The sequence below is a fragment of the Prionailurus bengalensis genome, chromosome B4, assembly GCF_016509475.1.
Source record: "Prionailurus bengalensis isolate Pbe53 chromosome B4, Fcat_Pben_1.1_paternal_pri, whole genome shotgun sequence".
NCBI classification, from domain to species: Eukaryota; Metazoa; Chordata; class Mammalia; order Carnivora; family Felidae; genus Prionailurus; species Prionailurus bengalensis.
Window position 1 is genome coordinate 48,616,340 of NC_057358.1, and position 144,179 is coordinate 48,760,518.

At 38.7% G+C, this 144,179-nt stretch overlaps 1 protein-coding gene across 1 annotated transcript; it reads right to left on the reverse strand.

Annotated features, from left to right (window-relative positions):
- Nucleotides 1-1,511: 1,511 nt before the first annotated feature.
- Nucleotides 1,512-113,932, reverse strand: RERG (RAS like estrogen regulated growth inhibitor). Its single transcript, XM_043564847.1, has 5 exons — nt 113,688-113,932; nt 110,082-110,245; nt 15,960-16,016; nt 4,808-4,881; nt 1,512-3,242 (listed from the first exon to the last, which is right to left on the reverse strand). Exons 2-5 carry the CDS (start codon nt 110,140-110,142, stop codon nt 2,835-2,837), a joined length of 600 nt encoding a protein of 199 aa, XP_043420782.1. The 5' UTR covers nt 110,143-110,245; nt 113,688-113,932; the 3' UTR covers nt 1,512-2,834.
- Nucleotides 113,933-144,179: the final 30,247 nt, after the last annotated feature.

Sequence of the window (144,179 nt, forward strand, 5' to 3'; positions counted from 1 at the left end):
AAATGTTGTGTTTGTCTATGTATGTGTAAGTATTACACATGTTATTTAAAAGGAAGATCCTGAATTATTGGTTCCTTCCCTTAGTGCTGTGAGGCATGTGAACACAAACACAGTATTTAGAAATAAAGTTTTTTGAATTTTGAAAGAAAAGAAAAACAACTACAAACAGCAAATGTTGGTAGTGGTAGCGTGGTGATAACAAGCCATTATTATTCAAGAACACACAGGTTTCCATTATTAAAATATCCTGTTAAAAAACCCAACTTATTTATAACCTTCATTTGTGAAGAAGCCTGAGGCAGGAAAGGAATAACTAATTTATATTTGTGCAATCTCATGTTCTTCTATAATTACCAGTTGGGATGTATGCCAGTGGTTCTTTGAATTTTCAACAGGTCCGGATTTGTATGTGTATGTCTAGGGAAGTTGCTGGTGTTGTTGACTATGAATTTCACTTCCTCAGCGTCTGACCCAAAATGGCACCCAGGTATTTCACTACATCTCCTTAGGAGCTTGCTCCTTATAAGAACTGACTGAGGTCCATCTACAAGCATAGGTATGAGAGAGTGAAAGAGTTGTGATCCTAGAAGATGACAACATTTAGAAAATAATTTTACTCTCCTTTCCTTTTCCATATCCTGTCTAGATGGACATTACCACAAACGAATTACAGCTAGTCTACCTACTTGGTCCTTTCACGTGTAGTTACCTAATCTTGCAGTTTTATGAATTTTTGACATTTTTTCTTACTTCCAAATGCCTTATTTTTTTCTTTCTTTTAATTCCTTCCCTCTGCTCTCCCTTCCCTTTTGTTCCTGAAGAATGATATATGTGGATCTCTCAACTGTTTTTAATGACTACACTCATTATCACCTTTCATATCTTCGTATTTTTGGTTCCATTCTATTCCTTCTGGCTAGAATATTTTCACCATCTCTTTCCTGGATTGCTTGTACGTATTCTTCAGTGTTCAGCTAAGACACTATCAAATGGACTAAATTGTGTCAAGTTATATGCCCAGCTTCTATATAAATATTTCCTAATGAATGAATGAAATCATAAATGAAGCAAGTCTTCCCTACATTTTCTCCTTCCTGTGTCTTAATTCCCACAGCATCAGAATAAGAGCTATATGTCATTTTACTAATATTCCATAGTGGATAATAGTATGGGCTCTACAGTGTCACTGCCTCTCTGGGTTCAAATCCTGACTCTACCCACTAAATAGCTGTGCCGTCATTTTTTCTCAGGGCTCAATATCTTCATCCGTGCAATTGTGATCATCGTAATATCTCTTGCATAAGGTATTTGAGGATTTGATAATACATAAAGTGTGTAAAATAACACCTAAGCATTCTAAAACAATAGCTATTATTATGAACAGGAGCTTGTTTTGTGTATTACATTCACTGCTGCATCGACCCTGCAATTTGATGGTCTTTTCAAGCCTTTCCTAAAATTACAAACTTTTCATGTTATCACAAGAAAGACTGCTTGGATGTGACAGAATGTGAAAATTATGCTTTTTATTATATCACATAAAATAGTTACACCAAATTGTCCAAATGCATTGGTGAATTAAAGCCTTCAACTCTTACAAATTTTTATACATATACTTATGCATTTATAAATACACACATATGTAAAAGATATATATTTTCTTCTAAAATAAAGTGCCCAAATTTTGATATATGGGGGCATAATAGGGAAAAAAGAGTCATAAAGTTTTATCAGTTATAGACCTTACTTCACAATATAAGAATCCGTTTTATACACATTTATTCAGATATAGTGAATTTCAATCACTCATTCTTTTCTGAATTCTAAGTGAATCAACTTATCCTAAAAATTAGAAGAAGTCATGTACCCAATTTAATGAATCAGAGGCTAATTTTTCTTACTGGCATTAGAGCGTTGGCTCCCCCAATGGAAGGTTGGTTCAGCTTTATTCTTACTTTTCCTGTTTTTTGGACTGTTGTCTTTCTGCTAAGATGACAAGCAGAGACAAATGAATGGGGCATCTCTAATCTAAATCCTTTAGTAGCATTCAATAAAGTCAGGGTTTGGTGAAAAGACTCCTAAAGTCTTTACATTGCCCTGGGCTTTGTGAGAAATGGCCCAGCAGGCTCTGAAGATCAATTCTGCCTCTCTTATGCTGAAATCTTACTGAAGCCACACAAGAAGAATCAGAGTACGATGATCAATGGCCCATTGAGAGAGCCCGCTCAAACTGAAATGGAACTCTACTACGGTGGAAAACTGTGAGAACACGTTTGGGTTTAAGGACAAAATAAAGGTTAAAGAAAAACTAGACAATTGGAGATCATTCAGAAAATCCTCTTTTCAAAAAGGAACCAGGGCTCTATTCCCTGCTCCACTGCCTCAGCTACTCTTCCTGGGTTTTTACTGGATCTTCCATTACCTTAGACGTTTAAGATGATCATTTGCAGTCTTTGACAAAGAATGGAATTTAAAAATGCCTTTGAAAGCTTCCAACCTATTGAAGCAAGGTGAAGATGCCTAAAAATAGTGTAATATGAGCCCAGCCATTTCAGAATCTCTGGTGATTACAGGTTCAAACTGCAATAGAGTGTATCTTATTCAAGCAGGAAAGGGAGACATTGTCAGCACTAAAATTGCATAAAACACCCTATGACTTCTCAACATCCAGGAAGCCCGGGAACAATGGGAAGCCCAGGCATTTCCCAGAGTCAGCACAAGGAATGCAGTATTTTCTTTTATTTTTTGGGAAAAGGGGTGGGGGGAAGAGGGCAAGAAAGTGTTTCCAATAACCTCACTCACCTCCGTAGGGGCTTTGCAAGAACAGTGCTGCCTTAACTACTGATTTTGGTGAGCATCTTGTTAATGGCTTGCTTGACATGCGTGGTGGAGCTGCGTCGCCTCGTCTTGCCCTGGACCATCCTCCTGCGACGCACCTCTCGACACAGCTCATAGAATATCTCGGTGATGTTCCCTTCTCCAGTGCAGGCAGAACACTCATAAAAAGCACATGCCAGTTCGGTGGCCAGCTTCTCCCCTTCTTCTGTACTAACCTGTCTGGAGTGGTCCAAGTCAGCTTTGTTTCCAACCAAGATGAGTGTCACATTCTTGGGCTTCTTGACCTCATCCAGGATGTTCTTAAGTGGCAGCACTTCCTCAAAACTTCCTCGGTCAGTAATGTCATAAACCAGCACAAAGCCTTCTCCCCAACGCATGTGTCCTTCCCTCTGAATGGTGTCTTCCTGTTGACAAGAAAACAATGGCAGTTGGGAGAATTAGAAGTAATCACCATGTATAGATGTGGCTAATGCCAATGGTGATTCCTTAATTACTACTCCATGTCATTAAAATTTCTTGATAGTCTGCCTGTACAAGCTTACCTTCTACTCCAATCACTTTGGAATAGAAGCATTACTTACTCATAGCAAGATATGTTGGGGAACTAAAAACGTTCTTAACTGCATAGACCTTTAACTTTCTGCTTCTAATTTTCTTCTTGCCATATCATTAAATCCATAATTACAAGAACTATAAAGAAATTATCTTAGTTGAACACACTGCCTCTAAGGCTTTTCATCACAAAGAATTGGCAAATAGGTAACAGACAAGTAGACATTACCCCACCCTATAGAGATCAGATTTAGAGGCACAGCTTAGTGAATGGTTTTGATTTTGTTTTTTGCTTTAATCTCTTTGTCTTCGGCTTATAGACAATTAGGCACCAGGGACAGAAAAACAGTGAACAAATGGATAGAAAGTCAAACTCAAAGCTAGGGGCTTTGGGCTTTTTTTTTTCTATCTTAACACCACAGAAATATTATAAAGTCCCAATAATGATAGAAATTCATTTCAAGTGGTTTTCTAAGGGGATGATCACTCCTTCTTAGGAAAGTAGCACGTATGATTTGAAAATGCATTGCCCTCATGAGCTCAAATAACCTTTGCAGACATGTAATTCCCTGTCGCCTCTTTCTAGAATCAGGGCTGGGTGGAAGGAAAAAGATAAAAAGGAGGTGATGGTGAGAAAGAAAAGTGTATAGCTAGTTACAAGAACGTTTCTTGGATTAAACAGTTTAATTCAAGTCTTCTTTGGGTCATAGGTCACTGATGAAGCACCATGGAATGCGTCAGCTTCCTGATTTTCATTCTTAGTGGTCATTCTTATTCTTGGGAATGAAACCTATCCTATGAACGCATTTGTAATCTCAGAACATATGGACATCAGAGCAAATTTATATTAGCTTCCTTTTTAATGGATTATTATTGTTCAATTATGTGGCTCAAATTTTCAATAGGATATGGTGAGGTCTGGAAAGAATATTACAGGAGAGATTCCCAAATAAAGTATTCTGAAAAAATATTCGGAGGTTATATAAGTTTGGAACAGAACAGCTACAGAAACTCTTAAGGATTCATCATATGCTAAGGCATACTAAAGGCTCTGAGAACTACTCCAGTAAAAATATCTGCTTCACTCTATCAGAGCATTTCAAACACTGAACCATGAATCTATTAATATCTTGCCATCCCCCAAAAATATATGTTGGTAATTCTATTCTGGATGACGTCATGTGAATGTTATTTTCAACCTCCCCCAACCCCTGAAGTACTGGGCAATTTATATAAGGATGCATACACAAGCTGTTGCAAATATGTTAATATACAAATAACTAGATAATTAAAGAAAAAAGTCTTTAGGCATAATTAGTTAATTGTAGGAAAATATCTTAATTTTGTTTATAGAATGCACATACATGTATCATTTTTATTTAATACAGAAAACATTTTAGCTGAACCCTTTATTCACCTGACCAGCAGTATCTAGTATCTCCATGGTAACAACTTCATCATCAATGTTTGCTTGGTGTCGGTAGGTTGATTCTGAGGGAATGAGCAGAAAAAAAAAAGAAGATAAAAAAGTAAATAAGTGCATGATTTAATTCGACCTTTAGTCACAGAAGTATGTCTGTTTATTTGGCATAAGGAAATGTGCATCCTGGAAGGAGAGGATGGATGTCTAAGAATGTGCCACTTCTGTACTCTTTAAGATCCTGGAAGTATAGGGTCTCATCAGGGAGCCACAGACTTTCAGGGTATAGCATGGGAGAATCTCTTTGTCTCTTCACTCACTCTATTCTCCTATCAGCTCAGCTTTCTGATGATCTCTTCCTCCTAAAATAAGGCTTCCACATCCTAGACTGAGAAGGTGATTCCCACAAAACACATTCTGTCTTGATACTCCTAAAATCCAGTTTCTGGAAATCACTTTTAATTACTGTTCCTGACAAGATGACATAAAAGCAGGAGCTGTTCATTTCTTTCAAGACCTCAACCCTGACAATGCGATAGACATTAGAGGATGTGGATAGCCATCCATGTAAAAAATTACCATTTAAAGCTATGAAAAACCCTTGTGGCAGTAGGAGATTGGACCCCACATTTGGGGGTTGTGAGGAAAGCAGAGGAAGGCTGGGCCACAGGGATGGAGACACAAGAAAGCAGAGTTCTCTTGCTCTTATTACCTCTTCAAGGTAGAAAAATAACAGCTCAGTACCAGCTGAAGGCTGGTAGGTTAATATCAGAGTGGTCGGTCCCCAAGCTCTACTGGGGTGAGGAGAAGTTAGGAGAAGTGAGAACTTTGGGTGGTCTGAGTGTGCCTTTCACCACATGAAATTTAAACCAGAGATTAAAATAAATACCACCCGGTGCTGCTCTGTATGAAAACTAGAACAGTTGAAATAATGAAGTCAACAAATGTTTGACCGAGCTGAAGGCCAGGTTGGGGAACTCTTCCAGAAGATATCAGTAAATGATAAGAAGAAGAAAAATGTAAAGCTAAAATATAAGAGTGATGGATAATAGATCTAGACATGTTATTATCTCTTATAAAATGAGCCTCAAAGAGAATAAAACATATGGGGGGTGGGGGATGGGGGTAAACATATATGAGGCTGTAATATCTGAGAATTTCTAAGATAAAAGACATTGAACAATTCAGTTCAAATGGACAAAAAGGGCACACAAGAGGAAAAGCCCCATATATAAAACAATTATAGAAAAATTTAGGGATATCAATGATACAGAAAATTTTTAAAGGATCTAGAGAAAAAAGGCAAATCACTTACAAAAGGACTTGACTCAGATTGATATTAGACTTCTCACCAGTAAAACTGAATTCAAGGTCCCAATGGAGTAAAACAAAGGAATAAAACCACATTGAAAGTAATTGAGAACTACTATTCTAGATGATACCAATATATCAGGATGTGAGGGCTGGGGAGAGACAAGAGGCATATTTGAATGAACTAATGTAGTTGTCTTACTCCCGAAGATGACATCAATAAATAAGAATAGGAAAAAAGTGAGTTAAGTAGTCAACTCAACATATCAGAAGAGGAACATAGAATAAATCCAAGAAAATAGGAGGAAAGAAAGAAAAGAGAAAAAAGTGCAGAAGAAAAAATTAGACAAGGTTAACAAACCAAAGCATGAGGCTTGAAAGGATTAAAAAAAGAGGCGGGGAGTAGAGATAAAAAAAAATGTGGCAATACTGACTAGTAAATTGAAAAAGAAGGAGTAATCAAACAAAATTTGGCATAAAGGAAGAAATAACTACATATTCTGATGAAATGAAAATACAATAATATTATGAACTGTATACCAACACATTTCAAACCCTGATAAATTCTTGGATTAAAAGATGCACTGATGGGTGCACTGAGAACTACAGCACTTAAGTTGATCAATAACCAGTAAATAATTTAGACATTAATTGTAGATCTCTTCTAATCATGAAAAGCAACTGCATCCAATTGGTTTTAAAGGAGATTTCTAGAAACATTAAACAAGTTGTTCTAGAAAATAGAAAAGGATATCTATCCAATTCCTTTTATGGGGCATATGCTGACTCTATTAAGTATTACAAGAGTAATAAGAGAAAAAATAAAATAAAATCATAGGTTCACTTCATTCTTGAACATTGATTCATAAATTTTTTTAAGTTTTTTTTTTAAGTTGATTTTTTGAGAGAAAGACAGAGACAGAGATAAAGACAGAGAGCAAGAGCAGGGTAGGGGCACAGAGAGAGAGAGAGAGAGAGAGAGAGAGAGAGAGAGAGAATCCCAAGCAGGCTCCATGCTGTCAGCACAGAGCCTGATGCAGGGCTCAATCCCACAAACCATGAGATCATGACCCAAGCCGGGATCAAGAGTTTGATGAGCCACCCAGACACCCTAGAGTCATGAATTCTAAATAAAATATTATCCAATGGAATCTAACAGTGTAATAAGAAAAGTATATCACTGATCAGTTAATTTCAAAAATGCAGGGTGTTTAAAATCTATCAGTGCAATTTTTTTCAGTTTTTATTTAACCAGTTAGTTATACACCTGGTGCTCATCATAAGTGGACTTCTTAATCCTCGTCACCTATTTCACCCATCCCTCCACCCACTGCCCTCCCCCCCCCCCCCCCCCCCCCCCCCCCGCTAACCATCAGTTTGTTCTCTATAGTTAAGAGTCTATTTCTTGGTTTGCCTCTCTACCCCTCCCGCCCCCATCATTATTTGTTTTGTTGCTAAAATTCCACATATGAGTGAGATCATATGGTATCTGTCTTTCCCTGGTTGACTTTTTTTGCTTAGCGTGATACTCTCTAGCTCCATCCACATTGTGGCAAATGGTAAGATGCCATTCTTTTTTATGTCTGAGTAGTATTTCATTGTATATACATACAACCTCTTCTTTATCCATTCATCAGTTGATGGAAATTTGGGCTCTTTCCATAATTTGGAGAGGTTTTTAAAAAATTTTTTAATGTTTATTTATTTTTGAGAGAGAGAAAGAGACAGAGCGTGAGCAGAGGAGGGGCAGAGAGAGAGGGAGACACAGAATCTGAAGTAGGATCCAGGTTCTGAGATGTCAGCACAGAGCCTGATGCGGGGCTCGAACTCACAGACTGTGAGATCATGACCTGAGCCAAAGTCGGATGCTTAACCGACTGAGCCACCCAGGTGCCCCAAAATTTGGGTATTGTTTCTATCCATGCAATGTAATACACTGAAGCACTAAAGGGAAAAAAAAAGCACTAGAATAAAGAACCACATGATTACCATTATAGGAAGATCTATAGCACAATGAAGTTTATATGAATTTAAAGTATATGGATACACACAAAAATACCTTTTTCAAAAAATATGTAATACTTAGTACATACTGCTTGCCATTTGAACATGAATTGTTCTAATGCTTTACTCATATTAATTCATTTAATCTTCACAAATATCTCTGTGGTAGGTATTACTGTTACCTCCATTATACACAAGGATACTGAGGCACAACAACATTTAATAACTTGTCAAAGGTCACACAGGGATAAGTGGTAAGTAAGTGGTAGCATTGGCCTTGAAACTCAGGAAGACTGCCTTTGGAATTCGGCTTCTACCACTATGTAAAGTGTCAAACATATTAGATTATACACCTATGGGAAAGAGGAGGGCAATGGTGTCAAATGGGAATGCCAGAAAAAGAAAGTGAAATAATATAAATAAAATAGATAATAATAGAAATATAATAATACCTAAAATATACGATATAATTATGTAAACATAATATAAATAATATAAAGGCTTCACAAGCACATGGATACAGCAGTATGATTAATTTAATTCTTTACACCTCAACTATCCAATTCACCAACCAATCGACCAACCAACCAAATAAACCTGCAGGTTTCTCTCTCAACAGGGTAACCAGTGAGCCAGTCCTTTTATTTATTTGTTCTTATCTCATTTTTCTGACTTTCATTTCTTTATCTCATCAACTATTTTACAGTTCTTTTGGGACCACACAGTTTTTTGCTACTTTGCTACAAATATATCGTCCTACCTAAAAATACAAACTGCAGAAAGGAGGCTTAACTAAGTGGCATAACCTAGCCTTCTACCTGCCATCAGCCTGTGTCATGATCATTGCCATAGGCATGGCACATAACTGAAGTCTTTTCTGAACAGTAAAATGCAAATTTTTAAAAATATTTATTTATTTTTGAAAGAGAGACAGAGTGTGAGCAGGGGAAGGGCAGAGACAGAGGGAGACACAGAATCTGAAGCAGGTTCCAGGCTCTGAGCTGTCAGCACAGAGCCTTTTGCGGGGCTCAAACTCATGAACCGTGAGATCATGAGCTGAGCCGAAGTCGGATGCTTAACAGACTGAGCCACCCAGGCGCCCCTGAATAGTAAAATTTTAAAGTGAGGTTATGTTTGGGGTGCCTGGGTGTCTGTTGAGCATCAGAGTCTTGATTTCAGCTCAGGTCATAATCTCATGGTTGTGAGATCGAGCCCTGCGTGTTGAGTGTGGAGCCTGTTTAAGATTCTCTCTCTCTGCCCCTCCCCTGCTCAAGTGCGTGCGCTCTCTCCCTCTCTCTCAAAAAAATAGTGAGGTTATACTTAATATATTTTAATAAGCATATTTTGCAGCATTATTATTCTCTTAGAATAGGTAATCCATACGTGGTATGGACAATGGTTCTCAATTCTAGAACATTTCATCCCCCTACTCTTTATGTTAAATGGGAGGTTATTCTTTTGTATAATTTACTGCTCTAAAATACCATTTACAGGAGCATGTGGGTGGCTCAGTGGGTTAAGCGGCAGTCTTTGGCTCAGGTCACAATCTCGAGGTTTGCGAGTTCAAGCCTCCGGTGGGCTCTGTGGTGACAGCTCAGTCTGGAGCTTGCTTTGAATTCTGTATCTCCCTCTCTCCCTGCCCCTCTCCCCTGCTTTCTCTCTCCCTCTCTCTCTCTCAAATAAATAAATAGTAAAAAATTTAAAAAAACACCATTTACAGCAACTACTCATGTATGAATCTTCTCTCAATGATTTCCTTTTGCATCTTCAGTGCTCCAGCTTGAGGAAGAGAGGCCCAGACTGCAGCATGCATGCTAGGATCTATGTCCTTTCTGTCTCTCCTGCTACTGTTCAGTGGTGGCCTTTGTGCTACCTTCCTTTTTAAAAGGGCTGGCATCCACCCTGGGGCCTGGAAAACAGAGTTCTGGGCCCTCTTCCATCTCCTTACACCATAAGTTGCCTGACAGACAGCGACATTTTTCTCTGTTGCTTCCATGATAAATAGGATATGTGTTTCAACCACAGAAGGCCACAGTAGGGGGGAAATAAAATATAATGAAAATTGTATGGAGCTGTGCGATTCTTTGGCTGTTTGTTAGCTAAAACGAAAGTGATGAAATGCAGGAAATGAGGGAATGTCTGTCACAGACACAGCAGCGGGGAGTGACAGTGATTTCATCTAAGCTGAATACTGGTTTTATGCCATTTTGAGCCTTCTCTCTTTAAGCCTCTTCTCTCATTAGAAACACATATCTTCACGTAAACAGCGGAAGTATAGCCCACACAGGCAAAATGTACATCTGTGTGCTAACTGCAATGAAGATATAATTCTAAAAAATGTACTGAGCACTTTTTGGAATTAAACTCCACTATGCATTTTAAAACGTAAGAGACAATGTGAATCTGTGTGGAGGTTGGACACACTTTTCATTTTGTTCATATTAACTTAAAATGTAATTTTGAGTCTTTTTTTTCTTTTCTTCCTTTTTCTTTTTTCTTTGAGAGAGAGAGAGCGTGTGTGCATGTGTGCACGCAGAGAGCAGGGGGGCAGAGGGAAAGGGACAGAGAGAATCTTAAGCAGGCTCCACACCTTGTGTGGAGTCTGACTTGGGGCTTGATCCTATGACTCTGGGAGCATGACCTGAACCTAAATCAAGAGTCAGAAGCTCAACCAACTGAGCCACCCAGGCACCCCAAGTCTTTTTTTCCCTTTTAAAGGGAAGCGGGGGGTGATTATTTTTTTTAAATTTTTTTTTAACGTTTATTTATTTTTGAGACAGAGAGAGACAGAGCATGAACGGGGGAGGGTCAGAGAGAGAGGGAGACACAGAATCCGAAACAGGCTCCAGGCTCTGAGTAGTCAACACAGAGCCCGACGCAGGGCTCGAACTCACATACCGCGAGATCGTGACCTGAGCCGAAGTCGGACGCTTAACCGACTGAGCCAACCAGGCGCCCCAAGGGGGGTGATTATTTAAGGCATATATCTAAATGAACCAAAATATCATATACTATAACACCAATTATTAGTTTCAAGATGAAATTAGGCATATTAAAAATTATATCTGAGTTTCATTGTATATGAACTGCATTCAGCAACATTTTTATAAATCGAAGTATATTTTGTATATTCTAAGAGAAATTGATGCTCAGAGGGACGTCGTATATGGTTAATCCTTTTACCAATTTAGCTTTTTGCAAATTTCAACGTATTAAGATGGACATGTAGCCAGCACAGTAACAACAGCAGTTAGTAATGTTTTGATTTATGCTACAATGGAAATTGTACTGACTTGAGTTCCATTATTTGACTTGAGTTCTATTACTGGTCTAACCACAAACTAGCCACATAATCTTGGATAAATTTACTTCACTGGCCTTGTTTCCTTATTTGTCAAACGATGATCTTTACGTTCCTTGCTGAGCCGATATTAAATAGTTCCATGAGTCGGCTAAGCACCTCTGCCTTAGTATCCAGTTGAGTAAATTTGTTCCGGGTGTGCCTCTCTCTTGGATAAGCCTTTCCAAACAGAGGGTAGGGCAGTGCAGGAAGGAAGAACCAATCACAAAATCAAAGTGCCAATGGATCTGTCTGCCAATTCCTACCCTCATTCCCATCTGAGCCTTTACTAATGACACAGAGAGCCCTGTAATCCATTCAAATGGAGTAGGGTGCCTCCAATACAGTAGTAGTAGCAGTAAGTGCTGATGAATAGTTTCTCTTCCTCTCCAAACACACACACACACACACACACACACCTATACACACCATTTCAGCCTTTACCGTATTCTCTGGCACGATCAACACTCTCAGAGGGTAATACGACTCTCAGAAGTAGGGATTCAGTTCTTGCTGGGGATCTAATCAGAACATGGACCGTGTTGTTCTACAACTAGAATATTACACTCACCACCATCAGGGTTTTTCCTGGTCAGATGATGCAAGTCCCAAATCTCACAGGCTGCAGTGCTGGTTTTCAAATGCTATTCCTAGGCCAGCTCTGGTCTCTGACAAAGAGTTCACTGATCCCACAGTGAAATAAAAAAAAATTAAGGAAAACTAAATTTCTTAGGTTATATCCTCCAAAAAAAATTGGATGTTAAAGGTATTCGCTGCTTCTATGAAATGCAAGTGCAAATAGAATCTGGGTTTAGTTCTCTCTCACCCTCTGAGCCTTGCTTACATCCCTAATTGGAGTTCCTATGAAAATCCTTCTCCTTAAAAAAACAAAAAGTGGGGTGCCTGGGTGGCTCAATCGGTTAAGCATCCGCCTTCGGCGCAGGTCATGATCTGGCAGTTCATGGGTTCAAGCCCGTGTCGGGTTCTGTGCTGCCAGCTCAGAGCTTGGAGTCTGCTTCGGATTCTGTCTCTCTCTCTTTCTCTCTTTCTCTGCCCCTCTTCCACTCACACTCTGTCTCTTTCTCCTTCAAAAATAAATATTAAAAACAATTAAAAAAACAAAAAGCAAAACCTACTGAAATCTAAAAGTCTGGGACTCATTTGCTAGTGTACTAGCAAATCTATTCTTCATAGATTTACTTCAGAGCAGTAGATATTATTCCAACTGGGTTAATATGTGGAATGGTGTTCATAGTCTTCAGCTTCTCATGGGGCAATAATTCTGTTACAGGTGGAAAAAATTGCACTATTAAACATTTTTTTCCCTTTCTTTCTCTTATTGAAATATAATTAACATACAGTGTTATACCCCATGGTTTTGAGGAAGGCTCTGAATTCAGAATTCAAGACTGGTTTTTACAGATATGCCACTTTGCTTTTTAATGGTAGCTTTCCCTTTTTGGTGGTGGTTTTGAAACTCTATGACAAAATGTAGTGAAGTCCAGGACGTGCTTGATTCATCTTGAATCAAATAGATGGGGGGCTCCTGTTAGCTAGAACACTGGGGACTTCTAGCACACAAATACACACACATGCACACACACACACACACACACACATCAGTTTCCAGGGTGAGTTCGTAAAACTCTCACCTGGGAGTGAGTCATATGCCTGGTACTCCCGAAGTCTGATCAACGCTTTGTTGCTTAGCAGCTGAAATCCTTTCTGAACAGTACAGTACAAGGTCACTCAATAAAGTTTCATTGTTCTTAGTGAAGGAGGTCTGCATTATAAATAACTGATACAGGCAGATTTCTATTAACAGCAGTTGTTTTTCAGAATGAATAAAAGAAAAGGGAAAATGGTTCACCTAAGACTAATGTAAAATAGTAACATTAGTTACTGGAACATATTCAGAGAGGTAAAAAAATTTATGAGATCATTTTTCATAAGTTTCATCTTTTGTTGAGATACACTGGGATTGGTAAATAAGATTAGTATTTTTCTACTGAACGCCCATAGCCATTAAGAGTCTCTGAACTACAATCTTTATAGAAATTATGTAAGTAATAAAAATGTAAGAGTAAGCATTTACTTATGTGGGACAAACAATACACAATTGTTTGATATTTTAAAACCAAGTGTGTTCTTGATCCAAATACATCCTCTTAAGATTAGATTGTGGCTATATTCAAAACATTTTTAAAATTATTGATGTTTAAAAACTATTTAATAGCAAAAACAGAGAAGTAAAGATTAATAAATGTAGAGGCATACTATTAGATTTAAAACAAAACCCTGAATCCCATAAGGATGTGACTCTTCTCAAAGTAATTTATAGTTTTAATGCAATTCTAATCAAAATCATGTCATGTTATGACAGAGTTTTTAAAATTGGCCTGGGGGCGCCTGGGTGGCGCAGTCGGTTAAGCGTCCGACTTCAGCCAGGTCACGATCTCGCGGTCCGTGAGTTCGAGCCCCGTGTCAGGCTCTGGGCTGATGGCTCAGAGCCTGGAGCCTGTTTCCGATTCTGTGTCTCCCTCTCTCTCTGCCCCTCCCCCGTTCATGCTCTGTCTCTCTCTGTCCCAAAAATAAATAAACGTTGAAAAAAAAATTAAAAAAAAAATTGGCCTGGAAGAATAAACTAGAAATACTGGCCAAGATAATTTTGTAGAAAGTTAAAGAGAGAAGATTTTCCCTCCTGTGTGTCACAATGTGCTAAAAAGCATACAGTTATCAAGAGTGCGGTACTGGGGATAGACATGAGAAGCAAATCTAGAACTGCAGCCTAGTGTAAATAATCCAGTGTATTAAAAACAAAAACAAAAACAGCTTTGAAAGTAGTGGGGAAAGGTGGGGACCATTTACTAAACAATAGTAGGAAAGTTTGTCAACTATTTGGAAAGATTGTTTGATCTTCAGTGTGTACTTCTCACTAAAATAAGTTCCAGATAGATTAAAAAGTTAAAAAATAAGTAAACTATAAGATCACTCTGTATTCCTTCTCAGTCCAGTCTTCCTTCATAGTACTTATCACTATTCATTGTTTATTTGTTTATTGACTCTTCTGTCTTTACTAGACTGTTAGCTCAGAAAAAGCCACAGGCTTAGAAAAAGCCACAGGCTTTCTCTTTCTGCCTATTGGTTTATCTTCACCACCTAGAATAATATATATGGCATTATATATATATATATATATATATATATATATATATATATGTCGTATATAATATATATGACATAGGAGGCATTTAATACTTATTTGTTGAATGAATGAGCAAAATCAATGAAAGGAGGCACAAAGGGAAGCCCAATGTGGGGCTCAAACCCACAACCCTGAGATCAAGAGCTGGATGCCCTACCAACTGAACCACCCAAGTGCCCCAAGAAGGCTGCCTTTTAACTTGAACATATGTATGTAGGGGCGCCTGGGTGGCTCAGTTGGCTACGCGGCCGACTTCCGCTCAGGTCATGATCTTAATGGTTCGTGGGTTCGAGCCCCGCATCGGGCTCTGTGCTGACAACTCAGAGCCTGGAGCCTGCTTCGGATTCTGTTTCCCTCTCTCTGCCCCTCCCCCACTTGTGCTCTTTCTCTGTCTCTCATAAATAAATGAACATTAAAAAATTAAATTGAACATATGTCAGCTTGGAGTGATAACCAAAACAAAACAAAATGAAACTTTCAAAAGAGGAGTATTCTTTGCCCGTTTCACTATTCTGAGTGAGGCCAGCTCAACCTGGACACTATGCCTGGTAATCAAACAATGGATGTACGTCTCTCCTGTCTCTGGATCAAAGTAACAACTTTTACAATACCAGCTGGGCTCCTTGAAGCATCAGAAACAAAACTCAAAGGATTCACGCGGAATAAAATCTGAAGCTTAAATTAGAACCCATGGATTGTCAGCATTATTTTGAAGATGGTAACTGAATAGGTATCTGATATGTTTTGGACAATTTAAAAAACACCATGAATGGTTCATACATCAATATTATGGCTACTTTCAAGATCCACAGATACCAGGTTTGCTACCACTTTTTTCTTTTTTAAATAGGCTTTGATCAGATTCACTGAAGAGAAATATGGTTTACTTTTATGTTTTCCCAAAATCAGCATTCAGAAGGCTTCTTTTATTGTAATACTCTCCTCAGCATGCCATTCTCTTCCACACCAGATTAGCTTGTGCACTGTGGCATCCTTCTCCCATTAAAACGATGCTACATTTCCAACAGATGGACATCATGTTGTACCCACTCCCTTCTTGTCCCCAGTTTGACCTGATTTCTTCATGTAGGCATGAAAATCCTGCATGGTTCTAAGCACGGAGAGCATGAGACATACGGCTAGCTCTTTGAAGACTTCTTTGCATGATTTGATAAGGCACTTCCCAAGCACCTGGTAGGTACTTCAAAAGGTTGCAACAGAAAATGTTATTGTCTCTTTTGGGTCATAAACTTTGAGTGGAAAGGAAGAGGAAACAAAATTTGACTTACCAAGAGTGGGATCATATTCCCAGATGAAGCGCTTGGTCAGGAATCTCACTACAAGAGCTGTGGAAGAAAAGAGCAACATTTCAAACAAATTTGTTAATTTCCTTATAGTTCTTATCCTTGTATGGAAAGAGAAATCGCCCAGACAACTATATGTGCTTTATAGTTCTTGGCATATAAACCCAATCCATTCATTTATGTTTATTCAGATGCTTTTTCTATTTCATATTGTGGCCTAAAAACTGGTATAATGTTTTAATGGCGCATTAACCAACAGGCTAGATTTGTTCTCTTAGTTATAGGATAAAAACAAACAAACAAAGAAAAGACATCACAATTTGAACATGCCCATATATAAAATTTTTAGCAGAACAATGAATTTGGATGTAAAGTGTCACAATACAGGCATCTGAAGTTTTGAATATTGCTAACAATTGACAAAGGTGAGTTGAAAACATGATTTTTAACTGCAATGAAAAGATCATTAGCTGGTAATTGGTATTATTTAAAAAAACAGATTTTCAAAATTAAGGATTTTATTAGTACTCATTAAAGCTCATCAAAGGTAACACTGATGAAATAATACAGTCAGAGTTAGGGTATGGAACTGGGCTAACACTTCACTTACATGATCTTCTCAACCCTTACCTCCTCCCTATAAGTCAGATACTGTGATTATTCCCATTTTTCAAATAAGGAAACTGAGGCTCTGAAAACTTAACAAATTTAACTGAGCTCACTGAGCTAGTTAGTGGCCAAGTCAGGATTTGAGTCTAAGCAGTCAACTTCCAAAGCCTGTGATTTATCTATTGTTCTAAACTAAATATGAGGCCTGGGCCATTTAGATAATACTTGACTGGAAGCCCATGACAGAAGGAGAGGTGGCATAACTAGAGGAGGCTCTATTGTCCTTAAAACCTGATGGGACACATGCTCAACATTTTCCTATAGGTGTAGCGAAAGCAGCGGCTTTTAATCTTCTTAAAAACATTTTTTTTTTTTTTTTGGAAAGGGGTGTCACAGACACTTTGAAAATGGAATGAAAGCTTGGAATCTTTTCCCTGGTAAAATGTACATACACACATTTTGGCAGATAATTTCAGCAGCCTCATGAGCCCTCTGAAGACCTTTAGTGGTCTTCCTGGGAATCTCACTGATCCTAACAAAAGAATCAATGTCTATCATATTTTATAGTCAAAAAAAAATCTATTATGAGAATATTTTTATTTTTACTGAAATGCCCTGTATGTAGTAACCCAAAGCTACTCTTTGAAGAAAGACAACTAGTCAGCTGGTATTGCCATCAGTCTGTCCTTTGTCTGTTGCCACTGTTAGGATCAACAGAAGTCTGTCATCCCTACCATAGTGCCTTATGTGAAAGATCACAGTGCAATTTGCAATGAGAACCTCAAAACAGAACACAAACATATGTGGCTTGGCTGGAGCCTGAAAGTACGATGTTTTTTCTAATTACAGAGTGTGAGTCTGAATTTAAGCCAAAATATTTGCAGTGCCTAAAGTAGCAAGGCCACTGACCCTATAATACTTCCCACAGTAAGTGTACTTGTGGGTTCATCTGCAATTTTCAGAGTCTGTCACTGTTCACTCTCTTGAGGATGCATTTTTTTGCATGTAAGAAGCAGTAAGCAGTAGCCAATTATTTTTCTGTTTTTAAATTAGCACATTAGTAAACATAACTGCCTGTACTATTGAGTTTTACCATTTGTTAGAGTTATGTAGTTTTAACTCGAAAGGTTTGGACCAGAAAAATTCATTCATCTGACATCCTGAAGCAATGAGGTATTAAAATTAATCAAGTTTCACATAGCTGAAGTTTGAACTTCCCTGATTCTGAGGCCATTTAAACTTTAATTACTTCTCAACAAAATCTTTCTACAATGCATTAGGCTTTCCATTGCCTTTCAAAACCGGGTATATTGAACATAACTGAATCATTTGAAAATGTCTGGATCTTAGTTAACAACCTGGATTAGTGCCCTGTGCGGTTATACAGCAATACTTTGAGAAGCCGAAGAATGGTCAAGGCAGCACAGCTCAAGAGTGCTAGGGCTTAAATGGTTTTAGCTTTTGAATATATGTATTCATACACACATACACACACCTTTTTTCCTCCTTCGAAAACAATGGCTTTCTCTTTTTGCCATGGTCACTGAGACCACCTCCCATAACCAACCCATCTGTATGTCTCCTTTGTGACTTTTATCATTCCAAAGACTGATGAGCCACGTGAATGAGCCTGTTAGAATTTTTTCTCATATTAGAATAAATTAGCTCTGGGGTTGGATTCTAAGGAAGCTGTTCTATGAATACAAAGAGGATTCTGGTGACCTTTGAGATGTCATGTTTGTTTTTGAGAAGCTGCTCCTGCTGGCTGCTGGGTTATTGGCTCCGTTTCAGGAAGGTACTTTCCAATGGGGCAGTGTTGCTAGGCTTAATCACTGATATCAATCTAAATATTTCTAATATTCTTTTTAAGAGATGAACATTATTATTTGATGGCTATTTTGACAATAGGATCATATGTTTTTTTAAACAAAATTTACTCTATTTCAAATACAGCAAAAAACCCCAGCAAAACCATACTGAAAAACTGACATGCCTTATGTTTATTCTTGGAAGACGTGTTTTTATCTCTCTTACACAGATTATTCATGGAAAAGACAAATGCACTGTCTGTATTTTTAAGTTTTAAAAAATATTTTACTTTCAAATTGTCAGTCTAAAGAATGAAAATAATGTTGTATACGTGGAAGTGATAGCTGTTAAAGTCTTGATTACTTACTTTGTTGTTTGAGGTGCTTAAATAACATTCACCACCTACTGATGTAACCATCAATCTTCAGTATTATTTACCCACAAATTTGATTAGAATTTTATTAGGGAATATAACTTTTACGTGGGACATACCTTGCAGGTCTCACCTCCTCCATCACTACCACTCTCTCATCACATGCTTTCACCTGTTAACGATAATGCAATTGTTTCCTTGGGGTGTCCCTCCTTCAGCCGTATCCCTAGAATTCCTTTAAACTACTCTCTATGCAGCAGCCAATGTTTCTGCTAAAACTTAAGCCATCTCATGCCACATTTTTTCCTCAAATTCTTCTTGACCTCATCTCACTGAATAAATACTTACTGACTGCCTGCTCTGTATCAGGTTCTGTTTCAGGTGTTTGGAATAATCCAATAAGCAATTCAAAGATCTCTGACTTTACAGAGCTTATACTCTACCAGGAGGAGACAGATAAAAAATAAAAATAATAAATACGTTACATAATACATTAGAGGTAGTAAGTGCTATGGGAAAGGAAGTAGAACAAGGTAAGGGTATTGGCATTGGGGTAGGAAGATGTAAGAGTTATTATTTAAGATAGGGTGACCAAGATAATCCTCATTGAGGAGGCGGTGTAAGAAACAGATGAGAGAAGATTTCTGGGGGTAGAGTGTTTGAAGGAGAGGGAGAAGCCAGTGCAAAGGCCCTAAAGCAGGAAGGCATGCTTGATATGGTCAGGGAACAACAAGCTGACCCACTGGTGTGGCTAAATCAGAATGGCAACAGTGAGTGGAATAGGAGATGAGGTCATTTCTTGCCACTGTCCCAGTCAGACATTCCATAAATCTACAATTACTATTGTTAATATCCCCACCACTAATAATAATAATAGTGATGATAAAAACAACTGAAATGCTATTTTACTATTATCATTATTTTATTATTATTATCATTATTATTATTATTTTACTTGATTCCTTCTTTAGAATGTATATTCATAAGGGCATTACATTTGTTTGATTTATCACTGTTCTCTAGTATCTGGAACAGTGTCTGGCACACAGTAGACTATAAAATACTTCTTAAATAGATGAGAAAGATTGATCACTTCAGGTCACAGCTCACTCTTCTTAACAGTTAAACAATAACCAGGCATTGAGAGAATAAGCAGAAAATACAATCCAAGAGAATTCACAACAGAACCATGCCATCTTTCTACGACTTTTTCTTGAAAGGTGATATTAACATATAATCTGAATGCCTTCTAATGGCTATTCCATGATCCTTCTACAAATTATACTTCTGGAGTTTACTCAAATGGTTAATACAAAATTGATTTACTTTTCTTTTGAATACCTGGTCCTCTCTATCCCAAGTATCCTGAGCAAAGGTTTTCTTTTGATGCAAAAGGGTGGTTTTGCTAAACTTCATTTCCACTGGCAATCTGATATAAGATCTTGTTTTCCCTGAAGTTTTAAGATTTGACATATTAGATTGGTTGCAGTTAAGTTTCTGTATCCTGAAATATCTTATTTTCTTCCCATTGCCTTGAAAACCTACCTTTCCACTGAATAGGTGAACATGTCTCAAAGTCAATCTGGAGAAGAACATTTTGCCTAATTTATAACCAACATGAATAATTCTTCATTTTATGTGGTTTATTTTTTATATTACTGGAATTGCATTTCATGATTACCTATGAAAGCTGGTTTTAACAAAATGGAAAATTCACGAAGTAGAATTTAATCCAACGATAATATTTCATTTATAAGCAAATGCTAAAAGGCATTATTTCTACAAATAGTTATGTCATTTTGAAATAGATTAACAAGTCTGGGCTAGTTATTCAAAATAATTTCTGATGTCATCATCAAGATGAGGAGGACATTGAAAGTACCAACTTTCGTGATCAGAATAATATTTTAAAATGAAAATTCAATGGATATGATCCATACAGTAGATCAACTTTTGGAAATGAACTTTTTTTTTAACATTTATTTATTTTTGACAGACAGAGCGTGAGCAGGGGAAGGGCAGAGAGAGAGGGAGACACAGAATCAGAAGCAGGCTCCAGGCTCTGACCTGTTAGCACAGAGCCCTATGTGGGGCTCCAACCCACGAACTGTAATGGTTAACAGTGTGATCATGAGATCATGACCTGAGCCAAAGTCAGATACTTATCGGACTAAGCCATGCAGGCGTCCCAGAAATGAACTTTTGAGGTAAATGAAAACTAACACACACGATATTCTTTTGCTCTTAAAGACATTTAACAATATACTCTAGAGATTCCAATAGAACTTTCAAGTGTTACTTTTTACTTACATTTACTTTTTTTAATGTTTATTTTCATTTTTGAGAGAGATAGAAAGAGCATGAGCCAGGGAGGGGAAGAGAGAGATGGGGACAGAGGATCTAAAGTGGGCTCTGTGCTGACAGCAGAGAACCTCAGGCGGGGCTTGAACTCACAAACTGAGAGATCATGACCTGAGCTGAAGTTGGACATTCAACCCACTGAGCCACCTAGGTGCCCCTAGGCCCAAATTCTTAAACAAAATTCTTGTTACATCATTATTTTTCACTTATATCGTTTATGAAATAACCTGAAATAACCTGATTAACAATGCATACAATACAATTGTTCCGTGGCTACGTAAGCATATATGACCGCCTAAATATTTGTGATTATTGTTCTTCTCTATAGGTCCTTTAAAGAAGCATCCTTACTGTAAAGATCTAGTCCTTTTGTCTGAAGGGAACATCCATGTCTTTTCACTGATGTGTACTGAATGCTCTATCAGTTAAAGTAGTTTCCAGTTACCTGTCCTCTCCAAACTTCGGCTTTCTCATCTGTAACAGATGGCTAGCCACCTTGTGGGTCAGAGTTGATTCCTTTCCTTCCTCTGATCCCCACAGACTTGTGCAACCTGAATTTCAATTACTTTCAGTAGCACTCCTTATGCTTACGTCAGCCCAGAAGACTGACTGTACTACTTAATATGCACATTCACCTCTTAACGCATCTAATCATGTTGTTACCTCTGCCTCGAAGGTCCCTATCCAACTAATAAAATCCTAATCATCCTTCAAAATCTAATTCAAATATAACCTCCTTTGTGAAACCTTTCCTTTCTTTCTATTAGTTATTGCTGCTGAACAAATCTATCTCAAAACTCAGCAGCATGCAACAATAAGCATTTATCATGGGAAAATTATAATAAGCTTATGGAATTGTGGTCGACTGATTGTTCTGGAAAAAGCCTGCTACACATGTTTCAAATGGCCAGTTCAGATATTTTTTAAGACAGGCAAAGAATCTGTGGTTCAATTAAGTACTTCAAAGAACTTCATCACCTGAATTCCTTTTGGATTTTATCTATAATCCTGATAACACACCCAGTGAAAACCATTGATTTAATGCAGACTCAAAGATTGTGCTTGTTATCTACTACATTCATATCATAATGAAAAGTTATTATGAATATATATTAAGTGATGTGTATGGTTTTCATTCTGTAACCTGCAGAACCTTCATAAAAAATACACAGTTACTTTTTTTTTAAGTTTATTTATTTTCAGAAAGACAGAGAGAGAGAGAATAAGTGGGGAAGGGGCAGAGAGAGGCAGAGGGAGAGAGAAAATCCCAAGCAGGCTGCAGCTCTCAGCACAGAGCCTGATGTGGGGCTTGATCCCATGACCCTGGGATCATGACCTGAGCCAAAATCAAGAGTCTGATGGATGCTTAACTGACTGAGCCACCCAGGTACCCCATATATAGTTACTTTTAAGTTGTAAGGCAATGAAGTAGTCTTTAATGACCTTCCATAAGAGTATGCTAAATTCAGAACAATTATGTCGCAGAGTGTCAATTATTCTGTGAAAAATAAACAGCTATTTTTGTTACAGGAAAAGAAGGCAAATGTGGACAATACACACAGTCATAGTCCACTATCGGTTGTAAGTATGTTCACAACTTGTTATTCAAATTTTTTCTCTTTTTTTACAACAAAATTTTTCAATGTTTCATAGAATTCTTAAAGCTTGAAAACCACATGGAAACATTATAATAAATTTACGCAGCATCCTAAACGTGAAACTTCTCAAAATTATGCTGCAGCTGGGAGATAGAGTAGCTCTCTCCCCGTCTTCTCCTCCTTTCTACTTCAGTACAGAATTTACAGAATCTTTACTTGGCCAGCAGAAAACAAGAGGCAATGGTGTGTATTCCTAAGCCAACACGGGTGGCCAAATCAACAGTAAATTGCTTTCAGTTTGAATTTTATGAATGTCACAATCAATGATGTATTTGAAAAATAATGAACAATACAAAGGTGAGAGAGTTTAATACAACTTGGGAATTGTTTTTCTCACTTCATTAAACACTGATGTGCTTAAGCAATATCATAAACATTATGATGGGAAAGCATTTAAAAATAATGCAGTATTGTTAGTATCACTATCCACGTTCATCTATTGAGAATGCACTATTAGGTCGGGTGTTATGCCATATCTTTACATACATAGTTGACCCTTGAACAACACAGGTTTGAACTGTGTGTCTACTTACATGCACAGTTTTTCAATAAATACAGTACAGTACCATACATTTATTTTCTTTGCCTCATGATTTTTCCAATAACATTTTTTCTTTAGTTACTTTATTGTAAGAATACAATACATGATATATAACATACAAAATATGTGTTAATTGACTATTAATGGTATTGGTAAGGCTTCTGCTCAACAGTAGACTATTAGTAGTTAAGTTTTGGGGGAGTCAAAAGTCATATACGGACTCTCAACTGCACGGGGGGGGGGTGGTTAATGTCACTAACTCCTGCGTTATTCAAGGGACAAATGTGTGTCTTTACCCTTCATTGTCCTATAGCACCGAATATATGTATATGTATATACTTAGGCCTATGTATATGTATCTGTGTGCAATAACAAAGAAAATGAAGCTCAGATTATTTACATTTCTTCCTCAAATATGTGTGCACCCTGGTCTGATCCCAGGAACCACATTCTTTCTTTTTTTGTTTTTTAAATGTCTATTTATTTCTGAGACAGAGAGAGACAGAGCGTGAGTCGGGGAGGGGCAGAAAGAGAGGGAGACACAGAATCCGAAGCAGGTTCCAGGGTCCGAGCTGTCAACACAGAGCCAGACGCGGGGCTCGAACTCACAAACCGTGAGATCATGACCTGAGCTGAAGTCGGTCGCTCAACCTACTGAGCCACCCAGGCGCCCCACCCACATTCTTTCAGTGACTCACCCTGACTCATTTAATAGAATCTTCTTTTTTACAGGCGAGAAATTTGTCATCAAACGGCCTACAATTCCTGGTAATATACTCCTCTCCTGTTACTAAGCTCTTAATTTGAAAAATTTGGGAGTGAAAATTGCATATACTTTACATATAGGGTACTTCTTAAAAATGTTTATTTAGAGAGAGAGAGAGGGCATGTTTATTTAGAGAGAGAGAGAGGGTATGTTTATTTAGAGAGAGAGGAAGGGGCAGTGACAGAGAGGGAGAGGGAGAGAGAGAAAATCCCAAGCAGGCTCCACACTGCCAGCTCAGAGCCGGAGGCAGGGCTCAATCCCACCAACTGTGAGATCATGGCTAGAGCTGAAATCAAGAGTCCAGATGCTTAGCCAACTGAGGCACCCAGGAGCCTCGATATAGGGTCCTTTGATTACGCTACTTCATTACAAAAGATTAAAATCAAATCTCTGGCAAAAATAAAGCCTGAAGTGTCTCTAGGAAAAAAAATGACTTTCTAGACATAAGCTTCTAAACATTCATGAGCTTCTTTTATTGCCTCCATGTGGAGCACTAAACACTATTCATTCTGTAATCCATGGTGGATAAAACCGTACATAAGACATTGTAATCATCCTCATGATGCAGTTTTTCTTCATCATTTCAATGTAGTTGACTTTATGTTTCTTTAAGGTGTCTTTTAGGATCTACTGCTACTATTTTAAATACAAGGCAAGACCATAGCTTCTTTTGGGTGCTCCATAAATACTGTCAGGCTCATTTCCTTTTTAACTTGGCACCCCTGAAAGTCCAAATATGCTAAAAACGAGTCAGCATATTAAGTAGGAGATAGAACTACTTTGGTAGATCAAAGAAAGGGGCAAAGACAGATGAATTTAGAAAGCTGCAGACTCACAGATAGTGTTACTATTCACCGCATTTCGGTCTGTGGTAACTAGTGAAGGAGCACCTCCTTTAAAGTCTTCCCTGGCCTTCCCCAACCATTAATCACTCCTTGTATGACATGAAATTGTCATTTGTTTCTTCTCTATTATAGGACAACTATAGAACAACTTAGGCAGCTTGCAACTGCCTTATAAATATGAAGTTATATTCCTGTATGTCTTACAGATTCTGAGATTGTAGCCTTATTCATCTTCATCTCTGGTGGCTGGCACACTGCCTTATACGTGACATGTGCTCAATAAATATTTGAGATATAAACGAGGAAACAATTAAAACCTGGATAAATTATTTGACTCCCCTATTACCATTGCACTTAGGTCTGTACTCTAGGGTGTCTTTATTGTTTAAAAAACAAGTCCCTTGAAGGAACTTCCATTGACTATCTACCACCATTTCACTGGTCCAATATCTAGTTCAGGTGCCCATTGCAAACTTGATGGACTGAAAAGGGCAAGATCCACCAAATTTGTGGAGCCAAGAATTCATATACAGTAAAACCTTGGTTTGCAAGCACAATTTGCTCCAGAAACATGCTTGTAATCCAAAGCACTTGCATATCAAAGCGAATTTCCCCATAAGAAGTAACGGAAACTCAGGTGATTTGTTCCACAACCCAAAAGTATTCATATAAAAATGATTACAATACTATGCTATAATACAAAATAATAAAGAAAATACAAAATATAAAGTAAGCAAATTAACCTACACTTACCTTTGAAAACCTTCGTGGCTGGTATGAGGGAGACCAGAGAGAGGAGGGTTATTGTGTAGGATGACCTTCACTATCACTAACAGATGTTGACTACAGTACAGTATGAATGAACTCTTGTCATATACTGTATTTAATGTAACTGGCAATAAGGCCACAGAGGAAAAGGTCTATATCTGTAGGCAGCCCAGCCTACAATGAAGCGAAGCATTCCTAAGGTTACTCTTGTATGGAAAAGTAACGGACTGTCCACAGGTGCTTTGAAGTGACAAAAAATACACTAGTGCCAGTTGTGGGTACCTTCCAATGTTCTGAAAAATTACTGATTTCTGCCAAACACCGCGGCCTGAGACAGAGCGTCCAAACATGGGAGATGATCACCCACCATCCCATAGTGAAAGACAGAGAAAAGAACCATGGCTCAGTTGTGATCATGTGATGTTTGGTGTCACATACGACTCAAGGCATCGCTCCTTTATCAAGTTAAAACTTAATAGAAATGCTTGCTCATCTTTCATAACACTCGCAAAACAAGTTACTCGCAATCCAAGGTTCTACTGTATTAGTGATATTAGCTCTTGGATTAAAAATCTATATACTCTTCAAAAATATCTTTAGGCTTGGGGTTCCTGGGTGGCTCAGTTGGTTAAGCATCCAACTTCAGCTCAGGTCATGATCTCACAGTTTGTGGGTTCGAGCCCCACGTCGGGCTCTGTGCTGACAGCCCAGAGCCTCAGAGCCTACTTCAGATTCTGTGTCTCCCTCACTCTGCCCCTCCCCCACTCACATGTTCTGTCTCTCCTGTCTCTCCCTCTCTCTCTCAAAAATAAATAAACATGAAAACAGTTTAAAAAATATCTTTAGGCTTTAGTTATGTTCTAAATTCAAACATGAATGGGAATTCTGGAATGCTAAATATCAGAAGGGGAGTTTGTACTGAAGTTTGTATTGAATACTGACTACGAGCTTATTTATTTCTCAAAACACTCTTAAAAGTAGGAATTAATGGTCCTATTTTACATATAAGAAATCTGAACTGAAAAGTAAATAAACTTGTCTATTTTACAAAGCAGTGAAGTGACAGATCTGAGATTGAGCCCAGGTTTGTATACTTTAAAACTCATTTTCCCCCAATATTCAATACACACCACTATATTTTAATATTTCAATGGATATGATATAATTCTGAATGGCTGATAGTATTTTCCAGATGAGTATACTTTTTATGAAGAGGCATGCTTTGAAAAGCACATTTTTTGCTCATGACTAGATTTCTTCATCCTTAGTGGAGGGAACATCCATGACCAGAAACCATGGCAACACAGAGAGAGAATATGAATTTCAAGAAGGAAACTCTTATATAAATAAGATTTTTGTTTTTCTCTTGAGAAGGTCTTTAAGGATGCAGCAAAGGAGGAAAACAAGTAGATAATGATATAGACATAAAGTGGAATGTGATAAGCAACTGTTTCCTCACTAGTTTCCTCAGTCATTAGCAAGTTCATTCTTTCAGCAACAAAAAACAGAATGTCAGGAACCATTTTAGGCCAAATGGCAAAAAAATAAGATAGTTTCTATTCTTTAGGAGATGAGAGTTTGGGTCTTTGCATCTTTCAGGAAAAATAAAAAAGATCTGGGGGGGGGGCGGGAAACACTTGTGTTTTGTGGAAGAGAAAATGTAATAGACAACATCAGGGTGGTATGTATAAAGCATCAATCCTATAACTACATCTGTTCCATCTTAGAGACAGCCAACCAGAAGGTTTACCTAAAATAAAAGAGGAAGTTCAGTTTCACTTTCTTTGCTCTGTCACCTAGACCTCTATTAGCCTCCTGTCAATCAAAACTCTGAATCAAATTTCCCTATTCCCCCACCTCCTGGATCCAACACTTCTGTTCCTTCATACTTTATTCCTGGGTCTTTCCTAAACCACCAACCCCCAAGTTTATGTTCTCATTTTTAACAGTCCTCTCTTTTCTGTGATTATTCTAACCTCGTCTAAGAAACATGGGCCATTTTGCCTGAAATCAAAGTGAACTATGGAGATCTTGGCACTGAGGCCTGGTCTAGTAGGTCATGGCAGGTGAGGGACTAACAACTGTCAGTGGCAGCTGAGACCAAGAATGCACCAGTTTTGAATCTCAGGGCCTGTAGTGGGAAGGCATGCTTTGAAACTGAGGAGCTTGAGGTGCCTGGGTGGCTTGGTTGGTTAAGCATCCAACTTTGGCTCAGGTCATTGTCTCACAGTTCGTGGGTCCGAGCCCCACGTTGGGCTCTGTGCTTATAACTCAGAGCTTGGAGCCTGCTTCAGATTCTGTGTCTCCTTCTCTCTCTACCCCTCCCTTGCTCATGCTCTGTCTCTCTAAATAAATAAATAAATAAATATTTTTAAAAAATTTTTAAATGAAACTGAGGAGCTGAACTAGAAAGGAGTTATCAATAAACTCCAGCAAACTGTGACTTAAAATGCCAGATCTTAAGGAGAGGGGCTCAGAGCAAAGTTGTACACACAGCATTCAGAACAGAAATATTGATACCTAAATTTAATAATTTTCAAGTGCTCTCTCATTGGCTCTCTCATTAAATGTTTCTGTTCTCCCTACTCCCCTATGGGTTCTACACACATCCATTTGATCAATATTCATTGAGCGCTGTGCTAGCCACCAAAGAAAGCAAGACAAAGAAGACTCCCTAAGCAAGATATTAGAAATGACTCTATATTAGAGCTAAATTTTGAGCTGGGTCTTGGATGAGTTGAAGCTCACTAATTTAGGCAGAGCATTCCAAGCAAAGAGCATCTTCAAAGGCTTCTTTCATGGGAGAGCCTGGTTTAGTTAGGAATCCCATGTGGTTCAGGGTAGGTTGAGTGGTGTTGAGGGTGGAGCTGTGTGGAAGGTACTTATGAGCTTTTTCAGAAACCAGACTAGGAAGATGCTTATATGTCACCTTGAGGAGTTTAGATTTCACTCTGAAGTCTATGAACACATAGCAATTTGAGTAGGGGTATGGCTCAGTATGAACTGGTTACCTATAGAAATTGTTCATTGATTAGCTATAGAGGTAGAGAAGTCAGTCCATATGAAATAAAAGTCTGGGGTAGCATTATTCTTTGAGACAGAAGATAATGAGGAAATGATGTAAGAGCAAGTGAGGTTAGGCTTAAACATGTTGAACATGAGACACAATGAGAACTTCCAGATAGAAATGTTCCATCCATCATCCATCCATCCATCCATCCATCCATCCATCCATCCATCCTCTATCCTTCCATTCATCTATCATACATTCAACATGTTTGTCAAATATCTATCACGTCCCAAGTACTGCTTGACACTATCACATAGAAAACCGTCTTCATACTCCTGAAGCTGGAGGGAGTGATCATTGCCATAGTGACACTTTCTAGTGATTAGTAAATGCAATGGGTATGGTTAAGATGTCCCATATAGGTATTTAAAGTAGGAAAAGAGGACTTAGCACAAAACTCTATGTTTAGCTTAATCTCATGATGTCCTTTTTTGCTTCCTATGTTCTCCCCACTTCAACTCCTCAACATTTCTAGCTAAACTATAAAATAGTTAACAGATTAAGCCAAGGGACAAAAATTTGTCCATATAGCTGTAGTTTCTGAAGCAGTCTGTCTCCTACCCCATCCCCTCCCCTCCCTGCCCCCACCTGCCTTGCTCTACTCCCTGTGAAGGTCAAAATCATTGGACATAAAAAACCCTTAAGCCACATAAAAACATAGGAATTGAGTAATTTAATGGAAATTTAAAATTAACACAATATAAAAGTGAATGCTTTATAACACCACAAATTAAAATGAGACATAAATTAGTTCCAGATGGGGGTCTAGAAATTGCTTTTAAATTATTATGGTTAAGCCTGAAATTTTGACCTGTTCTGCATTCTGACAAAATTATCACTCTGAGAAAGAGTTAGAGAATAGACGTCAGTTCTCCTCACGAGGAATTTCTTAAGGATAAATGGTATAGTCTCTAAGAATTATGAGGCAAACACTTGTCTCTGAAAACCTAGCCTGGCAGTCTGGCTTCAGTGCATCCCAAGTCCTAAAAAGTAGGAAGGTAAAGGTTAATTTGATACTGATAACTGGGTTTAGGATGACAAATGAGAATGGGAAAATGGCAGAATCATGACTTATAATTCCTAGCATGTTTGATAGGGAGTAGAGGTTAGGGAATGCTTATAAAGGATGTAAAACAACAACAAAAAAGATGTTCAAAATTAAAAAAATAACTTGTATGATTCAATAACAATAAACTCTTCCTGAATTTAAACTGAAAACAGAAATAAGAGGAATTAAGTTTGAAATATATAATCAGCTGATTTGGCTTTGTCTTTTGGCTTGTATCTTGAGGGTTAATAAACCGAAAGCTATGGATTCTGTGCCCAAGAATTCAAACCAGTTTTGTTTAAGTTGAAAATTATTATTCATTTTAATTATGAGTGATGCTTAAGCATTAAATTACTAAATTTTCCAAACTAGAATTTTTAACTTAATAATTTATAATTTATTATGCTTTTTATTAAAAATAATATTTTATATCTAAGCATTACATTTAAATAGAATTATCTGTACTATATTGAGTATTTTTCTAAGTTTTCAAGGAATTTGGATATAAAGGGATTTGGGTATAAAATTTGTATTTTTTTTATTTTAAAAAGACAAAATGTACATGTATGCAATAATAGAAAGGACAGAGGCAGAGAGAGAGAGAGAGAGAGAGAGAGAGAGAGAGAGAGAGAGAATCTTAAGTAGGCTCCATGCTCAGCATGGAGCCCAATGTGGGGCTCGATCCCATGACCCTGAGATCATGAGTTGAGTTGAAATCAAGAGTTAGATGCTCAACTGACTGAGCCACCTAGGCTCCCTAAAATTTGTATTTTTAGCTTACATTTTTTATGAAAGAGGACATACATATGGTGTTAATGTCTTAATTTTTTCTATGCTTCATTTTTACTAGAGCACATGAGAAACTGGCAACTGAAAACATTTGGACTTTGTTGGGACATAAAAGTGATTCAGAATGACTAAGTATCCCGGAGAAGCAAAGGAATATCTCATATAATCCCCCTCTTTTGTAAAGAAACAGGGAGCTTACAAGTTACTCTGCTCATGTATGCCCTGTGCCCCAGACTCCATTTGCTTCACACAGAGATTTAATAGGCTGTTGCTATGACTCTAGCCCAGAGGGGCTACCTATAGAAGTCTCCATTTACAGCACGAACCACCAATCCTACTCCTATCTTTTTAGCTTCATGAAACAAAAACAAAAACAAAAAAAAAATGGAAACTTAATCCATAGTATGTATGGAGAACTAGAATCTGGCAAAATAAGAGTGGAAGTGAGAGGAATTGGGAGAGATGGGCCAGAAAAGTACTCACATTCTGAAAAGCTGATAACCCAAACTAAGAAATTTCAAATTAGGCTTAACATGATGATAAGCCATTAAAGTACTATAAACACAAAGATGTCACAATCATCTTTTTTGTTTCATAAAGGTCACTGCTGTTTCAGTACCAAGATGAACAAGGGGGAATGTAGGTAAGACTGGAGACAGGAGGACCGACAAGGGAACAATTCCAGTACTACAGAAAGGAAAAAACATGAAGCCAGATGGCTTCTCGTTCACGCCTATCCACTAGTCAATATGCCAAGTCATAATTAGAATTATACAGTTCAGTCTGACTTCTTCTACTTAGCACTATGCATTTAAGGTTTTTCTGTGTCATGTCCTGGCTCAAGAGTTTATTTCTGTTTATGGTTGAGTAGTCCGTTGTATGGATATACCACAGTTAGTTTATCCAGTCACCAGCAGAACATCTTGGATGCTTCCAATTTGGAGCAATAATGTTTTGGCTATAAACATTCACATGAGGGTATTTATGTAGCCAGAAGTTATCAGATAGTTGGGTAAATATGTAGAAGCACGATTCCTGGATTATGGTAAGATTATGTTTAGCTTTGTAAGAAACTGCAAAACTGTTTTCCAAAGTGGCTGTACCATTCTGCATTCCCACGAGTAATGAATGACAGTTTCTGTTGCTATTTTTGTCAGCATTTGGTATTGTCACTTGTCAAGCACGTAGCCTGCTTAAGATTCTGTCTCTCCCCCTCCTCATACCCCTCCCCTGCTTGCAAGCACACTCTCTCTAAGTAAAATAAAGTACTAACATAAAATAGAATAAAATAAAACTATACTGTTTTGCAAGTAATGCAAGTTACTTTATAACAGGATATTCCCAATACCTCTCTTTCATCTCTTATGGCATCACTGTGACTCATTTCACTTGCCCATATGCTATAATTATTCAGTACATTATTACCACTATTACTTTGAACAATAGTTATCTATGAAGTCAATTAAGAATAAGAAACATACAAGATTTTATTTTTTTTGCGTTTATTCTTTCTACAATGCTTTTCTTTTTTTCTGTAAACCTGAGCTTCTGACCTGTATAATTTTCTTCTTCACGAAGAACTTCTGTGTACATTTCTTGCACAGTAGCTCTGCTAGTGATGAATTCTGTCAGTTTCTGTTTGAGAAAATCTTTACATCTTCACTTGTAAAGGATAATTTCTATGTTTACATCCTTTCTAATATAAAATTCTAGGTTGTTGGGGTTTCTTTTTTCTTTCAACACTTTAAAATATGTTATTACACTCTCTTCTTACTTGGTTCCTGATGAAAAGTTGACTGTAGAATTCTTACACTTACTCCTCTATAGGTAAGATGACCCCACTCCATTCCAGTTTCTTTCAAGGTATTTTCTTTGTCTTTGGTTTTTTGCAGTTTGAGTATGATGTGCTTTCATGTAGATTTTTTGGTATTCACCCTTCTTGGTGTTCTCTGAGACTTTTGGAACTATAGTTTTGGTGTCTATTACTCGTTTTGGAACATTTTTAGTCATCATTATCTCAAATATATCTTCTGCCCCATTCTCTTTATTTTCCTTATGGGTTTCCAACTGTTTGCATTTTATACTTTTTGGGGGGATTATCCTATGGTTCTTAGATAGTCTGTATTTGTCTTTTTACGTTTTAGCTTGGGAAATTTCTATTGACATATGTTAAAGCTTACTGAATCTCTCCTCAGCTGCGTCCAGCCTACTGGTGAATCCATCAAAGGCATTCTTCATTTCTTTTACAAAGTTCTTCCTTTTCAACATAACCTCCTGATTCTTTCATAAAGTTTCTATCTTTCTGCTTACATTACCCATCCATTCTTGCATGTTGTCTACAATCCACAGAGAACGGTTCACAGTTCCATTAGTTTCTGCCCAGATAAGCTAATCTTGGCTATGATTTTCAATACTTGCTCCTCTCCAGATTTCAGGATATATGGTAGACTGCTCAGCAACTTCATTTTTTTGACTGTTCCAAGAAAAGTAATTGATTTTGTTTGTTCAGCTCTTCTCTTGCTGTAAGGATAGAAGTGATGATTTAGAAGCTCTTTACATTTCAAGGCTGAAATTGAAAGGTTGTCCAGCTTTTTTACATGGTAAGTAGGCTTCAGAGCTTCTTCACCCTGTTGTTCTTTTCTGCCTCTTTAATATTCTCACTCTTCTTCTAGCTCAGCCATGAGTTACCTTTATTCTAGAATTTTTAAATAATGCATTATTCACATATTTTTACGTATGCAATGTAAAGATGAATTTCGCTGATCTACATCAACACCGTATGGTTGGAAACAGAATTCAGTTGATAATATTTACTATTCTACCATAAGTCTTATTTAGTTTATTTCTAACTTTTCCAAATTACTCATATTACTTCAATTTACATATTTTACAAGAATATCTAGTTGATGTATTATATATATATATGTTATATATGTATATACATAATCACAAACTGATGATTATCCTCTATTAATAAAGTGTGTTCACATTTTTTCATAGAGTCATAACCTTACATGTGTTATATTTTACCCATCGATTTATTTAAATTGAGAAGTTATACTCCAGATTCACTTTCCTAATCTTATTTTTTCAACACAAATGACACAAACATATTCTCTTGCTGGCAATTTCTCTAAGAGTAAGTTGTCAAGAAAAACCAAATTGTAACAGCTAGAAATTTATGGACATGAAACAAAGTTTCTATGTCACTCACTAGAGAATTTTATGAAAAGATTCCACTTTATTTTTTATCTGTTTTGTTCCTTTTGTTCTGAAATAAATTCATCTTAAAAGTTCACCAACTCATTGTCATGTTCATTTGTTTATTATATACATGATCCTAAGATGAATATACGGTTGATAAGACTCACATGGTGTGATTTAAGTGTCAATTATGGACTATTTGGTGGTGATTTATCAATTAGTCTTTTTTCATTTTCATTTTTCAAGCAGTTTTTCTGGATAACAATAATATTTTGGATCCCAGGAGAATACTTTGGATGGGATAAAAGAAATAAAAAATGTAACACTAGCTCTTCTAATTAGATAAGTTAAACCATCTAAAAAATTCACTGGCATGTCTTTATACACACTTTCTAAAACTATATTGTCATCTGTTATGTTTTCATTTTGAAATAATTGGCCCAAATTTGATGCATATATTGGCAGAAGCGCACAACTTAACCAACTCTTTTCTAGCTGTTCCAAACCCATTTTTCATAGTGTGGGATAGAAAAGCAATCTGTACCATAGCAGGGAATAAATTTGGATGCAGAATAGAGTGACAGAACCCTAATTTCAAATCCAAAGGATTTGGCTCAATGATCTTCTTTAGTACATGTTTTCTAAAACTCTGCTGGGCACTAATGGTCGGAATAGTATATTAAAGTGGTAGCTCATGTTAGTAGCTATTAACAAAGGCCTTTATCCAGTATATGTTACCAGGCTTGTACTTAAGCTCACTAAAGGATAATTCAACAATAATTAATGGTTCCTTCCACAGAAAATCTCAGAACAAAGACACAAGCTATAGAAAAAATAAAGTGTATATTTTTTCTGTGTTTCAGAGTTCAAGACAAATTCTCATAGGTTTAACCCATTTCATTACATCAATGCAACATATTTTTAGTAATAACTATTATGTGTTGTCACTGAGCTGGTTGCTGAGTAACAGTACTGGCCCAAGGTTGTTTGTTCATTAATCCACTCAATATTTATTGAGCAACTACAATGTGCCAGGCTCCTTTAAGATCTAGAGGTGTAGGGGCGCCTGGGTGGCGCAGTCGGTTGAGCGTCCGACTTCAGCCAGGTCACGATCTCGCGGTCCGGGAGTTCGAGCCCCGCGTCGGGCTCTGGGCTGATGGCTCAGAGCCTGGAGCCTGTTTCCGATTCTGTGTCTCCCTCTCTCTCTGCCCGTCCCCCATTCATGCTCTGTCTCTCTCTGTCCCAAAAATAAATAAACGTTGAAAAAAAAAAAAGATCTAGAGATGTAAACAGACAGAGCATAGTCTCATCCCACAAGACTTATGGTCCTTAGATTCCAGTACAGGAGGGCAGATAAATAAAATAAAAATATAAATAATAAAATAAAACAAAATAAAATAAAATAAAACAAGTAAATAAATAGTGTGTTATATGGTGATATGCTATGCAGAAAAGTAAAGCAGAGAAGAGGGGAGTGGAGGAGCTGGAACGGGGTACTATTTTCAAAAGTGTGATCAAGGAAGGCTTTACTGGAAAGATGTTATCCTGGAAGAGATGCAAAGTGGGTAATGGAGTCACCCGTCTAAATATCTGGGGGGAAATGTTTCAGACAGAAGAAAGAACAAATGTAAAGGCCCTGGGGAATAAAGGCACTCGGTATGTTTAAATAATAGGAGGCAGCCATTGTGACTGGAGTAGAGAGAACAAAGGGAGGAATGGAAGGGAAGAAGAAAGTGAACAGTGGTGGGGTCCTGCAGAGTCATGTAGGTGAGTGTACAGATGTTGACTGGAGACAGAGAAACATCAGACCATGGTGAGGAAAGAGGGGATGTGATTTGATCCCTATAAAGGCTAAGAAAGGAAAGGAGAAGGAGAGTAATTAAGAGGTTATTGTGATAACCGAGATCATGGCAGTAGGACCAGGGCAGAGCAGCGGAGTTGGTGAGGAAAATCAAATTTGCTTTTGAACTCGCTAAAGAGTGTGAGAGGAAAAGAGTGGAGAATGGTTCCAAGGTTTATGGACTAAGAAACGGGAAAGATAAAGTGCCATTTGCGCAGATGAGGAAAGACTACACAGGTAGAGAAGATTGTAGAGGGAAGATCAGGAGCCAATTTCAAACATGGCAAGTGTGTGATATCCTTTAGACGTGCAATGCGGACGTTAGGAGCCAGTGGGATAGAAGAGTTTGGAGCTGAGGGCAGAGATCCAATCTAGGGAGGCAAATCTGCAAATATGTCAGCATAAAGATGGTATTTAAAGACACAAGACTGGATGAAGTCACCTGAAGGCTGTAGAGATATAGGAGCTCCCTGAATTGGGGGGTACCTCTTTTAGCAGTGAAGTTGATGAGGTAAAAACCCGTGAAGGTGACTAGGAAGGTATGTAGGAGGAAGACTTGGAGGTTCCAAGTCCTGGGAGCTATACAAAGAAAGGTTTTTTTGTGTTTGGTTTGTGTGTGTGTGTGTGTGTGTGTGTGTGTGTGTGAAGAAGGGATTGATGAACCATTTCAAATGCTGCAAGTAAGAGAGGGATGGAGAATTGGATTTAGCTGTGTGAAATCATTGGCGATGGAGTGGTGTGAATGACAGCTCAATGCAAGTGGGCTCAAGAGAATACAGACGGGAGGAAATGGAGAAGTAAATCTAGGCTTTGAGGCTGTTATCAAATGGTTCTGAATCACATAACAATTCACAGTGATGTGCCCATTTTAAACATTTGTCAGTCATCGTTGTGTTTGAAGATGACATTGTGAATCACACAAACTTAATGATACATTCAGCTACTATTTAGCAGTATGCTAAATATAGTTTGAATGTGTAATGCTATAGTGACAAGACCAGAATGAAATGACAGAAAGTTGTAAGATAAGAGTGAGAGATAATGTGGTGAAGCATTTACTTAAGTGCATGTGTGGCTTTTTTTAGTAGAAAATGTCTTGATTTTTTTCCCCCACTCTCTTTCCCCCTTTAAATTAGACCTTGACTTCCACTCACCCAAGGAAAGGTAAACCAGAGCAAGAATACAAAGAGAAATCAGATATTAATTCCCGGATTGGAGCATCCAGAAGCCAGGATTTTGGCATTAATAATTAGATTCTACCCAGAACCCTGTCTACCCCCAACTCCCAAACACCCCTATTCTCAGATGACTGAGAAAAATGCTGTTTTTATAACAGGAAGAGAAAAACACAGAGAGAAAAGCAGGTGAAATTTTGATATGAGCCTATACTTCCCTCCCTCTTAGGCTGAGCCAGAAATGTGGGGCTGGAGAAAAGGTCAGAGGAATCTCTAGTTAGCCTTAGTGGATTTAGAACAAGGGGGAAGAACCTCTCCTCCACAGCCTGTCCTGGCCCTCAGAGCCCTTGCCAAATCCCCTGCGGCTAAGGAGGAACAGCAGGGGCACCTCATGGGATGACCAAGCTTATGGATTTCCAACAGGTTCTCGGGACCACTGTCCAAATAGGACCCACGGCATCTCTAAAAGCTTGCTCCATGGCTCAGAAAGCGCCCAGGGTGTGCCTTCAAGAGCCAGTGGGCCTGAGCATATTCTAGAGTCTGACAAGGGGATTTCAACAGAAAATGTGCTCAAGTTCATCACTGGTGTGGCTACACAGAGGGAGGGCTGTGCCTGAATGCCAATGCCAGCAGACACCTGCCAGGAAGTGGTAACGAGCTTCCAATGCTTGATATAAGCTTGTGTATTTTATATCTCACACCAGGGAGTGGAGAGGGGGCACAGCAAAAGCCGACCGTGGACCATAAATCCACTAAAAGTTTCAGACGAAACGCACATAAAATTGACTATTTTAAATTCATGTCAGAATGCAGAATACGACATAAGATTGACATTAGGTTGTTTTAGAGAAATTTATACCGGCTACAGGAGCCTACAATCACACAGAAAATGTGTTTACAAACTCTTTGGGTGAAGCCCTGGTATAGGGAAGGACAATACCCGGTCCTTGGAACGGTAAGACTTGGGTATGAACCTCAGCTCTGTTCTTTCTCGAGAATTTCAAGCAAGGTCATTATGCTTTCTGAGCTCCGGGGCCCTTATTGGTAAAACGAGGACAAGTAAATACACCTTGCAAGGCTGTTGTGATTATAAAATGCCATACCATATGTAAACATGTTTTATAAACTTTAAATGTTGCAAAACAAAGGATAAAGAAACCGCCACCACGTGTTGCAATGTACCAAGCTCCTTGTATTATAGTAAATATTATGTGTATTTTATACTATATTTTTATATTTAATGTACAGTATACTATAATATATATCCTAGCTATGTTGCTTTATCGGAAATCAAATCTAGGTCCACCACCTTGAAACGTCAGGCTGTTTTTATCTATTGTACCCTCGTGTAAGGTAAGATATTACTCTCTTTTTCCCTTTTTTTATTGAAGCACAATCAACATACAGTGTTATTTTAGTGTCAGACCTCCAACATAACGATTCAACAATTCTACGTATCACTCAGTGCCCGTCATGAGAGGTATATTTTAATCCCTTCACCTATTTTATCCATTCCCCCCCCCCACCCAGTTTGTTCTCTGTATTTAAGTCCGTTTTTTCGTTTGCTCACTTGTTTTGTGTCTTAAATTCCACACGTGAGTGAAATCATATGGTATCTGTCTCTCTCTGACTGACAGCATTACTCTTGATTTGCATTAGAACTATGTGATGTGTAAATTGAAGCAATTTCTCTGAGGCCCAGGGGAGGGGACCCATTTGGACTGACAGCAGCTCACGTCAAGGGCAGGATAAAGGCTAATCCTTGAATCCCAGAGCAGGCAGCCTCCCAAATCCTGTTTACCTTTAGCGATTTGGCCTTTGCATTGTATTGGCAAACAGTACAAAAGCATGCAGATCTGCTTTCAGCAAACCAGCTTAGAAATATTACACTAACAACCCCTCTTCGGTTTTCTTTTATTTTTATTTGGGTTTTAGTCTAATAGTCTTAAAAGGGAAATCTACATCTCTCTCAAATCTGCCTTTTCCTTGCTATTCTAAAGCTTTTAATTGCGTCCAGCTTGTAAATGTAATTTAGTGAAACCTGAAAAAAAAAAAAAAAGCTATGTTTGCTTCAGCTCAGCCTGGATAAGGTTCATGCCAGATCTCATTTTAACAAAGTGAATTCACTATTCCCTGGTAAACATTGGATGAAAGTTATAATTATACTGGTAACCAGAAAGCCTCTCTGGCTTTAGTTTACAGAATTATGTGGGCTTAAATTAATATTATAAATCAAAAAGATTAAAATCTGGATCTGAAAGTGAACACTATTTCTATTGTAAAATTTGCTTTAAGCAAAAAAACGTTTTATAACATTCTCTAAGTAAAAATGCATCTTTACAAGCCAAATACAATGGATATTTGGGGGAATGATCATTAATTAATTCAGGCTGAAAGGATCTAAATGAAAATGGAGGCAAAGTGGAATCATTTTTATTTTTATTTTGGGGGGGGGTTATTTATTTTTGAGAGAGAGAGAGACAGAGTGTGAGTCGGGGAGAGACAGAGAGAGAGAGGGAGACATAGAATCTGAAGCAGGCTCCAGGCTCTGAGCTGTCGGCACAGAGCCTGACTAGGGGCTCAAACTCAGGAATGGCAAGATCATGACCGAGGCTGAAGTCGGATGCTTTACCGACTGAGCCACCCAGGCACCCCAAAAGTGGAATCATTTTATAACTGTAATTATGCAGGTATATTTATTTTTCAGAATTGTGAGGGCATAAATTAGCATATTCTTATACTGATAAAAGATGAGGGAAACTAAAACTTTTTAAAATATATATGTACACATAGAACCTGTATCTGAAATGAGGCCCCCTGACCCAGATACCTCTATCAAAATGTGCTTAACTATTTAAAAATATTAAACATCAAACCAATTGATATCCCAGAATGATTCACTGAAGATTAGATCTGAATGCAGTAGAAAGTAGATTGTGAGAAATTCATGTATTAAGGTGCTGAACAAGAAAAGAGAGACCAATGAACTTTTTTCTACCTGGGAAAACATATGTTTATAAATTGGCGCTAATCCTACCATTTCTATAGAATCAAAAATGTGATCTCAGGAATCAGACAGCACATCTGTGAATCTTGATGGATAATACTAATCTGTGCACATGAAGCATCAAACACATATGTGAAGTGTATCACATTTCCTCAGAATAACATGCGGGAGTGTCCAGATCTGGGATCTCCACTCACAGATAGTGTGGTCAGTAGATCCTAGAAAACACTTCAAAAGTTGAAAGCAGTCTCACAGCCTAGGGACTGATTGCAATACATTCTAAGATAATGTGAACTGAGAGGGGGAACAAAAGCCATATGGAGACGTTCTCCAGAAGACAAGGCTATAGAGGCATGCAAAATAAATTACAAGTGAGTTGTAGGTAACAAAGTCAAAGGACACCCAGAAAGCTAGGCAGACATCATGGGGACTTTTGGGATGTTGAAAAGATCAGTAGAAATGCTAACTGGAATAAACTAGAAGCGGTAAATAAAGAATGTAGAAAGAAAGAAAGAAAGAAAGAAAGAAAGAAAGAAAGAAAGAAAGAAAGAAAGAAAGAAAGAAAGAAAGAGCAAGAAAGAGAAAGAAAGGGAGAAAGAAAGAAAAATCGAAACAAAAACAAAGACAGCAAAGGAAGAAGAATGCCAGTAATAGTATGCTTTAGTGAGCCTACTGTTTCTGGAAGAACGGGGACTGAGTACTCTAAGAATTAAACTTAAAGACACTAGAAAAAGATTTCTATCCATGTCATCCCAAGAAACTTTGTAATAATCCAAGCACATGAGTTATTAATGAATAAGCTGTATGTAAGATGAGTTGATAAATCAGCCATAGATGCCAAGTGCAAAGGCACTGAGGGGACATGAAGTGTATTAGAGAAGGTCACTTTTTAATTAAAACTACCTGTTCCATAGGCATTTAGAGATTTTTTAATACTCCTATATTCCAGTTCCAATATTAATGTGCCCATTTATCATCGATATTTTGGTCTGTACACTAACACCACAATCACTGGGACAATGGTTCCATTAAATTCATTAGCGACCTTTAACTGTTAATGTTGTCCTTACAGCAACTGAGAAAAACAGGGCTGAAAAATAGTAAAAAGTATCCTTATATTTAAAGCAAAACATGTGTATCCACATCTACTATGGAAAAAGGCAATGCTGTCAGTGTCATCGGGGTGGGAATGAAACACAGAAGCCAAAGACAGAACTTCTACTTCAGGGCTCGGCTCTTCTGATGGGAGGACAGTTGTTCACTAATAATAGTACGTGGCAGAATGTGACCTGTGTCATCTATTGGAAGGGCAGAGTGCATTCTATAAAAGACTGGAGATTTAACTCCATAGTGACAAGTCCACTTGCAGGAATTTATCTCAAAAGATGTGCTGGACAAATGCAAAAAGATGTCTGTACCAAGATGACTCCTATGTCAGTATTTTGCCTACGTATACTGAACAACTAGCCATCTGCTTGATTGTGCCAACATGCCAGTCCCTGTTACACTGGATTTGGAGTCAACAGGAAATTAAATACTTAAAAGAAAGAGTGTACATATGTAAATGCTATCTGGGGCCAGCCTACAGACGTTCACTATCCCTTTCTGTGCCTGTGACAGACATGACTAATTGATCATGGCGTGCTTTCATCCGTGTTCTCACCACGTCCTTAGAATCCTTCCTTCTTGACATATTATTCTTGAGAGTTGCTACCAAGTGAATAAGGTGGCAGGAATGCATTTTATTATCCAGGATCTAGGCACTCGTTCTCATGCCACACTCTCCGGGTCAGGGAAAGTTCTTGGGAGCTGCTAGAAGCAGTGAGTAGAAGGGAGAGAGTGTGTGGAGATCCGAGGTTTCTCACTGTTGCTTCTGTCATAGCAGCTCCTCTGGCCAACAGTTTGCACTTCAGAATAAGAGTTCTTTGGGGCAAATGGATTTGCTACTAATAATGTGAAAACTACTGGGGTACCTGGGTGGCTCAGTCGGTTGAGCAGCCGACTTCTGCTCAGGTCATGATTTCATGGTTTGTGAGTTTGAGCCCCGCGTCGGGCTCACTGCTGTCAGTGCAGAGCCCACTTCAGATCTTCTGTCTCCCTCTCTCTGTGCCCTTTTCCTGATTGCGTTTTCTCTCAAAAATAAATAAATCTTTAGAATCTGAAAACTTAAGACTTATAATTTCCCTAATTGATAAGGACAAGATCCTTGATCTTGAACAACTTGTTCTATGACCCAGTTTATGGATGACTATATGATAATGACCATAGAAAAAAACTTGCAAGAACACAAGCAATCAGACTATTCTGTTCTTTGCCATAAATACCACACCATAAATGCCATGCCATACTTTGCCATAAATACCACATCCTTGCTCACTCTTAATTTTATCCTTTTAAATTTAGATTTCTTGATATCTCATTCATATCATAGAATTTAACTGTTACAAATGAGTCATTTCTATTGTGTAAGTAAATTTAAACTCAAGTGCTTTTCAGAAGCTAATAATTATTAATGGATTTCATTTTTTAATGAAAATATCACTTAAACTATGTCTTTTGTTCTACTGTTTTAAAAATAAAAAATGGCCTCTAATTCTCTTATGTTGGTTAAAAGTTAAATCTCCACAGAGTGTAAACTGATATAACTATTTTGGAAAATTAAATGGCAATACAATTCTAAAGCCAAAAATATGCTTATCTCATGACCCAGCAATTGGGCTCCTAGGTGTTTATCCAATGGAAAGGCATACATATGTTCACCCAAAGTCATGTGCAAGCATTATCACTGTATCAATATTCGTAATTGTCCCAAGTTGGAAATCTCCCAAATGTCCCAGAGTGGAATGTATACATTGTGATGGGCCACTTAATAGAATGTCATGTATAGAGTAATGAAAATGAATGAACAACTGGGATAAGTCTCACAAATATAAAACTAAATGATAGAAGTCAGACACAAAAAAGGGTTATAATGTCTACTTCGGTGTATATAAGGTTCAAAAATAGGCACACCATCTAGGTGTTGGACATGAGCTCAGTGGTAACCATTGAGCTCATGTCCAACACCTAGATGGTGTGCCTATTTTTGAACCTTATATACATGTGACTGGGACAAGTCACTGAGCCCTCCGTTTCATTTTCCTTATTTGAAACAGGGATAAGAATATCTAACTCATAGATTGTTATGAGGGTTAAATGACATAATAAATGGTACGAACTTGGTATAATGTCTAATATGTCATCTAAAATATTAATAACAACAGCTAACATTTATAGACTACTCCCCATGTACCCAGCTAACATTTATAGACTACTCCCCATGTGCCCAGCACTTAATTTTCTCCTAAAAATCCTGTGGGGCAGGACCTTTATTTGACAAAGGGAGACACTGTAGCACTGATTTTAAATTACTCGTCCAAGATCACACAGCTATTAGGGGGAAAAGCCAAAATTACAATCCAATCAGGCTACCTACTTAACCAGTAAATTATCTTGTGTAATAAGGTCCTAATAGATGGCAGTTATTAGTACTGCGAAAACAAATACTGGGAGAGATGTGGGAGAGGTTATAGGAAAGAATTGAGTGTGAGCGAAATTGCTGTTTTCCGGGAGGTGAATGGCAACTCCAGTGTTAGGCTCTGAAAATCTGTGCTAAATAAATGGCTGCTATTATTATTATGCAATTGCCGTACCTAATTTGAGAGAGAAAATGAAAGTACATAAATGCAATATTATCATTGCCCTTTATAAATTGAAAAAACAGCTGTGTGGAAAGTTAATGACATGCTCACCCTCAGTCCATCAGAGCCCGCTCCCTTAGGATATATCTCAAGGAAGCAGTCTACCTTGGTAAGCTGTATCTAAAACCAGTCTTGGCTTTGGCGGAACTGTGGGCGATATTTTTGCTCTCTGGATTTTCACTATTGTCTACCATGCACACACTTTATTTCACAGTGGAAAACTCACTTTAAAAATAAAATGAAGTGAAAACAAAAACCAATTTCTGTAAGGCAATAAGAACCACATGTCTTTTAAATGGAAAACATGCTCATTTCTCCTTTGTTTCTTGGAAGCAGCTTGCCAGACACACAGTCCACAGCTTTGAACCGTTTACATAAACAGACTCGAGCCAAGGGCTTGCACGCAACAGTTAAATTGCACCCACATTGGCAACTGAATAACTTTGAAGGGCAGTGGTAAAAATTGATACTCACTTCAGTTGAATTCACCTTAAAAATTTCTCACAAAGCACACACCAGTGACATCTGTGGTAGACTAGAGCATCCCAAGTCACTCTGAGAGAAAACCCTATTGATGTTGAGATGGGGGAGAAAGGACAAAGTGGTTGCAAAAGGTATAGATCCTTCCAGTGAAATGGAATGTCCAGGAATTGAGTGGTGCAAGAGCATTTTTATCATCCACTAGAGGGCGCTACCAGTATGTATGTACACAACTTCCTCAGGAAAAGTTGAACATCGCACTCCCCTCCCCAGTTCTAAGCAGACAAAGCCAATGTGATTAAGTCAACAGAATTCCACTTTTATTCTGCTTGCTTTCCCTTCATAAATCAGGTAAGGTATTTCCTCCTTATGAGGGGATTGATGGACTATGGGTTACCCTTCGTATTTGGACTCCCTTAAATTGCTGTAACCATTTGTAAAAACGCAATTTTACAATAAATGTTGTGTATTCCAACGTGCTAAATACCAAGCTTGTCACTATGATGGTACAAATTAACTACAAGACCACCTTCTTGCCTTCAAGTTGGAGATAAATAAAAAAGCATCTGAGATAGCCATGGGGCACATGAAACAAACTGGGAACTATAAACCATAGAAGATTTACGCTATTTTGCTTTACACTGCTAAATACTATTGCTCAGTGATGAGAATATTGGCCATAGTCATTTTGGAAAGCCATTAGAGGAAGACACAGAAGGTGGTGCAACTAGAACAAGCAGAGAGGAAAGGAGAAACCAGCATTAGCAATGTCACAGAAGTAGAAATTTCACTAAGAAAAACAAATGCCTTCCTTAAAAGTTTATTTATTTATTTATTTGGGGAGTAGGGACAGAGAGAGAGAAGGAGAGAGAGAGAATCCCAAGCAAGCTCTGCACCGTCAGCAGTGTGGAGCACGATTCCGGGCTCGAACTCGCAAAACCACGAGATCATGACCTCAGCAGAAATCAAGAGTCAGACGCTTAACCGACTGAGCCACCCAGGCACCCCTAATGCCTTTTACTTAATATTGCTGGCTGTGTGAACACTGATTTGGAAAACTTTAAAAAATTCACCTGCTTTAGAGACGAAGTGATGGTTCTGTCTCTCCTACTGTAATAGGTGGGCTTTTCGTATTTTCTGAAGCTGTTATCTATAGTGGGTTGTGTTTTGTCTATTGGTTCCTTTGTTTTTTCCCTAACAGAGCAGACTCTGAAGCAAGCCACCTCTTAGGAACTCAGATCCTCACCTTGTCCTGCCTGATCCTGGACGTAGTAGGGGTTTGCTCTAAGAACAGGAAACACATGGCACTGTCCCACTTGTGTGGGTCATGTATCAGTGCCCAAGGAGTGAAGTTTGACACTGACCACTTGAACTGAGGGAACCAATCTGGCTGTAACATCTCCTAGTGTTTTCCCATGGACTATGAGTGGAAATTTGCTACGAACAATTATATTTTATTAAAAGTCAGGGGTGCCTGGGTGGCTCAGTCAGTTAAGTTTCGACTCTTGGTTTTGGCTCAGGTCATGATCTCACAGTTTGTGAGTTTGAGCCCCATATCAGGATCCATGCTGCTAATAGTGTAGAGCCTGCTTGTGATTCTCTCTCCCCCTCTCTCTCTGCTGCTCCCCCTGCTCATGATCTCTCTCTCAAAATAAATAAATAAAAATAAATAAAAGTTAATTTTCAAGTAGTATTTGAAATTTAACAGAATTTTTTTTTTTTGGAACAAGATCTAGTATACATGTTTTCAAGCATTAAAGCGTAACATAATTTCATTATTATTATTTGGAAAAAAAGGATTATTTTATCATAATAACTTTTCTTTAAAAATATCACTGGGGCATCTGGGTGGCTCGGTCAGTTAAGCATCCGACTTTGGCTCAGGTCATGATCTCATGGTTCGTAGGTTCAAGCCCCGCATCGGGCTCTGGGCTGACAAGCTAGCTCAGAGCCTGCAGCCGGCTTCTGATTGTGTGTCTCCCTCTTTTTCTGACCCTCAACTGCTTGCACGCTGTCTCTCTCAAAAATAAATAGAAACATTAAAAAAAAATCACCACTTTTTACTTATATTGAACAATTGTTTCTTCTGTTGTACTCCTTAGGAAAATGCTACTTTCTTGTTAAATTAATATGTGCAGACAAGCATTTACTCATTACACATCAACATGACCTCCTTATAAGTCATCACTCCTAATATTTATGGCCTAAGGATGAAGTAGTCGGGGTGAGTCACATATTTACACTTAGCCCAGAGTTTAAGAAAAAAATTAATACCATAATTTCCCTTGAGTAATGGAAAAGATTGTTGCACATCTATTTTCTGGGTCAGTATTTTTCCAGTCATTCCACAGAGCTCAAGTGTCAATCAAGGCTTCTTCAGATTTTCTTGAAAGGAAGAATAGGGGAGGTTATGATGGATCCTTAATTTTAGATTACAATTGTCTGCTACTTTAAGAGAACACAGCCAGGAGTGCCTGGCTGGCTCAGTCTGTTAAGAATCTGACTCTTGATTTCCGTTCAGGTCATGATCTCACGGTTCGTGAGTTCAAGTCCCATGTAAGGCTCCACACTGACAGTGTGAGATTCTCTCTCTCCCACTCTCTCTGCCCCTCCCCTGCTCATGTGCAAGCTCTCCCTCTCTCTCTCAAAATAAAGAAATAAATTTTAAAAAGAGAGAGAGTTCTCTGGGAAGGTTACTCGTCTGGACAGTGGAAAATATAAACCGGTGGTATAGACTTTGAATGTTTGAAATAAATGAAAGTGAACTAAATTTCCCAAGCAACAGGGCTCCAGACATGTTACCTAACAAAAAAAAAAAAAAAAAGAGAGAGAGAGAGTCTGGTGTTTATAAATGAAGAGAAAGCAATGAAGTTCAGGAAAATGCCAACAGGGTCTATGAGGAAATAACAGAGAGTCAGTCTCTGGAAAATGTAGGAATAATTGAATAGTATTTATAATTTATATTAAAAAAACTTTCATGGTACATTACTTTTGGCATCCTATCATCTAAATAAGACATCTGGAATAAATAAATTCACTGAAGGCAAATGATATGATTCACATAAATTTTATTAGTAGTTATAATGATCCTCTCTGGCGATTTTTCGAGATAAATACTGCTATGGAGTGAATTGATTTTGAATTAATATTGATATTGAAGTCCTAGCCCCCAGTGCCTTTGAATATGACTATATTTGGAGATAAGGTCTTTGCAGATGGTCAAGTTAAGATGAAGTCATTAGGATGGGCCCTAATCCAATACGACTGCATCCTTATAAGAAGAGAAATTTGAATGCAGGGACAGACACGTAGAGAGGGAAGATGATGTGAAGACATGGAAGACCACTATCCATAAGCCAAGGAATGCCTGAACCACCAGAAGCAGGAGAGAGGCCCAGAACAGATGCTGCCTCACAGCCTCAGAAAGAATCAACCGTGCTGTTGACACCTTGATCTTAGACCTCCAGCCTCCAGAGTGGACCGATGATATATCTCTGTTGTTTGAGCCACCCCGTTTGTGGTTCCTGGTTATGGTAGCCCCAGAAAACAAATACAGATATGTTTTCCTAATCCCAGTCTGTTGGCTTGCCATTTAGTTGCTGAGCCTTCCTGGCAATCAACAGAGCACAGAAGTTGTGTCCAGATTGCCTTTATAGTCAACCACCTGATCTGGGTCTAAACCATCTCACACTGCCACCCATCTAAGGCAAGTTCCTTTTAAAATGTGCCAGAGCGATACAATTAGAAGGGCAAATCTGTTGTAAAAACTCACATACTGCGTGACGAAGTGAAAAAATGCTACTTTGATTACCGCTCCTCATAAAGGAGGCAGTGGCCTCAATAAGCAGAAAAGAATCAAGGGTGGACTGTATTTCATTTTCTTCCAGGAAAATCTGGCCAATAGCTAGAGTAGCCTGATTTATAAGAATTTAGCAGAATGTAAAAATAAAACAAAAACAAAAACAGAAACAAAAACCACTGGAATTAACCAGAAGCTACTCTGGATATCCATTGACAGTCAAGGAACACAGCAAGTCTTCTGGTGCTTCTATTTACATGGCGGGTCATTCATCTCCTACTCAACAGGAAATCAATGTAGGTTAAAACTTGCCTCAGTCATGCTCAACAGTCATGTTTATAAACATTATTTCTGTGTATTACTTAGGAAAGATGATGACTTAAACACTCTCATGCAAACAGAATTTTTACTATTATAGTTTTTAAAATTATATTAAGCTTCAAGAATGGGTCTGTCCTGATATTTGATGGCAAAGCTTTAGAGAAGCTAATTTAACTGAAATTACAGTATCATACATTTTTGTTTTTTGAAATGTAAGTTACACATGCTTAGGCTCAATCCTTGCTCCACAAAGAGACTTGGAAAAGAAACTGAATAGCATATGTATAAAATGGTAAGTTGTGATGAGAAGCTCAGCTAAGAGATATTCAGGGGGAAAAAAAAAGAAAGAAAGAAAGACCAAACAAGGAAACTTAGGTGAAGGAAAGAAAAAAAAAAAAGCAATCATACTAATAGACTATCTAAAGTAATCTAACACCAACCACTAAGTTTTTTCATCTTTCATTTTCCCGTAAGGGTCTGTGATGCATTGTAACTATCAGAAAGATATGCACACACCTGGTGCCACCTTGTGTAGGTGTGAACAGAATCCGCCTGTTGGAAAATAAAGGATTTAAAAAAATGAAATTAGAGAAAATGACACATAAAAGGACAACTTGAGTTTCCAGCAATGCAAATATACTACTAAGATCATCAACCCTCCAGCATAGTCCTTCCGGGCTGTGTTTTCACAGGAAAATGAGGGTGGAGAGAATCACAAAAGTCTTGGCTCCCATCCATCCCTGTGGCCTGCTAACACAGGCCCAGCTCCCTAGAGCACTGGAGTCTACTGGAGTTGCTGCCAGGAGATCTGTTGTCATGAAAATGGAGCGGGAAGGAGAACCAGCAGTGTGGCTGGGCAGAATAACTGCCCAGCCTTCTGGTCCTGGAAGGGGTTGGGGTTACAGAGGGGAGGGGTTTCTTTCTCACTGGGAGGCACTGGGTTGGACGTGCATGGTAGTACCTACCAATTATTTTGTCTGGCATTTACAGCTTTCCCCATTCCTGGGGTCACTGCAGTGCCCCAGGGACTCCAAAAGCAGCCAGTTGTTATTCTCATTAAGGTTATGATGGGGTTTATGCTATAGAGCAGAATTCTTAACCATTCTTGTGTCACGTACTATTTTGGCATAGACTATAAACCAACTCTCAGAATAATAATAATATATGGGGGCACCTAGGTGGCTTAGTTGGTTAAGCATCAGACTCTTGATTTTGGCTCAGGTCATGATCTCACGGTTCGTGAGATCAAGCCCTGCACTGGGCTCTGTGCTGTCGGCACAGAGCCTGCTTGGGATTCTCTCTCTCCCTCTCTCTCTGCCCCTTCCCCACTTGCATTCTTTTACTCTCTCTCTCAAAATAAATAAATAAACATTTAAAAAACATAAAAGACATATAATTACAAATAACACCAACTAGGTTGAGAAAATACTATTAAAATATTTAAAAATACTAACATCCTATTATAAAAATATTATTAAAAAAATTTGTGATATAGCAATTACATGCTTCTTTGTTAACATTTTAAATAAGAACTAGTCACAAGTTTGATAATTACCTAAAAATTATCATAATCTCAGTTTTTTTTTAAAGATTTTAAGTCATCTCTACACCCAACGTGGGTCTCGAATTTATAACCCCCGAGATCAAGAGTTGGACGCTTTACCGACTGAGCCAGCCAGGCGCCCCATAATCTCAGATTAATTGTGAATATAAATGACATTTGAAACATCAGCAACAACTGACAGGACTGAAAATATCTGTGATTTCTGTTGGTGACAAAGTCTGACAACAATACTGTGATATGTATCTACATTCACAACAGAAGGCGGTGCTAGATTTCACTTAAATAAAATTTAAACGTTAGTGGAAATTAAGACGAAATGTATTCCCATCCAAGTTCACAGACCCTCTGAAATCTATCCGCTGGCTGCTCGGTGGGTCTGGCCCTCAGGTTAAAAACTATACTATAGAGGTATACCTACCCTGATACAGAAGTTTACCACAAATAATGACAATATCACAACAGTTTTTAAGCAATTGTATTATGATTACCCACTTTTAAGAAGTGCTAATTTAATCTCTGTCTCTCTGATGATTCAGAAGTCACTTCAAAATCTCATAGTGTGCCCAGAAGTAACACTGTGAGAACCAAATACTGTTGGCCTGAAAAGGAATGCTTGTTAATGAAATTGCTGGGGTCAGAAAACCTGTAATGGATGTTGGTGTTTTCTTTTTAAACCAGGATAGGCAACAAATTAAGTAAGAGTGGATGATGTTCTCAATGTGCTATGAGCCTTCAGGAAAAAAAGTAGAGTGTGTTGATCAATATAGTTCATAGGACAGCATAGTTAAAGCTTAGTGAGATTCTGAAGTTATTCAGAAGTTCCTTCAAACCTCAACCCTGCCACTCACGTTTGGCAAGTCATTTTACTTCTCTAAATTTTAGTTATCCGAGCTGCCGAAGGGAGATAAAAATAGTGCCCATCTCAGAAATACTAAGGGACCAAATGAGATAAAGTCATAGAGTACCCCTGTTGTGAAATGAGCAAATGAGGGTCGGCCACAGATCTAACATCTCAACCTGTCTTCCCTTTCAGCTTCTTTTCTTGGATCCGCTCTAGATTCTCCCCTTTAGTGGATATGCTCTGCTTTTCATTCTGGACTCCAGGTCTCCTCAGCTTAAAAAAGCAGGAAGAGATGGAAGAGGCCGCTTAGATTACATAAGGCAGATGCTCAGGGCATACCAGAATAGCGTAAAATTATTTGTAGTCAGCAGATAAGAGTGTAGGTCTGCTATCAGCTCTAAAATATTTTGTGATTCGGGGAAATATTTTACAATCCAGCCACCCCCAGTTTTGCTTTGCCAAAATGTCACAAGGGACATGCAAGAAGCTTGAGAACTAGCAAGTAATTTTTCATGCAAATTCCCACCCGTTGGGGCTGACTTGAAGAATGTAATTTATCGCCCTTCTTGCGAAACAACCATATTCCTGTTTTACGAAAATATGGTACTATAACTGATCAACTGCATTCTGTCCCTAAAATAGTAGGCCTGAACATACCAGGAGTGTCTCTTTTTTACCCCTTTTGGTTCTTACCTTACACTTAAAGATACAGAAATTTAAAATAAAGCAGAGCAGAACTCTAACTCCAAAACACATGAGCTAGGGAATGAGAGTTTGGGCTGCTTATTTAAAGAAGTTGGGCTTTCCTTTCTTATCCTGGTGAGATGCAGATGATTGCATCTGCTGATGGGGAAATTTTGCTTTCCCATATTTTTTGTCATTTTTTGAGAACGTGTTGTCAAACCTAGAGAAAAGCTATGAAAATAGAATAGCTCTCATATACTCTTTATTAAAATCCACTCATTGTTTATCCTTTGTCTCATTTATTTTATCATTAACTCTCTTCTCTCTATACCTAGATGGACGATAGAGAAATAGATAGATATAGATATATAGATTGCTCTCTCTCTCTCTCTCTATATATATATATATATAGCTACACACAGAATATATATACATATATTCACATTTTCCAGTACCATTAGAGAGTAAGTTGGAGATATGCATTCTTACCTCTAAATATGTCAGTATTTATACTTAATAATAAAGATATTTTGTAACATGCCAATACAATTATCAAGATCAGAATTTTTTTTTTAAATTTTTTAATGTTTACTTATTTTTGAGAGGGGGTGGGAAGGGCAGAGAGAGAGGGAGACACAGAATCCGAAGCAGGCTCCAGGGTCCGAGCTATCAGCACAGAGCCCGATGTGGGGCTCGAACTCACCAACCGGGAGATCATGACCTGAGCGGAAGTCGGACGCTTAACCGACAGAATCACCCAAAGTGCCCCTCAATATCAAAAAATTTAACATTGATACAATATTATCTAATCCACAGTTCATATTCAGATTTCTTCAGTTGTCCCCATGGTCCAGAGTCTGATCCAAGAGCAAACATTCCATTTAGTTGTTACATATCTTAACTCTCTTTTATTTTTTATTATTTTTTAATTTTTTATTTTTATTTTTTTTAATTTTTATTTTTTTAAAATTTTTTTTCAACGTTTATTTATTTTTGGGACAGAGAGAGACAGAGCATGAACGGGGGAGGGGCAGAGAGAGAGGGAGACACAGAATCGGAAACAGGCTCCAGGCTCCGAGCCATCAGCCCAGAGCCTGATGCGGGGCTCGAACTCACGGACTGTGAGATCATGACCTGGCTGAAGTCGGACGCTTAACCGACTGCGCCACCCAGGCGCCCCTTTTTTAATTTTTTAAAATGTTATTTATTTTTGAGAGAAAGAGAGACAGAGTGTGAGTGGGGGAGGGGCAGAAAGAAAAGGAGACACAGAATCTGAAGCAGGCTCCAGGCTCTGAGATGTTAGCACAGAGCCCATGGTGGGGCTTGAACTCAAAAACTGCAATATCATGACCTGAGCCGAAGTAGGATGCTTAACAGATTGAGCCACCACCCTCTCTGCCCCTCCTCTGCTTGCTCTCTCTTTGTCTCTCTCAAAATAAATAAGTAAACTTAAAAAAAAGAAAAAGAATCAATAATATCAGTAACAATCTAATAATAACGACAAACCATATTGTTGAGCACTTACTAATTACAGGTTTGTTCTGTTTACATGAAAAATTTTCCCCTAAAACATGGATATCTATATCTATATCTATATCTATATCTATATCTATATCTCATCTATATCTATGTATCATCTATATCTATATAGATTTCTATATATCTATACCTATATTTATATCTACTGTTGTTATTATCATTTCACAATTTTTAAAAGTAAGTCTTGAGAAGCTTAAGTAACTACCTGGCAGAGGCAGAATTTAAGCCCCGTCTGTCTTCAGTATCTGTATTCTTGGTAAGGAAAGTAGAGAACGCTGTAAATATACTCTAGCCCACACTAGGGGTAGAAATGAAAGACTTTCCTGAGGAAGTGTTATCTGAACTAAGACATGAAAGATGAGATACTGCCTTCATCCAAATGAGTCTCTTATGAAGCTTTCAAGGTCCTTACATAGGACAATGGTAGGGCGATGGGAAGAGAAACGTTTGGAGGCAGAGGAACTAAAATGTCATCGTGGAAATGACCACCCACTTTGGTTATGCACCAAGTAGACACAGGGGCACACACAGCCCGGACAGGGCACTGTCACCAGGAGAAAGAATGGGGTGTGCCAATCAGAATAAGGGGAAAAACCAGGAGATCTAGTCTTCCAAAACACCGATATAATCCTCCAGCTAAGAAGTCTGAAAACAGAGACTCCAAGGCCCCATTAGTCTTTCCTCCCACTTTTAGAGCCAAATGCCACAGCACTGTTTCCCGGGCAAAGGGATAATGAGGCATGCTTCACACATCAAAGTGTTAGGGACTAATATGGATGGAAGTATCAGAGTGGGGAAAGGAAGCAAGAAAAAAGGTTTTGCTTTCCATGCTCAAGAAGATCTCAATCTCAAGGAGGGAAAATAAAGTATGAAGAATATGAAAAAGCACAACTGAATTTACCATACAGTTATAACTATATTTCTGGGCTCTGAGAGATTATCTAGTCAAAATCGCTTAGTTGGCAAATGTGAAAAGAGACCCATAAAGAAAAGTCTTGCTCCTGGTCACATAGCTACTGACTGGCACAGGTCCCTTTACAATATAGTGCCAGGCCTTGAAATCCTATAATATACATTTGTATTGTGAACAATTTAAATTCTTACCATTATCAGTAGCTCTATAGAGAGATATTCAGGTAAGCCTAAATTTTTGCTAAGAATTTCGACAAATTTTGCTGAAGCAAATAATGAGGATCCCCAGCTTCACAGTGGCATGGCATTTCTGCCTTCTGTTTGAAATATGACAGATGTGGGTGGACATCACAAGCACTTTCCTTTCGCTGTGAGCCAACAATGCCAGAAGCACTACAGGAACCTGAGCAGAAACCGCCCCCGCCAGGTGGCCTGATATTCAAAAACGAGAAAGGAATAGCATAATAGGAAAAGTCGATGACTCAGGCTGAAGGGAAGGAGGGATGAGGATTAACATTTATAATTTCATTTTGTGACTCATAAGACCATCTTTCCTAGATTGTATTGCAAATGGTGCCAGCTAAGTTTTTAAATGGATATATTGATTTGACACAAAAAGGACAGATGACCCAAAAGAACTAAAATTCAACATGGATATGAAGAACCAGCCTAGAAAGAAGAACTATTGTCAGTAGAAAATAGGAAATAAATCTGGACTAGGAAAGGAAGAAATTTAATAGTCAGATGGTCCCTGATGCAATTTCAGATCTTCTCAGTGGGAGTGCATCATAGGGTCTAGACAGAAAAATATAATATCATTCTAGGTCTTCCAAATAGAGGGCATTTAATAGAAGGAAATTGTTATTCAAAGTGATAGAAGACCTGGAAAACCAATTAGGAGATGGAGAGGCAACAGCAGAAAGCTATAACGCCAACTAGAGCTGAAAGGACAATGGGAGGAAACAAGGAAGGCCTAGCATCTGGAACCTTCCAAAAGGAGCCGGAGTCAGTGGAGACTGCCTCTGGGAGATGGGATCATGGAGGGAGGGCTTTTTTTTTTTTGAGGTAATTAGAACTCTAGAGGAAATGTAGCTACCACAGGAGACATAAAAAGAAGCAGAGAGAGAGAAAGAGGGAGAAATATTGTGGTTTTCCTCTTTCCTACCCTTCAATCTTCTGCCATTGCCTCTCACTGGCCAAATATACTGGTAAAGCAAAGGACAAAGGAGCCTAGAAAATGTAATTCCATTTGAAACAGAGAAGAATTTGAATTTGAAACAGAAAAGGATTTGAATTTGAAATTTGAATTTGAAACAGAAAAAGGTAGAAATAAATCTAAAATTACACAGGTAGTTGACCAGAACTCAGCACATTTAACACAGTCTGACCCTAACAGATGCTGTTCCATTGATCTCTGAGCAAGTCCTGACTGAAGCCAGTTTTCCATTAGGACCCTGGTTACTGTGGGGTCTAGATTTGCCCATTCTCCCCTCTGGTGCTTCTGAAGTAAGCTCCAAATTCACCATCTATTCGCCAAACTTTAAAGTGTTTGGACCATCATAAAGTTCAGCTCCAGCTCACCACAAGAGTCTACTCTGAACCTGCTACACTTTTCTAGGACCCTGACAGCCTAAGCAGGTCTTACTAATTCCCTCTTTCAAGATACATGAGCAATCCTGAACTCTCAAATTTGGACCAGAATACTGATCCAAAATGAACTGATCACCTGGCATCTCAGTGCAGCCATCAATAGGATGTCCTTCATGGCCACCAGTGAGTGTCCCTGACTCAGTTTCCCCAACCACCAGATTGGACCTCCTTGATATGGTCAACAGTGCCTGCTTTCTTCATCTGAAGGCTGTCAGCCTTGGGGCAACAGAACTACTGTTTAGTTCCCTGCACTCAGATAGCCCCTGGTTTCCACTAAGCACTAAAATTCAGTTTTCCTTCTTTCCTTCATTAATTTGCCACCCAGGAAAGATGTTAATTAGCACAAAACAGTCAATAGGTGTATGAGAATAAGATAGAAATAAAACTAAATTTGCTTTAGAAGCTCTACCCTTGGTCCCTGGAGAGACTCCAAAATAACGTTTTTGAAGTTTTCCACTGAAGTGCTCTCTCCATTAAGCCAGAGTGCCGCCCCAAAAATTTAAATGTAAGAGCACATTGTAAATAATCCTCTTGGCACTAAGGATTGTGATCTTTCTTCAAGGCTTCACACTGCTCCTCTAGAGCAGACTCTGTGCTAAATGAAAGTGGAGAACAAAGTGTACTGAAACCCCAATGGATTCTGAGGACACGGTCAGCTGCTTGACCATTTTTCCTTTCCCTACGGCACTTCAAAGCTCAAGGTGAAAGGAAGTCTCCTGGCTTCCCTGCTGAGGCTTGGTGGCATTAGTCATAGCAGGACAGCAGCCACTCAAAAACTGCAAATTACTGACTTCTGGCTCTGTATGTAAACCGTTACGGTACAACGGAAGAGACTAGATTGGAACCCCATATACCAACTGCTTCTTCTAGCCAACAATCTTTTAACTTCTGCCAAGGATTTTTTTCACTAAAATAAAGTTGCCCAGTCTCCAAAAATAACATCTGTTGCTCAGAGTAACATTTTCAAACAACACAATAAACTGTACTTCCAGAAAATATACACTCTACGTTTTCCTGAGGGACCTTGTAGAATGGATGATGGAGGGGTTCCTGGCTCCCCCATTTCCTGCTCTGCCTGCTCCTGGGCAAACGATTTTGTTGTCATGAGTGGCGGTAAGAGTTACCATGCACAAGTTACATCCAATTGCAGCAGGCAGTGACTGGGCAGGCTTTAAATGACAGCTGTACCCAGATGTCTGGGGCAGGCTTTCACAAGCAGGATGTTTTTAAACTGGGGTATGGTACCCCGGAGTTGGTTCCAGGGAGATCCAAGAAAGTTAAAAAATAAAAATGACAACGGGAACACTTTCAGCATAGCACATTGCTAGATTCCCTGAAAGTCAGCTCTGCTTTCAGGGATCACCTAACCCCTTCATTTCCAATTCCTCAGGAGTAATGGGCAATTTGCTAATCTTAGCGCTTTATCCTCTCCATCCCTCCCACTCAATCTTTTAGAGATAGGACAAAAGCAAGGAGGTATTTGGATCACAGTCTGCTCCAGGACTACAGTGAGCTCCCCTGATCACTCGTTACAGGAGGATTGGGATAGATAGGCTATGTTGGTGGTGTAGAATCACTACCACTACTGGAGAGAATTCAAGACGTTCATTTCTGTATGCACAGGGTGAAGGACTTAGCTCTATGACCCATCATTTCTCATTTGAGCAAGAGCCCCAAAGACATTTCTATTGTTACTGACCTCTTAAAAGCCTGAGAGATTGCTCTGCTGTCTGCCTGGGAAACGATGTGTGCTACACACGATGAAGGAAAGTGGCTACCAAGAGCAGATGAGCAAAGAGGCATAGCTAGTGACCCCAGGGTTTCTTAGAGCCTAAAAAATATTGAAAAGGCATATCCACTCTCATGGGCTTGCAAGGAGAATTTTTACAAAGAAACCCTCCTATTCATACAATTCTTCCAATTTAATCTAATTGCTTGATCCTATGGAAGTGTAATGCAAAGAGGATGGGAAATGTGAATTTCAGTCGGAATTTTCCCATTTAATTATGGGACACTGGAAAAGTCACTCAGCCTATCGGAGCTTCAGTTTCCTCATGATGATGATGATGATACCCACATTCCCTAATACACAGGTTATTTAAAAATTGCATTAAATTAGCATATACTAACCTATAAAGATGTACCAAATTATAAAAGATATTTCACTTTGCTATTATCATGACTATCACCATCATGATTATTATTGAGAATGTTGTAAATAATGACCATACTGCCTGACAAAGAGCTGGACTACGTGGCTTTCAAGAACCTCCTGACCCTAAGATTCTACTATCTCATGCACTCACACTCTCTCTTACTATCTAAGGTCAAAACACCAATGAAAATACCCTGTCTTGCAAGTAAGGCAAATCGTACCAGGGAGACAATGCAGAAGCAAGACTTGCATATCATCTCTGCCAGATGCAGAAGAGGAATTTTCTTACCTAGTGTAGGGCATGTGTAAAGATTCCTCTGGGTTAGCAGGACTTGGCTTTCCCAATTGGCACTGCCTGGAGGACCAAGCATACCAGGATTTCTCTGAGACTGTATTTCCTAGCCCAGATTGAATGCAACCCCCTGCTGGGTTGCCCTGAGAGGAATTCAGTCTCTAGACTGGCCCTCCCAGTTTGTTCCATAGTAAAATCAGAGGGGATTTAGGTTTTGCCCTGAAAGAACCCTACCCCCGCGTCAATGCCTGACTCTTCTGGAGAAGATATTTTCAAAGTTTAAAATCATCAGAATCACTTGGAGGGCTTCATAGAGATTCCTGGACCCTAACTCTAGTTCTGGGGTGGAGCCTGAGAACTTGCATTCCCAAGGTAATGCTCATGCTCATGGTCTGAGGACCACACACTGAGTGAGAGTCACTATTCTGGAGGAGCCAACATATGTACTGGTATCTAAAATAACTGTTTACTTATTTTTAATGTTTATTTATTTATCTTGAGAGAGACAGAGAGAGTGTGCATTAGCAGGAGAGGGATGGAGAGAGAATCCCAAGCAGGCTCCATGTTGTCAGCGCAGAGACCAGTGTGGGGCTCAATCTCATGAACCACGAGATCATGACCTGAGCTGAAATCAACAGTCAGTGGCACTTAATCAGCTGTGCCACCCATGCACCCCTAAAATAACTGTTTTAATGTGCCTCAGAAACAAGCGGTCTTCTGAGTTGGTTCTGATGGAAGCTAGAATAGAAAAAGTTGTTTTAAAGAAGGGTATGAACTTTAAAAATAGGTTATCCAAATAGATTCATCCAAATAGATACTCCTTTATGGTAGACTTTTCTTTTTAACATTTTTTATGAAGACAAAATCATCAGGTATCTTTTTTGTTTGTTTTATCTCCCCCTGCCCCCAACCCCCGGCTAGGAAAGCGAATAAAGTTTTAATTGGTTCTTTGCCCAAATCAAGGCAAAAGGCTTTCAGATTGGCAACACAGATACACACTTTGTCCTCGGGAAGTTGAATAATAATTAGAAATTATGGCCCGAGAGAAGGTAAGGTCAATTTTAGACCTCAGGTTTTTCCTTCATTATATCTCCAAGTTTGGCTTATGATTGCTTCCTACTTAATTAACCAATTAAGCTCCTAGCCTTTTGTTGTCACCCTCAGGGCTTCAAGGCTCCACTTTAATAGTGTATTCCATCATAACAAAATGTGGACAAGTTCCCTAATTTCCTAAACTGTTACACTTCCTGAGATTTATGTGCTTTTTTCAGGTTCAATACGAGTGATGGGAATGCGTCCTCTGTAGTTTCAATCAGGCATCACAAACAAGAAGTGAAGTCTGAACACGGTCCAGCCTCTACCCACCCTCACTCTGCTCGCCATGTTGGCTCCTGAGATCCTGTTCTAAGCCTGAAGACTCAGCCTCTGTCCAGCTGTAACTCATACTGGTTGCAGAACCTCAAGGAAGCCCGTGACTCCCCACACCTTTCCCATGGTAAAATGGGGCCAATATGCACCTAGACTACTTTGAAGGGTTGTTTTGATGATCAAATAAAAAATGAGATAACATGAGTAACACTTTGGAAACTGTTAAGCCTTAAAATCAGCAAGGTTTCAGAGCGCCTGGGTGGCTCAGTTGGTTAAGTGTCTGACTTTGGCTCAGGTCATGATCTCGCGGTCCATGAGTTCGAGCCTTGCGTCAGGCTCTGTGCTGACAGCTCGGAGTCTGCTTTGGATTCTGTCTCACTTTCTTTCTGCCCCTCTCCCACTCACACTCTCTTTCTCTCAAAAATGAATAAACATGAAAAAAAAATTTTTTTTAAATCAGCAAGGTTTCTTTCTTTTTGGTATCAAGTTATGGGCACAGTGTATTCCCAGTGATTGGATTGTTAGTTCACCCTGGTCTGCATTCGCAGCCGGCCCCCTGTGAGCTGTTTCTCAAATGTGTGCTACTGATTCCTACTTGCAGACTGACAAGATAGGTGATGGTTCCATGCCACTCACCACCACCATAATGCTAAAAATTTCTCTGCTATGGAATAGATAATAAAGTTGCTTCTAAATACATGACCTCTCTTAACCTTTAAAATCCTGTAAAGTTATTGTTATTTTCCCATTTACAGACGAGGAAGCAAAGATGCAGATTATCAGTCTTCCCACGTAGAGAGGCAAAACAGCCCTCTGAAAAAGTCCAAGGTCTCCCCATATCTAAGATGGCTCTCTTCTAGCAAACCAAATTTAAATGAAAATCAGATAGATAGGTAGGTAAGCAGATAGATAATAGATGGATGGTTGATGGATGGACAGACAGATAAATAGCCAACTAAAGGATGTGTTCTGCTGATACACTAAAGCCTTCTTCTTTATACAATAACATTATTTTAATGATTTGGGGCAGTGTGCAGTGGGGGTGGGGAGAGGTTTGATTTAATTTTCAACAGAGATCTCAAGGCAGGAAAATAAAACAAAAGAATAGGGGTTCTGACTTGCCAGTGAAATGAGCCATAAACTCTAACTTAAACCTGTAAGGGTTAAAGTAGTGAGGTGAAGGGGCACCTTGGTGGCTTAGTCAGTTAAGCTTCTGACTCTTGGTTTTGACTGAGGTCATGATCTCATGGTTTGTGGGTTAGAGCCTGACATGGGGCTCTGCACTGACAATGTGGAGCCTGCTTAGGGTTCTCTCTCCCTCTCTCTTTGCCCTTTCCCTGCCTGCTCTCTCTCTCTCTTTCTCCCTCTCTCTCTCTCTCTCTCTCTCTCTCTCTCTCACACAAAATAAATAAACAAAAAAAAATAAATAAAGTAGTGAGGTTTAAATGGTTTCAGCTCATGAAGGGTTCTATAAGAGGTAACCTATAAAGACATCTGTAGTATCCCTTCTAGATAAAAGGGCTCCCTCTCAAATGTGTACAGAATCTTATTTTTCTGTGTTCCTAGCCAGACATTCATGTGACACCAATTCCTGGGCTATACTAAACTTCCCCCTTTTAATAATTAACCAACACTTCTTAGGGAAAGCAGGAGGTGGAAACTTTCACAGAAGCCAGATGTAACATAATGAAACCAGGGGAACACACATCAACACATCATTCACTTTGAAGTGTGTGTGTGTGTGTGTGTGTGTGTGTGTGTGTGTGTGCATATTGTGTGTATCAGGGATCTAAAATGAAGGAATTCTGGGGAAAACAGATGTTATGACCCAGCTTACAAAGTGTTTTGTATTGTTAATTATTGTCAAGCCCACCGCATTCAAAAGTGACATATGCAGACATGGAACCAGCACTCAACTGAATTCAACTACTTTAATAATAAGACCTAGAACCACTTTAACTTAAAGATACAATTTTATTTAAATAAAATCAGCGCTCTAAATCATTTTACAATAAATATTGAGAGTAAGCCCTAATGGACTATGGACATGGATGACAATGATTTGTTACTGTGGGTTCATTCATAGTAACAAATGTGCCACTCGGTGTGGGATAGGGATGAATTTCATCGGAAACTCCATACTTTCAATTTAGCTGTGAACATAAAACCACTCTAAGAACTAAAGTTGAGGGGTGCCTGGGTGGCTCAGTCGGTTGAGCGTCCGACTTCGGCTCAGGTCATGATCTCACGGTTCGTGAGTTCGAGCCCCATGTCGGGCTCTGTGTTGACAGCTCAGAGCCAGCAGCCTGCTTCGGATTCTGTGTCTCCCTCTCTATCTGCCCCTCCTCCGCTTGTGCTCTGTCTCTCTCTCTCTCTCTCAAAAGTAAGTAAACGTTAAAAACAATTAAAAAAACCCTAAAGTCGATTTTAAAAAAGAAACATCCATAATCTTTTTAAAGGCATACTTTCTGGAGTAGTATGGTCTTCAGGATCATTGCTGTCAAGTGCTTCTTACAAACAAGCAGGGGCCAGTGGGCTTCCAATCTCTGAGTACGATATACTGGTCTGGAGGCTAGACTCTAGTTTAACTTTTGGTTATAGACTTTTGCTCTGAATAAACATATTTTGTAGAACATACAATGGGAAGCCACATTGTAAGGAAGGCTGCAGAATTCTGCAGTATTAAGGCACTCTGGATCAAAATGACATTTCCAGCTCTCACTGAAGACGCCAGTTTCCCATATACTTGGCATCCTAACTACCTTAGGTCCCTAAAGAGAAAAGGCCCCAAACAACCACTTTTTAAAAATCTAAACACTTGGGGAGCCTGGGTGGCTCACTTGGTTGAGCATCTGACTATTGATTTCAGTTCAGGTCACAATCTCATGGTTTGTGAGATCGAGCCCTACATCAGGCTCTGTGCTGACAGCACAAAGCCTGCTTCGGATATTCTCTCTCTCTCTCTCTCTTCCTCTCTCTCTGCCCCTCCTCTGCATGCTCTCTCTCTCTCTCTCTCTCTCTCTCTCTCTCTCTCTTTCATCTGTCTCTCAAAATAAAGAAATAAACATTTTTTTTAAAAATCTAAATCACTTCCCTAACAACCAGGGAAGTAGAAATTACCTTTTTCTTTTACCACCTGAATGTGAGCATAAAGCTCTTGTAGACATTTAAGGAAACCTTAGAAAACCTCAGCTACACATACAGGTGATTCTCTTTGATTTCACAACACAGAGATTTTCACTGCAGTGACATGAATGATGATTTTCAGGACTCGCGGCTTAGAAAGATCACTGCAGTGTGATGCTCCTGTCTTGTTTTGGGATGTGTGCATCCACCTAGTTAGGAAGGTGTAGTCAAAGCTGGTAACTGGAGCTGGCATTTGACCTTCTTGCTGTGTTATGTTTGAGTTCAGTAATACCACTCATTTCTTCTCTGCCCTGTGGCCTTCTGATTTTTCCCTACATGCCAAGACCTTTAGTTTACTGTACATATGATACATAGTAGACACTGAACAAATATTTTCATTTAAAGATTACCGAAATAAATGAATGAATGAGTGAATGAATGAATGCCAAGTGAGTTCAGAGACCAAATCATTTGAATGATTTACAGAGTCTGTGTAAGAGCAGCAGATAAGGCTGGCCTGTAGATTGCAATTAAACTGTGGGAGACCCTGAGTGGCTGGCAGAAAAGCCTGGAAGAGAAGAGCACTAAAAGTTTCTGAGTGAGACAGGAACACAATCAAACTCACTTTAGTAAGAATGAAATCAGGAGTGTTGAGCCAAAGTAAATATCTAACAGACATACTTACAAGGCAATTATTCTTTCTTTTTATCTTATATCATTACTGAATTATTTTGGAGTGTATTTTAGGTTAACCCGAAGAGATCTTAGAATTTCAATAAAATTAAATTATTCGGTTTCCTTGAGAGTATTTTGTAAGTGATATATTTCCACAGGGGGGAAAAATTAACAAACTCTAAGAGTGCAATCTACCTAAAATAATATGGGTCATTGTTTAAACACCCCAGTAATAAAAACTATGTTAGCAATTTTTTAAGTTCATTTACTTATTTTAAGAGAGAGAGAGAGAGAGAGTGTGTGTGTGTGAGAGACGGGGGGGGAGGGGGAGAGAGAGAGAGAGAGAGCAAGCGAACAGGGGGCAAAGAGAGAGAGGGAGAGAGAGAGAATCCCAAACAGGTTCCACACTGTCAGTGTAAGAGCCAAATGCAGGGCTCGAACCCACAAACTGTAAGATCATGACCTGAGCCGAAGTCAACAGTCAGACACTTAACCAACTGAGTCACCCAGGCGCCCCCTATGCTAACAATTAATAGAATTATGATATGTAGTCCTCTAATTTTCATGAAATAAAGCATCTAACATGAAATAATTTTTGTTTATTCTTTTTAAGCTATGTAATAGCCTTTTAATAAATGGATTTATTAAATAGAGGTAATTGACATAAAACAAATTCACCAGTTTAACAGGTACAATTCAATGTTTGTAGTGTAGGCAATCTTTCTGTATCTATAGATTCATCTATTGTGCAAATTTCACATTAATGGTATCATACAATATGTGATCTCTTGTAATTGGCTTCTTTCACTTAACATAATATTTTCAAGGATTATCCATGTTATAGCATGTATGACTACTCATTCCTTTTTATTACTGAACATATTCTATTATATGAACACACCATTTTGCTTATCCATTCATTGGTTTATGAACATTTGGGTTGTTTTAATTTGGGGGCTATTGTACATAATGCTGTTATAAACATCCATAAACAAAATTTTGCACCTTTATATACCTTTTCTTTCTATTGGCTATCTATCTAGAAGGAGAACTGCTTGGTCGTAGAGCAACTTGATGTTTAACATTTGAGGAGGTGCCATTTTTTTTTTCCAAAATGACTACACCATTGTACTTTCCTATCAGCTTTGTTTGAGAGTCCCAATTTGTCCACATCCTTGCCAACATTCATCATTATTTGTGTTTTTGATCACAGCCATCCTTATGGGTGAAAAATAGTATCTCATTGTGGTTTTCACTTGCATTTTCTGAATGGCTAATGATGTTGAGCATCTCTTCATGTGCTTATTTGTTCATTATATATCTTCTATGGAGTTATGTCCATTTCAATCTTTTGTCCATTTTAAAATTGATTTATAATTGACATACAATATTACATTATTATCAGGTGTACAATATAGTGATTGGGTATTTTTATATGTTATGAAATGATCACCTCGACAGGCCTAGTTACCATCTGTCACTATATAAAGTTATGATAATATTATTGACTATATTCCCTGTGCTGTACATTACATCCCTGTGACTTAGTTATTTCATAACTGGAAGTTTGTTACTCTTAACCCCTTTCACCTATTTTGCCTAGCCTCTCATGTCCCTCCCCTCTGGCAACCACCAGTTTGTTCTCTGTATCTAGGAATCTGTTTCTGTTCTCTTTTGTTTGTTTGTTTGTTTTGCTTTTTAGATTTCACATATAAATGAAACCATATGGTATCTCTCTTCCTCTTACTGATTTATTTCACTTAACATAAGAAGCTCCGGTCCATCTCCATCCATATTGTTACAAATGGCAAGATTTCATTATTTTGATGGCTGAGTAATATTGTTTTATATAATTTATAATATATATATAGCCACATGTTCTTTATCCATTCACCAGTTGATGGACACTTACGTTGCTTCCACACCTTGGCTATTGTAAATAATGCTTCAGTGAACATAAGGGTGCATATATCATTTTGAATTAGTGTTTTCATTTTCTTTAGATAAATACCCAGAAGCATAATTGCTAATAGTTCTATTTCTGAGTTTTCAAGGAACCTCCATACTGTTTTCCATAGTGGCTGTACCACTTTACATTGCTACCAACAATGCACAAGAGTTTTTCTCTGCTTTTTAAATTGGATTATTCACTTTTTAAACATTTAACATAAAGGTTTTTTTTTATAAATTCTTTTACATTTATTTATTTTTGAAAGACAGAGCATGAGCAGGGGAGGGGCAGAGAGAGAGGGAGACCCAGAATCAGTAGCAGGCTCCAGGCTCTGAGCTGTCAGCACAGAGCCCAGTGCGGGGCTTAAACCCACGAACCATGAGATCATCACCTGAAGTCGGACGTTTAACCAACTAAGCCACCCAGGCGCCCTATAAATTCTGGATACGAGTTCCTTATAAGATATTTGATTTGAATGTACTTTCTCCCGTTCTGTGAGTTGTTCTTTCACTTTCTTGACAATGTCCTTTGAGGCACAAGTTTTTAATTTTGATGAAGTCCAATTTATCTACTTTTTCTTTTGTCACATGTTTTCATGTCATAGCTAAGAAACTATTGCTTAACCTAAATTCAGAAATATCTACTCCTAGTTTTTCTTCTAAGAGTTTATAGTTTTAGCTTTCACACTTAGCTCAATGATCTATTCTGAGTTAGACTTTATATTTGGTGTGAGGTACAAGTCCAACTTCATCCTTTTTACATGTGGATATTCCGTTGTCCCAGAACAATTTGTTGGAAAAATCTATTTGTTTTTCATTGAATTATCTTGGTACCTCTGTAAAAATCAATTAGTCATAAACATAGGTTTATTTTTGAGCTCTCAATTCTATTCTACTAATTTATATCTCTATCCTTATGCCAAGTAGCATACTGTTTTTATTATTGTAGCTTTGTAGTAAGTTTTTAAATCAGGAATTATGGGTTTCCAACTCTGGTCTTCTTTATCAAGATTCTTTAGCTATTCTAGATCCATTGCATTTCCATATAAGTTTTAGGATCAAATATGAATGTCAGTAGAAACTCCAGATGAAATTTTAATGGGTATTGCACTGAATCACTAGAACAATTTGTGGAATACTGCCATCTTGCCATCTTAGCAATGGTAATTCTTCCAATACATGGACATAAGTTGTCTGTTTTTTCACTTACTTAAGTGTTCTTTAATTTCTATCAGCAATGTTTTGCACTTTTCAGTGTACAAGTATGGCACTTCTCCTGTGAAATTTACACCTAAGCATTTTATTCTTTTTATGCTATTGTAAATGGAATTGTTTTCTTCATTGAATTTTAGAATTGATTGTTGGTATACAGAAACATAATAGATTTTTATAAATTTATTTTTTATCTTGAAACCTTGATGACCTTGTTTATTATTTCTAAAGTTGTGTGTGTGTGTGTGTGTGTGTGTGTGTGATTTTCTTATACATGGATTTTCTATATACATGAGCATGCTATCTGCCAATAAAGATTGTTTTATTTCTTCCTTTCTAATCTGGACGCCTTGTATTTTAAAAATACTTTTATACTACCTTTCATATTTACCTATGCAGTTACCTTTACTGATGTTCTTTATGCCCTCATGTAGAGTCAAGTACTCCTTTGTGTTTTTTCAATTCTGCCTGCAGGATTTCCTTTAGTGTGTTTTGTAAGACAGCTATATTAGAGACAAATTCTTTCATGTTTTGTTTTTTGAAGAATTTCTGTTTTCTGTTTTAATTTCTCCTTTTTTGAAGCATAATTTTTCCAGATACTGAATTGTCAGTTGGCAGACTTTTTCTTTCAGTACTTTGGACATGTCTTCTTAGTGCCTTCTGGTCTCTATAGTTTCTGAGGAGAAGTCAGTTGTCACTCTTTTTGAGGATTCATTAGATATGATGGATAATTTTTCTCTTGTTGCTTTCAAGTTTCTCTCTTGGTCTTTTGTAAGTTTGACTATGATAATGTGTAGGTGTGGATCTTCTTGAGTTTATCCAACTAGAGTTTTTGAGCTTTGGGGATATAAAGATTAATAGATTTTTTAACATCAAATTTGGCCATTATTTCTTTAAATAATCTTCCTGATTTTTTTCTCTTCTACTCTGGGATTCCCATTAAACATATGTTGATATTCTTCATGGCTTAAGCAGGTCTATGAGGCTGTTGTTTTCCTTCTTTCTTTTTTCTCTCTGTTACTCATACTGGATAATCTCAATTGACCTATATTCAAGTTCACTGATTTTTTTTTCTTTTTTCTTTTGCCAGATAAAATCTGCTATTTGGCCTTTCTAGTGAATTTTTCATTTTAGTTCTTGTAACTTCAAAACCAGAATTTCTATTTGGTTCTTGACTTATAATCCCTGTCTCTTTATTGATATTCTCTATTTGTTGACTTTCATTGTCATACTTTACTTTAATTCTTTTGACATGTTTTCCTTTAGTTCTTTGAACATATTTTTTAAAGCTAATTTAAAATCTTTGTCTAGTTAAGTCCAAGATTTGGGATCTCTCAATGACAGTTTCTATTAACTGTTTCCTTTTGGGTGTATGAATGTTACTTTATGATTCTTTTGTGTGCCTCATAATTTTTTCTTAAAAATTGGACATTCTTAAGTAATATAATGTGGAAACTGGAAATTAGACCATCTCCTCCCAACCAAGTTCTCATTGTTGCTATTAGTTTCTTATTGTTGTTGCTGCTGCTATCTATTTTGTAAATTTCCTGGACCAATCTTGTAAGGTTTGTATTCTCTGTAGTGTGTAACTACTAAAGTCTCTGTTTGATCATCTTATTAATCAGCTAATGCTTGGTCAGATATTTATTTAAATACCTTGAATAGGTAAGTCTTCCGACCTCTGCTATCAGACTGTGTGTGTGTGATGGGGCAGGGTTCCAATGCCTGGGAAGTCAGTTTACAACTCTGCCTTAGACTATTTTTTGCTTGCACAGAGATTCAAGTTTAGACAGAAGTAAGAGACTGGGAACCTCTCAGGTCTCTCCTGGGCATGTGTACAGCCTTGTGTATGAGTACAGCCTTCTAGTTCCCCAGGAATATGCTAGGGCTTTCAAAACCCTATGGACATCCCATTCCCCTTATCTTCCTTTTAATTTTCTGGCCAGGCTCTTATTTATCTGCAATGTTAAATAATCACCACTGATGTTTTTTGACACGTGCCCTAAAGATAAGGCGTTTTCTTCCAGCAGGTGTTCTGAGTCAGATCAAGTAACAACAGCACCCTGAATGGGTTTTTCCAGAGGCTGTGAGAGAAGTCAAATAGTGACAATGTTCAGCAGATGGAACTTTTTGTGGAGCTGCAAATACAGTTTGCCTGCCCTTCCCCCCAAGTGACTGCAAGTCTGCCATTTTCCACAACTATCATGGTTGTGAGGCTGCTGGTTTTCAAGGTTGCTGCAGAGCTGGGGAAAGAGTGGTAACAGCAGATCAAGTTAAAATGCCATAAATCCTATAGTTCTTAATGAAGTTCAGCAGTTTTCCCTGAATAAACTTTTTTTAGATTGTTACAGAACTGTGGTTAATTGCCAACCACAATTGCTTTCATGGAAAGGGAAATTTACAGAGGTCCTCATTCTGCCATTCCAGAAGTCTGCTGCCATTATTTATTCTTAAAGGGAAATGAAATTTGATTAAAACTTTTCACATATTATAGGGGTACCTGGGTGGCTCAGTCAGTTAGTTAAGTGTTTGACTTCAGCTCAGATCATGACCTCACCGCTCATGAGTTTGAGCCCTGCGTCTGGCTCTGTGCGGACAGCTCAGAGCCTGGAACCTGCTTCCAATTCTGTGCCTTCCTCTCTCTCTACCTCTCTCCTGCTTCTGCTCTGTCTCTTTCTCTCAAAAATAAATAAATGTTAATAAAAAACTTTTCACATATTATAAATGATTCTTCACATCTATTTTCATCAATTTTATTTGGGTGGCTACATATTTAGTTCAAAATTCATGTATTTATGACGTGGCAGAAATCTAAATTTTCTCATTCTTTCCATTTCTTCCTCATATACATAGTTCCTCGTATTATATCAAAGATTCAATTTCCTAAGTGGCCCTCCTTTCTGTTCCCTCTAGTCATGCCTTTCTTTACCATTAGTACCCAGAACAAAGCACAATATTCTTATGCAGTTAGACCTTTGCAGAACATAGAAGGACTTTTCCATTTCCCCTAATATAGTATTATGTTTATATTGCTGTTATCAGTGTGTACACTAGCTTGAGTATGTGAATCTTCACAGATTCATATCAGCTTAAAATAGGACTGGGTAATAACAAGTGATACTGATAGGTTAGTTTTCTGTATTAGAGATCAGGAACTTTGATACATGGGAATTGGAAAATGGCTAGAAGGCTAGTCTGCCAAAACAGATTTTTCCAACTGCCTGCCATGATGCCTATTAATTCCTTAAGAAACAATGAAGAGAAAAAATATTCCATCCATCTTTCATGACTATAAGGATAATCATGAGTTTAAAATACCGGAGCACACAGATTTTTACTTGGCATTTTATTTGTTATTCTTTAAAGATATTTTAATATATATATTTTAAAAAATTGACTAATGTAGGATTTCTTCTACTAGGAAATGCATTGCCTTACAGTACCTTTCTAATGTTTGATCTTTCAATAAAAGAACTTAACTATCACTAGCTAACCACATACACACTTAAAAAAAAAAGAATACAAAAAGGGTAAACAAATTTACTTGGCCACCTTTATGACGTCTTATTAAAATGTTATCATATGTATGAAAACAATTGATTTTATTGAAAATGTCCTTACTGAATTTTTCTGTATCTAAATTATATATATATAAGTATGCATAAATCTTTTTGTTTCTAAGTAAGTTCAAGAATATATTTTGGCATAATAGCTTCTAATTTCTTAAGAACTTTAAAACTCATATGGAAAAGTTGTCCCTCTGATTAGCAGACTTATTTATGAGTTTTCCCTGAAATTCATTCCATTATTTAGTGGAACACCTCAAGGTATATTTCTTTCTAATAAGTTTAATGGCCCTATGTTTGGACATAAAAAGCAGCAAAAATAAGCACAGTATATTTTAAAATTGAAGACACCTAAGCTGTCAGCTTAAAGTAACATTTGCTATCAACCTTCTATCTTATAAACACCTAGCCTACACCTAAAAGTCTAGGACAAAGACAAAAAAAAACTTTCTGAAAGATAGAGCCTATGAAGGACACGAGGAGTAAAGACACAAAAGACAAAATGAGAGACTAAAATTGTGATCTCTCTGTCCCACCCCACTTGAAATGACATCATTGGGCTTTCCGTGATATTTACTATTATATATTTCTTTGGGTCCCTAGTAAAACTGTGGATACTGGGATGTTGGCCCTGATGAATGAACTTCATCTAAACTCTGCAGAATTAAAGTATCAGAAATAATCAATACACTATCATGGAAGGCACACAGACACTATATATCAATTGTTTGGTTGTGTGGTTTTTTTTTCTATTAATTTTATAGAATGTTGTTTTATTTGGGGAGAGACTATGCTTTGGATTCATAGAGGCCTAGATTTGAGTTCCAGGTTCATCTCTTACTAACTAACTGTGTGGCCTTATAGAAGTTATTTATTATATTTGAGCCCCAATCTCCTCATCTGTAAAACATAGAGAATGAACCCTATTGAGAAAACCAAATCATAAACATGAATTCAATGACTGCATTGAAAGGAAAGTTTGACTTCCAAAAACTTCTAAGACACTCATCCAGGACAAGTTTCCCAATTTACATGAAGATTCCATCAAAGGACCATCCACTAGAGATGTGAAAAATATGTTTCTCAGAAGAGATTCCCCCCTATCAGAATATAACTATTTTCTTTTCTGGAGCGGTAACTGTGTTAAAATTCAGCTATAACTCTTTCCTCTCAGTTATGAGAAGTGAGTGCCTATAGCAAATTTTTTCTAATTAATTACTAAGCGTTCATGTTGAAATTGTAACCTATTACTTTCTCTAGATGATATGTTGCCTAAATCGCAATTATGTGCCATACTCCAGTTAAATGAACATTTTTGGACATGAGAAATGTAGAAGTCAAAGAGATAAAGGGAGGGAAGGAAAGGGAAGGAAGTCAAGAGTGGGGAGAGCAAGAGAATGTGTGTTTATGTGGGGTGTGAGAAAGACCGGGTGGTAGGAATGTGTGTGTGTAGAGGGAGTGAGGGCGGCTACTTCTTAGCTCTCCTGGGACCAACTTAAACCCCTCTATTGTCCTTTAATGAATACGACTGCTTCTAAAGACAGCAGTGATTTTCTCCTTACGTGATTGGCCATAACTTTTGCCATCTCAAAGGCAGTTTGGCATAAAAGGGTCTCAAAAACCAATGCAGTTTGGAGAAAGGCTGAAAGCCAGGGCTCTGCACTGCTTTTATCTACCTCAGTGGAACTCTGGAACTGCATTAAGGTCTGTGCCGTCAATCACCGTTCAAGTCCAAGATGAGTTCCACTCCAGCTCAAAAGCAACCTCCCCGTCCTACATTGCTACGATTAAAAAATATAGGTTTTCTGAATTTCCACCAAAAATTTCTGAAGTATCTGGCTAATTCCCCTGAATGCATTATCATCCATATTTAGATTGCATTTTATCCAAAAAAAAAAAAAATTGTTAGGAAACATTTGCTTGCTGCCGTGTAACATCCAAAAATATCAAGGCATTAAGAGACGTGTGAGAAAATGTGTATGGGTTTCTTATTCCAGTTGCCATTCCTGAAAGCCACAACACAGTGATTCACTGCTTTTCATGGAGAAAATTACCAATTAACAGAGAAAGCAAAACGAGACACTGAAGGATAGTGTGGGCAGCTCCCGTTATAGTCACGCATTATGGCAGCTTATCCGCCGCACAGCGGGAGCTTCAAAAGATGGTGTCTGGACTTTGCATGAAGCACATGGAACAGTACTTCCCAAGCTTGGACACAGATCATCAGGGCCGGTGGCCAGGCCAAAGCTGTAATGAAAAGCAGGTGGTTGAGTTTAGTAGTTTTGAGAAGGAGGAGGAAGAGACATGAAATTCATGCATTTGATCCTATTTTAGGAGGCTTCCAGTGGAAGAAAATGAAAGAATGATAGGATAACAGTATTCTTCACCTAGGAATTTTAACTTTTTCTAACTGGAAAGTCAAGGAACATTATAATGTAACACTGTCTTTTCAAACAGAGAGGAATATTATCACACAAGCAATTGAGACCTTGAAATTTTACTGCAAAGGGCTGACATAGGAAGTTAATACAGTTTTGAATTGGAAAATCAAAAATAAAGATGCAGCCCTATATCTAGTGTGAAATGAACCCATAAAATACATATGGGGGTCCTGGGGATCCCTGCCTTCGACCATTCATCCCCCAGAAGCCTTCTTCAAACCCCTCTTTCTTGTCCTGGAGCCTTGGGGGGAAAGGCCTGAGCTACTGGGTATGACTCTGGCATATAGGAGGATCCCTGCCTCTCTCTGCACAGCCCTGACAGCCAAGCTTCCTGTAAGCAGAAGCTCTGAAAACTGTGGCCAAGAACATTCAAATGCAAAACCCCACGCCCTTGAGGCAAATCCAATAAGTCATCCAGAGCACCCTCTAACTAGAGCCACAAGCTTGCAGACTGGAGTTACACTGGCTGAAGTCAATAGAGATGATGTGGAGCCCTCTTATCTGCTGGAAACTAGATGATTCTAAACCCCTATCCGTCCCTGGCACTACTGATAAAGAAATCTCTGAGGTGGATCTCTCAGCTTCACTTACAGGATAGATGCCTCGCTCCTGACTCCATGGGGATATATCTTCCCCTTCTAAAGCGGTAAGGGGTGGAAGGAGGGCCTCCCAACTTTGTGAGTGGAGGGCAGAATTTTCTAGTATTCTTAATTCGAACTGGGGAATAAGACCACACAGTCAGGTTGCTTCTAGTTGTTAGGCAGACCATGAGTTGTAAAGATACTTTACATGTTCCAGTCTCAGTTCTTCTCATATATACAAATGATTAACAATGACAACTCTATGGCATCCAGATAATTTGTTTTTTTCCACTTATTTTTTGTTTCCTTGGAAAACATCCCTTAGCCAGGAAGAAACTGAACATAGACATCAACAGCTTTAAAAATCTGGTTTGGGTTCAGCTTCTGCATCTGAGACTGGCTTCATTCAGAACCAGCACATACACAGCAGTCCAGATAAAGCCCTCTACCCTCCCAGTGGAGGCCCTGAGTGAGTCCCAACAGCCAGCAAGCTAGTCTTCTTCATCCTGAAAAATGTTAATAATCCATACAGTATGTGAAATATTAAGCTAGAGCACTTTTATGAAATTCCACATCCAATTCAAAAGCTAAATGGGGTTTGTTGCCTTGTTTGTGTTCCCAGACACCCCATTTGTCAAGGCTGCTAATAGCTGGGCTTTGCAGACTTAAACGAGTGAGCAATCAGCCGTTGTCAGGGCACAGTATAGGGTGCTGGCAGCCAGGGCTGCTAAGTTTCAAACCCTGGTTGTGCCACTCAAAGTCTTCCCCTCAATTTCCTCATCTGTAAGCAGAGATAATGGGAGCTATTTCATAGGGTTGTTAAGAAATCAACTAAAACAAAAAGAAATTAATTAATATATGTAAAACGTTCAGAACGATTCCTGGAACATCAGAAGAGCTCAGTAAATGTTAGATTCTGTTATTATGTCTGGGTGAACATACTCTCCATCCCCTACGGGAAAAAAGGAAATGACTAGAATCTGCCAGGGTAACCCTCATAAGTTTATATCAATGAGGAGAGGGTGGAGAACAGAGAGAAGAAGGTAAGAAGTGAGGTGACACATACAGCCAGGTGGAAAACGCCCCGAGAGGTCATGGCAAAGGTGTGGCTGAATGGTTTTGTTATCCTGAGTAAATTCTGGAAGAAAGTCATTATGATGATGGGTGGGAGTCATCTGGAAATATAGTCATTTTCTCTTTTATACTCTCAAAATTAAATTACAGTTGATGAGACAATTTTATCTCAGACTACACTTGAAGAGGGTTTCCTGGCTTCTTACTAAATGAACTATCCATCTACACCAAGTAATTCCTCCCCAGTCTTCAACATAATGGGACCATAATGGCTAATAAGAGTTTCAGAGGTAAAAAATAATCAAATATGGACTCAAAGATATAAGATCACATAAAATACATGTCATACTGCTTTTCATCCAAAGACATTAAACATAGGTAAATTCTAGGAAAGATGAGCCAATCACTAAATTGCAAAACACATGCTTTCTTCATACATGTTGATTCCAGAATGACCCCAACATCAAGTGAATATAAACTGTTCATCTCTATATTCTGACTTAACAGTAATGATCTTTCACTTCCTGATGACTCAGAATAGATTCTTATCCAATCATTATGAAAAAGTGATGGAAGACATGGGATGGCAGACCTAAATTTTGATAAATGTAATGATAAAACTTGAAATGTAATAATATAATATTATGTAATAATACATACTATAACTCATTATCATATCATCTTTAATGGTTTCAAAAATGTCTTTTCAGTCAAGACATCATTTAAATTTTAACAAACTGTGAGATAGGAAGGAGTATATCTGTGATCAAGTAAGTGCTAGAGTATTAAAATTGACTCATCAACTCATCAACTCATCAGTGGAGAAGTTTAAAAAAGTAAATGCTGAATGAAAATAATTTTGTTTGCAAATTTAAGTTGTAACAGTCCACTCATTCTACAACATTTTTGCAACTCAAAAATTTGTGTCAGCTTCCTGAAATACGTACTCATAAATAAAAGTCTTTCTTTTTGGCAGACAAAAAATATAGGCATCTATTTCAATTTTTGGTGATAGAAAACCAATGAAGGCACAAAATATGGTATTCTGAACTTCTAGTTCAGATACACAATTTCTAACCCCGGGAGAGTATTTTCCCTGATGCTACGTAAAGTTTTATGCTTACAGCATATTTATTTCACAAACTGTCATTCTGAGATGTCAAAAAATTAGAAAGCTATTAAGATATTTTCTTTTCTTTAAATAACTAGGCTTCCTGTATTATTTGAAAAAAAATTTTAATGTTTATTTTTGAGAGAGAGAGAGAGAGAAAGAAAGTGAAGGGTGGGAAGGGGCAGAGAGGGAGACGTAAATCGGAAGCAGGCTCCAGGCTCTGAACTGTCAACACAGAGCCTGACACAGGGCTCAAACTGAACATGAGATCATGATCTGAGCCGAAGTTGGATGCTTAATTGACTGAGACACCCAGGCGCCCCACGGCCTTCCTATATTATTTTAGAAAAAATCATTTTATTATTTTTTATCCTAAATCCATAAAAAGCATAGCTCTTACACAGGCCCTTGAATAGTGTGGAAAGCAAAGGCTCATCCTGATTAACCCTAAACTCACACATTTCAGGGTGAGCCTGCCACGGACCCAGCTGGGAATAATGCCCAGTTTTATCAGAACTGTGTATTTCTTCAGCTTCTCGAAATAGTGTAACGAGGAGCCTGTAAGCTAACACTTAATATCTCTGTTTTCCTATCAAATTTTTGTAGGAAGCCAAGTAACTTTTCCAAAAGTAAAATGTGTGATGTGAATTTATGGAAACCCACCATACCCTGCTATCATTCTCCAGCTTCTGCAACCAGCAGACACACATGTCAAACCCAATGACACTCGGGAGTCAGAACATGGTGGTGAGTACAAATTGGAGAAGAAAAAATATGGTGAAGCACGTAACACATCTTAGTCCATTTTTCATCCACACCCGTAGTCTCTAAAGGGATGCAAGAAGCAAATATTCAGACTTCTGTTTCTATTCATTTTAACCTCTCTTTTAAAAATTTCTACATTTTCTATTTTTTATAATGTGAATGATACATGAGTTTAGTAGCGACATGTAGTTAATTCAAAGGGGCCTAGTCCAAACAAACGGAAAAGATGTTCCTTTGTTTGTAAGGGCAGTTTTGCAGAAAGAAGGTCTTATTTTTATTCTCAAATTTATGCCATTTGCTTTTCTTAAACCTATGGCTTTCTTCTTAAAAAAAATTTTTTTGATGTTGATTTATTCTTGAGAGAGAGAGACAGAGACAGGAGCATGGGGCGGGGGGGGGCAGACAGAGAGGGGGACACAGAACCTGAAGCAGGCTCCAGGTTCTGAGCTTTCAGCACAGAGCCCAATGCAGAGCTCGAACTCACGAGCTGTGAGATCATGACCTGAGCCAAAGTTGGATGCTTTAACTGACTAAGCCACCCAGGCGCCTCTGTGGCTTTCTTCTTAAAAAAAAAAAAAAAAGGAATATAAACTATATATATATATATATGTATATATATATACTAGTGAAGATTTAATAAACCAGAGGGTCTGAAATCTTTCAATCCAGCAAACCTTCTTCCCCATGCGTATTACATGACCATTCAGGCCTAATTTATCAGGAATTCACAGAGACCCAGATCATTATGACAAGCTGTAAACCTGGGAACACAGTGTGTTTGAACTGATGAATTTAATGGCATCCCATGACAGCAAATCATAATGACAGACTGTGTGTCATAAAAGCAGTCTGAAAAGAATTATTTAAAATGCATATCACCAAGTCAGTTTGGGGGCGACTGTGTGATTTTCCTGTAATTCTTCCTTCTTAAGAGGGCCAGCCTTCAGGAGTTCTTTCAGAATATGAAGTGAGGTGCTTAGCAAGTCTTAGATGGCATGATTTAAAATATCACAAGAAAAAGTGGAGGTAGGTGTAAGGAAGGACATTCTGTTTTATGTGTAATTTTATTTTCCCTTAACCTTATACAACATGCTGATGGAAAGTGACAGAAACGCAGCTACAGTCACTTGTCAAACACAAACTGAGCACAAGTAGCCTCCATCCGATTCCCCTGACATCCATCTCATTCTTAGCAGACAAGGTCTCGGGGAAGTAAGCGTGCGCCCACAATTTTTTTCCGACCCCTATGTTCATGTAATACTCATTCCCCTGAAAACATTTAGGTCTCATGTGGGTTTCCATAATTGCCAGAATACACACAAATTGAACCTAAATTCTGCAGTGTTTCAACAACTAGAATATAGAACACAATGGGGGATGGGTATCAAGGAGGGCACCTGTTGTGATGAGCACTGGATGTCATACGTAAGGGATGAATCACCAAATTCTACACCTGAAACTAATTTTACCATATATGTTAAGTAACTACAACTTAAATACAAACTTGAAAAAAACATACTTAGCTTCTTTGCTCCTGACATAGGGTCTATATTCCTAAAATTGTGTCCTTTAACAATCCAAACCTCAAATACATTCCCTAAAAAGGGAGAGTGTGGGCTGGGATGAAATTCTGTGACCTAAAGCTTGATATTCTAGAACCTTCATTGTCACTCTAGGTTGAGAAAATGTGCCTCTTTCATCTTTTTCATAGGGAGGGGAAAAGCCTAAGGTTATTAAGACATTTCTATTCATCTGATTATTTTTCCCTCTATATAATCTGGTCCTGGAGGATTCAATTAGAGCCTGGCCCTGCTATAGTAGTTCATACCTGCTAGAGAAAATAAGTTCTAAAGTACGGTTTCCACATTCCTTGCTAAAATTCCACAAGTTGAGTTAAATGAAGAGACATTTAATGTCAGTGACTTGATTCTGGGTTTAAAGGACACAGACATCCTAAAATAATCTCTGACCACTGTTCTTAATGGAAACTAAGATTTATTGAACAACTTTCAAGCACATGTGTAACTTTACATTTACAACTCATATAGGAGAAGTTAGATGTTCCCATTTTACTGGAAGTAAAACTCCGTCTCAAAATTTAAGCAACTAGTCTAAGGCCATGGAGACATGCAGTGGCCGAGCACATTGATCCCAGTGTTCTTTCTTTTACTCTGTGTGATGCCATTTTTACCGAGTTCATTCTAGTAAGTTAACCGCTTCAGTAAAGTGCCGGTTTAGAATATTGTGATGAATATACATACCAGGGTCACGGGAAGAAGTCACTACTTTGTGCAAACCCCTGCCCTCACACCTCTTCTTGAGCATGGAAGCTGTGACTTATTTATAACCAATAGAATATAGCAGAAGTGATGGCATGTCACTCCCATAATTGTGTGGCGTTACACAGACTAGAATGAGAGAGATTTACTTGCTAGCTTTGACGAAGTAAGCTGCCATGTTGTGAGGAGGTCATGTGACAAGGAATGGTGGGCACTTCTAGAGCTGAGGGGGGTCGCTGGCTGACAATCAGCAAGCAGACTAATTCTGTCCAAATGTTAAATGAGCTTGGACATAGATATTCCCCTGGTCAAGCCCCTCGATGAGAAGGCACCTAGGTCACACCATAATTGGGACCCTTAGCAGAGAACCCACCTCCAATAAGTCTGGCCTCTTGGCCCATGAAAACTGTGAGATAATAAATGAGTGTTGTGTTAAGTCACTAAATTTGTGGCCATTTGTCATACAGCAATAGAAAACTAATACAAATCCATCTATCTCTGCGATATATGGGTTTTATGCACACAAGGGACAAACTATTACATTAAACAGCTGTGCAGATGAAAGAGCAAAGCTGCCTTTTCTATGGCAATGAATTCTGTACAAGGTGGAGGCAATCTGCTTAATGATATTCATCTGTGCCAATCTATAAGGAACATCCTTTACACACCCTCAAGAAACGCTGATGAAAGATGAGCTTTTAAAAGTTTCTCTCTGTGGCATGCCATAAAGAGTGTTCCAGAAGCAACCAGCAACATACTGGCATTGCGTGTTTCAACATGAATCCATAGACTCTGAAGTTTGCTTAGAAGTCAATACTCCCTGACTTCCAAGATGGGAAGGAAAGTCAGTTTAAAATGGTCTGCCTCCTCCTCTCTTCTTTTTCACCTTCAGATGTGCAATAAACATTTCTGTTTGTTTCTAGGTGTGAAAGAAATCTTGATCATCATGGATCCTCCCCTTTACCATACAATGTTGTGCAATTCTACACTCACGCCAGCAATTAAGTTCAGAGCAACAGTTCTGGAGAATGCCTAGCAGCTGTTATGTGCTGAACAGCCGCTGTCTACAGGGAGAATTTTCTATTTGCTTTGGTAAGGGTTAAAGGACACCTGATTGGTCAACTGACAGAGGTGCAGGCACTCTCTTTCCCTCCCTGAAACCCTGTTTTCTTGCCACAATAGTTTTAGAGCTGTCTTACCACTCTAAGAATGTAATATATTAGTTTGACAGCAAAGATGAGCCTACATACAAAAAAATATGGTAGTATCAGAGATTCACTCCCTGAAGCTACAAATTACTTGTTCTTGTCTGTTTTGAAAACTTGTAGGGCTGATGAATTCAGTATTTGGAAAACACTGAAATTTGCTCTCATTCTCAGCTATGATGAGGGAGCTGGGTAATGAGTGAAAGGTCAGTTATGCAATTAGAGAACAGATTTTGAGCCTCCATGATAAGCAAGGAGCTGACCTAAGTTACGTCCTGGGCAATGGCTCTCAACCTTGGCTTCTCAATGAAATCATTAGGGAAACTTAAAAAAAAATGCTTATGTCTGGGTATAGGATAACTAAGATTTTTTTAAGAGCTCCCAGATAATTCCGATACGCACTCGCAGGTTGAAAGCCAGTGGAACAAGGGAGGCTCCTCGGGAAGTTTGCAATTCAATTCTGTTTAACGAATTAAATTTTGAACCCTCAGTACATAACCAAAACACTTTTCCTCAAGAGGCTAATGGTATTTGAAGGTCCTCTTTTCCTCTTCCATGCTTTTCTCTGCTTACCACATAATCTCCTTCTTTACAGGAGGTTCTCAGTGTCTTCCTCTCCTTCTGACTCCTAACAATGTTCTGGGCAACTCCAACCTTTTTTTGTGTGTGAAAAAGACATTAAAGGAACTCATTTGTTTATTCATTCCAACAATATTTATAAACACTTACTCTATTCCATGTACTGTTCCAGACACTGGGATACAAAAGATAAAAGGTTTTGTTCTTGCCCTTAGAAACTTAAGAATTTCATGGGAAGACAGATGGAGCTTCAAGCCATTAACACACTTTACCCTTGTCAGGGTAGTTATGAAGTGCAGGAGGACAGTCCCTAACGGAGTTCTTAAGTCTGATATGTAAGGTGAAGAATGCTTCGCAGGTAGAAACCGAGCTAATCCTTGAAGGATAAATATTCCTTTGCTGAGTAAACCAAGAGCATAACTTCTTGTAGTTAAAATGAGAAACTTGTATAAAACTATGGAGGTCTGAAAGAGAACTGTGAATCCTGAACCATATGCAGTAAGTTTGTGGGACTAGAAGAAGCATGGAAACAGAAGTGAGGTGTGGAAAAGGGTCATCACACTAAACACCTTGATGATTTATTAGATTCTTAGCAAGTGCCCCAAGTTGTCTGCACGTCTTATAAATATTTTCTTTTTTTTTAATTGTTTAAGTTTATTTATTTATTTTGAGAGAGAAAGGAAGCACAAGCAGGGGAGGGGCAGAGAGAAGAAGAGACAGAATCCCTAGCGGGCTCCACGCCATGAGTACAGAACCCAATGTGGGGCTCAAACTCACAAACTGGGAGATCATGACCTGAGCTGAGACAGAGTCAGATGCTTAACCGACTGCACCACCCAGGCACCCCATAAGTATTTCCTTTTTCTTCTTTTTAATTTTTTAATGTTTATTTATTTTTGAGAGAGACACAGAGTGTGAGCAGGGGAGGGGCAGAGAGAGGGAGACACAGAATCAGAAGCAGGCTCCAGCCTCTGAGCTGTCAGCACAGAGCCTGATGTGGGGCCTGAACTCACGAACTGTGAGATCACGACCTGAGCTGAAGTCAGATGCCGAACCGGTTGAGCCACCCAGGTGCCCCCATAAAGTATTTTAACTTCATGGCACACATATGCACTATGTATAATTATTCTCCTTTATAAATGAGAGAACTGAAGTCAAGAGAGGTCAAGAGTGTTGTTCCAGGTCTGTAACCAGCAGTGCACATTCTTATTTGGTCAGACTCCAAAGTCTAAGCACGATCTGCCCCTTTAAAGAGAAAGTGAGACAGCTAAGCAGGTGTCAAACTTATAACGGTAAGAATGGCCTCCAATGGGAACTCTTAGCCACTTCTCATTGTCTATGTCTTCTTTGGAATTATTAAATTAATTCTCTCTCTCCTGAAAACTATTCCCTCTCGCATTGGTCTTGGGTGTGACCAACACATCAAGATTTCTATAAGCTCCCCCACATAATTCTAATGTGTACCCAAAAGCTGAATATCAATGGACAGAAGGTGCAAGTGTGGGTAAAGGAGGTCCTTACAGAGCTTACAATTCAATTCTGTGACCTCTGCTCTTAGAACTCCTGAGTCTCCTAGACTTCCTTGGATACCACTACCTTCCACTAGGGCAAGACAACTCATTTACTCTCAAGAACCTCTCTATCTGTGCAAAAGCAATGACATCCATTTTAAGCAATAATAGGACACCAAGGGAAAATTCTGACATTGGAATCTCTGGAGAAAAACAATGATTTTAATTTTTTAACTGTATTTATTTATTTTGAGAGAGAGAGGGAGAACGCAAGTCAGGGAGGGGCAGAAAGAGAGGGAGACACAGAATCTGAAGCAGGCTCCAGGCTCTGAGCTGTCAGCATAGACCCTGATACAGGGCTCAAACCCACAAACCACGAGATCATAACCTGAGCCAAAGTCAGACGCTTAACTGACTGAGCCCCCCAGCGACCCCCAAAGATAATGATTTTTAAATACCTTCCTGTACTGTCAAGGTGTGGCCCTTGCAACCACGATGAAGAAATTATTTAGCAGGATGACAAAATCAAGAAGCGTAATTCTTTATTTTTTACCTGTTCAGCTTTTATAGCAATCCATATTGTCTGGACGTGTGCTGGACCATGTGCTCAAGCCAAAGATTAATCTTTGTGGGGAAAAACATTTAAAAGCCATGAACATTTAATTCTAAAATTTGAAATTTTCTTCTAAGAAGAAACTAGAAGGAAAATTAAAAAAATAGTTGATATCAATATGATACATGAGAGAATCTGGTTTTGTCGGAGAGATAAACCAACCAGAGAGGAGAAGGAGAAAGAGGAGAAAGAGGAGGAAGGTGCTTGATTCAGAAAAAGAAGAAATATTAAAAAAAAAAAAAAAAGGAAAGATCTGGAGCCTACTTCTTCACAGCCATATGAGATTAGTGACAAAGAACAGGCCCTGGTATTAATGAAAATAAGCTGCCAAAGTACAGGACCATGCAGAAAATAACAAAGCATTTAATTATACAGTGACAGTTGCAGCACTGGGGATTTCCCGGAGATTAATGGAGCAGCTGGGAAGAGTCAATGGCCCTGGGGACAGCCAAAATGATCCCAGTGAATGAATAATACCCAGGAAAAGCCTCTTGTTAACTTCACTATTAAGCAGAAAATGGAGGAGGACTTGGGTGCTTGCTTTGCTGTCTCCTTTTTCTTCCCATTAAAAAAAAAATTAACACAGGGGATAGTTTGGTTTCAATTAAGATTCCTACAGAGGTAATTAGACCGTCTAGTTTATCTCTCGTGATTCAATTTTCTTAACCATGGATAAAACTTTTCCACAACCCCAGGCTAAACTGGGGGTTAGGATCAAGATAATTTTTGAAAAGGCGGGAAGGGCAAAAGTATAGATGTTATAAAAATAAGGCTTACAGTATGCCAACAGTAAATGTAATATTCAGCACAACCAGATGCTAAATATTAATATATTGATATAAAATTTAAACATGATTTGGCTGGCAGCCAGAAAGTTCCATAGGTCTGGGGTCTTAAGTGCTATCAGTAGTTTGCTCATACTTCAGTGACCAGTCACACTACTGTTAGCTCTTAAGTCTGACAGTGCCCAGTATAAATGTGAATTAAGGCTGTATATATTTACTACCTTTTCTTGGTCATTTGACTATTTTTAATAGCAAAACTAAGTACTCTGAGAGCTTTTCTTTTTAGTTGTCCTCGTTAAAAGAATTACATTGCAGTAAGCCTTTATTAAAATTTTCTAAGGTTACATATTGCTTTCCTTTGCATTATCAGGAACTAAATAGACACTAAAGATACAAGGACCTAGAAAATTTCTTCCCACCAGAGTAAATAAGAATAGAGAATGCCAAGCTGAGTTATAAAGCTCCAGAACTAGACTGGGCTATTATACAGACAGGAGTCTTAAGGATGAGGAATAGATATCCAGAGAGATGGATTACTTGCTTACCCAAGGTCACAAGGCTAATGAGTGGCAAAGTCAAGACCATAACTCCCGTCCCCCACCCCCACCCAATCCAAAGTTCATGTACTTCCACCTGTATTTTCTTTTTCTCACATGGCCAACTTTAATGTCTCCTTGGTGAAGAGATGTTTATCTTTCATTCTTTAATAGAATAAGCTTTTAACAAAGGACACAAAAAGCATACTCTGCTCAAAGATCAAGCTTGGGTAAGCACTGTCACTTGGAGAAGGTCACAATGTTTCTACAGATATAATAAGGAAGTTACACAAACACATGTACAAAGATGTCTAATCTACTGACATTCTTCTTTGATCATCATGCATGAAGAAATGCCCAGAAAGGAGGCAGTATAAAGTATATCAGTGAAAAGCAAATGGTCTTTGGGATCAGTTCTTGCTCCAACACTAATTCCTACACTAATTTATCTTCTCCAAAATTTGGCTTTAACAAGTAATGGAGATACATTTTGCATACTTAGTGTGAAGATAAAATGAGATCGTTGTATTTAGTACATTATGGGTGCACATAATGTGTGCTTATACCAATATCATATTAAAATTGTACTTAGCATGTGATGTGTACTCAATTAGTAACATTTTATTTTCTCTCCCTTAACAGAGCTTTTCCAGCTGAAATGATCATTCTTAGAGAAAAACAAATGTTCTACTAGAGAGAAGGAGGAACCTATTATCCCTTCCACAGGGTTTTGCTCTCCATTGGCAGGAGTTAAGAGGAATACCCGAGCCCGCCATGTCCTCTCAGGGTAAAGGGAGAGAGATCCCTTGGTCATATGACAGCAGTCAGCAAAAGAAGCCAAGTTTTCCCATATTCTCCCTCTTCCCAATAGGTCAAATAGAACTTTCTGCAATGATGGAAATACTCTATTTGCACTGTCCTACGCCGATTATTTAAATAGTCAACTAACTGTAAGTCCCACCCTTGTTTTCAATCTCTCTACCCTAAATACACACTCTATCGTATTCTTAGCATAGAAATTAGAGTAGTATTAATAAAATGTAAACCATATCATATCACTGCTCTGCTTTCCATCTCATTCCAGTAAGAGTCAAAGTCTTTACACCTACCTATATGATTTCACTACCTTCAAGAATCTCTCTGCTCCTTCCCTTCCTCCACTCCACTCCTCTCCAACTAAATTGGCCTCCCTCCTTGGTGTCCTTGCATACACAGAGCCTTTGCACTTGCTGTTTCCTTTGCCTAGAATATTTTTTATTCAGATAACCAACCACAAGACTCACTCCCTTACTTTCTTCAGACCTTTGCTTAACTGACATCTCATTGAAATTTTCTCTGACCAGTCTTTAAAATTGCAACCCTCAACACTGTTTCTATTCCCTGCTTTACTGTTTTCCATTTCAGCTATCATTATTTGACACAATTTGCATTGTAAAATTTATTTGTTTTCTTATAGTATCTTTTCCCCTTTAGAATGCAAATTCAATTTCATTTTTTTACGTTTACTTATTTTGAGAGAGAGAGAGCGAGCATGAGGGAGGGGCAGAGAGACAGGGAGAGACAGAATCCCAAGCAAACTCCATGCTGTCAGCGCACAGCCGAAGTAGGGGCTCGAACTCACAGACCATGTCAGATCATGACCTGAGCCAAAATCAAGAGTCTGATGCTCATCCAACTGAGACACCCAGGTTCCCCTTCAAATTCCATTGTTTTGAACTACTTTTTTCATTATTATATTCCCAGAGCTTGGGCAGTGGCCAGCATAGAGTAGTGGTAAATATTGGTTGAACAAATGGTTCTATAGCTAAAATATTAGGGAGAAGAATTTGCATGACCTTCACCAACAGTGAGGGCTAAGAAGTGGATAGCTTGGTGAATCCCATCCTCAAAAGTTCATGGAAAAGTCAGAAAGCCATAACTTTCTAGTTATCACCAATTTCAGTAAGGATATAAACCAGAGAGCCTGACATTCAGAAATTTATATGATTTCTTAGACTCTGTATATCCCCAAATATATTATTTTCATAAAAATCTATCCATTTCTTAGCATTAACTTAAAATGTTACTTTTCTTAGCAATAGTTAAGATAGGGGAAAATTGAGGGTAGGCTATATAGGGTCCAGGTTCGGGACGAGATTAGGGTGGTTCAAAGAACTTTAAGAGTTAAAGCAGATGATCATAGCTTAAATAAAAGCCAGATGTCCCTTAGGTCCATAGTGCCTGTGGTAAGTGACATAGGAGAACATGGGAAGCCAGTGTGGGCCTACAGTGGGTCTTTAGGGTTTAAACAGAGATTAGACCTTTGAGATGCTCAGACCCCTGAAAGCAAATATCACTGGTAATGTGTCATATACACATCAACGTTCTAGAGAGATCCAAACGTGGTAAGATATTTTTTAGTTTGCAAATTAACCCAGTTATAATACTAGAACCAAAGAGAGTTTTTGATATTTGGAACGTCTGGCTTAAGTACCTGGAAACATAAGGATAGATTAAAAACAAGAAGAAAGACCCTTGGTTTAAGATTCTAATAATGGAAAGAGCTAGAGGTAGAAAATCCAAAAGAGAGGACAAAGGCATCTGGAGCAAGTATATTCAGTTTTTGTGACTGCATCACAAATTGCCACAAATCTAGAGGCTCAAAACACCCTTTATTATCTCATAGCTTCTTGGGTCAGGAGTCTCACCAGATTTCAGTGTCAGTTGGGACTGTGGTATCATCAAAGGCTTGACTTGGGAAAGATCCACTTCCAAACCTTTTCAGGTTGCTGGGAGAATTCAATTCATGGAAGTTGTAGGACTAATGTTTTGTTTTGTTTTTGTTTTTGTTTTCTGGTTTTTTAGTTTTTGTTTTGTTTTGGGTTTTTTTGCGGGCTGCCAGCCAGGGGCACTGTTAGCTCCTAGAGGTTACCCATACTTCTTTGCCATGCAGCCCTCTCACAACATGGTGCTTTACTTTTTCAGAATCAGCACAGGGATCTCTCGCTTTGGTCAGCTGAGATGGGGTTGTACATAATGTAACTTATCACAAAAATGACATTCCATCACTCTTGCCATTTTTTGTTTGTTGTTTTTTTTGGTTTTTTTTTTTTTTTGAAAGAGAGAGAGAGCATGAGTGTTAGAGGGAGAAAAAGACAGAATCCCAAGCAGGCTCCATTCTCAGTGCAGAGCCCAAAATAGGGCTCAATCCCATAAACCATGAGATCATGACCTGAGCCAAAATCAAGAGTTAGATGTTTAACTGACTAAGCTGCCCAGGTGCCCCTATTCTTGTCATTTTCTATTGGTCAGAAAAAAGATATAGTTTTTCTGCCCAAACTCAAGGAAGGGGACATGACTCATTAGAGGTGCTCTTATAGTGTGTGTGTCACACCCACACAAGCATTATCATAGATCTCCAGACGGCTATATTTGAGTCACAGGCCACCACTGTCACACATGATAGTGTGGATCTATGCATAAACTAAGAAACGACTGACAGATTCTAGATGCAGAACTGAACATTCTCAACAGAAAATGCTCCCTCTCCCTCACCACCATCACACAAAGAAGCATTTAACTTCTGTTCATGAGACCTTCCTGAAATCTCTCAAATCTGTCCATTTTCTCTATAAAGCTTGCCATGTGTCAAGGTTATTATCACCCCTTGCTGGGGCTGCTAGAACAGCTTCCTCATTGGTCTCCCTGCATCTCTGCCTCTGCCCCATCCCTCTTTATAATCTATTCTTCACAGGGAAGACAGAGTGATTTTTCTCAAATGTAAATATGATGAAATCACTCCTCAATTTAAAGCTGTTTATTAGCTGCCCCTCATATTTTAGTTACAGACTTCTTAACATAATCTGGTTTCTGCTTAACCTTTCTAGCTCCCCTTGAACTCCATGATCTGTCCATTCAAGTTAACTATGCTTGTTGTTTTTTCAAAAGTTCCATGTTTTTTCTTGCCTCCACTCTTGCTTTGTTATTGCTTTGTTACCTCCTCTCTCCCCAGACCATGAAGACTTGGCTAATTTGTATTCATCATTAGCTCAGTGATCTCTGATGCCCCAAGCCTGAGTTAGGTGCAGCTTCTGTGTTTACCCATAGAACCATATACTTCCCTTATCCTGACACTTGTTGCTTTATCAGGATCTACCTGTCTTGTCATCTGCTAAATCCCTAAGACGAACACAGTGAATCGACGTAGTGGCTGCTGAGTAGCTGCTGAATGAACAAATGCCAAGTTTTATGATAAAAAGCAATCTTGCCACTGTCCCAAATGCCTTACATTTATTTTCTAGTGTTGAAAAGTATAGAGAGATAACTAAATATCAAGTACACAAGGACTTTTTATGTTGAGATAATTTTAGACTTACAAGAGTTGTAAAAATAGTACAAAGTTCCCTATTGCCTCCACCCACATTCATGTAATGTCAGTGTCTTACATAACCATAGTGCAATGTAAGAAATTAACATTGGTACAATACCATTAAGTAAACTACAGATTTTATTTGGATTTCACCAGTTTTTTCAATAACGTCCCCTTTTCCTCCTTTCCAGGATACAGTTGAGGATCCCATGCCACATTTGATTGTCACGTGTCCTTTGTCTCTTCCAATCTGTGACAGTTTCTCAGTCTTTGTCTTTCTCCACCTTGACACCTTTAAAGAGTAATCATCAGCTATTTTGTAGAATGTCCTTCAATTTCGGTTTGTCTGAGGTTAATCCATGATTAGGTATGAGGATATTGAGGTTAATGGAAAGAATGCCACTGAGATGATGTGCCCTACCTAGTGCAGCTTCTCACCATGTCATTATACCTTATGCCTAGTGATGCTAACCTTTAGGACTTGGTTAAGGTGATCTCTTCCAGGTTTCTTCACTGTACAGTTATCATTGTTCCCTTTTTAATTAATAAATGTTTATTTTAGGGACAGCTGGGTGACTCAGCTGGTTGAGCATCTGAGTCTTGATTTTGGCTCAGGTCATGATCCCAGAGTCATGGGATCAAGCCCCGTGTTGAGCTCTCCACTGAGTGAAGTCTGCTTAAGATTCTTTCTCTTTCTCCCTCTGCCCCTCTCCCTTGCTCGTACTCTCTCTCTCTCAAAACAAAATAAATGTTTATTTTAGGGGTGAATAATCTGCAAAAAGTTGTTTCTGCTTCAACTTTTACCCACTAAATCCATCAATGGTTGCCTGCAGCAATTATTACCGCGGTGTTCTTACATTGTTTCCTTTGTTCATTCTTCATTTATTAATTGGAATTGTTTTATAAGGAAGACTTGTCATTTCTTCCCCTTTTATTTCTTTAGTCACTTATTATTGGATTTATGTTCATATTTATTTCGTTCAAATGGTTCCAACTCTCGCCACTTGGAGCCCTTTCAGGTTGGTAGACCTGTCTCTGTGCTCTCCTATTTTTCAGCACTTCCTTACTTTCTGATAACACCAGATAGCCCATGCTTATCTTTCATTTGCCTGTCCTAGCCCTGGCACCAACCACTTCTCCAAGGAATCCTGGTTCTTTTTATTAGAGAATTATACCTGCCTATCTGAACTCTACACCCATTCCCACACTCCCCACACTGGAGTCCTCTCTTCTGTTTCCCTGCATGAGACAGTTTTAGAAACCTACAAGGGACCATGACATAGTAATGGACACATGGCAATGCAATATAGTAGAAAGTGTGCTGAATTTAGAGCTGGGAGAAATGCCTGATAATCTGGAATTTTGACTCTGAGTCTGGTTTGGATATTGTAAGAAAAGAAATTATAAATATCGTCGCAAATGAGAGGAATCTGCCTAAGAACATTTGGGATATTATTTTCCCTGCATGCATTCTCATGTTCCTAAATTTCAATGGCAGGCAAAGGATTCAGGTTATTATTATACTATAAAAAGGAGTGAATCAGTGAAAAAAGCCTTGTTTCTTTTTACTTTCTACTTTCCCACCCCTCCCCCCCAAAAGGATTTGAATCTGAGATTTCATTTTGCCAGCAGGAAAAAAAGTAAGTACCTTTACAAGAACAATCAAAACAATGACTCACAAACTCTGTGTGAGGATTTAAGATTATGTGCCTGTTTTGAGAACTTTGGGGGGATTATGCTAAATAATATGCTGATGGGAAAAAAAGAGTGTGTGCAGCTGTAGGACATCTATGCTTGCATGACACACATTCACAGGATCCAGGCTGTACTCTAAATAACAAACACTGACTTCCTTCAACAGCACATTCCAGGCCTGCTATGAAGGGCGCAAAGGCAAAAGACATTGAAGTATGATCATAAGTGATCATTCACAAGTCACTGGAAACTGATCTTTTGAAGCATTCTTTTTGTACTCCTCATTCATTGTCTGCTGCTCCTCAGGTCCTGAAATATATATGTTCTCGTCTCAGAATCTACGCTTTTGAAAATAGCTTTTATTAGGCTGAATGTTTTTAATTAAGAAAAAAAAAAAAGAAGCCTGATCTCTTGAAAAAAAGGTTGGTGTTCAGTAAAATCTGTACTAGGAATGCTTCACTCTTTTACTAGCATTCCATTATCTCAGATTCGTGTACTATATATACAGTCTTGGTGTTGTTTAAAAGCCTGGAGCCCATCTCTTCCAAGAATGCTTAACATGATGTCCAGTTCACAGCTGCCAAGAAAGGAGTTCTATTTTGCTTTATTGGTTAAAAGCAATTTTGTTGACAACAGCAGGACCTCTTGCTGTGTCCATACTTCACCCTCTGGTTGCTGCAGGATACTGGGTTAATTGTCTGACCACTGAGAACTTGATGAAACCCACAAAGAAAATCTTACGGGTGGTGTCAGGTTCTCCGGACACAATTTCCGCAACCATCTCAATATCCACTATCTCTGCAAGACCAGTTTCCGGGCTGTCAGATGGCATGTGGTAACTTACGTCAAGGATTCGCCCCTTTCACATGCATCAGAAATCGCGAGCTTTTTTGGTTTTTTTCTTAAATATCTTCCTGTATTATCTTCCAATGTGCAAAGGTGTAAGGTACCACCCAGAAAGTTACAGCTTATCAAATTGATGCTTGCAAACTGACTTGAGTTAAGCCCTTTTGACCATCATTATAGTCATTGCTAATGAACAGACAACTGCTGAAATGGAAAGATTCTAATTAGCTACTGGGAGGTGGTGGCAAAACTGAAGAGATTCCCACACTACCTTCAGGAGTGTCGGTATGGGTCAGGTCCAATATGGCTGGGGATTAGCCTAACGCGGCAGGTATGGAATGAGGGGCAAACTCTGTAAGACCACCTCACGTCTCTTCCCCACCTTACACACAAGTGGCACTGCCCCAAATGCCAGGGTGCCTAATTAGGAAAGGAAGAGATGGATCATCAGAGACAGGTCATTATTACCCTTGCAGTCTTTTCTGCCCACTCATTTTCTTCCTGCTAAGTAGGTGGCCTTCACCCTGCTCCAAAGATGATTGTGTCTCCTGGTTCTGAAACCATTCCTGGAAAATCTTCACTTACTTCCTTAATGCACAACAAGGTTGACTGGTTTTTGTTTTTTGTTTTTAAACCAGTTGGTTTAGTTCATTACTCAAGTCCATCAGCAGTAATCTGTCTCAAATTGAACTGAGGTCAAAAGAAAATCAGTTCAGGAAGGTGGGAGGAAATCGGTGTTGGCTGCCATATGGCACCAAACTGAGGCAAGCAGATACCTAGAGAAGTTGCATCATAGATGATAAATACATTATTAACATGCCATTCTCCTCCCCAGAAGGCTTGTAGCTTTGGTTACCATCCTGTGCTCCTGTCCCCAAATCATACTTAAATCGGATTTATGAACAACCGAAGGTGGAGAGCCACTCCATCAGATGGATTTGTGTTTTATGTATCTTGAGATATTTACAAGCTGAATGGACAGGCATGTGGAAGGGACATAGCTGTCTACCCAGAATGCTCAATAGGCTACATGAACGCTTCACCCAGAGTAATACTCTCAAAGCTGAGTGTGTGACCTGTGACTACCTGAGGAATATGAGCCAATGACGTCTCCTCCTTTCAGGACATTTAAAATCTGGGCAAAAAATGGCTCCATAATTTACATGAGTGAGCCCTCTCTAGTCAACAATTTGTTGAAAAGGTTTCATCCTAGGTCCAGTTAGAAAGCAGAACAGGTAGAGATCTGTGGGATGGGCACACCGGCCATCCCGGTGAAATGATGTGGACACAGAGCTTTTGTTTATTTATGGGAAAGAGAAAAACATATTGTTCTACCCAGGCACAACTTTCCTGACTGAAGAGGTGATCCTGGCTTCCTGGATGAAGATAATTAACATTATCAGCTTCCTACCAGGCTGGCAGAGTCGTGCTAGAAAATGATACCTTGTCTTAATTGTTCTTTTCCCCTGAGGAAGTATTTCTCAAACACCTGAAACCTCCAAGCTTGGGCTTCATATGAGTGACTGTACTCGGGTTTCAAGCCCTGGTGTAAAGGTCAATCAGGTCTCCTCTTTTTCCAGACTGCGGACCTCGCACCCAAAATGTGCTGAGCCAACTCGAGGAAACACATGAGTGCAGGGAAAGTTTTGGTGATTGGTGAATATTTGGTTTACACTGAAATCGTTTTTAAAGACCTTCAGAAGTCGCGATTCTCCAATACTGAAAGGTATTTTCTACACCTTTGTGCTAGACAGGAAAGGCTATTCTTCAGCACTCATAGCACAATTTGTAAATACCGTGTAAGCCTTAATTGCTGCCACTGAAACAAAATAGTCATAGGAGAGAATGAGAAGTGACAGAAAGGCCAGGGACAAGGGAAAAAGGTTCCAGTCATAAAATAGCCAAACCTCTTCATCAGCGGCACCTTAAGGGACCACCAGCCTGTCCAAACACAGATCAAGGGTTTCAGCCTCATGTACAATAACAACTGCTAACACTGACTGAGCATTTAATAGTTGTCAGGCACCATTCTAAGAATGTTCACAGATTATTCCCCTTAATACATGCAATGGACAGCAAGTCCGCAGTGTAGCAGTTATCACGTTCACCTAATATGTGCAATGGCAACTAAGCAGTCTTTCATTCTGCAAATATTTACTGAATACCTCCAGTGTATGAAACTGGGTGCTGGGGCTGTTGCGCTGATCACAACATGCCAAAATGCCTGCATTCTGTAGCTCACCTTCCAGTGCAACCAGGAAGCAGTGCAGCCAGGGTTTGCATCCGAGAAGTCTGGCTACTGGGCTGTAAAATTATTAGTTATTAGCAAGGTATCATAAAATGCAGCCTCTTTTGGAGACCCATGAGAAGTTCATAAATCACCAAGAGTTAAATGTGAACCAACGGGGAGATATTTGCATTCTATGACCGATACTACTAGATTGCTGAAACAGAACTATTCTTGACGAGCACAGTCTGAGCAGGCCCAGAACAGAAAACAGCTAGCATTTGAGGTCAGCACACCTGGGTTTCAGTCCTGCCTCTGAGATTCACTACATCTACACCTTGGGCAAGTTGTTAAACCTCTCAGAGCCTCGATTTCCTCATCAGGAAGGCAGGGCTTAGAACAAGACTTAAATCGTGTTATGGTGAGTTATTAAATGAGATATAAATAAAGTACTTTGTAAAATGCCTGGTGTTGTATGAAGTAAGCTAATTTTATTATTTACCGTTTATGGGCCCTCAAAGCTAGACAACAGAATGTTCTCATAAAGCTAATTTAAGTCATCTGAGGAATGTGAGCCCTGCACCTTATAAATTCCTGACTATACAGACTGAGGCACACTGCAGTCCATCTGTCTTCAGCATGTGTGCATGTGGGGGTGGGCAGTGCAGAAAGCCCTGTTACCCAGGGCATGATCCAGCCCAACTCAAGTGCTGAGCAACCTTTATCAAGGAGACTGGTTTTTATCCTGTGTTCCCAGCTTTGCTTCCTTTAGGTGTCTGCCCTCAGAATGACCAGGCCATCTAGGGCCCCTAGAAAACAAAGATGCCTAAAGATCCCAAACTGCCTTGCCTAAGAGGATATCACTTGGCCTGGGTCTCCATATGTGGTGTCCCAGTTCTCTTTAGTTCACAGCCTCTGGCTCTGTTTTCTTTGCTCTACATTATACTATCTTCTCCCTTTGTAAGGATGCTTCCATTGACAGATCCACATGGATTCAATGATTGAACTACATGTAGTTCCTCTCCTACATGTATAGTTCTCAAAGGCACCCCCATTCTTTACAAAAAGGGGTGCAAGACTCAAGCCCACTCAGGCCATGCCTCGCTCAAATGATCATTCAACATGATCCCCTGAACCTGGAAATTGACTAGTTTTGGTTCAGGATTTTGGTCATCTCCACCCATTTGGTCTCCCCCAAGTCTTATTTGGACTCCATTCTTGAGTTTTCACAGGCTATTTTGAATTTCAGGGTAAGGGGGCAAATGTAGACACAGACTCAGACAACTTATTCTGTGTAGAAGAGTGGTTTCTCACTGTATGCAGCCATAGCTTCTAGGAGCCTCAATTTTCATGCTTAAGAATCCAAATTATCACACATTTAGTGCTCAACAACACAAATTTACTGTCTTGCACTTTTGTAGGTTAGAAGTTTGACACCATCATCAGGGTGTCTCTGGAGGCTCTAAGAGAGAATCCATTTCCCCACCTTTCCAGTTTCCAGAGTTGACCCACATTTTTTAGCCAATGGTCCCCTTTCTCTGTTCTCAAAGACAGCACCATTACATCTCTGTGACCATTCCTTCTTAGTCACATCTCCACCGGCCTCAGCCTCTGACCTCAGCCTGGAAAGGTTCTTCAATTTTTACGAATCATGTGATTCGGCTGGGCTCACTTGGACAATCTAGAACAATCTCCTCATGTCAAGGTTCATAATCTCAATCATATCTGCAATGTCCCCTCTGCCATGTAAAGTAATATATTCACAGGTTCTTGAGATTAGGGCATGGGCATCTTTGGGGGTCATTATTCTGCCACTGCATTCCTCTCTCAGCCCCCCTAGGGGAGTCCCATATGCAAATATATCCACTCCATCCTAAGGTCCTCAATATTCTCAGTACATTACAGTTTCTCTTCATGGTCCCAAATCTCATGTTAATCTCACCAGTTCCAAAGTCCCAAATCTCATTAACTACCTCATACAAACCAGCTACGGGTGAGGCTCTGGGTGGCAATATGTGGGTCTTTTTCCAATGCAAATAAATGTTTTAAAATAACAGAGTTGTCACTGTTTGTGTAGTTAATATATTTTATCTAATGTTTCCATTTGGTGATGGCATTCTGATGAATTTTTACTGAAAGGACCATGAGTGGGTTCTTTGTTTGGTTTTGTTTCTGTATGCCCCAATATGTCTACTGTGTTCCATTTCTATCTTTCTATTCTGTCTGCAGCTCTGTTTCCTAGAGTAGAGAGAGTCCATGTTTTTCTCATATTGCCATATTCTAGACTAGCGTTTGCCACATATGGAGGAAAAGCTACACGAGACTAAGTAGAAACTAAATATTAAGCACATTAGCATCTCAACATTTTCCATACGTTTCAAACCTAGAAAACACTACTGTTCATAGAGGGTTTAGGTTTTGAGTTTTTTGGAGTAATACTCTTAGCGAACACACACACGTACACATATACATACATGCTCATATGCACATTCATCAAATAACAGTGGAGATTTGAAAATTATCTAATTTAACTGAATGGCTAGTCCAGTATCTTTAAAGTTCAGTTTGACAAATTCAAGTTTGTTTGACAAATTCAGTTTTGTTTCCACCTTTATCAATACATCTTTATAGAAAAAGCACTCTAAGATTAAAATAAACTTGATAGTTCTTGGAAATTTATTTCTTTATTTTTGTATTTGTTCCTCAGTAAAACACAACCCTGTCACTGTCATAAAATCACAGTAAATTTGGGGTCATTCAAACCATCACATGTTATATATAAACATATTAATACTGTGAATTGTATCAGAACTCTACACAACATGCATAGGACTTACAATAAACTTGACTGAGCAGACAGAGTAAGGAATTTGGGAGTCTATATTGAATATTCTGTACGAATCAAACAAGATAGAAGTGTTTACTTACTAACTATGGCAATGCAATATTGCATAAATAAAAGATAATTTTAAAAACTCTTGCTTCATGATACCTTAAATAAAACATATTTACAATAGCTCATGTTTTCTCATGATGGCTGGTTTGAGAATTTCTTAATTTGTACTGAACAAAACCTCCTTTTTACTGAATCTGAAACAATTACCTGAAAAAACTATATGTAAAATTTCCATTTTGACATCACAGCTGTTTATGCCAATTATTCATCCAAAATAGCACCACCATAATGTAGTTTTGAATAATTAATTATGGGATCAAAAATAATTGGCAACAATAGATGATAGTGGTTCCTTGAATTTATAAGCAGTGTCACAGACTTGAACAATATTTATTAACTTAGACATCTCAGCAATAATTAATCATGAATTATTCACAATCTAGATAAAGGATCTCGAGTTATCTGATGGGATCCAATCCTACCCGATCTGCCCTCATAAAATGTTTGAAGCCTCTTGGCATTTTGCCCTGTGTAGGAGCCTGATTCTTCCAGCTATTTGGTTCACAAGAACATCTTGTATTTCAGTGAAGAAGAAAAAAAAAACCACTCTCCTATTGTGATAAATAATGAAGAAAATCTCTGCAATCCAGTACTTTTAACACATAACATCATTTAAAAACTTTGAGTTGACTATATATTTTCCTTAATTTTGACATGCTAGGACTTTCACGTTTTTAAATAGCTTCTGAGTTTTGCTTCTGGGGCTCTTCCAGGTCAAATTATTAATGTATCCTCCCTTCCCACTGAGGATATTTAACACACTTCACATTTTTCACATATTCAATGTTAGGCTCGTCCATCTTTCTTTATACTTTCCATCTTCCTCCCTTAACACCTCCTTCACATACTGTGGGGCCTCAAAAGCCAAATAAGAGGTTTTAGCATGAAATCATAGGCAGAGTTTGGGATAGAAATATTATTTTGAAAGTTCAACTGAATAAAAATATAATATAAGGCTATAAGATCTCTTAGTTAATCACCATCTTCTCTCTCCTGGTTCCTCATTTTTCTCTAGTAATGGATCTAGTGAAGTAAAGTACTTTTCATAGATACTGATTAAACCAAATGAGTATTCCTAAGTAATGAGGAAGAGAAGACAAGGGGAGAGAGAGGAAGATAACACTTGTGGAGTATTTCTAGCCTTGTGCCTGGTGTTTTGTTAAAATTTTCAGAGTACTGTGGATAGAAGGACAGACAGTGGAGGCCAACTGCTGGGTTTGAATCCTAGCTCTGCCGGAATCCAGTCACTAACTGTAGGACCCTGTGCAAGTTAGTTCCTCTTTGGGAACTCAAACTCCCTGTCTGTAAAGAAGGGATAATAATTGGGCCAAGTTTATCGAGGTGCTGTGATAATTATTTGGGTTCGAGTGTGTTGTGTCCTGTAACAGTGGTTGGCCTATAATCAATGCTAGAAGCATTAGCTAGTTACTAGGATTGCTGACTATTATTACTGAAAGGGCGGGGCCATGCCCGCCTCCATCTTGTTCTGTGTCCTTCACCTTGACCACACCTCCTTCCCTTGAGTAACCACCCCCCCCCCCCCAACAGGACTCGGACCCTTCCCCAGCCAATCTGCTGAGGCCACAGACATTACCTCACCAACTGCCCCTAGGCCCCAATAAAACCTTTGTCCTTTTGAAACTCGCTCTCTCTCCCCGGTATCTCACCGCTACGTCGGTGCAGGTAGGGGATTGAGCTCGAGCTAGCTCGAATAAAGGCTTTTTTGCTTTTGCATGGGACTCGGCTCCCTGGTGGTCTTTGGGGATCACGAATTCTGGACATAACAATTACATCTCATTTGTTTTTGGTGCACAACAGCTTTCAGATAAGATGGTTATTATCATTTGCATTTCACTGAAGAGGAAACTGGGGCTCCCCAAAGTTAAGCCAACCATACATACAGTTAGTAAATGATCTTTTGGGCTCCAAGCCTGTGTTCCTGGCACTAAAGGGAAATGAGGACTGCTGAGCTAGTTCCAGGCACCTTTAAAAGGACCTTTCCTGGGACGGAATCAGCAAGATTTCGAAAGCTCTTCTCCCTTCCCAGCTTTCATTCAGTTCCTATCTCTCTTTTTTCACTTTGTTGTCCTTTCTCCGCTTCTACTTCCAACATTGATGACATATGTGAATTGGTATGAGGAAAACATCATAATTTTGAAAGATAAGAAACAAGAGGGAAGTTGTTCCGTTCCTCACCATAAAAATCCCACTGAAGTGACAGGATTTTAGTGTCACTGCCTCCCTCAAGGTCTCCCCAAGTATTTCCCACTGATTTCTCTTACTCTCCTCAATTCCTACAGCACTTATGGCCTAAACTAAACTGCTGGAACATCTTATGTATGACCTACTTGCTAAATTGTACATATTTCAATGTATACATTTCTGACAATAAGTAATTTATCAGATTTCACCTTTTGAAAACTCATGAAGAGCTCTGTCCTTTCTCAAAGGCTCTCCTTCGGTATCCTTCCCAATTGCCTTTCCAAATGGGTCCTGAGCCTGAATTGAGTCAAAAATCAATCATTTTAAGATCTATAACCTAGTTGTATCCATGCCACGCAACTGATATGGTGTCTATGTTAATTTCTTGGTTTTGACAATGTATTGTGGTTATGTAAAATGTTATCACTGGGAAAAGCTAGGTGATGGGTACACAAGGACTCTCTGTACTGTTTGGTAACTCTGGCAATTTTTTAAAAAATATTTCAAGATACAAATTTGTAAAAATCAGTCATCCTGCTGGAACATAAACTATCACTAGGTGATTTCTAATTGTAAGTCGTACATGTCCAACAAAACACCAACGTCCCTGAAGACAAGGCCAATGATGTAGTTCTCTGGACTTCCCCCACAAATATTGACATTATTGATGGGAGAATAGAGACAGTAGAAGAGTTGGGAACATAACAGTAATGTCACAAACATTTGTAAATTGGTAAATGGGAGACATAAAAAATCATGGGTTAAATTGGAAGACTCAAGGATATTCAGACTCATGGTTGCTATGCTCCTGATTTCACCTCTTTTGGGACACTGTAGAAATATAAATTCAAGATATAAAATATCTTGAATGGAAAAATGTCCCAGACATTGGAACAGATAACCATTACTCATACTACCATGCGTGGTTGAGTCTTCCTTTAAAACCTCTAAGTCAACAAGTGTTGCCAAATGACTAGGAAGCTGGCTCAGTTGTTAGATTTAGTTGTAATTTATGGGATTCTTAATGCACAAAAAAGTCAAATACTTTTCAGACAAATAAATATTCACAATTTTTTATTCTTGCTTTTTAAATTTTTGGCCTCGCCTCTTAAATTACTGCCCAGTCACATAAAACAAAAGAGACCTTTTTCATGTATTTTTAAAACCAGGAAATGCATCATTGAGAAAAAGATATCTTTTTACCCCCGACAGTGGAAACTTATGAACTTTTCTCAATACTACAGTTCTGTCTACACACCACTGCGTAAGTTTTATATATGACAACACCAAAGAGCAATTTAAAATCATTTTTCCAAATCATTGTTCCAAAAGAACAACTTTCTTTCTTTAATTTGGTTCTATATTAGCCTTAACTTGATAAAGTGGAGCTTGGTGTTACTTAAAAGTTCAAGGTTATGGGTTCAATTCCTATGTGGTCTGCTTAGTTTCTCTCAGTAGAAAATTTGGTACCATGGTCTTAGATTAAACGTTTAATTCTCAGACACTTGACACTGCAGTTTATTTAGCTCAACCCACACCTACCATTGCCAAACATCTCATCTTAAAACCAAAGCCCAGCATGTCGCAGTTGTTAAGACGTATATTTTTTTTTAACAAAAGTTACCAGACCATGGGAGTGAAAAATTTGAATTGTAAGGAACCTCAGAAAAACCTCACATTTGCTCTGCACCATAGAGTATTTTTGGCTCACTTAATCCACTCCAATATAGATGTTAGCCTCGTGAGGGCAGACAGGCCATCTGTCTTATTTACCATTGTATCACCAGTACTCATCACAGTGCCTGACACTCAGTGTTTCCTACAAGCTGTTGGAGAAGAGCTATGTGCATTTGCAAATCTGAAAGCACCTATTTCAAATGGAAATTAAGTACTTAGAAAACTTAATACAATGGTTCCCAAAATGTGGTCACCAGACCAGCATCATTAGCATCATCTGGGAACGTGTTAGAAATGAGAAATACAAATTCTCTGGCTCTACTACAGACCTACCGAACCAGAACCTGTGAGGATGGGGTCCTGAAACGTGTGTTAACAAGCTCTCCCTGTGATTCTGGGGTAGGCTAAAGTTTGATATCTACTGGTATAATCCAGTGAAGAAAATCTCTTCCCAAACTCAGTTGTGATTTGCAGCAGCAGTCCCGAAGCACATAAATTCAGCCACTTCAGTACAGAAATGTACATACAGATCCTGGATGAGTCTCTGAAAAACAACTTTCTGTATCGAATAGATATCTGGACCAATAAAAATTGATCACTGGTATGCACTTTATAGAGCTATGTACCTTGAATCTTAAGATAAGAATGTGAGACAGAAACAAGAAATGCTAAACAAAATACTAAACGAGGGATCATCACTGTAAGACTTCCTCCCAGATCACCCTTTTTAAGGCAAATCTTAACAGAATTTATTTAATGAACCTGGAAATAATGTGATATGCTGGTAATGTCCCCATATCTTTGTTTTTCTTTACTGGCTGTAAATTATCCAAAGAACTCCCTGGGATTCTCAATCATTTCAATGAGCTAAATAATACCAAAGTGGAAAATTCTATGATTCAAGCAGAGCATCAAGGGCCCATAATGTTCCAAGACCAACATATTTCTAGATGACAGAAAATAGAGAAGAATGATACATATACTAGACACAAATTCTCCCGACAGGCCAGAATAGATTAAATCTAACAAAACCATATTTAAGAGGATGAAAATAAACTTCTACACCTGGGTTAACCATACGCAAACTATAGGTTTGGGAAGATTTCACTCAGCAACAGCACATATTTTTTAAAAAGACAACTTCATTTGCAGTAATGTCCCCATGAGCCAACACTACATCCACTGTAACGCGGAAAGCAACAAATGACCTAGGATGTCTTAGCAAAAGCAGGCTAGGCAGTCACAGATTCACAGTCCTGCTCTGATCTGGCCTGGAGGTCCCACATCTGACACGTCTGCATTCGCTTCCAGCCCCCACGCTTTCTGGAGTGCACAGATCAAGTGGAACCGCCGCCGGTATGGTGCTGGGATTAGAAACCACACTCTGTAGGGCAAATGAAGTAACTAAGAGTAACCAGACTGTGGAAGAGAAAAGCCAGCATGGGTCCAGGCACGCTAGTTATCTGCAAATGTGTTAAGGGCTGTCAGATGGAAGAGGGATTTAAAATGTCTCCTGTCACTCTGAGAGTAAGCTTAAAGTCAACAAGTAGAAGCTAATGAACCCCTTTTGGCTCCAAAGGTAAAGTAACAAACAGGAAGAGCTGTTGTGATAGTTTCATGTGCCAATTTGGCTGGCCCAGAGCAGTGCCCAGTTATTTAATCAAACATTACCTTAGGAGTAACTGTGAAGGTATTTCGTAGATGTGGTTAACATCTACAGTCAGTTGACCTTAAGGAGATTAGGTTTAATAATGTGGGTGGGCCTCATTCAATTACTGGAAGGCCATTAGTGCAAAAACCAAGGCTTCCAGGGTGAAAGAAATTCTGCCACAAGACTGCAACATTAACTCCTGCCTGAGTTTCCAGCCTGCTAGCTTGCTCTACAGATTTCAGTCTTGCCAGCATACATACATACATACATACATACATCGTGTATGGGTGTATGTGTATGCTCTTGTCCTATTGGTTCTGTTTCTCTGGAACACTGACTGACAGCTGTCCAAGGGAAAAATAGTCTACGTCCAATCATACTGAGTTCCTATCACTGGAGATTTTCAAGTGCAGGTGAAGAAACTACTTTGGTTATAACAAGGAGACCATTAAAATATATGCCTTTCAGTAAAATTATAAACCATGTATAGAACACGTAGTCTAACTCAATTTGTTCATTTTGTTGAGGATCCAGTCTGTGTCAAATACTGTGTGAGGGTCTAGGGATATAATGATGAGCAGATATATCTACTGTTCTCCCTTTTGGGAATGTAGATGTATCCTATACCATGTACAAATACTCTAGAACACAAAGTTGATTCAACAGATGTTTGTTGGATGAATGACTGAATGAATGAGTAAAAATATACTTTAAGATTAAAAGGAAATATGGAGATACATATATTTATATATTATTTGAGAAACCTTTCTACCAAAATATTTAAACTTTTATCCTTTAATAAGGACAAGATTCGATCATCAAAAAAATTCTATAACATGTCATGCTTCCTTCTCCAATAAGGCATAAGTCTGAATTATTTTCTTAAGCTCTCCTCTCATCTTGACTTCTTACATACCGATCTTTAAAAAATCTCAACTCAGTACTTACTCATTTCACATATTTGAAAGGGCAAGTTACTTAAGGCATAGAAACTGCTACATCTGAATAGTCTGTAATGTTATGTAGTTGGTGGAGAAACATTAACAGTCAACTGCTGAATGGAGCATGTTCGTGTGGCCTCCAGCAATGGACAGTTAGAGAATTCACCACACTGCTTGTCCAGACAGAAATGTTAAGGATCATAGAGGAAGAACTGCATGGACTTTGATAACAAGAGCATCATTGGATTAAGATCAAATTCAGATCACACTTGTGATTTTTCAAAGTACCTTCAAAGCCTATCCTACCTGCCTTGTTATATCAATCAATCAATAAGCAAGCAAATGTATACTTCATTTGACAGATGAATAATAAAAGACATGAGCAGGATGAAGCTGAAGTTTAAACCCAATCCTTTCAGTCAGTAGAGTTGAGTGCCTTTTTAAATATAATTAGATCAGGGGCGCCTGGGTGGCTCAGTCCGTTAAGCGTCCGACTTCGGCTCAGGTCATGATATCACGGTCCGTGAGTTCGAGCCCCGCGTCGGGCTCTGTGCTGACAGCTCAGAGCCTGGTGCCGATTTCAGATTCTGTGTCTCCCTCTCTCTCTGCCCCTCCCCTCCCCTGTTCATGCTCTGTCTCTCTCTGTCTCAAAAATAAATAAATGTTAAAAAAAAATTTTTTAAAAATAAAAATAATTAGATCATATTGACAGGACATAGTGTAAAATATTCTTTTGATAACAATGAGAAATTTATTCTTTAGCAGAGGATGACTCATCAGTTTTCTTACACTTGATCCAATGCTATAAGAAATGAAATACTATATTACAGAGGAACTTTCTTACATATATGATTGTTAAGAATCTTACAGGTGGCCATACTGATTGGTAACACACCCAGGAGTCCCAGAAGGCTTTGCTATGCACTGGTTATTTATTGATAACTGAAAGTTTCTTATAAACACAAAATTCACCAGGTTTTAACAAGGTTCATTTTATAAAATCCTAACGATCATCTCATTTCCTAACACAAGGTGTTCCAAAGAATGTGGAAAAGAATGGTGTGATACCAAATGAACACATTTATTTGCAAACTTGCAAGAGTCATAAACTAGGGACTCTAGACTTGGCTGTGCACCAAGAAGTTGGGTGATCTATGTAACAACCTCTCTCTCATATGTATATACAGGAGCTTTATATATTTGCTTACTCCATGCTGAAATTACCTTTTCAGACTGCTCTGTCTCTATAATGTAACTGCTTTCATTTTTAATGGGATGGAAGAAATTATGGCTGTTTTTCTGAAACCACATCAATTTTCAAAGGCAGCTGTAGCAACAGAGATGCGTTTGCACTGGAATTTTGGCTTCAAGGACAGTACCACTTTGAAAATTTGGCTGATTTCCCTAAACCCATAAGTTGGAGAAATACCAGGAATAAAAAGGGGAATTACATGGATGATTTACAATTTTCTTCACTCCCTTTCCTTAAAGTTAGTCCTTGTCAGTTGCCAAGAAAACAAAAATGGAACCAAACAACAACTGACAATTAACTACAGGAAACTATTTTGATGAATAAATTACCTGTCAGTTAAAAATAAAGGATACCCAAATTTTAATAATATATTCCAATAGAAAAAAGAAAGGACAGAGATATGTCCTTTTAGCTTTGAAAACCAGGTCTTGATTTTTTTATTTTGTTTTGTTTTGCCAGTATTGTTTCTTGCCTAATTATATTTTCCTTAGGAAAAGTCTAAGAATTGGTCATTGCCAACCTACAACATGTTTAACCACCCACCCGTTAACAACCGATTTTGCTTTTAATTTTTTTCTTTCCTTTTCATGTTTTCTTTTCTTTTCTTTTTCTAAGCCCTCACCACTCCTCATCCTTGCTTTTTTTTCTGGGTGTACAATAAAGGTCATCGTGACTTACAGCTTGCACAGAGGTATGACTTTTACACATATCCAACAGGTGTGCACCTGGGATTTGAAAATACCCTTTTGTTCCTCTTGGGGTGGAAGAAACAAATGAAAATCAACTCATCTAGGCTGATTGTCTCTTCTTGCTTTTCTCTCTTTGCAAGTAAAGGTAGTATAAATGCTTGAAAGCCATATGATTACATTCATGGCAGGAAAACAGCTAGTTTTCTAGCCTCATCCAAACTTGTCTCAATGCCAACTTCCTCCCGTGGGCCCGGTCCTTTAAGAAACACTTATTTCAGGGGTGGGAAGGAGGGGAGGGTGGGTGATGGGCATTGAGGAGGGCACCTGCTGGGATGAGCACTGGGCGTTGCATGGAAACCAATTTGACAATAAATTTCATGTTAAAAAAAATCATGAGATAGGGGCGCCTGGGTGGCGCAGTCGGTTAAGCGTCCGACTTCAGCCAGGTCACGATCTTGCGGTCCGTGAGTTCGAGCCCCGCATCGGGCTCTGGGCTGATGGCTCAGAGCCTGGAGCCTGTTTCCGATTCTGTGTCTCCCTCTCTCTCTGCCCCTCCCCCGTTCATGCTCTGTCTCTCTCTCTGTCCCAAAAATAAATAAATGTTGAAAAAAAAAATTAAAAAAAAAATCATGAGATAAAATAAAAAACAATTATTTCTCTAACCACCAACTAAACAAGGAACCAATGGACCTCATTTCTGGCAATCTTTCAAATTCAAGAACCACCTAGGAAAGGCTTTTTGGTATGCACATGCACACACACACATATATACCCTTGTGTCTAGTGTTCATGTACATACACTTGTGTTTGCACCAACCCGAAACATAATCTGTCCCTCTTCTTGTTCAGACAAATTTTTAAAGAAAATTTACCATCAAGATTATACAATTTTAAAACAAGAGTGACCAAGAACTTGAAGAGCTGGTTGAGAACTTAAATAAGTAAAAAGTGTGGGACAGGACCATTCTCAGTGGTCGCTCACTTTCATGTGACGTGCACAGCCGAGGTCATTTCCTAGACTTGTGGTTTTCATATTGGACCTGGAGCTTAGGTGTTATTGAAGCCACAGGTCAACTTGCTCTATCCTCCCAGGGAGTCCACTTTGGTCACTGTTTGGTGGGGGGTATCATTTTTATACTCAAACAAACATGGATATATTATGGAGCAACATTGAATTTTGCATATATTTTGTGTAATTTATAAAGCACGCAAAATAATTACATGATTGTCATGAGATGCTTACATACTCCAAATCGCCCAGATCTTTCTCTTCCTCTTTTATTTATTTATTTATTTTTTTAATGTTTATTCATTTTTGAGAGATGGAGAGAGAGCACGAGCAGGGGAAGGGCAGAGAGAGAGGGAGACACAAAATCCAAAGCAGGCTCCAGGCTCTGAGCTGTCAGCACAGAGCCTGATACGAGGCTTGAACCCACGAACTGTAAGATAATGACCTGAGCCCAAGTCAGATGCTTAACTGACAGCCACCCAGGCACTCTTTCTTCTTTTAATAGTACTTTGAACACAACGTTCAAAAAGCATCATACTACACCATTAAGTCTGAATGAAGGGAACGAACCGGCATTATAGCTACATACAGAGAAAAGGTTCTAAAAAGCAAAAGGTAGGTTCTATAGCATAAGGAAACTGACCTAGCCAGGATGCTATTGATATTGCTGTTTTCATTTAACGTATGTGAAATCTCATGAACATACCCCAGCCGTAAAGCATACATATTATGTTAAAGCGGTATTTGGTACTTTCTGGAAGAGTCATATTTAAAATCAGAATTGTCCTTGCCCCACTGAAAAATAAAATGAAAAAAGTTTTTCAAAAAATTTTTTTTTAATTGAGAGACAAAGAGGAGCAAACAAGAACAAGGAAACAAGGAAAAAGAGGGAAAAATAGATCACTTCTCTTTGTGCCAAGGAAAAATATATCACAAGCTCGTTTGTGTTTAGCACTCAATTTATAGCCCAGCAATCTGAATCTCCGAACTTAAGCCTTCACGGATGAGTGCCCCAAGTGGCTTTTGAATTAGAGGATAGCATTACTCAATTTGAGGCTAGCCCTTTCAGGAAATATATTTAGCTACGGCACACAATATTTCAATTCTAAAATGAGAATGTCAACTGTGAAACTAAATTTAAAATTTTTGTTGTTTTTCTCTCAGCTCCTCCCACACTTTACTATGAATTTGAATAATATGAATCCAGGAAGCATTTAAGTAAATATGGTGTGCATTCTAGGTTTTATGGCAGGCATTACTGCTTTGATCACTCGGAGCCTATCAAATTATAGGCTGACACACACAAGTGAAGAAATCTACGTCCCACATGCCATGTTATTAGAGCTCTACCCTCAGCCAGTGAAGGGGCATGTCTACCCTGCTGGGGTAAGAGAAGATACAATGGGCTGGGAAAAGGACCCTCTGCCATCTGCATCATCCCCCACAGTGCTCACCATGCTGAACCAGCAAGCAAGCTCTCAGAACTGCGAGGTAAAATCAGACGGAAGAGAAAAGAATCCTCCCAATACAAGACCATGTATATACTCTGTATGTAAAAGTACACACACACACACACACACACACACTCCTCACGTTTTATCAGTTCTCCTTAGTAATTAACAAATTACTAGATTTTGCCTGTGCTAATACTTCTATGGTCAACCTGTCAACCAAAAAGTTCTGGTTAAGGTCAAATTCTGTTTTAAACACAGAGGGCCTATCCATTACCTGGGCTTAGGAAGCTGCCTACCACATACCAGAAGTACTTTCAAATTTAAGGTGTAAATTTATTGATGACACAAACATATTTTTGGCTGTTCTTCCAAGATATAAGACACAAGAAGTAGAGTTATGATCACCAGTAGTCAAACTGTAACTGACATTAGCCAGACTTTGAATTCAAGAGAAAGAGACACCGGCATCCAGGTGGCTCAGTGGGTTAAGCATCCAACTTCAGCTCCAGTCATGATCTCATGGCTCCTGAGTCCAGCCCCACATCACGCTTGCCGTTGTTAGTGACAGAGTCACTTCTGGATCCTCTGTCTCTCTCTGCCCCTCCCCCACTTGCACGCTTTCTCCCTCTCTTTCAAGAATAAATAAACATTAAAAAAAGAGAAAGAGACAGAGAAGTTGTGTGTGTGTGTGTGTGTGTGTGTGTGTAGGGTGTGCAGAGTAGCAATATAGTGTTCCTGTCTTATACGCTTTCCGACTTTTACTGAAAACCAAAATACCCACTTGAATGTAAATGCATCTCCGACAGTATGTTTTCTCTAGAAAACTTAACAAATTAAAATCAGTATGCCTCAAAAAGCTATAATATTATAAGCTAATACTGGAGCACTTACTATGTGCCAGGTGCTGTTCTAAAAGATTTGCATGTAATGACTCATTCAATCCTAACAATGACTCTTTGAGATTGGCACTATTATATCCTTTTTATAGTTGAGGGACTTAACTTGCCAAAGTTGCCATGTTCACCCCGATGATAAAGTATAGAATTGGAAGTCAAACCTGACTTGTCGATTAGCAAGTAGACAACATGTCTTGCTTATCCCAAATTCTAACTTGGTAGTGAGTATGGGGAGAAGTAGATGGTACAGGTAAGACTTGAAGCCTCTGATGCGATGAACACAGACCCAAGTCAAATCAGAGATGCTCTATTTCTACCCTTCCAAGATCGCAAGCTGGCTCCCCTAAGAATCCTTCCCCTGCTGGGTGTCTGGAGAGAAACAGATCATTGAGCCCATGGGAAGATCATGACCATTTGTGGGGAGGCATCTGAGAAAATGAGAAGCTGCTGTGACATTCTAGCAGGCATAACGTCTTACAGACTTAAAAAACAACTTATAAGAATGATACAGACTATAGGATAGAAAAGTGACCATGTGGTACAACAACTAGGCAGAGACATCAGACATTCGCATTAACAAAAAATTAAAATAAACGTGAGTTTAACATTGCTACAGTCAGACTCCAGAGTTGATGGATACAAAGCACTCTGTAACTGTTTTCACTGAACTGTGAGAAAAGGTCTCAGTACTGTCTCCCATGCACAAGTCAAATTAGTACCACCTTTTAAATGTGACGTGTGGTTACCAGGTCTCAGGAAAAACAGTCTAAATGTTGAAATAGGGAAACACTGTGTATAGATGACAGACAAAAGGGCAATTGTTTAAGGCATGTAAGTCTATCACTTTCATTTTCACCTACATGAAAATAAATACAAATGGCAGAATGTATACAAGGTGGATGGAGAAACCAGTACAAAGAACATGCATTAAGAATCACAGGACTTTAGAGTTAGAAAGGAACTTAGTGAACAAGTCCAGCTTCTGCACTTGACATAAAATAAAACCAAGGTCAGCAGAATTTGGATTGTGTGTGCAGGTGTTATCTTCAACTATGCGGGTGAGGAATTGCCTCTAGGGAGAATGTATGGAGCAAGAAGATAAGAGGTGGGGATGCAGGACCTTGAGGTTTCTGAGAGGCGGGCTGATGAAGAGCAGCCTAGGAAGGCAGTTGGTTAGGGACAATGAAGAGGTAGAGCGAAACCCAAGAAGTGTGAGGTCACGACAGCCTGAGACAGAAGGAGTTTTAGGAAAGACTACGTGGTTGTGTTGAACGGCAGGAAGAGTTCTAAGAAGACCGGAACCGGGAAATGTTCATTAGATTTGGTGGCTATTGATTAGTGGTGACCTTAGCAAAAGCAGTTTCGGAAGCATGATTGCAGTGGAAGATTGCCACGTTTTAAGCAATGAATGAGAGGTGAAAGAAAGAAGAAAGAAAGATGTCCAGTGCTTGCCCTCAGACAGTATAGATGAGAAGGGGATGGCTACACATACAGCAAGCTAGTTTCTCAACCAAATTTTAATTTTTTGCTTAACTTTTCCAACCATGTGGAGTTTATTTTGATAAATAAAAGGAGTTCTAAAACTTTCCTTCTTTTACTGCCTCTAGTAAGTTTTGAATGAATGAGTAATAAATAGGCAGCCCCAGGCCTAGACCCTTCACTCACGAAGGACTTAGGCAAGCTATTGTTGGCAGCTCTCGCCTTCCCACAGACTCCCTTCCCTTCATCCTCCACTCACTGGAACAGCTTCCTCATTCTCCAGAGCTTTCTACCAGCTACGGAAATTAGGTTCTCACGCCACCGGAAAACACTGAGGAGATTAATGGGGAGGAGTTCAACTATCTTCAATCTTGTGAAGGCTGGCAGTTTTTAAGCCTTGCCAACTATCTATTTTCTTTGCTTGGTTTCTGCCAGAGGCAAAAGTCAGCAGCAAGAAGAAAGGGTGATGGCAGAAAAGAGCACTCTTAAAAAATTAAAAGAAAAAGAAAGAGAGAGAAAGACTTAGAATAGGGAAGATTTACTGCTGAAATTAAACCAGAGAGCCAGTTAGGAAAGGGAAACTGGTCACAGAATTAAAAGCTATTTATGTTTGTTTATTTAAGATTATGTGGATTACCTATTGTATTGGACAACCCAAATGGCTCTCCCTCTACAAATACGCTCCTACTAGATATCTGTTGGAGTCATTTCCTGAAAACCAAGAGCTCCGTGTGCAAAGTCAATTATGGTTCTTTCCTCCAGTAAGAGATCAAGACAGCATGATCTGAAAAGTCATGTTGCCTTTACATTTTAGCAACATCTACTTTCGCATTGTTCTTTAATTATGAAATCTGAGATACATTTTCAAAGTGGATTAGATGCATTTTCACATCCACCATTTCACCCTGAATCTTAAAGGTCTGTCAGTCTTTTCTCATGTAAGGAATTAAAAAAAAAAGTCTCTGAATTACTAGTGTAAGCCACAATACGATCATTTAAATTCACTCCAGAGGCACTGGTGGCGATAGCTGTCTTGCTTGAGGTCATGCATTCTAAATTTTCTTCCCCATTTTAAAAGTGTCGGGTAGTAATGCAGTTCTGTTTCTTGAAAAGATATATTCATTCAACAAGCATGTGTTTAGCATCCAACACATGCTTGACATTGGGGTGGTTGCTGCAAATATCAAGATGAATGAGATATAAAAGTGGCCCCTCCAGATCTTGTACAGAGAAAGAAGAGAAAATACGTATTTTTTCATTTCCACAATCTGATTTCTTTGGAGGTTTGTTTTATACCTTTCCTCGGAATACCACGACCTATGATACCTCCCTTGCCTCGTGTATTATCAGCCGAGCTACTTCATCATAAATAAGCAAAAAAGTACATAAAACTTGTTCCGTAAAATGAAAGTTCTAGATAAAGAGAAAGAGACTTCACCTAAAAGAGCAACACATGAGACTATGAGAAATGCCGACCACCCTCCTGTCCAATCTCAGGAGGCAGTATCACAGACACACGCGTTCGTGCGAGCGCATGGACACTTCAACAACCACATCAAAAAACTTACCTGACTTGCCCACACCTGCTCTCCCAAATATTGCCAGTTTGACCTCTGCACTTTTAGCCATGCTGGGTGTTGGTAGATAATTCACTGTCGTTCCAACTAAAGAGCTGAGAAAATCTTTTCGGTTCCCGCCTTTGGATTCACCATATCATTGTAAATCTGCAATCCTTGAAAAAAAGAGATTTGGGAATTCATAAGCGACTGCAGAGAAGGCTTAGTGTTTATTAAGCATTTCCTACATGCCAGCTACCGTTCACTTTATCAGCATTTTCCATTGTGATCTCCATCGCAATCCTGTGAGAGGGCTATAGCAACTGACTGCAAACTAGTCAACTAATAAACGATAGATTCAAGACCTGAATTTAGATCTCTTTGGTTCTAAAACATATACATTTTCAGACACAATAGCATAACCTGAGACATTTTTAATGAAGGCATTGTTTTTTGGTCAATAACTGATAACAAATACTTGATGTGTGTGAATACGTGTATTTACCATGTGTCTATAAATACCCAAAACGCAATACACATAACGGGGGAATCACATTTGGAACTCTTTTATTTTCCTTAGGGCTGAATAATATACATTCATATTAGTCAATCCTGTTGTAATTATTGAATTTGCACTTCAAGGTTAAATTTTAGCTCAGTTCACACGAGATCACATGATTGAGTCATGTGACAGATACACATGTTCCAAGAATTGATACATAATATCTAGTTAATTTTTTTATATATTTCTGGGCACAATACCATTGGCACACAAAAGAGAAATACCATTCCTCAACTTCTGATTCCTTTTCTAAGACAATCTTAAGTAAATTAGTTTATGGTACCATCCTAACCCTTAGGAAATGATATTATATACAATGTAAGTACATTTTATATAGATGGGTGCTTTCGGAATGACACCTAGGTTCTTAGTACCATGGAAATGTAAAGTTGGAAAGAGCCTTGGGGTCAACCAAAGGAATCCTCTAGCCATGTCAGGAATCGTTCCTTGAGATCAGACAACCATCTTGTGTCCGACTGAACACTTTCAAATACCTGGGGTCAGAGATGGTCAACGGACAGAAAGTCAACTTTTTGTTTACATTTACTCAGAACCTTTCAAGCAGCCCAGCAACTATTAGGACCCTCTGCCCCATCCTAGGCGACTACTTTCTAGGAAAATGAGACCTGGCATCTTCCCTTGTTCTTCATAAGATGCATGGTCTTGTTTGTTTTTTTCTTTGACTCTTGCCTTCTCTCTTCGCCACATGCACTTTGCTGGCACTTGCCATTTCATCACTAAAAACATGGCCTTCCATCCATCCACTACTTGCGACATGACTTGACAAGCTGACCTCGCAAAAGTTCACTGAGATTCTCCCAATTCTGTATCCGGCACTGTGGTTGTACAGCCACTGTCAGCAAGATTCACATCTTTCACAAGAACTGCAGACTCCTTCATTCGGAACTCCTGCAATCAGTGTCTTAAACTTAAACATGACTTAACTTTCATCCTTGTTAAACTTAATCACGTTAGTGATTCATTCATTTCATCCACTCTGTCAGTCTGCAAAGATATTTTTGCAACACAAATCGGTTATCTAAACGTGTAAACTGCTCCTGGCAGCATTTTGTCATCTACAACTTTTCAAAAGAGCTTCTCAAGAGAAAGAAAGAAGTGAAACTCCTTCTGGAAAAGTATTTCTACGATGGCATGAGAGTGTAATTGCCTTCTTCATCATGCATCCTAGCCTTGCACCCAACAAAGTTTGTATTTGCTGATTTCCAAAGGACCAGAGCTTCCTCTGAGGGATAAAAAGGTCAACATTAACATTAGCTATTGTTTACTTCATCCCCAATAACAAACAAAATTTCTCTGTAATCATTAATAACAGCACAAAAAAACCAGAAGCTTTAACATCTGCAATGTGTCTAAGCCCATACTTTTGGCTAAAGATAAAAGAATTTCCTTATTTGTCATTTTATACGCATTCATTAAGGAAAAGCCTTATGTTTAAAGTTCAGTGCTTCATCACAGAAGCATCACAAAAGCATAATATCTGCAGATATATAACTGTATAAATTCTACATAAGAATGGCAAGCATTTCTTTGAAACACAGACCAAGCAAGGGTCTGTATAAACAATGATTTGTTATTTCATGCAAAACTGCTCATTTCCATGCACATAAATTCTAAGTAATTATCTATCTTATTTATACATCATGAAAGTAGTCATCAAATGTGATTTCTAAAAAATATATAAGCCAAATACTTCATTAACTCCCAAATGACCTCAGAGATATAGGAATTGCACACAAGAAAAAAATTGTGTAGGTTAATTTTTTTCACTTATAAGGATACAGCTGCTGACTATCAACCTATTATTTAGGAAGATCACTTAAAGAAGATGCAAACTGACATGTACGTTTCAACATTTTGGTTTTCACATAAACATGTGAAAAGTTACATTTGACAAAAATATAAAACAAAGACAAATGTGTAAATTGGTGTATTAAGTGATCTTTTGCCAACTTCTGATGTTCAAAATAATTTATAATTCCAGACCTTCCATGACATGGACCTAAAAACGTTTGTCTTAATGTTGTTGTATAGAAATATACTGGCAGGGTCTAGAAGTTGCCATTTCCTTTTTATGTGGACAGTGCTTTACTAGGACAAAAGAACTTCTGAGTTTCTATCACTCCTAAAGCTAAAATGACACCTAGATATTTAGGAGACTAAAGGTAGAGTGATTTCCCCCTAAACATAAAGGAACTAAAAGAAGGCTTAGAAAGAAGTAAAAGAAGCTAGCCTCCAAATCCTATGCTATTATTAATACATTTGTTGATCATTCCACAATTATGCTAAGCACATACAAACAAAAGTGGCCACCTTCCAGGAGCTTCCAGTCTGTCAAACCTGTGACATTTAGGTCACCAATAACCTGGTTTTATTTATTTCAAGAAAGGTTTCATTAATAATAAATCATTCCCAAGACTATTATTGTCAAGGTCCTTGCCTTCTACTTCCTCTTTGGGGATGGGGTGGGGTAGGGGGAACCAAGCATCTTTATAAGGTAATAGTTTTTCTAACTTCTGTATGTATCATCAAAATAAAGCACAGCTGTTTAGGCAAGAGGACTCTGGTCTTAGGAATGAGATCCTCTTCTTTAGCTCTGAAATCAAGTTTTCCTTCTCCCACTACCAGGAATTCTCCCTCATCTTGCAACGCAGCACCCACAGCGACGAGGATAATTGTGCAAGACCCACCCCCCCCCCCCAACCTCGGGTATAGCTTTGCTCCAGAGCAACAGGTATCCGAGAACGATCAACAAGCCCATGGGGACTGCAGGTCACTTGCTCTCAACCTGGAGAGCAAATGCAGCCTAAATGAAAAGGGCATTCATTCTCAGTCTCAGCCCGGAGGGCGCTGTCAAGCTCTGGGCGCCGGCGCTCACATCTGCCCTCTCAGCGAACCCCAAAGCCGCCCCGGGAGGACCCGGCGACCAGGACGACGGATCCAGAGGCCACGCGTCCTTGGGGGGCGGGGGCGGGAGTCCCAGGGGTGTGCGGGAAGTCGTTCCGTAAGAGCCACCTGGGCACGTGCGTGACACTCACCTGTTCACACTCTCCAGGCCCGGGAGAGCCGCGGTCCCCTGCAAGTTCGGAATCGGTCCCCGCGAAGCCCTCCCACGCTGCGCAGCCCAGCCTGAGGCTCGCGTTTCCGCGGCTGCGATCGCCAGTGGGAGCCGCGGCGGCGGCGGCGACTGCAAGTGCTGACGGGCCGGTGGGGGTCTCTGCGCTCGCGCTCGCCCAGACTAGCGGCCGAGGGACTGCGGCAGGACGCGAGCTCAGACCGGCCGGGGCCGCCGCTCTGCCGCCAGGATGCTGCAGTGCGGCGCGTCGGCGCCCCCTACTGGGGCCCTGGGCCGGTACCTCCCGCGACGCCGCCTCCCAGTCCAGAGGAGACACATCCGCCTTCTGCGTGCTGCATCCCAGGCTGGCTTCCCTTTCCCGGGGTCCTTCCCGGCCTCTAGGTTCTCGAAGAAGGACGTCTCCTGTAGGTTACAACTTTGCGTGTGAAAGCATCGCTCCGTGGTGTTTTCCATTCCTTACTTGAAATGGTGCTCACAACATCCCTCTGAGGTATGTTTAATTATCCCCATGTTACCCAACAGGAAATTGAAAGAGGATAAATAACTTGTCCAAGGCTAATAAATGGCTGGAATGAAAACCAGGCCGGATTGGAAGCTAAGAGATGCTAGGAGCGATATAAATACCGAATCCAATTGAAATTTATAGTTATATATTTGACAAAGTGCCAAAAGCTTTACATTCTCCTTACAGGATCAGCATTTACAGGGGCTGAATAGAAGTCATACTTCATCTTCCTCAAAACCTAACAAAGATGATTAATATTGGTGCTGTGCTAGGCCAGCTTTTCTCTCGTCTCATTTGATATTTATACCCTCCCTTGAGGTAAGCACTAGTATTATAATTGTTAGCCTTTCACAGATGAGTAGGTGGGTTTCAGAGAGGTTAAATGATTGCCCAAAGGCTATGAATCTTCTGATCAAAGGAGCAGGAAACACCTCGGCTAGTATTTCTTTCCTTCAAGTTCTGGGTGTTCTTACTAAGAGACCAGGTGGCCTCCAGAAAACCACTGCAATATAGAGCAGACAGGGACCTACCACTAAGTGAACAATCTTCAGTGTGGCCTTAATGGAAGAGGTGTAACCATGGAGGCAGTTTCTGGGGCCACTGCTGACCTGGAAACCCACTGCACAGAGAGTCAGGGGCCAGACTGAACGAAGAAGCTAGATCCGTGGCGGAGGGAGGAATTGCCAAGCTGCTCAGGTGCTCTCCTGCTTTTTCTTTGAGGAGGCTCACGTGTTGTATCCTCTGTGACTTTCCTGACCACCAATCTATTTCCTCCTCACAACACACACCTGGATAGGATGAGCCTTGTAGCCTTATCTGTCATCATATTTGCATTGTACTCATTTGCATTTCTCAGTCTTCTCCATCAAACCTGACCTTCCTGGATGGTGGGATATAGTGTACGTATGTGTTCATTTCCAGCCTCTACCACTGTGCCTGGCACATCGTGAATATTCAAAAGACAAGTTGTTGAATGAATGAGAAGAAAGAACAAGTTGTGACCAGATATGCTTGATTTTTCTCTTACATACTGAATTTGGAACAGTATAGGCAGTAAGAAGTTGAATATATATGGGTGTGAAATTTAGGAAAGAGGCCTGGGAAAGAGATTTCATTATCTCAGCATACAGGAAGTCTGGAATGGGCAAAGAATTGTCCAGGTAGATTATATGGAATGTTACAGAAAACCAATTACGTGGGATTTCATGGCATTTGTGTTCAGGTCCAACATGTTACCTTCTTCCCCTCTCAAATCCTGTATTCCTGAATATTCTATATATATATGATATCTCCTATTTATACAGACTTAAGTGGACATTTCCACTTTGCCAATCTTACCTGATTGGAGTTATGGAAAAGACCCCAAGCCAGACCTTTTTTGAAGCAGTTCCTTGGGATCTTGTTTACGGAACCTGTTTCCCTCCATTTTCCCACTTAGGCCAGCACACCTCTATCAACTAGGGAAGCATCTGTATCCATATTTTCAGTTCTTAATGTAATATATATACCAAGAGAGATGAAGTAGGTATACTGGAGCGTGACCCCATTGTGCTGTATCTTCTGTAGGGATCCTGTATTGACTGGGAGTGTTTCCTTTGTCTCAAAAACAGCAGAAAGGAACCACTCCCCACCATGCTGCCTGCTTTATGGATGGCTAAAGACAGAGGGGACATGTCACATGTACAGCTTCACCATATTTGTTTGCTGGGCAGAAATTCCCCTGCGGAGAGGTCTTCTCATATTTAAGTCCCTTAGCCTGGCCTGGGCTTGAGCTAAAACTCGTAAATGAATTGTCAGTATAACCTCAAAACACACCGAATACTGGAATTGTACGTATGTATGTGTGTGTAGATGCTAATCGTGCTCATTGTAAATTAATTAAGCAGTAGAAAAAATACAAAGGAATAGAAAATCACCCCCAAAATCACACCATCCAGAAATAACTGCTGTTTTCATGAGAGGACCATCATTGTTACCATAATAGAACATAGATGAAGCAAGAGATATGTTAAATGTCCTTATAGTTACGCTAAGTTCTTTTATACTATTTTAACAAATAAGTAAATGCTATTTTTAATGTTAAAATACACTTAATTAAGCAGGAGATAAAGAACTGAAAATGAATGATAAAAGATGGCTGAACTTTACATGCTTACTCACCTCACAAGATATTTTTTTTATCTTAAAGATTCCTCTGAAGTTAAAATTACGACATAAAATGATATCTGAATGCATTGTGTTCAACCATAACTTCATTTATATTTTTTGTTATATGGTTATATATTTATATGGTTTATATTTAGCCACTTATTTGTTTTACTCAATATCATTTGGCTTCTTACCATTTCAAAGGAGGAAATTAGCTGTCCTATTATGTCTCTCTCTTCTCCTTTTTTCCTCCTATAATTTTACTTCTGTATTATTTTTTTATTGTCAAGATTTATAATATGTACATTGTTCTGTAATTCTAATTCCCAGAGCGGTCTAAACTTAGTTCTATATTTAAATGAGATAGGTTTATTTAATTATTTTACCATAGTTTTTCTATTACATACTTTTTATTTTGATTAATCCCTTCATATCTTCATTAAGTGATGTTTCCAAGAAGGTCTTATAGATTCTGTTCCATATAACTGAGGATACCCATGTCTTCCTTTCCTTGTTTTCAATTTATTTTGCTATTTCCCTACTTTCGTGTACCATCATCTTTTCCTCCTTTTTGTCCTGCACAAAATATTTTTGTATTTATTATATTGTTTATTTTTTAAATCAAATATCATATTGTCTGTGATACATAATAAGTGAATTCTTTTTGGCTCCTACACTACCTTATCTGAGACCTTTTTTTGTTTTCTCTATGGAACAGTGGTTTGAAGGCTGAGCATTCCACTTTGTCTACCGTCCTGGGACAAGGACATAAAGCAAAGAAGAGAGGTCATCTGAGTTTCTGTGCAGCCTCTGTTACAGGTTACACACCCTGCTTTCCTTCTAAGGTTTTATCAAAGACCCTGTACCAAGATTTAGTGCAGGCAGTCAGGATGAGATACCATCTAAAGAAAAGATTCCCTGGAGCCTGAAATAGCTTGCCTGTTAATTCTTAGCGCCCCCTACTCTCTCTCCTAAGCCATTTCAAGGATAACTACTCAGTGTGTCCCCTCCTCCTGTCAGAAAAGATGAGGGTAGTTGGCTTAGGTCATTTCACTCCAGATTTGGAGATGTTCATTATTGGTGAAAAAGAACACCCAGGATTTGATGATTCACCAATACTGCTTCCGGAGAGAAGGCAGTCTGTATCATGATCTTTTATTTCTTTAGAAGATCCATTTTGAAGTTTTATGGTAAGAAATCATAACCCTTTCCTTGTTTTGTTGCTACTAATGATTTTTTTTAAACTCAAGGAGGTATTTTATTATTGTTATTGTTTACTGAGGTAGATATTAGGCAAGAGTAAGTCTGATTTTGGCCATGATTGGACTTTCCCACTGACTGAGAACAACTATAAAACCTACCCGAAACATACTGTTTAGAAGCATTGGAAAACAACCTGACAGAGGGGAATGCACTTGGGTTTATCCCCACAGTCACCCAAGTTTTCTCCTTGGGGGCATTTTAAGGGCCCTGGTCCATGAAAGTGGGGCCCAGACAGCAGTGAGATCAGAGTTCAGGGCTACTAACGCAGCCAGGTTCAACAGGTTAAAGTGTTGCAGACGATAGCCACAGAGAGACAACTCCAGATATTTGCACAGAAATGTCTCTAGAACCTTGGTCATTTCCTGGACTGTGTGTTGTCTGATGCGTCTCTTGGAGCCCTAGTAAAAGGGCAGCTGCCTGGGGTCTGAAAGCTAGGTGGGGTTTCAAAGACCTCAGAGTCCTCAGAAGGACACTGAAGTTGAGCCTACTCAGAGTTCAGAGTAATTTCTGAACATCTGGGACTTTCAGCTGAGGACTCAAAAAGATTATATTCTAGGAGTGAAGAACATGCTGTGGGAATAAGGGCAATAGTCTAGGAGTAATGGCAAATCTGACCCTCCCTAGAACAAAGATTAAAATGAAGAGCTGACAGGGACAAACTAATCCACCAGTAAATTAACTGCCTGCCAAAACAAAACTCAACACTATGAAGAAAGATAATGTAATCCAGAGCCTCTATAACTATCATCTATAATGTCAAGCATCCTGTATTAGTTTGCTTGGGCTGCCATAACAAAATACCACAGACTGGGTAACTTAAACAACAGAAATTTATTTCTCACAGTTCTGGAAGCTGGAAAATCCAAGATCAAGGTTCTGGCAAAATAGATTTCATTCTGAGGCCGTTCTTCCTGGCTTGGAGGCAGCTGCCATTTTACTGTAAGCTCACATGACCTCTTCTTTGTGCCTGTAGAAAGACAATGAAAAGTCTCTGGAATCTTTTCTTATGAAGATACTAATCTTATCAGGTTAGGGTCCCACCTTTATGACCTCATTTAACTCCAAATACAGTCACATTGAGGGTTAAGGCTTCAACATAACAATTCGGGAGGGTCAGAAACTTCCAGCCCATAACACATACAATAACAACTACTAGGTCAGCAGGAAAAAATTACCAATAATAAAGAGATAAAAGCCAATAGCTATACAATACCAGATGACCTAAAGTGAGTAGGCAAGAACTTCAAAATTTCTAAGATTATTGTGCTAGGAATGATGGACAAAAGTAGACAAAAACATAAAATATTTATCTGTTTCGTCCATTTGTATATTGCAACAATAAAAAAAATAGATGCTATAAAAAAGATCCCCCCTACAAAAAAACTTTTTGGCTTTATTAATCCTGTCTTCTGATCTTTCCATCTACTGCTAAACCCATTGAATGAATCCTTAATTTCAGGTATTATATTGTGTAGTTCTTTTTTTTTTTAATTTTTTTTTTCAACGTTTATTTATTTTTGGGACAGAGAGAGACAGAGCATGAACGGGGGAGGGGCAGAGAGAGAGGGAGACACAGAATCGGAAACTGGCTCCAGGCTCTGAGCCATCAGCCCAGAGCCTGACGCGGGGCTCGAACTCACGGACCCCGAGATCGTGACCTGGCTGAAGTCGCACGCTTAACCGACTGTGCCACCCAGGCACCCCTATATTGTGTAGTTCTAAAGTCAAAGATATGCCATTAGAAAATATCCAAAATGAACCACAGAGAAAAAAAACAAAGGGAAAGACCACAACAGAACATGAGAAATGTAAAACATGGTAAAAAGGTCTAACACATATGTAGTTAGAGCTCTAGAAAGAGAAGAAAGAAAGAATGAAATACAAGCAATAGTGGAAGAAATAATGCCTAAAACTTTTGAAATCTGGTGAAAAATAGCAATATTCCAATTCAAGAGCTCCATGAACCTCACTCAAGATAAAAAGAAAACTATACTTAACCACATCACAGCAACTTACTGAAAACCAAGTTACAGAGAAAATATTAAGGTCAGCCAGGAAGACAAACAAACAAACAAACAAACAAAACAAAACAAAACAAAAAAAACAAAAAAAAACATTATTGCAAAGGAAAAAAAAAGAATGAGCAGTAACTTCTTAACATAAACTAACAAAGACATAAGATGATGTAATGACATCTTTAAAGTGCCAAACTAGAATCCTATATTTACTGAAATAAATCACTCTCAGGCAAACAAAATTTGCCAGCAAAACAATGGGGAAAAAAGATTCCAGATGGAAATATAAAAATTCAAGTAGTTATCAGCAACATTAGATAAGGCAAATATATAAGCAAAAATAAATAAATGAATATTGACCAATAAAATCTACAAGCATTATGATGTCTCGTGGGGTTAAAAGAATATCTAAAAGAAAATTATGTGACAATAGCAAACAGATGGGAGAGTTTAAGCAAAGTTACACTGTTATAAAGTTCTTCCGTAATTTGCGATGTGGCAAAATTAGTAATTTATGATATACTACTAATTTTAGAATGGATTTTGCAGTTCCTAGGAAAACACTAAAAGAATCCAAAAATATACTAATAGAGAGGATAAAATAAAATTAAAATACTTTATTAATAGAAAAGAAGGCAGGAGAAAAGGAATAAAGGAACAAATAGATGGCACAAATGGATAGCAAATAATTAGTAGGAGACTTAAATCCATCTATCTCAGTAATTATATTAATTGTAAATGTATTATATACTCTAAATAAATGACAAAATTTGTCAGACTGAATTAAAATGAGGCAAATATATATATATATACATATATATATATTTTTTTACAAAAATAAAAAAAAAAAACACCTTAATGACATAGGTAGACTGAGACTTAAAAACAAAAGAAAGGAAAATGTGTGCCGTACTTAAATACTACTCAGAGGGCAAGGGCAATTTTCCAACTGAGCTTTATTCCATACCATTACTTACATGAAAGTCAGCCCAAAGCCCATGTTCTCAATCATCACGCTTCACCACTTTTATAATAGTGGTGGGTTCATCTCTCTGAGAAAGATTTCCCCACCATGGTCAATGTGGATTCCCTCCATTCTTCTTTCCTACTGTCAGTTCTCCAGCTGGTGCTATACTGAGCATGACCACAGGAATATTAAGAATGAGCATGTTTAGAGAAAAACAAGCTAGGGCTAATGCCCTGTACCTCTTTTGCATAGGATTCTCACCCTGAATCCTCCTCCCTGCCGTGATGGACAGGGATGTTGTAACTACATCTCCCTTTATTAGGAAAGAGAGAAGACAGTGAATGCCCATATGAGGCTGCAAAAGCAAGTTTCTAATTCATCAGATTTTTGAACCATAACCCCTGAACTAAATTTAGCTTTCAGGAGTTCATCTCTGTTAACTATTTTTCCAGATCACTGCAGATTAAATTTTCCTAGCAGAATTGGAATTCTTATTGAATTCTTATTGCTTTCACCTTTACAGATATCTGACTGAACAGTAGTGTGAGAGAGGGAGAGAGAGAAAAAGGTAAGGGGTATAAATGAGTGGGCAGGGCATTCACTCTGAATGCAATTTAATTGCTGCTACAGTTATATAAGCTGACTCAAAGAAATTAATACATTCAAATGGAATAGTAAAACATTTTATTGGAAGTTAATACTGTTCAGTTGATATCAGATGATCTTTACTTCATAAACTGGCAGGAAATTAGAAACATTCGTGGAGTTCTGACGACGTGTGGGACCTGAACTGACATATTAATCATAAAAATCGGCCTACCACAGAGTTAATATGAAAAGTTAAATTTGTTTACATGGGAAGGGAGCCTGGGTGGCTCAGTCAGTTAAGCGTCCCACTGAATCTCGGCTCAGGTCATGGTCTCACAGTGGTGAGATCGAACTCCTCGTTGGGCTCCATGCTGATAGCACAGAGCCTGCTTAGGATTCTTTTTCTTCCTCTCTCTCCACGCCTCCCCCATACTCACTCTCTGTCTCTCTCTCTCAAAATAAATAAACATTTTTTAAAAAATTTGTTTATGTAGGAAAGTCCACATGGTTTTTCACTTTCTAACGTTGCCTTAATGATACATGAAAACAATTCTGAACTGAAACATTCTTCAAGCCTCACAAACTAGGATGGAATAATCAAACATATGATCGGTGATTAAAAATAACGCTAAAAGGGGCGCCTGGGTGGCGCAGTTGGTTAAGCGTCCAACTGCAGCCAGGTCACGATCTCGCGGTCCGGGAGTTTGAGCCCCGCGTCAGGCTCTGGGCTGATGGCTCGGAGCCTGGAGCCTGTTTCCGATTCTGTGTCTCCCTCTCTCTCTCTGCCCCTTCCATGTTCATGCTCTGTCTCTCTCTGTCCCAAAAATAAATAAAAAACGTTGAAAAAAAATTTAAAAAAAAATAACGCTAAAAAACCATATGCACCAGGGTCCTTTTCCTAGCTGCTCTGTCTCCTACATAGGGTTGAAAGAAGACACTATTCTTCAATGAAATGGTAATTTTATGCATAAGATGGCTGTGGACTGGAATGAGAAAAAGTGAAGTAGGAAAGTGGGTGAGTAGGGGTTGAAGGCTTAAGAACATCTCACCAGCTACTAAAAATTCTAAGGCTTAACCACAGTCACCCACTGATTTAGATAAGCAGCTAACTCAGAGAAAACTGTAGAAGTTGAAAAATAGTACAATTTTTGGGTGTTGTATGGAAAACGATTTGACAATAAATTATATTTAATATAAAAAATAAAAATAAATAAAAAGTAGATAAAAAAAGAAAAATAGTACAATTTTTTCACCATCCCTCCATGACTTTTAGCACAGTTCCTGGCACTGAGGGAATTCATTTTTGTTATTGTTGAACAAAATAAGTGAAATAAAAGAAAGCATGTATATAATCTCTAAATAATTAATATAAAATAAATACATAGTAATTTATGATTTAATATGTCAACTGGTTACTTGTCCCTGGCTAAGCATCTCTGAAATTGCAAGTAAAATATGTAACATAAGAATTCATAAAGATGAAAACTCACACTAACACCAAAACCTAAAGCAGCACTTAAAACCAACCACTTTAACAGTTTAGGATATATTCTTCCACTGTGTATGATGTACCCAAACATAAACACAGACACCCCAAAACATACATTTTTAAAAAATGGGGGCGCCTGGGCGGCTCAGTCGGTTGAGCGTCCAACTTCGGCTCAGGTCATGATCTCGCGGTCCGTGAGTTCGAGCTCCGCGTTGGGCTCTGGGCTGATGGCTCAGAGCCTGGAGCCTGCTTCCGATTCTGTGTCTCCCTCTCTCTCTGCCCCTCCCCCGTTCATGCTCTGTCTCTGTCTCAAAAATAAATAAACGTTAAAAAAAAGTTCACATATTGGATTATAATCTACAAATTATTCATTTTCTCACTATAGTTTAGAGATCTTTTCACATCACCACCTATGTCTGTGCCTCGCTGATTTCAACTATGTCACGGTATTCAGGTACTATTGTACCAAATATAATTTGTACATTTAACCACATAAAGAATACATCTTAAAGCAAGGAATACTACATATCATCTTTTAAAAATGCAATAAACCGATATACGCTGACATAAAGATATTTCCAAGTAAACAAGGCACAATATATAAAATATGATATCATTTATGTCAAAAAGCCAGAGAGTATAATTTCTATGTGTATACACACACATATACACACGACTTTATAGGAAATGCATGAAGGATATGAAGCTAACAGATGAAAGCAGGCACCTCTGGGGAGGTATCTAGGGTTGGTGTAGGTAGATAAAGGTGGTGTTAGGCTTGTCTGTAGGGTTTTAGTTTGTTTTATTTGGTTTATCTTATTTTTATTTATTTGTTTATTTATTTAAAAAAAAATTTTTTTCAACATTTATTTATTTTTGGGACAGAGAGAGACAGAGCATGAACGGGGGAGGGGCAGAGAGAGAGGGAGACACAGAATCGGAAACAGGCTCCAGGCTCTGAGCCATCAGCCCAGAGCCTGACGCAGGGCTCGAACTCACGGACCGCGAGATCGTGACCTGGTTGAAGTCGGACGCTTAACGGACTGCGCCACCCAGGCGCCCCAATTTGTTTATTTATTTTAAGTAGTCTTCACACCCAGCACAGAGCCCAACACAGGGTTTGAACTCATGACCCTGAGTTCAAAACCTGAGCTGAGATCAAGGGTCAGACGCTTAACTGACTGAGCCTCCCAGGTGCCCTCGTTTTGTTTATCTTATAATGAAGATATAGGTGTTGTATTAGTTAGAAAATAAAAATTATACTTTCCTTTAAAAATCAAGAAAATATTAACCGAAAATTAGTACATGTATTCTGGACATGGTTGGAAAAGCTTGACAAGGAAAATTGGTTCATCAACGCAAAAATGAGTAAATAGGCGGATTCTGGAGAGTTATATCTCTTCTATGAATGCTGCCAAGAATCTTCATGCACTTTTCTCCAGTGGTTCTGAGTAGTATATTTTAGCCAGCTTGCTTATGAAGGGTGATGATGGGAAAGCATTAACATAAGCTGAATGATGCGGTCATTCCTGTCAAACACTGAGACTGGGAAGGCCACAGCCATGCTGCCATAGGTCCAGCTGGTCCCGGCCGTATCAGTGCTACCACGGGGCTGAAGTCATATTCAAAAGGCTCACATTTAAAGGCCTGCTTCTAGCAAAGTCACCTTTAGGTTGCCTTGTGGAAGGTACCCCCTTTTAAATTTCACACATAGTTAGTCTTTATTCCTTTTTTCTTTTTCTTTTTTTTCTTTAGCCAGATAGTAATCTTGGGAGATAATATCGCTGGAGCTTGTTGAAAAGCAAACACCAAAACTGACAACTTTTTAATAGACACAGAGCTCAGAATTGCAAACACACAAGTAAATCTCTATTTCTAGGTGTTTACCAAAAATGCTAGAAGAAAGCAATTTCCTTTACATTTTAGTAACTTGAAGATCTGTAATTAAAGTGGGCTTTTAACTAATACAAAAACTGAGCATTCTTTCATTCTGATACAAAGAAGGGATTGTCACATCTTTGAATGGAACAAGAATAATCTAAGATTGGCAGAAGAGCATCAGTAGAGTCTGGGTTATGTAATGAAATAAATCTGGAACCAAGGAGCAGGGAGTGGTTCCCCCAGCTGCCACAAAGGCTTTTATGAGTTCTCTAATGGGGATGAATTGTAATGCCAAGAGCGGATCGTGCAGCAGGAGCAAGCGTATATAATTATTCCTGACTTCACAACATAAAGCAATCATTCTCACATTACATATTCTTGCCTTTGTTATAAAGTCTTTTTTTTAATGTTTATTTATTTTTGAGAGAGAGAAAGTGCGAGCAGGGAGGGGCACAGAGAGAGGGGGACAGAGGATCTGAAGCGGGCTCTGAGTTGACAGCAGAGAGAGCCCGATGTGGGGTTTGAACCCACGAACCATGACATCATGACCTGAGCCGAAGTCGGACCCTTAACTGACTGAGCCATGCAAGTGCCCCATGTCGTAAAGTCTTAAGTTAAAGTTAGCCTCCTCAGAAGTTTTAGACTGGGTAGACCCCACCTTGCCATTTTGTGAAGATTCTGCAAATTAAGTAAGCAGACCTCTTACTATATATGTTTTTAATTTTAACACTTCAAAAAATAGTTGTATCTTGCATCATACAGTCTGATGCCTGAGGACAAACAAGATATTCAGAGGCTTTCAAGTGTGCTAATCTTCGCTGGTACAAGAGGAGGGGAATGAATATCTGAAAAAAATTCTTATAGCATGAATCTATTCTTACAGCATTCTATAAGGAGCTACAGAAACATTTGCCTAACATTAACTGATTTGCCACCCCAGCCAGAGGACCTTGGCAAGGACTGAGGTTAGAAAGACCTGGCAGGACAAGCCAAGGTGGAAATATACAAATGTTAAAGCCTAGGGAGTTGTCAAATGAAAGAGGCATAGATAGGCAGGTTTAATTAAAGTCAAACTATAGAAGCAGGAATTGGGGACCAGGAGACAAGCAGAAACAAAAGCTGGTAGGAACTAAATAAATAAATACATCTGTTTCGACAATTGTTTATTTAGGGATTTCCATCTCGTTTCCCGCCGTCTCCCAGATGCCCAAGCCCGGCTCGCTCTCCACTGCAGTGATACCGTGAGCCCTGTTCTCCAGTGGAAAATGTGCATCACTCAGCTCCATCTGTCCTCCTTCCCTCACTGTTTGCCTCTATCAAGTGTACCTGTCTGATTGATGTCTGGTGCTCTTAGATTCTGGCTGGGAGACAGAAGCAGTTTGATCAATGAATTCCTGCCAGGTGTTAATTGGGGCAATAGCATCATGAAAAAGGTCAAGAGCGGCCTAGGTTGGAATAGAGGCTTTGCCATTTGACAATAGCTATGTGCCTGGGCAGTAGGTAGTCATACCTATAAAATGAGGACAATAATGCTTGTTTTAGAAGGTTCTTGTGAGGACTGCATTGGATAAGTTACGACATGAGCTATGAGATGGTGACAGTATTCAATTTCTTTTTGGAGGGGCAGAAACCAGAGCTAGAATTTCAAGTGGTTAATAAAGTTTTCTGTTTTTAGAGATGGAGACACCAGTGGGGCAGATGCCTTCTGTTCTAGGATGAACTGCATATAAGAGTCCTTTTGAATTATATTGATAGTAACCAGGGCATTGTTTTAAGGAAAAAATACCAAGAGAGGAGTTTGTTTATTTGTTTATATGTTGTGAGTTTATTTGTTTCTGCCAGTCATGAGCCTGAGCTTTAGCTACTCCTTAGGGAACATGAAGAATCATCCCCCCCCCCCACCGCCCCCTCACAGATCTCTTTGCATCCATGAATTTAAAATAGAGGCAAATGGGGTCTTTAGAGAATGTCCTGATGAACTAGACCTCATTCTTTTTATTTTTAACGCTTATTTATTTATTTTGAGAAAGAAAGAGAGAATGCAGGAGGGACAAAGAGAGAGGGAGAGAGAGAAAATCTCAAGCAGGCTCTACACTGTAAGCATAGAGCCTGATGTGAGGCTCAAACCCATGAACCATGAGATCATGACATGAACCGAAATTGAGTCTGACGGTTAACCGACTGAGCCACCCCCATGCCCCTAGACCTCATTCTTTTTGAAGTTGAAAGTTATTGAGCCTGACTGATGGGTCTCTGAGGTCTCACAGAGGCTACCAGCTTCAAAGGTAAAGAAGGATCACCAGGCTCTTGAGTTAAAACACTGTAAAGAACAAGAAAGTCTGGACTGACTGCCTGAACTCAAAACCGGTGCCTCACCTGTGAGATGAGGCAGCTGCTTTGAGGCACAGTGTGGAACTGGGCAAGAAGTAAACTCTCAAATGATGAGATCACGGTTCCCAATCTTGGGAAGCTGTCAGCAGACTGGTGAGACAGTGGAATTAGGCGGGGATTGTTGGAGTTGGCTTCATAGTATCTAATATTCCATGAACAGATTTTGAATATAAACTGGAAGCCATTTCTGGTCACTTAGCTATTAAAGGACCCTAGGGTAATTGAGAATATTTCCCAAACCAGGTTCCTCTAGGAAAGAATAGAGCAGTAGTCTCAGTTTAGTTTGGTGATTTGTATATGACTTTGAACATTTGTGTCAAGTATTTGGTGCAAGTAATAGAAGCTGGATAATACCCGAAAGGCAGACAATAAGGTTAAGGTGTTATCAAAGGAACTCTAGTTATCTGCTTAGGAAGAGGTCTCACAGGGTAGCATTACCTTCTGACTTATAATAAACTGTGGTCTGGTTTACTGATATGGGCTCTCAGAATTGATTGACTTCATCTGACTTGAGTAATTCAAACTCAGCAAGAGATTAAAGTATATAATCAGGTGACTAATTAAATTTTAACAGTGTGCATCAATTTTTTGTGAATGGAAACTCTGTGTTCCCCACACCCTCTTTCCTGTATGTCTGGAAAGTACAATAATATTCATAGGACTGTAAATAATATAAAATTGGCACAAAAGAAAATTTCATCTGGAGTAGACCATGGCAAATTGTATTCCTTCTTTTATAATTTTTAGTTACATTTTATATTATTTTATTATTAAATTGTAGAAAAGGTACCAGTTGTGCATGTGCAATGGGAAGAATTTCTCAATATATTTGAAATCCACCATACACGGGGCACTTGGGTGGCTTAGTCGGTTGGGTCTCTGACTCTTGATTTCAGCTCAGATCATGATCCCAGGTTCATGGGATGGAGCCCTGCATCAGAGCATGGAGCCTGCTTGGGATGCTCTCTCTCTCTCTCTCTCTCTCTCTCTCTGCCCGTCTCCCCACTTGCTCTCTCTCTCCCTCTAAAATAAATTTTAAAAAATTAAAAAGAAATCCACCATACACACAGAAAAAGGGACCCAGCTTCTGTTTTCCTCTCCTTTACTCTTTTGTTCTCTTTTTCTAGAGAGGATACAATTAATTTAATTAGGCAGTTTAGTACTAAATTATCAAATTCCAAACCCTGTTTGGAGTTAAAATACTTTTGAAAATCCACTCCTCACTCAATTATAGAAAATCTGTTGATTTATTCTCATAGCCATTAATTTACTAGTATGGATTTCACTTGTTTAACTCCTAGAGGGAAAAATTATTTCCTTTATTCCCAAATTTTCCATGGGACATCTTGGTGGCACTTGCAGACAGAGGAGGCTTGTTGTGGTCACTCCGTGACATAAAGGCTGGATACTTACTTTAGAATTGTTCCTTTTCTGTGGCATGTTTCACTAAGCAGACCTATATTATGGGGTATAATCATTAAATGTCTAGAGAATCATTTAATGTCTATAGATTCATTAAATGTCTAATTAATCTATAGACAGTATAGAGTTCTATATCCTACAAATAAGCTCAGAATTTAGAGTGCCCATCCTTCTCCCCTGTGCTAACGATCAGGGATGCTGGTGCCCCTGGCCTCAGTCCAGAGTCTACCTTGCTGCCTCCTGCTGTCACATAACTATGATTCTGAATCTTCAGCTTTCAAGAAACACTTTTGAGAATTTGGCTTTCATCATTCTCCTTTACCTAGAAGCAGTCCATAAGGAATGACTTTCCATCTTAGGAGACTAGAGTATTCCTTTTCCACAAAGTTTTCACTGCTATGATGAGGGAGGTTTTCCACTGTCCCTTCCGCTGTTACAGTGAAAGGAGGCTTTCGCCCATGTGAAATTCTCCAGCCGCCTTGGGGAGATAAGAGTCTGAGATTTGGGTGCCCCCTGAGAGATATTGTCCATTACTGATCTAAACCCTCACTTTATAGTGAAGTGACCTTCACTTTAGAGCTACTTATTAAGTAATGGACGTATCCTCAAGTCCATCCTATAGGGATTAAAACCATCACTTGATGCCTTCCAAGCTTTTGCTTTTAATATGACAACATACTTACATTATTTTTGGCTCAGGGAATAGTTTATTTGTGAGTTAATTGCAAGGATTTGTTAACAACAAGAGTGGAATATGGAACTATTTAAATTTGAATTTTCATCCCTGCATTAGATAAACACCGTAAAGTTTTTAAGAGTGGTTTGTTTCCACATGTTGATATAAAACAGCAGGCTTAAAATCTGAAATACAAGATAACAATCAGCTTAAAATAATTGCCTGCTTCTTTTAACCATGGATACTCTCTTGCTCCACAAGCAAGAAAAAGCTTAGGATAGATGAACTGATACACAGTAAATTAGAATCTTTAAATTAATATATGCAACCTAACCAGGAGGCATATATGCATTACTCTCATTTTAAAGATAAAGGGGAAAAAAATAAGTGATTTGCCTCTTGTGGCCAGCAAGTGAGAGCAACCAGCCAGGAGAGGAGTTCCTATAAAGTTGTCACTGAGACACATTGCTCTTATTAGAATGCAATAGGCTTCCAGGTGGTTAACATCCTCAGACTGTAACAACTAGATCATCACCTTCATATTGCCCACATGCACAAAAACAATAATCTCTAACATTCAGATAGCACTTTTATGATGTTTTCATTTCTCCCACTCTACCATTAGCTTCCTTTTAGAGATAAGCAAAGGGACGCACAAAGAGTACCTTGTCCAAATTTACGAAGTTAGTAATTATTAGATAAAACTTAGTTATATATATATATACATATATATATGTATATATGTATATATTTAAAATGGAATATGAATTTCTTTTTATAAAATATGTTTGGTCACTTAACCTTTTGCTTCTGGGTTATCTATATCATTTATTTATTTCACAAACATTGAGGCTCTAATATCCCCAAGGTACTGTGCTGGATTCCCAAGGGAATAATACAGACACAGTTCATTTCCTATAGAATTTACAATATGTTGGGGAAAGGCAGCTGTTAAATAAGTTTTGATTCTTATGAAACACTTTCAAGGAGTTTTATTCACACTTGCACCCACATTATTCACAGATACAGTATGTATCTTTCCACTTGCTTGTTGTGTTCTACAACATACTGGTAGACTCAGATACACTGGGCATTAATTGGGTGTTAACTTCTCTGAAAAAAAGAAGACTCATCAATTGCACGTAAAGAGGGCCGGTGGTGGTCAAGGGGCAGGGTTTGAAATCAATATTCCAGAGGTTCAGTGAAATGGGTAGGTTCTGAGGCTGAATTCCTATGCAAGGCCTAGAGGAGTGAACTTGAGCAAGAATATCAAAGATTCTTGGGAACTACCCAAGGCTGGAAAGGGAGGAGGAGTACACTGGGACCAAATTCAGCAAATGCAGGGGCAGGTCTCTATGTTATATTCAGTAGAGGAGGGTGAGAGGCGGCCAAGGCAGCGTCGGAAGCAAAGGCCATAGGACAGCTGTGGCCCAGAAAGTGAGCTGGCTTGCAGATGCTGCCATTAATGGGGCTCCAGACTTCCCTAGAGAACCTTCTCTGGGGCTATTTTTCTAGTCCAAGAGAGAAGAGTATTTCCCCTTAGTGGCCATCTCTTGATGCAACTAGCAGTCAAATGAGATACTCTTGTAATTCCAACGAATTTAGAAGGGGGAGAAGCAATCTTGTTTGTTCTTCCTAGAAGAAAAATCCTCTCCTCAGTAAATATTCACTTTTGTTGAATAAATATTTTATTAATATGATTGGAGAAGATCCAAGACTCTCAAAAGACAAGCCGGGTAACAATGGCGTGTTGATAAGCTGCTTTTTAAGGAGAGTGGGGGATATGGGTAAAATGGGTGAAAGTGGTCAAAAGATACAAACTTCCAGTTATAAAATAAGTCCTGGGGATGTAATGCATAGCATGGTGACTATGGTTAATAATACATGCATTGTATACTTGAAATTGCTAGCAGAATAGATCCTAAAAGTTCTCATCACAAGAAATGTGATGGTGATGAATGTTAACTCAACTTATCATGGTGATCATTTTGCACTATATACAAATATTGAATCATTATGTTGTATTCCTGAAACTAATATAATGTTATATGTCAATTAATTTCAATCTAAAAAAAAAAAAAAGGAGGGTGGGTCCATTTACCCTGAATAGTTCTTTAAGTGAGATCATTTAAGTTTTGGGTAAAATCTGAATATGTTGGGACAGTAGAAAATAATTTAGAAATGTATGGGGGAAACATCAAAAAGTGAAGACACTTATTGGCTGATAGCTAACATATCACTCTTGTAGGAAAAAAATGTAATGGTGATCATTGTTTGCTATGAGGTATATAAGTAAATTCGCTCTTTTATTCCCCCAATTAAAAATTTCATTGCTCTTTAATGCTACTCTAATGTGCATTTGACTTTGGAGTGCATGACCAAGTACCGAGTGTTCATTAGAGCTGGTACAGAAAAAACTATGGGCTATACCTATGGAAAGCCGTATATGGGTGACAATATTAATAATAACAGATGCCACTTAGATGCTACTATGCCTAATGCTTTCTTTATGTTACCTTGTTCAATTTAATCTTTACCCCGACTCTTCGATTTAGTGTACAGTTATGATTTTAATTGCCTTGGCCTTTAATTAACACACATCACTACTTCTTCTCATCTTCCATTAGCGAAACTTAGTTACGTGGTAACATCAGATGTAAAGGAGCTGGGAAATGCAATCCCTCCTGGACAACCTCTTTCCAGTAATAACCTTGCTCTTTGCAAATGAGAGCACACGTTTCATAGCCAGACCACCATACCAGCCATATCAACTAGATAGGTAGTATCCCCTCATGTAGCGGAGAAAGGTGAGTCATTTCCTCAATGCCACACAAACAGAAGTGGAAGATCTTGCTCCATGCCAGATATTTTTGTAGACGTTTAATGCGTTTGTTTTTCATTTAAATTTAAGGCAAAGATTCTTTAAGTGAAATGAGTTCGATGAAGCAAAATTAAGATGGCTGCCCAACTACTAGAATTAAGACAACAGAAAACCGTTAAAAGGAAGAAACTTTTTAGGTAAGGGCCAGGAATGACCACCTTCTTACATGAAGAAGAAACAGTAGGTGAATATGATACAATTTGTACTTAAAAAAAAATTCTCTTCCAACCATGCATGAGTTCTCATCCATCCATCCTCTGTCTCTGGAAGGAGGATACTTGGTGCAGTGGTTTCCTCTGGGGAAAGGAACTGAGGCTTGGAGAGATATTTACCTTTCATTATGTACTCATTTATGCCTTTTTAATATTTTATTATGTTCAAGTAATTCTTGTAAAAATTCTAAATTTAAGTAAAACCACAAAAAGTATCAGGAGATAACATAACCTTTTGAGAATTGCTGTTCTTTTGACAGATTGGAGAAAACTCCTTAGTGCTGACCTTCCTCCCACACACATTTGGCAACCATCAGTAGCCTGCAAGTCTATCATTCCTGACTCCTTTGGACTTGAAACTGTAGTGACTCCTGGCAACCTTAGGGAACATTGCCCCTGGTCCCGTTGCTAATAAACAACTCTTTGACATGGTTCTGCTTCCCCATTTCCTGGAAATTGAGCCATCCAGGTTGACTAAGCACCAACCAAACACCCCTCAAATTTACCACTTGTGCCTGGATCTACTCTCCCGAGCCTGAAAGTCTAGCCAAACTTTCTGGATGACTGGTCCTGGTGCAGCACACATGGAGAAAATCTGCAGAAGTCAGCCAAGATGTATGGTTGGTAAAGGAGTGAGTTGAGAACAAAGAGTAGTGAAATTTCAAATGTGTATGTCTACAATGAAGGATTTTAAAGAAACAAAGAATTTTTTTTCTAATTCATGTTTATTGGAACAAATTATTAGTAATTTTTATGCCAGCTATCTAGTTAGATCAAGCTCTACTGTGACCAGAACTGATTTTCACAAACATGAAAGCAGGTGCAAACAACTTAAAAATAGCCTTGAATGGCAATGATAACTGTTCTATGTGATCAAGAAAGCATATCTTTGTGCCAGAAAGCCCCTTTTCTACTTGGCAAGGTCCTAAATACCACTGCTCACAAAAAGAGTTGATGCATTAGTTGGAATTTCTAGGATTCCAATGTTTAAAATTGTTTACTAATGTTTAGAAAATGCTAAAAATTATCTTTCAGTTCAAGATGGCTTCACAGACAATAATTGTTGTTCTGGTGATACATTAAATGTTCAAGGGCGCGTGGGTGGCTCAGTTGGTTAAGAGTCCAACTTTTCATTTCAGCTTAGGTCATGGTCTCATGAGTCGTGAGTCTGAGCCTGTGTCAGGCTTTGTGCTGACAGACAGGAGGCTGCTTGAGATTCTCTCCCTCTTTCTGTCTCTGCCCCTCTCTGTCTCTTTCAAAAAATAAGTAAATAAACATTTTTTTTTTAATGCTGGTTAAATACTTTAGGCTTACTTTTGAGTCTCTTTTCCTTTTTTTTTTTTTTTCAGGGAGAGAACCCAGCTAAGCAAATGTAGACATTAATCCTTAATCCTAACAGCTAAATTTCCCTTTAAGGCAACAAATGTTGTCTCTACTAGAAGTTCAAATAATTTAAACTACAAAGTCAAAACAAAATTTATAATTGAAAGTGTTTTAGAGCATAGGCTGTATTAGGATAAGTGATACCACATTCTTCAGAGAGAACATGATGCCCTGCTTAGAATACAGATGGAGAACATATTCATTGGACTTTCCAGACATTTTCAAATTTTTCATGCTGTTTGGAGCATGGTACACATTACATACATTCTTTAATGCATTTGTATATTCACGCATGCCAGACAAACATTTCTAAGATTATTGATTTTTAAATGTATGTGGACAGTAAAAAAAAAGTCAGTATACAATATGTTTATTCTTGTTAGGTCTAAAAATGGATATTTCAGCTCAAATGTCAACTTTTTAGAGAAAGAGAAAACAATTATGTTCTAGCATTTTGATATGGGAATGAAAAGGAATACAAGCTGCTTTCCTAACTTTTTTGGTTGGTTGGTTAATTGGTTTTTTGTTTTTGTTTTCATTTTTGGCTTTTTTATTGGAATTTTCTTCCTTGCCCCACAACACTTTAAAACTGAATTGTGCTCCCTGGTGCTTTCCATGTATTAGACTTTGTTACTGATCAAACAACCTGAAAGCAATTTACTTCTATTTCAAAGGTCATTTCATGATATTTTGGTTCACCAAGGCTTTTAATCTTATTATAAATTACAGTACATCCCAACATTAGCTAATGGATTTATGTCTGTCAAGAAACAGCAAAAACAAATTTCATCTCTGGTAGAGAAAGACCCACCATGGTAACACTTTGCTTTTTCCTCTTCGAAATGCCGTCATATACCACCATCTATTTTTCCCCTCATCTCTGTCTTTATCCCTTCTTGAACTCCTTTGCAAGTTCCTTCTTTACCTTACATCTGAATACTGGCACTTCTTGGAGCTGTTATGTGGGCCCCGCATTCTTTTCTCCCCCGCCCCTTTCTCTCTCTCTTCCTAAATTTTCTCAGGCAGTCCTATAGTTTAAACACTATCTCCATGCAAATGATACCTACATTTATGTAATATTATAATAACTGTAAAGTTTCTCCCCTCTGGGTAGGGGTCTAAAGCCTGAGAGCAACACAATACTACTCAAGGACCTCCACACCCTAGAGAAGAGGCTGATGCCACATGGGGGGAGTGGGGTCATGCTGAGGGGTAGGAAATGAGCACAAGTAGCATTAACCTGTTGCCTGCCCTCAGAATCTAAAAGGAAGACAGCAGATCCACTAGGAGGTTGCAGCTGCCAATAGCATGGGTTTCCTTGGTGGAAATTGTCAGGGTGCTGTGCATGCGCCCCCAGGTACTCCACCCAGTGGTGAAGGAGGAGAAAACACCTTCTCACCTTTGTTTTCCAGTAAGTTTAGTTAGTAACCATCATCTCATATAGAAAGAAAGGAAAGAAAAAGAAAGAAGGAAAGAAAGAAAGGAAAGAAGGAAGAAAAAAAAGGAGAAAGAAAGGAAAAGATAAAGACAGAAAAAGAAAAAGAGGAAGGGAAGAAGGGAGGAAGGAAAAGAAAGAAAGAAAGAAAGAAAGAAAGAAAGAAAGAGAAAGGGAAAGGGAAGGAGGGAGGAAGGAAGGAAAAGGAAAAAAGAAAGGAAGAAAGGAATAAGAAAGAAAGAAAGAAAGAAAGAAAGAGGGAAGGAAGGAAGGGAAGAAGGAAAGAAAGAAAAGCAAGAAAGCAAGAAAGAAAGAAATAAAGAAAAAGAAAAGACAGGAGAAATAAAAAGAGAAAGAGGAGGGGAAGAAGGGAGGAAGGAAAAGAAGAAATAAAGAAAAAGAAAGGGAGAGAGGGAAGGAAGGAGGGAAAGAAAGAAAGGGAAAGAAGAAAGGAAGAAGAAAGAAAGAAAGAAAGAAAGAAAGAGAGAGGGAGGGAGGGAAGGAAAGAAAGAAAGAAAGAGAAAAAGAAAAGAAAGAGGGAGAGGGAGGGAGTGAAGGAAGGGAGGGAGTGAAAAAGGAAAGAAGGAAGGAAGGAAAGAAGGAAGGAAGGAAGGATGGAAGGAAGGAAGGAAGAAAGGAAGGGAGGGAGAAAGGAAAGAAAGAAAGAAAAGATTTTTTTCCTTGTGATAAGAACTCTTAGGATCTACTCTCTTAACAACTTTCAAATATACCGTACCGCGGTGTTGGCTACAGTCATCATGTGGTATATTAAATCCCTGGTACCTATTTATCTTACAACTGGAAGTTTGTACCTTTTTGGCCATCTTCATCTGTTCCGGTCTTAAATCATATGAGTCAGGATCTGTGGGAACCATTTAGAGTTTAGCAAAAAAGTTTTAAAACACACGAGGACTAGTATCAGACTCCCTCAAAGGACACATACAGAGCTTGAAAGACAGAGAAAAGAAGATTGTGGTAGGCTGAGTTGCAGGCTCACAGACTCAGGGTAAAGATGGATATTTTCCAGGCATCAAATGTGGATCCGTCTTGAAACAGGTCCTTCTCCGGAAGACTTTCTGTGGGGGTGGCCCGATTCTCTGCAGGAATTAGCCAGGAGTATACCAGCTATTCACTTTCACCCTAACCTAGAGGGCACTGATGCCACATTTTAATCATAGCAGTTATTGTCTCCTGTCTCCAGAGTCCTGCTGAGAGCTAGAACATTCATAATCCACTGGAAGAGTTAAGGGCACACCCCACTGTGGGGCTGAGCGTGTAAATATAGGACAGCTGGGGGACAGCAGAGATTTTTAAATTGGATAAGTTTCTGGGACTTTAATAGTTTGGAAATTACACCAGATTTTCATGTTTCCTGATACTGATCTGAAGAAAAAAAACCATGAGATTTCCTCATTCAAGGGCAGAGAAAGAACAAGTCAACAGAAAGGAGTTAAAAAGACAGGTTAGGGAAAGTAAACAAGGCTGCTTCTGCTTTCAACTTACTGGGTACACAGTCTTCCAAATAATGGTTACAGTTTTATATTACATCCAGTGAGCTCTCGAATTAAATGCCTGGCTGAACATTTGACATCTATCTACATGGACATGCTTTGTGGCCATCTGTAATTTAGCAGGTCCAAAATTCGACTGAGGCCCCTCTCAAGCTGATCTGATTCTTCCTCTAGCCTTTTCCATTTCCTTACAAGGCTTTATCACCCATCTCCTTGTCCAAGCCAGAAAACCAGAGGGATCCCTCTCTCCTTCCGCCAGGTCACCAGGTCCTCTACATTTTAGCAAGTCCTGATCCTCTCGGCAAATGCATAACAAACCCATCGTCACTGATCCGTAACTATTAGTATAACTCTTGTCCATGGCGTGATCACCCTCCACTGGACCACACAAAGACAGCCCCCTACCTGGTCTCTCCATACCTATGGTTGTCCACTCTCAATCTTTCAACATAACAGCCACAGGGATTACTTATGTAGCCATTTTATTACGGTGTCTCAACTCCTATGGTATAAACATGAAACAGGCTTTCCTTTTCCAATACTTGCTGAACTACTGATTCCCTCTAGGTGGCGTCATCCTGGGCAATGTCTCACCCCGATCTTCTGTTTCCACTCACTTGTGATCAGTTGGTCTCATTCAGTTTCTAAGACTCAGACCTGTTAATTTGAACACTGTAACCCTGTACCCAGTTCAGCTGTTCCCCCACCCTGGTAGCCCGCACTCCCCTTGCAGTTCGGTGGCTCCGAGCAGAGAGATTCCGCTTTTCTCGATTCTTCACCTCTCTGGATCTGGGGTAAGGAGAAGCAACAAAGGTAGCAGGTGCTCACGTTTGTGACTACCTTTGCAAGGCCACAGCCATCTTGTTGTTTGCCTGATAATTACTGTTCTAGTTCACTGTCCATGACCTGCAGCTGACAGGTGGTAGCCCTCTCCTGGACATTAGCCATCTGCTGGAACATTCAGCTGTGTCCTCTGGCTGCCGTCCTTGCCACAGGAGCCCCACACTGTAATTTTTTATGGCACGCATTCCTCTTGTTCCACATGAAACCCCTAACAAGCCTACAACTCCATCCTTTCTCCAAAGTCTCTGGCATCTCCAAGGGAGATGTGGGATCTAAGTTCCTTGCATCTCAGAAACTGGGAACCGTGTTTAGGAAGGATGAGGAAAAGAAAATGGAGCCTGTGCCATAACCCCATTTCCAGGTTCTAAGAGACTCTGAAATCAGTACTAATTCTGTTCTTCCTGTATTGGTTTATGCAATCTAATGCATTTCCAACTGAAGTTTAGTTTGATTTCTATCACTTACAAATAAAAAAAAAATAGTGAAGACTACTCATAACAGAGCACAGTGATTTATACGAATGCAAAGGAAGCCAAGGACTAAGTGCTCGAGCAAGTTCAGCAGGTGTTCTAATATGTGGCTTTCTAATATATCTTCTAACATGTGGCTTTGTGGCTGCTGCAGGTTATCATCTACTTGCTTTGTTTTGTTTTGTTGTCATTTATGTTAGAATATTACAGTGCTACTGAAAACATGTCCATGACAGAGTATGTACAGAAGTTAAAAGTAAGCATTGAGAATTGAGAGCCATTTGACTTCCAGGCGTGTGATCAGTGAATTCACCTTGCTGAAAAAGGAAGAAGTCTGTTTGGGTGTTTTCTTTCTATTTCATTTTCGTAATGATTGATTCTTACATGTTTTCTAAAGTATCAGTCTGTGATGGAGCAGAAAAGAAAGAAAGAAGAAAGTAAGCAAGCAAGAAAGGAGGAGAGGAAAGACAAAAGAAGGAAGAAAGGAAGAGAAAGAAAGCTGGCTCTTCACCACAAATGGTTTAAGAATTACTGCCCCCCGGGCACCTGGATGGCTCAGTGGGTTAAGCATCTGACTTTGGTTCAGGTTAGAACTCAGGATTCCTGAATTTGAGCCCCGCATGGGGCTCTGCTGTGACAGATGAGAGCGCAGAATCTGCTTGGGATTCTTTCTCTCTGTGTCCTCCTCTCTCTGCCCCTCTCCCACTTGCTCTCAGTCTCTCTCAAATTAAATAAATAAACTAAAAAAAAAAAGAATTACTGCCCCAGTGTATATTATATATTCTCTGTAAACTGCCTGAAGCTCCTTCTGTAAAGTGGTAAAGAATAAAATAAATACATACATAACTACTTCACTTCACAGCTTTGATTCTCTCAACTGATAATTTACCCTCCCTCCCACTGGTGTTCTCTTTCCTACCCCATCCAACTCTATGCACCTACTCTTTTCCCCACCTACCCTGCCAATTTCCTCATCACCATGCTGCCAACCACCATAACTTTGTTCAATTGTTTTGCTTGAAACGCTATTTAAACTAAAATGAAAATATATTATGTTTCCTAAATAAAAATGCTCTTATGTCCCACAATCGATCATGATCCTCAATCAATTTTTTATACCTTATTGACATGTGCTTGAATTTCTTTTCTAGTCTATGAAATGGCATTCCCACCTTTTCCTGTTGAACATTTCACAGGTTATATAAGTCGTCTTTCTTTAAAAAAATTGTTCAGGAAGATCAGTGAATCAGTTTGCATTCAAAACACAAGTACTTAAAGAAACAAGGAATAAGATGTTTATATAATGGTATTGTTACACATTTTTCTGAATGCAATCTGTTAGAAACCCTCCCAATCAAAAAATAAAGATAAGCAGATTAAAATCGGCCAGGTTTATCTAAGTTTGATTGTAATGGCTCAATACATCCCAACAAGAAAATGCTTCATCAAGGATCAACACATTTGGCTTTTCGTCAATGTTAGTTTGGGGCCAGTTTTCTCTTTCATGTGGAGAAAATATGCAGTTTATCTGATTATAATATAATAAAACAAAATCTGGAAATAATTGTGTCCTTATATTTGGGATTGCCATCCACTTGGTTAAAGATTTGGTTAAAACAAAAGCATAGAAATTGGAAAATGTGTTTGGAGTTCTTTAAGTTAATTTTTTTTAATTAATAGTTTGGTGTTCAGAAATATATGACAGTAAAATTATGAATACTTAATACAGATGAAAGATTCTAGAAATTAGGGAAGATAAAGCAGTACAAGAGGGAGGATAAGAGCAAAGAGAGATTGTGTGTGTGTGTGTGTGTGTGTGTGTGTGTGTACATAGGAGGAGAAGGAAGAGGAGAAATCTAGAAGCAGAAGGAGGAAGAGGAAGTCTACAGAGAGGTCACAGCAATTTTCTTTAAAAGATTTAAAGAGATTAAAATGTTTTTCATCCCTTCATCCTCTAATTTTGTAACGCTGTAAATGTTCTCCACCGCCCCTTGCTCCTTAACATTTATCACCTGAAAAGGCATTGCCAAAGGAAGAAAGACAAGGGTTAAAGGAAAAACCGCTGTAACAGCAGCATTCTAGATTTCAGTAATAAATAACTGGGTACATAAACTCTCTGAACCTTTCCATTCCTTCTGCTGTGCCCGCTTTCTATCTCCTAGGAAGCTTTCCTTTCCTTCTCCTTCCCCATGCCCCATAACCCCAAAAGAAAAGTAAAGAAGACAAGCAAACATCCAATGTGAATTCATTTTGGATGTGCTTTCTCAAATATTTGTTTTGCACTAAACCTCAGGAACTTTGAAAAGTCCTAGGACTGTTCAGGGTTTAACGAGAGAGATTGGTGGCGTAGGAGATAGAGTTGGATTTAAATTAACTTTGGGAAAAGAAATGTGACATTTCTTGCATGTGAAACTCATGCCCACTGTACAAGCATTGTGAATATAAAGACATACACATAGTGGAAGAATACATAATCATATGACTTATGATTATGTAAGTATATGATTATATAATCACCATAAACAGTGCACGTGGATTGCATGTGGAAATTAGGAACACTTTCAAGTAAATATCTCTCTTCCCTTTAAGTATCATGAGCATCACTCATGGTCAGGAATTCTTTCCCACCTTGTAGGTTTGCAGAATTCTAATACCTGTGCTCCTCGCTGTCCACCTAATTAGAAACTGAGAAGACTTCTTTGCTTTGAGCATTCTGACCTGACATGTTGTGCAGTTTCATCTGAAATATTTGCTACCTTGATTCTCCGAGGTACACTATAAGCCTGTACCACATTGTATGAACCAAGTTCCTCCCATCTCAGCAACGTGACCCCTACAGGGTCACGGCAGGATCTCAACATGTATTCTCTTTAGTTTGTTTATTAAGTAGTGTGTGTGCATGTACGTGTGTGTGCGCGTGCGCGCGTGCTCAGGTCTGTCTGTCTGATTGGGGGATAATTCTATTTGCCATTTATCATTTTTAAACACTTTTTCCTATTTTACTGACCCCTCCATTCCAGGAATATAATGTTTCTCCTGTCCATGCTGGAGTATAGCAACACAAAAATTTAGCCAGCAATTTCACTTCATAGCCTGAAAGACTCTCATATTTACCTCGTTTATAGCATAAGAATATAAATGCATATTTACATATATCTCTGGAAACATATCCTTTCCGAATGTGATGGCTATTAATTTGGACTTAACTAGTAGTTACCTATAAAAATAAATTGCACAGAGCCAAGATAGAATATTATGTGTTTGAATATTTCCTCTGCCTGCTGTAAACATTAAATTAAATTTATATGCTAATTATGACAATAATGGCCCTTTGGATGATTCTCTTTTATAAGCATCAACTGAAATGAGGTCCCCAGTTGTCACTGAGAAAATCAAAAGGATCTTAGTTTGAGGAGTAAGTATGTGATTATAGTGATTATGTGTGAATTGTGATTATATTCTTCAATAAGGAAAACGTGCTGGGATTTACAGCTTTCCTCTGAGAATCAATCAATGAATTAACACATATTGAACACCCACAGGGTTCCTGGAGCTAAGCAAACAAATTGCCTCATCAACTGCAAAACATCAGCTAGTGGACAGAGCCACCATGAATCAGCTGAGCATGGCCCCAAGCAGAACCACGAAGCAGACAGAATTTACTTTCATCATGGATAGCATCTGCATTGTGCATTCTAGAAAAGTTTGAACTAGAAGTTGGAACCAGATTCTGTTCCCAGCTCCGTCACCTGCTAACATAATATCCCAGATACTTTACCTTTCTGAGTTGTAATTTCCCAATTATAAAATGGAAAGTCATTACCCTGTCTCAGGGAGAGTTTGAAAGGAAACAAGAAGTAAGAAATGACTCCCTCCAAAGACTGCATATTGCTAAATCAAAACAATGGCTGATTCTGTGTTGGCTTTACTTAACACTGTGCACAATTCACAGTATTTGAAACAATTTGAAACAATTCACAGATTGGTCCATCTTCCTTGAAACACTCTCTTCGTTGGTCTCCAGGACATATGTGCTTGCTTTTCTTCCTGAATCACTGGCCATATTTTCTCTGATGTTCTTTCTAATCTTTATCCTTAGACTACCTAAAGGCTTGAGTTTTTAGACGCTTTTTTTCTTTTCTGTCCTATTTTCTTCTCCCCTCTGTACTCTTCCAGTGTCATGACTTTAAAATGTCATCTTTATCTGGATCATTCCCACCGCCGTCTTGACCTCCTTTGCAAATTCTAGGCTTTTATATTCTACTTCTAGCTCCACGGGGATATCTCATAAAATTTTTAATAAAAATGTGTTCAAGGCCTAACTGCACATCTTCTTCTCTACATCTATCCCACCCACAATCTTTGTTATCTTAGTTAACGACAACTCCATCTTTCTATTTGCATTAGACAAAATTCTAGTCGCGAATCCTTTTATTTATGCCCCATCATCCATAACAAATCCTGCTGGCACTGCCTTTACCTTCTATCTACGGATCACTTTCATTTTAATCACCATCACTCCGGTATAAACCACCCCCTACTCTCACCTTAGATTACTGCACTAGCCTCCTAAGCATTTTCTCTGACCCTTTACAGTTAATTCTCAACAGAGCAGTCAGAGTGACCCCCTTAAAACTTACTTCAGATCATGTCACTCCTTTGTCAAAACCTTCTAATTGCCCTTATTTTATGAAGGTAAAATCCAAGACCCTTCTGGTGAACTATTAGGTCTTACAGGGTCTTTCACACATGCTGACACAGACACACACACACACCATCCCTGAAATACAGCAATACCAAAATGCACCTCTTTCTTCAAGGAACAAACATTCTAAAGATAAAAGACAATAAAAAAATAAGTAATTACTCAACATATTAAATGATCAGTGATAATTTAAAAATAAAACATGGAAGAGGAAGAAAGAATCAGGACTAGGGTAGTTTGCAATTACATAGAGTCAAGGAATGTCTCACTGAGAAAGTGAAATTTGAGTAAGGACTTGAATAGCTGAAGAAACAAGTCATGTCTATATTGGGAAATAGTATCTATCCCAAGCAGTGAGAACAGTACATGGAACAAAATAGGCAGACAAAGAAATTTTAAACGAATTTTAAATGAATGCATTTTTCAATGAATGAATATATAAGTAGTTATTATTGAACTTGTGTATAAAATCAGCACTAATAATTTCTTATTCCAGGAAACAGACATTTTAAGAGAGAAGAAAAGACTTTTTTAAATCGTAGATGATTTTACACTAATTGGAAATTAGGTTTTAATCATTGGTGCCTAGATTTATTTATCAAGCTGAATTCAGCTAGCATATCAGTTTGGAATAACTCAAGGACACAGACAAAAGAGGAACAGATACATATTTGCTAGCTTTTTTCCATGGCCCTCTATACTGGGTACTCCTGGTGAAGATTAGGGGGAAGAGAAGAAATTGACCCTGCTTAAGGGTGCACTCATGCAGGAAATAATTGGTTGCTTCTGGGATCAAGCACAAATCACCCATTTCCCTAGAATCTTCTTTCGTATGAAACAAAAGAGCTAAGCCTCTGGGGCAGATAGAAAACGCTTTCATCCCTGACAGGGGAAGACATCTTTGCATTCTTATGCAATTGCTTTAAAATTGTTATGTTTAAATAAGGCAAAAGCTCTGTTTCTAGAAATTATGCTAATTTCCTTTTCATAAAAATTACTTTGCTCTTTGGAGATCCAAGGATTTTTTTTTTTAATTTTGCTTTTAAACTTCTTATAAAATAGCAAGATATCAGACCATTTTGTTCAACATTTCAGCAACTGCAGTCACAGGTTCTAGACATTATCATGATGGTGATTTCTAAATATCGAGCAGGGAGATGAAGCTCTAGGAGTCAAATAGAACGGCTAGAAACTTTGACAAAAATTATGTCAGAAGTGAAGAATTCTTTTTGTGGAGCCCATCAATAGCCTTGATAGAGCAGAGGAAATAATCAGTGAACATGAAGATAGGTCACTTAAAATTATTGAGACTAAAACACAAAGAGAAAATAGAGTGAAAGGGAAAAAACAACAGGAAGGAGCATGTAAGAGCTGTGAGACAACATCAAACAGTTAACATATATAATTGAAGTTCGAGAATGAGAAGAGAGAACAGGGAAGAAAAATAGATGAAGAGATAATTGCTGAGAATATACCAAAAATAGAGAAAGATAACAAAATGTAGATTTAAGAAGCTCAGAAAATGTCAATAACAATAATTTTTTTAAAGCACACACACATGTATATACAAACTAGATGCAAATATATAGTCAAACTGCTGAAAACCAAAATTAAACAGAAAATTCTAAAGGGAGCCAGAGGGGATAAAAATTACTTACAAGAACAAAAA

Bases quoted from the DNA above. Each gene is read 5' to 3' on its own strand.
- RERG (XM_043564847.1), bottom strand. From the start codon at position 110,142: ATGGCTAAAAGTGCAGAGGTCAAACTGGCAATATTTGGGAGAGCAGGT. The intron at 4,882-15,959 runs GTAAGTCAAATT...TCATTCCCTCAG, and splicing joins GGAATATGATCCCACTCTTG to AATCAACCTACCGACACCAA. The intron at 3,243-4,807 runs GTGAATAAAGGG...TCTTGTCAACAG, and splicing joins TACTAGATACTGCTGGTCAG to GAAGACACCATTCAGAGGGA.